Source organism: Sciurus carolinensis, chromosome 11, assembly GCF_902686445.1.
Source record: "Sciurus carolinensis chromosome 11, mSciCar1.2, whole genome shotgun sequence".
Lineage (NCBI taxonomy): Eukaryota > Metazoa > Chordata > Mammalia > Rodentia > Sciuridae > Sciurus > Sciurus carolinensis.
Window position 1 is genome coordinate 24,681,358 of NC_062223.1, and position 135,551 is coordinate 24,816,908.

A 135,551-nucleotide genomic window follows, 5' to 3' on the forward strand; every position below is an offset into this window, starting at 1 on the left:
AAGAGATTTTCCTCATCAGGTTTCAGCAGAGAAGTTGACTCAATAAAAAAGGAAAAGGCATCAAGAAGCAGATGTGTGATGGTTTCATGTCTGTGTAACCTTTCAAATGACCTAGTTTATAAAGCATAAGGACTCGTGAGTCAATAGAAGCCAATGAGTCCATTTGGAAATACACTACCAACAGTTCTGTTGTCCATCACACAGGGGCTACAACTCAGACATTTAGAAGAGAGTGTAATAAATATGTGTCATCTGTTTGACACATTTTATTCACAGTACTCTTTCCTGCACACATTTATATTACATTATTGAGTTTTGAGGGTTATTCATGATATTAAATTTTAATGTCCCTACACACCCAACAGTTGCTCAATCCATGAGTCTCTGCCAGGAAGTGGAACATATGAGAGTATACAGGTTTGCATGAGTGGCTTCATAAATTTAGGCCTGTTTACAAAAGTTCCTGAACTAATACCCACTGGAGGAGCTTCTGGAGTTTACTCCTGATTACTATGAAGGACCTGACCAAGATGCATGAGAACTGAGACTCTCCATTTCTAATGGAATTCTAACTCTCTAGAGCATTATATTCCAAAGACATGATTATAAGACTGACTGCCAATCCTGTAGTGCTCCATCCTTCCTGTGACAAGATAGTAAAGTGTAATTTTCATAAGTTCTTTCATTAATTAGAAAAATAAGAATCTTTCTTGTTTTGCATGTGAAACAATTAATTTAATTAGTAGTGGAACAAACTGAAAACATTTCTTCCTTCATCTTCTAACTGGAGGTTATAGAACTATCCATTAGAGCAATGTAAACTAGTGTAAACACATTTCTAAGCAATTCTCCTTGGAATATGCAAACAGAGTTTTCATCTTTCTCCATAGGCCAGTGGTTTTCTCATTTAAACATACCCAGAAGTGAACACATTTATCACATCAGGGTCTCTAGAATTAAAGTATGCAGTTTGCAAGTGGGAATGGCTTGTTGGTTCATTGTTCTGATGCCTCTACTTCCTGTATGGTGATCACATGTGAAGGTGATCTGCCATGCAGAAAAAGATATTTTTTTATTTATGCATAGGTAGAAAAGTCACCTTGAATACACCAGCCTTACCATGATGTCTAGAAGTAAACCCATTCAAGCACCACTAGGTCAGCTGAATGCTAGTTTGTCCACAGACCCAGGGTAGACAAATATAGCTTTCTTTGTATCAGTCATGAGTTTAGAATGGACATTTGTACTGTATCATTGAGCTTTCTGATCAAAGGCAAATATTGATCAAACTGTACAGTTGGGAAACTGGGGCCTCTAATGTATGTGCACTGAATAGAAATGCCACATTACTCAAAGCATCTGATTACTGGATTTTTTTTCATCTCCACTGCAACAAGTTTGTTAGTCATATCTGCACTGGATGGCACCTTGACAGAGAGAGAACATCAGTGTTCAACCTGCCTCACCACAGCCTCTGAAAGAAAGAAAAAAAATATCAGCCACTGATTTTCAGCATCATTTTGAATTCCTTAGCTTAAAAGATAATATTTCTTAGAAATTAAGATTAATATTCAGTTTGTAAAGTAAAGGGGGCTATTGCTTTTGCAAGAAAGCAAGTTATTAGGAATGACTGTACTTGAGTTAGTTACCTTATGTGGTTTCCAATAAATGGCCTATTGCTTCATTTTTTGTGTGATCTTAGTTAAGTTCGACAACTTTCTGGTTTTAGTTCCTTCATTTGCCAAACAGTGATTATAGAACATATCACAATGATTCTTGTGTAAAACAGGCAAACATATGTGTATACAATGAAATAAAAAATTACCCAATTTTTGGCTATTTATTTAATTTTACAAGGACTAATTCAAATGACATACATATGGAAAAATCTTCAATATTCCTAGAAATCAAGGAAATGCAAAACAAAACTATACTGTGAATTCATCTCACTCCAGTCAGAATGGCATTCATCAAGAATAAAAAATAATGATACATGCTGACGAGAATGTGGGGGAAAGATACACTCACACATTCTTGGTAGGACTGCAAATTCATAAAACCACTTTGGTTTGCACTATGGATACTCCTGAAAAGACTAGCCATGGAACCACTGCATGGTCCTACTATTCTACTCCTTGGTAATTATCTAAAGAGCTGAAATCAGCATACTCTAGTGATACAGGCTCATCAATGTGCTTACACTAATCACAATAGCCAAGTTATGGAACCAACCCAGGTGCCTGTAAACAGACAAACAGTGGAGTTTTACTCAGCCATAAAGAAAAGTGAAATTATGACATTCACTGGTAAACGGATGGAACCAAAGTGCATCACACCAGATTCAGAAAGTCAAGTGTCACGTGTTTTCTTCATGTAAGCAAAATACAGGAAAAAATAAGGGAATAAAGGGAATGAGTGTATAAAAAACAAAAGGGAGACCAGGGAAGGAAACAGAGAGGATAGAGGGGGAAGGAGAAGGAACATAAAAGTGCAGAATGAAATTGACCAAATTACACTATGCACATATATCGATATACCTCAGCGTATTTCATCTCTCCTTATCTCTATAAAATACCACTTAAAAATTAAGTAAATTTTTAAAAAGACAAGTAGTATGTGAATTTCCATGAATTTTTAAAACAAGTGAAGCTCACTTTCATTCAATGAGATTAACATTCAATTGAATATATATTTCAGTAGAAAGAGAAAAACCAATCATGAAATTCATTTGGAAAAAATAAAAAACTCAGAATAGATAAAGTAATTCTTAGTACGAAAAGTAAAGAAGGAAGCATCATAATACCAGAACTTAAAACTATGCTACAGAGCCACAGAAACAAAAACAGAATGGCACTGGCACCAAAACAGACACATAGACCAATGGTGCAGAACAGAAGGCACAGAGACAAAACCACATAAATACAGATATCTCATTCTAGACAAAGGATCCAAAAACATCCACCAAAGAAAAGATAACATATTCAACAAATACTGCTGGGAACAAAATGAAATTATACTCTTATCTCTCACCTTACATGAAACTCAACTCAAAGTGGATCAAAGACTTAGGCACTAGAACAGAGATCCTGCACCTAATAGAAGAAAGAGTAGGCCCAAATCTTTACCATGTTGGCTTAGGACCTGACTTCCTTCACAAGGCTCCTAAAGGACAAGAAGTAAAATCAAGAATAAATAAATGGGATGGAATCAAGTTAAAAAGCTTCTTCCCAGCAAAGGAAACAATTAATAACATGCAGAGAGAGTCTACAGATTAGGATAACATCTTTACTACTTGCATCTGAGATAGAGAATTAATCTCTAGGATATATAAAAATTGAAAAAAAATCAATGCCAAAACAACAAATAACCCAATCTATAAATGGGTCAAGGGACTTAACAGAAACTTCCACAGAAGAAATAAAATTGATCAACAAATATATTTAAAAAAGTCAACATCCTAACAATTAGAGAAATACAAATCAAAACTATCCTGAAATTTCATCTCACTACAGGCAGAAAGGGCATTATCAAGATTATAAGCAACAATAAATGTTGGTGAGGATGTGGGAAAAAAGGTACACTCACACATTGCTGGTTGCACTGCAAACTGGTGCAAGCACTCTGGAAAGCAGTATGGACATTCCTCAGAAAACCTATAATGGAACCACAATTTGACTAGCTATTCTGCTGCTAGGTTTATACCCAAAGGACTTAAAATCAGCATACTGGGGGATCCAAGATGGCAGACTAGAGGGAGGCTGTGTTCCTTATCTCTCCGTAACTCTGGTTTCAAGCAGAGGATATATGTTTCTTTGTGAGGCAGTTTTTGCTCCTTATCGATCCCCTGCTGTTTACCCCATTTGTCTACTGTTATCACTTGCAGTCTGCCAGCATATCGACACCTTTTTTGAGTGCAGATTGCTCACTGTCAGGCGCCTATTATTCGCCATTTGCCTTTGCACCTGTCCATGGCCTGCCTTACATCTATTCATCACTCAGCGTGCACGGGGTTCACCTCCTGATCCTCTGACAACAATCAGCAAACTGATCACCAACCGCCAGTGGAGCACCAGCTGCCTGCTGTTGCCTGGAAGTTCACTGATACAGTACCAGCAGGTTTGATTACACATGGCTGCCGCCATTTTGAGACAACAGCCAGGCCCTGTAGGACCCCTGGCCGGACTGACTGAGCCCCGTTTCCAGATTCATCAGCCCGATCGGTCACTCCCTGCCTCTGGGGCCCTCACATTGACTGCTCCCTGCTGCCAGGACCCCCAGACCAACTGACTGTGCCCTATCACCAAGACCCCAGACCAACTGATTGCACCCAGCCTCCAGAATCCCACAACCACACCAAACACACGGACCTCCAGGACCCCTGCCTGACCAACCACATCCCACCTCCAGGACCTCCAGCTGACCATGTCCACACCCTGAGCTTCAGCTCCCCATTTGCCAACACATTTGGAAGCCAGAGCAGCCGTCTTGGATAATCCTGCAAGCCTTAGCTCCGATCTTTAGGTGGGGCAAATCCCATCCTCAGATGCCTGCTGGAGGCTTGAAGCTCATTGTCAGGTACCTCTCATGCATCAGGCTACTGAACACTGGGAGGTTTCATTACTACATGACTGATATACTATAGATTTTCATTTTTCTCCTTATAGAAAACATTTAAGTTTTTATTTCTTTACTTTTCTTGCTCTCTTTTCCTTTTGTTTATCTGTTCCCTCAGAGTCTCTTTCTCTCTTTTTTGCATGCTAACATCCAATTTCTTTTGATTACACTCTCACCCTTTCTATTATCTAGAACTTCTGTATATTCATTTCTTATCCCATTAACAACCACATTCTACATCACTCTGCATCCTCTTTGTCCTCCATTAGAAACTGCAGACCTTATTGCAAATATGTTTGTTTTATTGAAGATAATATTTGAACTCATTCTGTTTATTATGACAATTTCGTTATTGTCCTCATAGGGGCTATTTGGTCTAGGATTGCATAGTGTCTTAATTGGGCACTGCTAATATTGATCTCTCCTTAAAGAAAGGGTTTTGGAAACCTATAGGGCCATGATAAGCCTATAGGGGAAAATCTGAAATACCCCAGATCTGCACTGCTAGAGGGGAAGATACATGAATAACATGAAAAAACAAGGGAAGAAAATGATCCAAACACATCTAGATTCTATATTAATAGAATCCAATGACAGTATGGTAGAAGAAATGTCAGAAAAGGACTTCAGACTATACATGATTAAGATGATTCATGAAGCAAAGGATGAGATATGAGAGCAAATGCAGGCAATGAATGATAATACCAATAAGCTGAAAGAGCAAGTGCAGGAAGCAAAAATCATTTCAACAAAGAGATAGAGATTCTCAAAAAAAAAAAAAACCAAATGGAAATCCTTGAAATGAAGGAAACAATAAACCAAATAAAAAACTCAATGGAAAGCATCACCAGAAGACTAGACCACTTGGAAGACAGAACCTCAGACAATAAAGACAAAATATTTAATCTTGAAAATAAAGTTGCCCAAATACAGAAGATGGTAAGAAATCATGAACAGAATCTCCAAGAACTATGGAACATCATGAAAAGACCAAATTTAAGAATTATTGGGATTGAGGAAGGCACAGAGATACAAACCAAAGGAATGAACAACCTATTCAATGAAATAATATCAGAAAATTTCCCAAGCCTGAAGAAAATGCCTAACATTCAAAATAAAGATAGGATTTTGAAGGCCTCAAGAGAAAAGCATCAGATTACATATAGGGGGAGACCAATACAGATAGCAGCCGACTTCTCAACCCAGACTCTAAAAGCTAGAAGGACCTGGAAAGACACATTTCAAGCTCTGAAAGAACATGGTTGTCAAACAAGAATCCTATGCCCAGCAAAACTTACCTTCAGATTTGAAGATGAAATAAAATCCTTCCATAATAAACAAAAGTTAAAAGAATTTACAAATAGAAAGCCTGCACTACAGAACGTTCTCAACAAAATATTCCATGAGGAGGAAATGAAAAACAACAATGGAGGTCAGCAAAGGGAGGAACTACCTTAGAGCAAAAGCACTCAGAGGAGAAACCAAGTTAAGTTAAAAACCAAAAATAAGCCAAATGACTGGGAATACAAATCATATCTCAATAATAACCCAGAACATTAATGGCCTAAACTCATCAATCAAAAGACATAGACTGGCAGAATGGATTAAAAAGAAAGACCCAACAATATGCTGCCTGCAAGAGACTCATCTCATAGAAAAGGACATCCACAGACTAAAGTGAAAGGATGGGAAAAAACCTACCACACACATGGACTCAGTAAAAAAGCAGGGGTTTCCATTCTTGTATCAGATAAAGTGGACTTCAAACCAAACTTAGTCAGAAGGGATAAAGAAGGACATTTCATACTGCTTAAGGGAACCATAAATCAGGAAGACATAACAATACTAAATATTTATGCCCCAAACAATGGTGCATCCCTGTACATCAAACAAATCCTTCTCAATTTCAGGAATCACATAGACCACAACACAATAATTCTGGGTGACTTTAACACACTGCTGTCACCACTAGATAGATCTTCCAAACAAAAACCGAACAAAGAAACCATAGAACTCAATAACACAATGAATAACCTAGACTTAATAGACATATATAGATTATTCCATCCATCAACGAGTGGATTCACTTTCTTCTCAGCAGCACATGGAACCTTCTCAAAAATAGACCATATGTTATGCCACAAAGCAGCCCTTAGGAAATGCAAAAAAATAGAGATACTGCCTTGTGTTCTATCAGATCATAATGGACTGAGAGTAGAAATCAATGACAAAATAAAAAACAGAAATTTCTCCAACACCTGGAGACTAAATAATGTGCTATTGAATGAAGCATGGATAACAGAAAACATCAGGGAGGAGATAAAACAATTCTTAGAGGTCAATGAGAATGATGATACAACATATCAAAATCTCTGGGACACTATGAAAGTAGTACTAAGAGGAAAACTCATTGCATGGAGCACATTCCAGAGAAGAATGAAAAGACAACAACTAAATGATCTAACATTACAGCTCAAAGCCCTAGAAAAAGAAGAACAGAATAACAGCAAAAGTAGTAGAAGACAGGAAATAATTAAAATCAGAGCCGAAATCAATGAAATTGAAACAAAAGAAACAATTCAAAAAATTGACAAAAGAAAAATTTGGTTCTTTGAGAAAGTAAACAAAATAGACAAACCCTTATCCACACTGACAAAGAGAAGAAGAGAGAAAACTCAAATTACTAAAATTCGTGTTGGAAAAGGAAATATCACGACAGGAACCACTGAGATACAGAACATAATGAGAAGCTATTTTGAAATGTGTATTCCAACAAAATAGAAACTACCGAAGACATTGACAAATTTCTAGAGACATGCTCCTCCCAAGCTGAACCAGGAGGACATACACAATTTAAACAGATCAATATCAAGCAAAGAAATAGAAGAAGGCATTAGAAACCTACCACCCAAGAAAAGCCCAGGACCAGACGGATTCTCAGCCAAGTTCTACAAGATCTTCAAAGAAGATCTCATTGCAATACTTCTCAAAGTATTCCAGGAAATAGAAAAGGAGAGAATCCTACCAAACTCATTCTATGAAGCTAATATCACCCTCACACACAAACCAGACAAAGACACATCAAGGAAAGAAAATTTTAGACCAATATCCTTGATGAATATAGATGCAAAGATCCTTAACAAAATATTGGCAAATTGTATCCAAAAATATGTTTAAAAAATTGTGCACCATGATCAAGTGGGGTTCATCCCTGGAGTGCAACGATGGTTTAACATCGATAAATCAATAAATGTAATCCATCAGGTCAATAGACATAAGGATAAGAATCATATGGTTATTTCCATTGATGCAGAAAAAGCGTTTGACAAAATACAACACCCCTTCATGCTCAAAACACTAGAAAAAATAGGGATAGTAGGAACATACCTGAACATTGGAAAGGCTACTTATGCTAAGCCCAAGACCAACATCATTCTTAATGGAGAAAAAATGAAACCATTCCCTGTAAAAACGGGAATAAGACAGGGATGTCCTCTTTCTCCACTTCTATTAACATTGTCCTTGAAACTCTAGCCAGAGCAATTAGGCAGACTAAAGAAATTAGAAGGATAGGAATAGGAAAAGAGGAACTTAAGCTGCCACTGTTTGCTGATGACATGATTCTATATTTAGTATCCCAAAAACTCCTCCAGAAAACTTCTAGATCTCATCAATGAATTCAGCAAAATAGCAGGCTATAAAATCAACACACTTAAATCTGAAGCATTTTTATACACAAGCGATGAAACAGCTGAAAGGGAAATGAGGAAAACAACTCCATTTGCAGTAGCCTCAAAAAAAAAAATTAAATACTTGGGCATCAATCTAACCGAAGAGGTAAAAGATCTCTACAATGAAAACTACAAAACATTAAAGAAAGAAATTGAGGAAGACCTTAGAAGATGGAAAGATCTCCCATGTTCTTGGATAGGCAGAATTAATATTGTCAAAATGGCCATACTACCAACAGTGCTATACAGATTCAATGCAATTCCAATTAAAATCCCAATGATGTACCTTACAGAAATAGAGCAAGCAATCATGAAATTCATCTGGAAGAATAAGAAACCCAGAATAGCTAAAACAATCCTTAGCAGGAAGAATGAAGCAGGGGGTATCACAAGACCAGAACTTTAACTATAGTACAAAGCAATAGTAATAAAAACGGCATGGTATTGGCACCAAAATAGACAGGTAGATCAATAGTACAGAATAGAGGACACGGACACAAAACCAAATAAATACAATTTTCTCATACCAGACAACAGTGCCAAAAATATGCAATGAAGAAAAGATAGACTCTTCAACAAATGGTGCTGGGAAAACTGGAAATCCATATGCAACAGAATGAAACTAAACCCATATCTCTCACCATGCACTAAAATCAACTCACAATGGATCAATGACCTCAAAATCAGACCAAAGACCTTGCATCTTATAGAAGAAAAAGTAGGTCCAAATCTTCACCTTGTTGGCTTAGGATCAGACTTCCTTAACAGGACTCCCATAGCACAAGAAATAAAAGCAAGAATCAACAACTGGGACAGATTCAAACTAAATAGCAAAGGAAACTATCAGCAATGGGAAGAGAGAGCCTACAGAGTGGGAGAATATCTTTGCCAGTCATACTTCAGATTGAGCACTAATTTCCAGAATATATAAAGATCTCAAAGAACTCTACACCAAGAATACAAATAACCCAATCAACAAATGGGCTAAGGATATGAACAGATTCTTCACAGAAGATCTACAAGCAATCAACAAACATATGAAAAAATGTTCACCATCTTTAGTAATAAGAGAAATGCAAATCAAAACTACACTAAGATTCCATCTCACTCCAATTAGAATGGAGATTATCAAGAATACAAGCAACAATAGGTGTTGGAGAGGATGTGGGGGAAAAGGTACACTCATACATTGCTGGTGGGGTTGCAAATTAGTGCAGCCACTCTGGAAAGCAGTGTGGAGATTCCTTATTAAACTTGGAATGGACCCACCATTTGACCCAGCTATCCCACTCCTCGGCCTATACCCAAAGGACTTAAAATCAGCATACTACAGAGATACAGCCACATCAATGTTCATAGCTGCTCAGTTCACAATAGCCAGACTGTGGAACCAACCTAGATGTCCTTCAATTGATGAATGGATAAAGAAACTGTGGTATTTATATACAATGGAATATTACTCAGCTATAAAGAATAATAAAATTATGGCATTTGCAGGCAAATGGATGAAATTGGAGAATATCATGCTAAGTGAGATAAGTCAATCTCAAAAATCCAAAAGGCGAATGATCTCACTGATAAGGGGATGATGACACATAATGGGGGGTGTGAGGGGGGCAAGAATGGAGGAAGGAGGGACTGTATAGAGGGAAAAGAGGGGTTGGAGGGGTGGCGGGAGGAAAAAATAACAGAATGAATCAAACATCATTACCCTATGTAAATGTATGTTTACACAAATGGTATGCTGTTACTCCATGTACAAACAGAAACAACATGTATCACATTTGTTTACAACAAAAATAAATTTAAAAAATCAGCATACTACAGTGACACAGTCACATTGATGTTTATAGCAGCTCAATTCACAATATCTAAAGTATGGAACCTACCTAGGTGCCCTTGAACAGATGAATGGATAAAGAAAATGCGGTACATGTGCACAATGGAATATTACTCACTTAAAGAAGAATGAGGTTATGGCATTCTCCAGTTACTGAATGAACTAGAGAATTTCAAAGAATATACTTGTTTCTTAACTCATGAAATGAAAAATTTCTTACTCTAAATTACAAATACACATTTTAGGGGAAATAATGAAAAAACTATTTGCTATTTAGTTTACAAATTATATTTAAAATAAATAATCCAACTGGCTATCAGTGGATGAATGGCTAAATAAGTTGTGTTATATATACACAATGGAATTTTGCTCAGCCCTAAAGAGGAATAAAATTATGGCATTTTCTGGTAAATGGATGGAACTGGAGAACATCATGCTAAGTTAATTAAGCTAGACACAGAGAGCAAGTGTTGAATGTTTCCTCTCATATGTGAAAGGGAGACCAAAATAAGGGAGAAAAACAGGAGGGGGAAATCTTATGAAAATAGAGGACAGATCAATAGAGAGAGGAGGATTATAGGGGAGAGGAGGGATGGAAAAGGCAGGAATGGAGGAATAAAATTGACCAAATTATACCACATACACATATGTAAATACTGTGAATATCACTTTTATGTATTTATATAAATCACTAATTAAAGAGGAATACCAGTAGAGAGCAGTGAACAGTGAGAGAGAGAAGGAGAGACAAAGAGCAAGTACTGGGGACTGAAGTGGAGCAAATTACATTTCATGCGAGAATGATTATGTCAACATGACTCCCAATAGTATGTACACCTACAATGAAGCAAAAAAACATAAAACATACCTTAAAAGCTAATGTTAGTTATTTCCTGGCCCATTTATTGATTGCATTGTTTTTTGTTTTTGTTTTTGGTTTATTTTTTTGGTGTTCAGTGTTTTGAATTCTTTATATATCCTGCAGATTAATGCTCCATCTGAGGTGCATGTGGTAATGATTTTCTCCCATTCTGTAGGTTCTCTCTACATGTTACCGATTGTTTCCTTTGTTGTGAAGTAGCTTTTTAGTTTGATTTCATCACATTTATTTATTTTTAAATTTTTTTATAATTTTTACACACTGCATTTTGATTCATTGTACACAAATGTGGTACATCATTTCGTTTACATTGTACACAATGTAGATTTATAGCATTCATGTAATCATACATGTACATAGGTTAATGATGTCTGTTTCATTCCACCATATTTTTTTAGTCTTCTCTCCATCAAAGTCTCTGCAATTTATTTTTATTCAGTAGTACATCCAATAATATGATGTTAATTCAAAAATTAAAGAAAAAGGACACAAAAATTTGAAGGGCTTAAATATATTTTTATATTGATATTCTGTGTCTTTCTACTCTAAAATAATACATTATTATTGATTACATACAGGATGAGGTGAGGTATTTGTAAAATATCTGATAAAAATAATTAATATACAGTATTCTATATGAGATGTAATCTTAAGAACCTCTAGGTCTTCTTAAGTGTTAAATTGATCATCTAAATTAAACTGCCCTGAATGGAATTACAGTTGTTCCCTTAAACCATGTTAGAAAATGGAGGATCTTACATTTTCCCAGAATTTGTGCAGAAAAGGGAAAAGCACATAATTGGCAATTTCTTTCTCACATCCACACAAAATCAGAATCTCCATGTTTAGCATAAAAAGAGAAAAATACTGGATTTGAGATATAAAATCTCTTGAGAAAAGATTAGGCTAATTCAACAACACGAAGAAGTTCAAGTGGTCAACGGTCTTGAAAATGCTTTATTGAAATGTGTGACTTATGTGCGAAGATGTGTTTGAAAAGACCACAGCTTGAAAACTGGACTTTAAACTTCTGAACAAACAATTAAAAAATAAAGAAAATTCCTACTGGGCTTGACTTTAGTATAACTAAGAATCCTGGCATAAAATTTTCCTTCAAAACATTTTGTTACAGAAACTAAACAAAACAAAACTATTATATTTGGAAACCACTGGAGTCTGAAGTTTCAGAGAGGCAACAGTTTTTAGACATGGAGGGTGACTTCTTTTATGGTACATTTGGATGAACATGGACTTCACAGTTCTCAGAAGAACACTGTTAAGTCTGTATGCTTGTCATGTTGAAGAAACAGAGAAACAGACAGGAAAGGACAAGAATGGAGACAGGAGGGTAGAACAAGAAAAGGGCTCAGAGGAAAGAAACTGGAACAAGACATGATTATGTTAAGTCTAGTTATAAATTTATCAGAAGCTGTGCGTACCTTTTTTAAAAGTCCTAAATTTACATTCCAAAAACTGCCCCCTTTTCCCCCAAACCCACTGTCCCTGCCTTGGAGTTATTGTGAAAGTCTATGCACAAAAATTGAAACACAAAATAAAAAATAACCCGGCCCCTCCGAATCCAAAACAAACCCAAAAAAGCTGTACATTTTTTTACACTTAGGATTAATAATATAGGCATATAGGTGGCATGATTCAATTAAAAGGCTTTACTTTTTATGCCAGGAAAAAAAAAACCCAATAAATAAAAGGTGCTAAAAGTTAGCATTAAGAATTTGGTTGTAATATCATGACAAAACCTGGGAAGGCAAATCCTCAAAGCTCCTCTGATACTGATCTGTCTAAGCAAACTACAAAGCAAATACATAAATAACAATAATGATTGAGAATGTGAGAATTTCAAAAACAGACAACATAATTCAGGTTAACTTTGTTGAACAGTGAATAAATGAAATTCATCTACACCTGAATAAAACATTCTAACATTTTTAATATCCCCTTTTCCCTCTCATTTCCCTCTATATAATCTAAAGTTTCTCCATTCTTCTCTCACCCCCACCTCCCCACCCCCATTATATATCATCATCCACTTATCAGGGAAAATATTTGGCCTTTGTATTCTCAATAACTGCCATTTTAACTAGAGTGAAATGGAATCTGATGTTTATACAGCTCAATTCACAATAGCTAAGCTATGAAGTCAACCTGAATAAAAGTTTTTTTTTTTTTTTTTTTTTATTTTGAATCTATCCCACTTATTGATTCCTGCTTTTATTTCTTGTGCTATAGGAGTCTTGTGAAGGAAGTCAGGTCCTAAGCTGACATGGTGAAGATTTGGGTCTACTTTTTCTTCTATTAGGAGCAGGGTCTCTGTTCTAGTACTTATATCTTTGATCTACTTTGAGTTGAGTTTCACATAGGGTGAGAGAGAGGGGTATAATTTCATTATATATGGATTTCCAATTTTCCGGAAGCATTTGTTGAATAGGTTATTTTTTCTCCAGTGGATGTTTTTGGCTCCTTTGTCTAGAATGAGATAACTATATTTATGTGGCTTTGTCTTTGTGTCTTCATTTCTGTACCATTGGTCTACGTTTCTGTTTTGGTGCCAATAGCATTCTGTTTTCGTTACTGTAGTTCTGTAGTATAGTTTTAAGTTCTGATATTATGATGAATACTGCTTTACTTTTCTTGCTAAGAATTGCTTTGTCTATTCTGGGTTTCTTATTTTTCTAAATGAATTTCAAGATTGGTTTTCCTATTTCTCTGAAGAATGTGATTGGGATTTTTGTAGGAATTTCATTAAATCTGTATAATGCTCTTGGTCACCTGACCAGTTTGACAATACTAAAACTCAGAAGCATGAGAGGTCTTTCCATCTTCTAAAGTCTTTTAATTTTTTGTCTTTAGTGTTCAGTACTTTTTATTGTATAGGTCTTTCACCTCTTTTGTTGGATTGATTCCCAAGTATTTTATTTTTAAAGGCTATTTTGAAGGGAGTAATTTTTCTAATTTCTATTTCAGTACATTTGATTTATCAGAGTTGATTTAAATATTTGCTGAAATCGACACTTCACAGAAGAAGAAATACAATTGATCAACAAATATATGAACAATTGTGCAACATCTCTAGCAATTAGAGAAATGCAAATCAAAACTACTCTGATATTTTATCTCACTCCAGTCAGATTGGCAATTATCAAGAATACATACAATAATAAGTGTTAGCAAGGATGTGAGGGAAAAGGTATACTCATACATTGCTGGTAGGACTGCAAATTGGTTCAACCACTATGCAAAGTGGTAATGAGATTCCTCAGGACACTTGGAATGGAACCGCCATTTGGCCCAGTTATTCCACTCCTCAGTTTATACCCAAAGGTCTTAAAAACAGCATACCACGGTGATGAACTTTTGTCAATGTTTTTAGCAGCTCAACTGACAAAAGCTAAACTATGGAAACTACCTAGGTGCCCTTGAACAAATGAATGAATAAAAAAATGTGGTATATATACACAATGGAATATTACTCAACCTTAAAGAAGAATGAAATGATGACTTTTGCTGGTAAATGAATGGAGCTAGAAAATATCATGCTAAGTGAAATAAGCCAATCCCCAAAACCAAAGACTGAATGTTTTCCTTGATATGAGAGTGCTAATTCACAAAAGGTGGGGTTGCTAGGGAAGAAGAGAGTTACTTTGGAATAGGTAGAATGGAGTGAAGGGAATAGAGGGGGTTTAGGAGTAAGAAAGATAGTAGAATGAATCTGACATTATTACCCTACGTTCATATGAGATTATAAGACTGGTGTGATTCTACACCGTATACAACCAGAAGAATGAGAAGTTATATTCCATTTATGCATGATGTGTCAAAGTGAATTCTACTGTCATATATAACTAATTAGGACAAATATAAAAAAGAAAAAAATACACTTCATATTTTTGCTTTATATATTTATTAAAATGAAATAAAAATCAAGCCTACCCATGCCAAGCACTAAAGTGTTACTGATATTTACACCTATTTTTGTATCTTCTTTATTCTTCCCTCTATCTCATCTGAAAAGTCATAAATTTTAATATGTATAATTATCTTGATGTTTAGAAATAAAATATATTTGCGATGTATTTTTTTTAATTTTACTTACTTTTGAATTTTAAATCATTTAACATGCTGTATGCAGTAATTTAGTAATTACTTTTATTTTTGTTCATAAAGAAGTTACTAAAATATAATGTATTTGTTTTAGCACATAGTTGTAGATTCATTTTCTTTGCTCTAATTGTTCATTTGTATTGCATTATATTATTATTTCAAAGTTTATGTATTTCTTAAGCTATCAATGAACATTTTACTCTGATTAACACTACATTGAACATTGAACATATGTTCTGGAAGGGCAATTAATGGGTTGCCGAGTACTTGAATATTTGATTTTATAAAATACTATAATGTATGTCCACCAGAGCTTCAGGAAATAAAATCTATCTTAAGTGGCAAACATGGAAAGAGCTGGAATATTTGTACACTACTTTAACTTCCACACTGTTAAGAGTAGGATTAAGTAAAAAAGTTTTATTTTTTTCTTGCCATTGTTTTAATTAGAAAGTAGACTAATGTCTCATACACAAATAACCTAAGCTAATATTTTTCCATGTCAATTTCAAAATGTTAATTTTAGTCACTTTATGATATCATATTTAGAATAAAATGTCTTGAACAGTAAAATAGACCTGATATCCTGAGAAAGAAAAATATTTAAAGGCGAAAGACTTCCTATTATTTATTAAATATTAAAATATGTGATCAAGAAAGTTAAATATGCTATATGTATGCTTCTATTAAAGAGAAATAGATTTATAAATAATTTCCCTATATCCTTACATAACTACATTATAGATAACTTGCAGAAATTAGTGGAGGTATAATGATAAAGAATCTCATAGTATTTTATGAAAACTCAGAGCTCCTTTATTTCTAATATAGCCTGGACTCAAAACCTACCCAAATAAAATAGGATCTCTGTTTATGAGATATATCATCTTTTCTCAGCTCAATAAATAAATGAGCTTCCAGAGCCTTGAGTCCTAAATGAATCCAGCAGTATCTAATGGCAGACTCTGTACAGAGTTACTTTATCCTATGAGAATTTCCTTAAAGTGAAGAGCTCGAAAAGGACTAATAAAAGAGATTTACATTTACAGCATGGTCTCTGGGGAGGCCTTGGACAACCCAGCAACCCCTACCCTTCAATACACAATTCTTGTTCACAGTTCTCAGAATAACTGGAATGTGCTCAAATGTAACATCTTGAGCTAAGGATTCATAATCTAGATTACCTTGGCTTTGTTCTTTTTTTTTTAGTGTCTGACATTTTCCTCCTGCTAGATAGATAACTGCTGTGGTATAATACCTAGAGAAGAGAGTACTTTCTTCAACAGGAGACACAGGTGAGATGACATCTGCTCAGGGCAGCTTTTCTGAGCCTTTACAAGCTGCTTGCTGTGAATCCTGGGATTTTACTGCCCCTTGCTGGCATCTGGGATTAGCGAAGTCTCTTTAGTTAACTTATTTTGTGGGTATTCTGTCTCCCCAGACCCAGGTAATTGGTAGAAACTGCAGTCAGAGAAACAGTAGGCTGGTGCATTTGAACTCCTGTTCCTGGTGGTTGGCATAGTGATGATACCTGCTACCTGCCATTCAGTAGGCGTCCCCCCTGGGATTGGTAGCCAGTGAAATGAATCTGCTTCAAATCTTTCATCCTATTTAAAAACCTACTGTGATCTCTTAGAAGTTTGATAGAGGTTTTACATGCCAACTGTTTCTTTAGGGTGTCATTTCTTGGGATCATGAGCCATCCCAATGATAATGATGTATTCTTTAGCTCAGCCCTACTTACAGTTCCTTAGAACTCTAGCCCCTGCTCTGGCTGCTGACATAAGGAAGGGAAAAGAGCATTTCCCCAAGGAATATGGCAAGCGGAGGTCAGTTGCCCCTTCCAACATGCTCTCTTGGTCTCCAAGGCTGATGCAATGTTTAATTATTCATAAAGTTTACTGCCAAAACCATTTCCACACCAATAGGCACTTTTGTTTATATATTCCCCAGTGATAAATTCTAGCAGCCAATGATTTCTTAGTAAGAAACTTTGAAGGCGACTCCTACTACTGAGCTACTGGAAATGTCTCCAACTAGCTGGCTCCAATTCCTCACCTTAGTAGAAGGTTCTCTGATGTCATTATGTCAGTGATCTTGCATGGTGTTTCTGCCTCCAGTGTCCTTCCCAGTCAAGAACTGTCACTAGGACCTCTTTCTTTTCTCCCTGTCCATAAGTCTATGTTAATTCTCTGCCTCTGTAAGACCCTCTCCTGAGATAACTGTTATCCCTGTCTCTCTCACAGCATGAGCACCACTCCATCCTCTCTCAAGACCTGTCTGTCCCTTGGAATGTCCACTGTTCACACACAGGGACATACAGGGCACCTGACAGTGTCTTTGTACTGTGTAGATACTTATTTCTCAAATGTAAATATCTTGTAAATACTGCCTTTTAATTAAGACTGATCTGAAGTTTTGCTTTGTTCTTGACATTCAGCCAAAATCATTTATTCTTTGAGACTCCATACTTAGAAAGGCAGAAGGGGAAAACCACCCACAACAGTGTCATGTCTGACATCTCTTCCCTTAGGTCTATGACTGCATAGGTGTGATCATGTCAAATCTGTATGGTTAAGCTACTATTAATTAGTAAAAACAATCAGATTCATTGTTGATACATGTTCATTCATTCTTACATATTGCTGAATATTTCAGATGCAACTTGAAAAAATAATTTCCTTATTTGTTTCTTTTTTCCACTTTGGTTTTATCTTGAATATCAAACATTAACCAGATTGATTTTCTTATAATATCAATAATTATAATACTAACTTATTTTCCAAAATTAAAGAAAGATCTGATAGTCACAGCTACTACTGACCCTAAATCAGTCAGGAATAAGTATGTTTAGGATCACACAGCAAACTAAAACTGCACAATTCCTTTTAACTTGTTTATTTTTAATATCAGACTTTATTACTGAAGAATGAAATCCTACTTTTTTTTTGCCTCAAAATAATTTTAAAAAATTATGTGATCTTTATGGCGTAGTTCTGTAAGATTTCTAATGCACATGCACATTTTATCCATTACAGTATATGAAATCCATAATATTTTTATTTTTTGGTTTTCTCTTTTGACATTTGTTGAAAGTGTCCACCATTGATAAAGTGTATAGGTAAATTTCTCCACTGATATGTTGAGAAAATATTTCCAGAATAGGGCAAGAAACAGTAAGAGGATTAAGAAGAATTTGGAAGCAGGACATTTTAGATCAACTTAAAAATAAAGTATTTGAAAAAAAAGGAGAAGAAAGCATTTCATTCATGGGGACAGAAAATGCTCTGGGTACTAGTTTCAGTATCCATAAATATTTCCAGGATATCATCTCTTGATGAATTCAAAGCACAGCATACTCTACCACATAATGTCTTAAGGGTTTCAACTTCTGTTATGGTACTAAAGAACTGATGATTATCTAGATTTCTATCCTTTCTATGTAACACTAGATAATACTGTTTAGTGCACAGGGAGCCCACTATAAATCAGTGGATCTGGTCAAGTTAACCCCTTAATGTGTTGTCTGGAATCAGCTCTGTGAGTCAGATGTTCCAGGTCCAGGCCTCTGGGGAACATGGGATTATAGAGTGTCCTCACTAGATTACAGGAACCCATAATGAATTGCACTCAGAATGGAGTTTGGTTGGATTTGGAGTCATTTGTTATGAGTTTATTCTTGGTTGTCTTGATAAAATTTTATGTAATTTAACCTCAGGAACTAGGGGTTCTTGGTATAGAAGCAAATGCTATTCATTATAAGTCTGGCCAGTTTTGCTTTTACTTTACCTGTCAAGGTGACAGTTTTGGCTGTCTGGATTTAAGACTGATCAAAGAACTTAGTTAACTTAATTTTATGATTGTATTATTCTCAATTTTGTATTATTTATTTCTTAATTAGCTTTTGAAAGCACAATTTATCATGTATGCTGTTGTGAATTCTGTGGATATTTTTCTTTCTGGTAATTTGAGATGGCAGAGTGAACATTCTGATCTTTAATTGATCATTATCTGTTGTGGTTTAAATATGATGTATGCCTTAAAAGCTCATCAATAAGATAATGCAATAATGTTCAGTGAAATGATTAGATTATGAGAATTGTAACCTAATCAATAGACTAATGCACTGATATGGATTAACACAAACTTTACACATGACTTAATTAGCAGATGTCTATGACCCCTTGGGATTATAAAGTTCCTGTGATTCCTAAGTTTGTTGTGACTTTAGGCTGTTCATTACTTGACAAGAAAAAAAATAAGATTCAGATGTGGTAAAATCAGAACTGATTGTTCCAAAAAAAATGGTTCAATTAAAATCAAGGTCTTATATATTTCAACTTAGATCAAAACATGGTGACTCCAGCCCTCTCATTTCTCTCTGAGCCATGGCCATTAAAGAGATACCAGACAAAGGGTGATGGGGGATAAAGAAAAAACAAACGGACACACATAGGGAGAAGGAGCTGGGGCCAGGTGGGTAGTCAGTCTGTGGTGAGGCTTGACTGACTGTCCCAACCCGCAAGACTACAAAGGGAACCTGGAGCGGGGAGCAGGGATTGGGAGAGACAAAGAGACCCGAGAAATGGAGACAAGACAAAAGCCTGATCAAGTCTCGTTTATTGGGGGAATAAACCCAGTTAATATCAAGTATAAAAGCCAATCAGGGGAAAGCGCAAGAAGGCAAAACTTGTCCGCACGCCAGAGCTGGAACAAGGAAGTATACTTGGCCAGTCATGAAGCACCACGCAATCTAGCCTGATACACACCTGGTATTGTCTGACAGTTACGTGTGCAGGAGAGGCACGCCCGCCAGCATCTGACAGGCACCATCTTAGCTCAACATGTGGCAAGGCGGGGGCGTGGCCTGACGGCTCCGCACAACTGACTCCAGAGCTGGCTCAGCAAGAATATTATATAGGTTTTATCATTAAAAGGTTAATTGTGGGAAGGTTTCAGCAAAGCAGGCAATCTGAAGGACACAGGACTGGTGAGACATTAGGATCATCTTATTTTACTCAGAATTCTCTACTCTTGGGAAAAGGTGCTGAACTCAAGAACTGGACTTATAGAGCCACAGCCTTCTAATATAGCCATACCCTGGCCCATGTTACCATAGCAACTGGGGTGTCTGGACCTACACCTTCGCATAGGCAGCTCCTGGTGCAAATGCAACCATGAGAGTGAGACAGGCCGTAATTCACATGATTCAAATCACCACTCTCCACATCACAGAGAAGAGAAATAGAAACCAGAATATTGCACCAAAGAAGGAGAAGAGACCATAGATCTTGTAAAATAGCATAAATTTTTTATAATCAAAATTTTACCTTTTTTTGTTTATTTGCAATTTTTCACTTTCATAAAAACCTTTTAAATACACTTATCATTTGTAGCCTATTCTTTATTTCAAACAATTTCATCCAAAATTAATTTCCAAGGCATTTCTATAATAAAGCAAGTATATTTTCATAATTGTTGGTTATCAAACAATCTTCCTTGGTTCTATCAATATTTTCAGAAATAATCACAGAAGAAAAACATGCTATTTTCTTCTTCAATCCTTAATTTACTATTGTATTTGTTAATATTTTAACAAGCTCAAATTAAATCTGGTCCAAAAAGTCTTCTCTTAATTTTTTTTCAGAAAAACAAACATCTTCTATGTCCCATGCTCCTACATTACTATGTGCTTTATAATTATTGATTGAATTGAATAAGACAACCCGGTATTATATATTATTATTGTACATTCTTGCAATTTAAGCAGGTGCTTTTATATATCATTTCATTTAATCTGTACACTCTCTTGTAAGGTGAATGTATCATTTGCTGAGGTTTTTTTTTTTTTTTTTTTTAATGTGCAAAGTTTGCAGTCAGGCTAGAACTAGAATGGGACAGCATGCTGTTAAATAGCCTCTCTTTCTCTGTCTCTGTATATCTGTCTCTCTCTCTCATTCATATATCACATAAAACATCAAATCGTAAATATCAATGTAGATTGCATTCTTAAGAAAGAGAAATCCTGAACCATTAGGAAAGGATGCCAACCAATGCCTTTATTTCCCATCTAGACCCCCAAATTATATTCTACAAACTGCATGGTGAGATGATTATTAAAGGCAGAAAATGAAATACCTAATGAACAATAGTGAACAAGGAAGGGCAGAGAGTCAATGAATCAGACCAGGAGCGAAGAGAATGACAGTGAGCAGACCCCAGTACAGCGGGGTGTGGATACAGAAAGACACACAGCAGGGAGGTGAGCACAGTGTGAGAGGGGTAGTTTGACCCAAGACTGCATCAAAGGTTAACCTCTTTCTTCCTGACACACGGCAATATCCAATGCCCCCAAATCAGACAGGGAATGCAGTTGTGATCTTAAGCAAGGATCACCAAGGGTCCTGAAGCCCAGGTGTGTAGAGAGGGGTCCTATCACATACCCTGTCACAGAAACTTCACCACTGACCATAAACTGTTCACATGAGAAGACACCCACAACCAAGACAGAAACTTCTACAGCCTGGCCTCAATGCCATGGTGAAGTTTAATTCCACCCCTGAGAACAGAGAAAATTTGGAGGGATAGTGTTGCATCATGCTGAGGCCAGGGAAGCCTTAGGAACCCTGGGCCACCATACTCTCCACTGGTGGAACCCCTCACCGCCTAGGAGCTCCACCTTTTCTGGAAGATACACTGAGAGATTCCTTCAGAAAATCAGCTCAGTCTTGAGGAAGCAGAAAGAAAATACTTTAAAAATCTTGAAAACCTCGCCTTTTATGAGCAAATAAATGACTTCCATAAAAGCACATTTTTCATAACTTCCACTTTCATTTACATTAAACAAATATCTTATGGAGCCTGGAGAAAATACTCAAACTTCATTTTATTGAGATTTATTAACAATTTCTTTCACAAGCAGTTACAGGGTGTGGGTAGTTTATGTAGAGAGGGAACTTTGCACATGAACATTCTTCACAAGCTTCCTCTAGAACGTGGGCAAGATAAAACAACATGGTCTAACTTGCAATGGGTAGGGGGTCAGGAAGAATAGATGTTTCTAAATATTGTTTTATGAAAACATTATGGAAGATCTAGGGGTTGTGGTGCATGCCTACAGTATCAGTCTCTTGGGAGGCCAAAGCAGGAGGATCACAAGTTCAAAGATAGCCTCAGCAACTTAAAGTGGCCCTAAGCAACTTAGAAAGACATTGTCTCTAAATAAAAAAAAACAGAAAGGGTTTGTAATGTGGCTCAGTGCTTAAGTGCTCCTTGGTGGAAGATATTCCTATGCTCTGAGAGAGAAAGGCCTCTGAATTTCACTCTCTTCTCATGGTTTCTCTTTTGAAATAACATGAGTCAAATATTGTTCTCTTCTTGCATTTGATGTTAGTATTAATTCCAAAAAGTTTGCAGATGCTTAAGACAGGTATTTACATGGAATCTCCTCAGGATTCCCAAGGAGACCATACCCTCCAATCCAAGCATGAAGGATATCCAGTGGACTACCTTGCGGAGAAAGAACAAGGGCAAAAGCAGACATTGGTGTCAGTGAGATAAACTCCAATATACTCCAAGTTGAAGGTGTGTAGACTGTTCTCTACTCCATATAATTTGTTTAAGTTCATCTCTTTAGGATGCAAGAAAGTCTTTAAAGTTGGTTTCATGCTATCTCTGTGGTGGGTATGAGTCCAGGTCCCACCAATTATCTGCCATGTGAATCTAACCAACTGTCTTAAGTTCTTTAATTTTCAATTTCCTATTTTATAAAAGGCGACTAGTAATAAAAATGTTTATTTCTGTATTATTAATGTTAATTTTGCATATTTCTAATCTTGTCAATGTCTTTAAATTACTGTAGGAAAGATATAGAATGAAGAGGGAAAGAATTTATTGAATATTTTTATGGGGGTATTTATTTTACTTTTAAAGATATGTGCCTTTCCACTCCCAGGGAAGAGGTAAATCTGACAAGGTGTTGAAGGTGGGAAAAGATTATATTACAAAATCACTTGCCTGCCTTGGAGAGCATGTCTCTACCCAGCACACTAGCAAGGTATGCAATTGTCTGCGAGGTGTCTGCCATGAGGACGCAGGGAGAGGTCCAGAGATGGTGAGGTAAGAGAGGAGGGAGACAGGGATTGAGGCAGGTAAATGGCATGAATAGGTTGCATCATGATTGTGTAGCAGAGCCTAGAGGTAACCAGCAAGCCCAAGTGTCCAAGAAACATCTCAGAGAACATCACACCCCACCCTGGCTTGCTGTTATCAATGTGCTGGAAGAGTCTTTAGAAAGGTTTGTGATGTGTCACCTAAAGTATTTGAGACTCAGCTTCCTCATCAAATAAAGAGAAGCAGGAAGACATACCTTTACAAGATTTCTATTTAAGTTTAAAATATACAACATATGAAAAGAAAAAAAAAACCTTTGGTTCAGATGAGTGCATAAAGTCTTTGTGTCTTCTCAGTAGTTCATCTTCAAAATGAGAAATTAAGACCCCGAGTAGTGAAATTACTCACACAAGTTCTCACAGTTACTTAGTAATAGAACTGAGTCAAGATCCCAATTTCATATTTACATCTCTAAAGCTTTAATATTGATAAGATATCTATAGTACTTTCCTTAAAATTCTAGCCTTGGAAAGCTAGTAGTTCCAATGAAGGTGCCTTGAATGTGCCTGAAAATAAAGTCAGTGAGGGGGGCACTGATGAAAGAGCCAAGGAGGAGTGGGAGGGAACACTGTGCTCCCACAGTGTGATTTGTTTTAATCACAGTGCCCCCCTCACTGACTTGTAAATCTTGTAAAGGTTTGTTTTAATAAACCCTTTTTTCTCCTTGCCAACCTCTTGCATCTTGCTCAGTTCTTTGTTCTGGTTGTCAAGAATTTGGATCAGGGCTAGGCCTGGTGGGGCTCACCTATAATCTCAGAAACTCAGGAGGCCAACGCAGGAGGATAAGAGAGGCTCTAAGCAACGTAGTGAGACCCTGTCTCAAAATAAAAACTAGAAAGAACTGGGATGCAACACAGTTCAATCCCTAGTACCAAAAGCAGGGAAAAGCACCCTGCCCTGCCCAGGCTTCTGGGGGCTCTTGGTCTGCTGCAGAGCACATGCTTCGTCTGGATGATGTTTTAGACTCTACTCTTAATCACTCCTTCACTTGCCCAAGAGACAGGAATGAAATTCATCTTCTGCCCTCTCTATTCTGAAACTAGCATCATGTCCTTGTTTTCTTTAGCCTATTATGAAAGATGAAGGCAAGGCTAAAAAGAATATTACTTGATATTCCACAAGCTCTTCCACAAGCTCAGTAATGAAACTTTGGTTTTGTATAACAGATAGTTTATTAATATTAATGTTTTAGGGTAAGCTGTTTAAATAAATGTATTCGATAAGATGCTTAACAACCTGAGACTAACAAACTCTAACTATGGTAATGACATGTAATGTGTCTATATTTGAACAATCTCTATATTGATTATTGTTCAAATAGAATTGCTTTTACTTGGGAAAAAATTCAAATACTAAATAAATTGAAGGGTAATTTTTCTTTGAAGTTTTATTACTTTCAGATGATCTTGGTTTCTATTCTCCTCTTTAGGAGGAAAATTATCAGTTCACTCTAAAGGCAGGATTGGTATTGGCTTTACTAATAACATGATTTGTTAAGAGTTTTCTCTTTTTTACACAGAAAAGATGTTCATTGCTAACTCTCTTATGGACTTTACCCTCTCTACTTCTCCCAAGCTGACTGGTAAGGGTAGCCACCTGACCCAAAGAAACTCATCCACAAGCAGGACTGTACAAATCTGATAGTATCTCCTCAAATTCATGAAGTGACTCAAATTCTGTAATGGAACTACTGAATAATGGAGTCCTGTATTCCAGGGAAACCTATAGTTAAGGTTCTGGAAATACTTGACTCTGTCTTTGTTGGGTATTGATTATTTTTTTTCTCAGTTGCTGAGATCTGTGCCCCAAATATAAGCATTTTTTCACTTGGAATATTTTAAATTTCTGTTTCTTATCTCTAAGATATTTTTCTGTTCTCTACAAAGGTTTTTCAAAACATGGGATTAATGGCAAACAGATTGATGGGTAATGTGTTTTCATTCCTTTTTCCTTTGATGATTACATTCTAAGTAAGCATAAAATTCTATTCTTTTAATTAACACATGGGATACTGAGTTCGAATTCAGAATTCCAACTGAGCAATCTGAAGGTGGGCATGTCGTTTCCTGACCCCCTATGGAGATGCTTTTTCTAATACTTTGATTTCCTTCAATTATATTACATCAGTACACACAGAGTATTTTTTTCTAAGACCATTGAGATTTCTTTGCACTTTGTTTTAAATATTTAAAAAGTTTGATGCTTTATTTTTCATCATAAATTGCTGCCGATCTCTTCTACATTTTCCTTATAGCTTTTTTTATGTCCTTACTCCTGAAAGTGTAAATCAGAAGATTGAGAAAGGGAGTCAGCATAGTGCAAAATATTGCCACAATTTTGTCAAAGGAGAAGGCGGATGGAGGCCTTGCATACATAAATATGCATGGGACAGAGAACAAAACCACAACAGCAATGTGAGATCCACAGGTGGACCGAGCTTTCTGACGCCCTTCAGAACCAATGGTCCTCAGAGAGAGAAAGATGACCCCATAGGAGAAAAGCAGCATGGAGAGGATTATGATGCAGATAGACCCACTGTTGGTCATTATCCAAAAGGCGAAAGATGTGTCAGTGCAGAACAGCTTCAGCAATGGGTACAAGTCACACAAGATGGGATGAATAATGTTGGGGCCACAAAAGGGCAGCTGGAAAGTAAAAGAATCTGTATAATGTAATGCAAGAAGCCCCCTGTCCAGACCACCCCCACCTGAATGCCACAGGGGCTCCTGTTCATGATGGAAGAGTAGTGCAAGGGCTTACAAATGGCCACATAGCGGTCATAGGCCATGGCTGTGAGGACAATCATCTCTGCCCCAGCAAGGAAGTGCTCAGCAAAGATCTGCAGCATGCAGCCTTCAAAGGAGATGGTCTTCCTCTCACAGAGGGAGTCTGCAATTGTTTTGGAGGCAATGAGAGAGGAGAAGTAGGCATCTAGGAAGGACAGGACTGCCAAGAAAAAGTACATGGGGGAGCCCAGCAGTGCAGGGCTGCAGAGGATGGTCACTATAGTCAGCATGTTGCCCAAAACAGTTGCAATATAAACTAACAAAAATACCATAAATACTATTTTCTGAACATTTGGATTCTGTGAAAGCCCCAGGAACACAAACTCAGTTACAATACTTCGGTTTTGCATAACTTTGAAGAAATAGATCAGCAATATGGATGACAGGGAGCATCCAGTTGCAGTAAGGATGAGAAGTAGTCTTTATCTCAATTGCCAGCTTTGATTAATTAGTAGTGGCTTCCTGAAGTGAATTATTGAGAAACATCCCTGGAGAGCATGGAACAGGAGCTGGGTTAGTTGATGCCATCGCCAACCAAAGACTGCCTTATCTACAAAGAGAAGAAATAGCATGCAGTTAAGATGCCATCAAAATGCAAGGCTACTCTTCAAATATTTCTTGAAACCTCTGAACTGAATTGGGTCTTTAAGTGAATTAACTCATTCCTTTTAAAAGAGAAAGACCTAGGCAAAAGATCTTAACTATATATTTAGCACATAAAAACGTACAAACTAGGTGTTGAGAGTTTTTTTTTTAATTACTCATCATTTTAAACATTTATAACAATAATTATTCAATGTTGTGTTGATGACTAAATAAAATAATTCAAGAGAAGCAATTTTTCAGAACCCAATTCTGGAAGTAGTCAGTGCTAGGTCTTATCTTATGTCATAGATGAGAGGTTCATTACTAAAGATTTAAGTTCAAGTCGACAATGGTTCCTAGATCTGGGATTTTAACACATAACCCAGTGTACTGCCCATGCCCTATTACAGAATCACCAGGGAAAGAGGTGGAGGATGTTTCATTTACAGCAAGGACCTCAAAGTAGGAGTGACCTTTCTGCAGGCTCCATCCACCTGTAAAAGTCAAAGTCTATGGTTCCTCTGTTCATGTGTGAAAAGATGTCTTGATGAAAAAAAGGAGAAAATGATGTGGGATCAGAAGTTGCACCCATGTTTCACCTCAATAATGATTCCATATTTTGATGTAATTTTCAATTTTATACACAGCCTTGAAGGGTGACTGTGTTCTCACCTGTACCTATAACTGATATGTCTACTAATGTCTGGTAGGGTGTACGTATACATGTGTATGTGTATGCTTATGTATATGTGTACTTATGCATGTGCCTGTTAAATAGGTGAATGAAAGAATGACAGAATCAGTGTGTTAAAAATGAGCTGATTTTTATGAATGAGTTACCAGAAATACCTTAAAATGTTGATGAAATTCAAAAACATATAACCATGATAGAATTTGTACTTAATCTTACTTTAAAACAACCATTTTCATTATTTCCCAATGCTTTAGAAATCCTTAAATGTTTCCTGTACTATGTACTCCAGATTCAGTGAAAAATTGTCACCAAGAAAACAGGAATGTAAATGAACCCTACAAGGTCATTGGACCAGACAGCAGCCATTTATTAAAATTTAAAATCAACATATAATACAGCAGAGTGTTCCTTAGCCCAGGGCCACAGCAAGAAAGAGAATAAAGTGACATATAAGAGTATCAGCTCCAGACTCTTGCAAACCTGGACTCAGATTCAAACCTTCCTACTTGCTCGGCATTAAACATTTACTTCAAAATTCATGAAGTTCTCAAGGTCTCAGATATCACATCTGTTAATGGGTATAATAAGAGTGCTTTATGGTAGGGTTCTGTGAGACTCAGATAAGGACATGGGCACACAATCACTAACGTAGTAAGAAACACAGAAATACATTCACCACACTTTAGATTTCCTTAATAATGCCTTAAAACATTTTCGTTGCCTCACACACTTTACATTCTCATAGGCCTATTTCATGCAGTTTCATTGTAAGAAAAAAGCATTTCTGATTGAGTTATGAAAGATCAAAGCTCCATATTAAATGAATAATTAATTTTTAAACTTACAACTTCTTTACCTAGCAAATTGTAAGACTATTTTAGCATTAAAATGCTCATTAGTTATTAGCAAACCAATTCTTTCCTTGTTCAGAAAAAGAACTTTCAACATTGTTGTTAAAACTTTGATGATGGAAAGTAAAGTGTCGTTTTGGTTTATGGTGAAAAGGTTTAGGGTTTTATGTCAGTTAATGGATAATTGTTCTAAATATTATATTTTGTTCTGTAATTAAACTTGAAACAGAAAAGACAGTAGTGAAAAGTAAATACTAAGATTTATTTATTTTATTTTATTTTATTTTTTGTGGTGCAGGGGATTGAAACCAGGGCCTTGTGCATGCAAGGCAAGTACCCTACCAACTGAGCTGTGTCCCCAGTCCCTAAAATTTAAATAAGATAAATCTTGTTATGACTTGTAAAATTGTCAGTCTTTGACAAAAACCTACATGTGTTTTCTTTTATACTACTTTTAAAAAAAAATATTGTGATCTATTTGTTGTTGTTTTATAGTCAGCAGAATTGCTGTCTTAGTTTAATATGCAGTGCCCACAATCCCCAAGTTCTCACCTGAGTTTCAAGGACAATTACCCACCAATCACAAAGCTCAAAATTTAGGAGATTTTTAAAATAAATGCAAATGTATTCCTTGGTCCTAAATCTATAGAAAATTCAGAGAGCTGTTATATTTCATGGTAAGGAAAGGGAACCTTACCTAAAATGAAAACACAGTCATGAATATAGAAAATAGTTAAAATTATAAGGCAGTTTTTACATTATACTAAATTATTTTCCTGATTTTAAGTGTTATAAATAATAACAGTAAAATATCTTCTTTTAGGTAAAAAGCTTTTAAATCTCACATTTCAAAAATTAATAAAATATTCTTAGTATTACCAATATGAAAAAATACTGGAAAAATTTTAAAAGAACTATTATAGAAGTAAGTTATAAATCCCAAGAACAAATAAAATTAATGTATTGATTTATCAATCAGCTTGTGTGATTTGTTAGACTAACTTCAAGGACTTGTTGTGTACACAATCGTGATCCTATTACAAACGCATTTCCCCAAATTAATTTTCCCACAGATACTCAGATGTTTGCACAGGGCATGCAGTATATGGAAAGTCAGAGGAACATATCAGAATTCACTCTCATGGGCCTTCTGACCAAAATACACAAACATTTTGTCTCATATTCTTCTTCTTTTTTTATCTTGCTATCTTGGAAACCTTCTGATCCTCATCTCTATTGCATGCAGTTCTCTGTTTCACCAACCCATGTACTATTTCCTCAGTCACTTATCTCCTATGGACATCTGCTATACCTACTGTGTGACACCCAAACTGATTGGTGATCAGTTAGCGGGAAGAAACACCATCTCCTATGGGAACGGCATGTTGCAGGTCTTTGTCATGCACTTCTTTGGACTGACTGAAGTACTAATCCTGGCAGTCATGGCCTTTGATTGCTATATTGCCATCTGCAAACCTCTTCAGTACATGAGCAGAACCAGGTGCAATATCCTGATCTTGGCTGCCTGGGCTGGTGGAGCTGCCCACTCCTTTTCCCAGTTCTTCATGATAATCTGGTTGCCCTGCTGTGGCCCCAATGAAATTGATCACTACTACTGTGACATTTTTCCCTTGCTGCAAGTTGCCTGTACTAATACCCATATCACTGGTGTCCTTACGGTTGCCAATTCAGGAATGGCTGCCTTGGTACCATTTATTTTCTTGTTTGGGTCTTATGTCATTATTCTATTCACATTAAGAAATCAGTCAGCAGAGGGAAGACGCAAAGCTCTCTCTACTTGTGAGTCTCATATCACTGTGGTTATTTTATTCTTTGGACCTTCCATATTTGCCTTCCTTAGACCTCCTACCACTTTCCCTGAGGACAAAATCTTTGCTCTGCTTTACACCATTATTGCTCCTATGTTCAATCCCCTCATCTACACCCTGAGGAACACAGAGATGAAAAAGGCCATGAGGAAAGTTTGGTGTCAAAACTTAGAAAAACATAATTGATTCCTATTGTTTAATGTCCAACTAACTCCATGCAGGCTGGAACCAATTATTTGTCTCTAAAGAGCACTATTAGTTTTCAAATTATTGAATGCAAAGTGTTGGTTTCCTAAATGTCTGAGCTCAGGAGATAAAGAATAGCTACTAAAATAACAATTGCACTACTGGGAAAGAGATCAAGTAGAAATATATATATTTATATATATAACATATGTATGTGATATATGGTTAAATAGAAAGTTGAGTTTCTTATGTAATCAATTCTCATGCTACTTTTGAATTTTAATAATCATTTAATCTGTAATTTATTCATGAGACCAGAAATCTGTTTGATCATTACTTAGAAATTTAGTAGATTAAATGTGGTTTTCAGAAATAAAAATATTTTCTTCTTAATTTTTGAGCTTTATTTTTTGATACTATATCCAAGATATCTTGTATGATGTCATTCTAAAGTCATGTAATGAAGAATTTCATATAGAATTTCATATAAAATGTAAAAAAAAAGTGATGGTCATAACATTCTCTTAAATTTTTTGAGTTACATTTGACATACTTTAGCGATACATGCACACCCATGTTTATCACATAACAATTTTCAATAGCTAAACTATGGAACCAGCCTAGGTGTCTATCAATGGATGAATGCCTAAAGAAAATATGGTATGTGTGTACACCAGAGTTTTATTGATTCTTAAATAAGAACAAAATTATGTAATTTTCAGAAAAATAAATAGAACTGGAGACCATAATTTTGAACAAAATAAGCCAGACTCAGGAGGAAATTATTATGTATTCCTTCATATGTGTTGACTAGAGGAAAGAAACTAGAGGGAATGCACCTTAAGAGTAGAAGGTGACCAGGAAGAGGGAGGGAGGGGATTAGAGGAGGGAGGCCAGTCTGATGGGGGCATAAAAGGGCATGAAATTGATATAATTGTGATTATATATAAAGATGGTCCAATGAAGCCTGTTATTCTGTATTATTGAAATGTACCAATTTTTGAAAAAGAAGCTCATGGAATTATTTCCCTTTGTGTTGTTTCTTAAATTAGATATACTTGAATGTAGAAGGACAGAACGAATAATTAACAGATACTATCTCTTTCCAGTAGAGTTGCATTATTGAGTGGCTCCAAGACTGTCCATTTGGTGATGATTGCATGTCAGCTTGTCCCCATACAGAGTTAAGAGAAATGAATTCAACCACCACTGTAGAGAAAAAGAGACAAATTATATCAAATACATTTTCCTGGAGCATAATTCATTTTTGTAGGCATTTTTTATCTCCTTTATGTTTGACAAAATCAATAACAAAATCACTGGTATATGTGAGAGTAAAAAAATACCAATATGGATAATCCTCATCATATTAATTGTAAATAGTGTGAAAAGTAGATTTGGGAGATAGATTTCCAAAAGAATCAGAGAAAAAGCAAAAATAATTTTTATATTATTGAAGAAAAAATATCTCTAAGTGAAATAGGAGAAGGTAAATAACACCAACATACTAACAAATGATTTATTTTGAAACCATAATGATAATTTTAACATTTTAATGCAGTACAATTTTAAAATATGATTTCAACAGTAGTAAGCAGCATTTGGAGGGAGAGGAAATGAAAGAAACATGATATGGAAAGCAAACTGTACCAATTTATATTGGAAAAAGATTATATTAATTACATTCTTTTCATAAGTTACTAATAAAAATGGTTGGATCATTCTCTAATACCAGACAGCAGAAGACAATAGAACAATGCCTACAGGTTTCTGGATGAAAAGTCTGAGAGCAATAAGTAGTATTCTTAGTCCTATTGTCCTTTATGAATTTAGAAAATGACACCTTCATATTCATTTGACTTCAAAATATATCCTACTACATGTTTGTTTTGATCAAAAATTCTCAGTATGTTTCTCTGAAAAGCAGTTTCAAAACATCTTCAATGATGAATCACTGTAAAATCTTAGGAGTCCAGAAGAACACAAGTGAATGATGCATTTTCTATCCATAATCAAAGGCCACACTTTAAAGCGCTGGTGAAAATTTTTAAAAAGCAATGACTCACTCATTAAACCTTATATGAATGTCATTTTATCATTCCCTCACTGCCCAAATCTAGGCAAAACAGGAGACTTCTGTGTTTTATGTATCATTCATGTCAGAATATGGAGAAGAAAACATTCATATTACTTAAATACAAAATGGCAATTGAGATTTGAAAGAAAATTGATTGATAGTTAAGATAAGGGAAATTTTTACTCCTTTAGAATTTAAACATTTTACAACAAAAGTTATATAACTACTCTGATTTTTTTCCAGATGTGACATTTACTGACAATATTATCTTTATCATCTCCTTGAAAAAACTGAAGCCACAGAGAAGACCATGTCATTTAGTGAAATGTAGTTCATAGCAGATTCTCCAAAGCTATTAAAATCGAGATTTATATAAGACAGACAGATGGAAAGAATTAGAATTAACTCTTAGTGTTGTCCAGATTCTCGTATACTTGACTGATTCAAAATATATTTCATGAACACATCCAGTTAGGTTTTTTTTTAACCTGGTCTTCTCCTATTTGAATTCTTATTCATGCAATGTTTCATGAGTTAATATTTATTCATTCTTTATTTTTGAGCCAAAACCAACTTAAGTTTTCATTGGCCATAAATTCTACTATAGCTTATAAAACTTTTCTTGTGAAACAGAAAAAAAGCATTTAATCTCCACCTCAATTGTGTAAAAAATGAATTGCTCATTTTGTAATCATATCTCTCATTGACACAGATGGACTATTCATAAATTTTCATTGAATTTTAATAATTTTTTGTAGAGCATCTTAAAGACTGGTTTTCTTGGATAAGATGTTTTTCCATTAATAATTAAATCATCAAGAGAAAATACTGAAATTAATAGAAATTAAGAAATAAGAGCTACATTATGTGAAGTTACAAACTACATGAAAAACTCAAATATATAAAACCTAATGATTAAATGATATGCTAAAATATTAAATGCTGCATGTAATTATCATTGGAAATAAAGCAACTATTTTTTTTTAATTTTTCTGATTCTTTCAAGAGTTAGTGGTATATAGTTTTAAAAAAAGGCTTCAAAAATGTATGTACAGTAGGAACCAATCTTGTTCAAACAAGGTGTAGAGATGTACCTTATTAGTACTTGTATTTATATAGATAGTATATTTTATGCATACAAAAATTTAACAGTCTTGTAGGAAGTCAGAATAAAGATATATTTTGATACTTTCTCTTTGGAGGAAAGAATCCACCCATGCAAATATTTTCCCTGGGTGAGAAAGTGAGTCTGGGCAGCGACTCTGGGTACAGGATTCCCAGAGCAAATACTCAGGAAAGTCTATGAAGTTAGGGGAGCAAGAGGTGCAGAGGGGATGCCAGGGGAGAACGTCTTCTGTGTTAAGGAGAGAAGTAGCTGTGGAAGCACTACCTAGGACAGAGCAGGCATTTGATGCATGGTAAGTCAAGGCAGGCTTCCTTCAGTGTATAGGAAATTGCAAAGCTCCCAGAATTGCTTTCAAATTAAATCTTTGGAGACTGATTGACTCTTACTCCCTTGGTAGGTTTGGTACCCTGAATACTTTAGGGTCTCTTACATTTTTTTTTAAATTATCGAATTATTAAATCCATTACATAAAAAAAAATTTGAAGAAGTAGAAGAAGAAAGAAGAAAAAGGAGTGGAAGGAGTGGAAGGAGAAGGAGAAGAAAGAATTACAAAAGTGGTATCCCTATAATCTCCTTAAAAATCAAGAAATTGATGCCTGCCCTGGTCTCCAAAGTTACAAAATGGCCTCTCTTGGCCTTGTCCATTCTCTTCCCCCATTATTAACTGTTTTCCTGACTGTCAGTGGTAACTCCTCCTTCCCTGCCACCTAAGGCAACGCATGTGTTTTATGTTATAAGGATTTCTTCTGGGAAAATAAAAAAAACAGGAGTCGGCCTCATCAGGTCAGTGGGAAGATGACCCGAGAATGCTTGGTACTCTGCTTGGACAGAATCAGTGCTTGGTTGCATTTTCTGTGGTTTGTTCTGCTCACATAGCCCACTGCAATTCAGCTCTAACCTCAGGCACAGATGTTCAAGAAGAAAAAAAGAAAGGAAACAAAAAAATTACAGGGGAAAAATTAAAATATTAGTAATTTTTTAAAGCTTCTATGGAAGGAAGATTTCTAAATTGTTTCCATATAAAATAATACTAATGTTTGTTATGTTTCCTGAATTCTATTACTTAGAAGTAAACTAAAACCCTTTCTAATTTCCTCAAACAATACAATAAATGTACTTTTTGAGGAAAGATAAAGCACATTGCATACTAAAGAGGGAGAGATATCCCCTCTCCTCAGTCAATTTAGGGGATTACTGAATGAACACATTCTGTACAAAAAATACTATCGAATTTGTTTTCATCACTGAACTTGTGCATAAAGTGCAAGGGAATTCAGTCACTGGGGCTCTGGAGGAGGTATAACAACAGAGATTCTTAAATCACTGACAAGGTTAATTGGATTTTCATACTGTTTATTGTCTGGATCCTAGCCTCTCAGTAGCAGTTCTGCTAACTTGGACATAGAAGAAATGAACCTGGTGAGTGTATCATTTGGGTAGGTAAATTCAAAGGACATAGAAGGTACAATCAATGCTTCAGAATATACACACAAAAAATGCAGCTTTAAAAAGTTTGCTTCAATAAGTATTTAGCATTCTGTGAATCTGAAGTTATTCTAGTAATAAGTTTAATGATGCAGATATAGAATGTGATTAGACTCATTTGGGTTTTTAAATTATTCCACTTGCCTTCAAACTCTGGATTTTTTTTTTGTTGTTGTTGTTGTTGTTGTTTGTTTTTTTTGGTGGTGCTGGGGATCGATCCTGGAGCCTCATGTTTGCAAGACAAGCACTCTACCAACTGAGCTATCTCCCTAGCCCCTAAGCTCTGGATCTTATCATATGATCTTGTACTGCTTGGTGAATATTGGATGCATGACAGGTGTCAGTTATTTCTAAAATGATACACTCTCTCACTTACTTTTCTATGAATAGATGGTGGCATTTTCAGAGTAAAATGTAGTCCCAGAAGCTGAAACAAAATTATCTGGACAGAACAGTCAATTTCCAAGAGGAAAGAAGAAACCATATAAAGGGAGAAGAGAGAAATGGATTCATAATTATTGAAGCATGGGACCATGCGTGGTGAGTTATTTCTCCCCTTCTTTATCCTGTGTGGTACCTGTTTTTGTCTCCATTTTGTTGAAATCAAAGTGACTCTCAGTTAAAATGAAGTAGAGACATCCTGTCTGAACTTGATAAACTAACTTGTTTTGAGATTAGGTTGATGATAAATTTGAAGAGTTTTTTTGAGGGTGTGATGTAATGCTTCCGGGGGGGAAAGGTAGACATGAAAGGGATGCTTACTAGAGTAGCAAATGTCAAATATGAGGAAAAAATCTTTAGAACTTTTGATACACAGTAAAAAATTTATGATTAAGGAAAAAGTGATAAAGTGATCAACATGTCATACAGATGGAAAGGACAAATAAGATCCTTGCAACGGACCTTACCATGGTCATTATTCTCTAATACACAAAGAAAGAATTAACCAAAGCCTTATGCAGATCACTACAAAAGCAAAAGGGAGTATCTCAAAACTTGGGTTTGTGTTTAACTTATCTCTGTTGTTTTGTTGCTTGTCCTTGTTGCATGCAATGATTGTTGTGATCATGATTAACATTATTGAATGATTTACCTGTGTACTGTCTTAAATCTTTGAAGTTGTATGTTACTCATTCAGCAAACATTTAATGGTTACTTTTTAAATGAATGTCAGTGTCTATTTGACAAGACCTCAAAACAAAAAGATGGAGTAAAATAATTTGTTGAGTTCCCCATGATGGACTGGATGACTCTTTTATGTATTTAACAATGGAATGTTAATTCTTTTGTCACAGCCAGAAATAGATATGCTCATTTGTACTATACTTATCAGTAGGGTTGTGATCTGGGACAAAAGCATTGCATGACCCAAATTGCAGAGATCTAAGAGAGGTGGCTAGAATTTTAAATTAATCTGTTCAAGAATTCTCAGTATTTCGGGCAATATTTAAGCCGGTCTCTCTGCCCTGGAGGAAGTTAAGACCTTGTAAATTAAGTGTACTTTGGCTTATATAATATAAGTTGAAATGTTGATATTCAATGTAAACATTGCTTTAAATAATAATAGTTTCAAGTTTTTTTTTTATTCCATGTTTTTTGTCAAGAACTGTGTTAAGTGTACAGAATTGTAACTGTATTGCCAAGTGAACTGTAGGTAGTGTTAGACCTAATTTTTAAGGATATGGCCTTGGGTAAATTATTTACTATTTTTATTACACACTATTTTCTTCCATAAAATGGATTTACAAATATTTTTAAAGTTTTTGTGAAGATTTAAAAATTAATACCTAAAAGGAGTTTTGAAGAATGTTAGTGCAATGAGCATGCTCAAATCACAAGAAAGTATAAAAATGATTAAACCGACACATGAGTTGTGTAGTTAAATGGCTGACTGAAAACATGTATTTGCCCATAGTAAAACTATAGTATAAACTCAGGTAGTTTCACTTTACTCTGTTTGTGGATGGTGTAAAAATTTTCAATTTGCAATGATAAGGAGATCAAGGGTGTTGCAAGATCTCAAAAGTTTCTTATAAATCATTAAGGCTAGACTCACTATTTTACAGATGGAAATCCAGAAGAGGTGATTACAATTTAAAGTGAGTGAGGAACTAGATTACGGCATAATTCTTCTTTATCTCTTCTTTCCTCATCTATTTTGATGGCAGGGGTGCTGCTGAGGCTTGGGAGACTGAGCAGGAAATTCAGAGCTCTTTAACTCGGTACGTGATACAGTTCACCCATTGTAAATGGTTTATATTTGTAGGAGAGAGGAACTGATGTGGTATGTGGTTTTTATTTATTGCCTGTATTTTTCTAGTCTAGGACAGTTTGGCTTAATTTGTCATCCCATTTTGACATTTACATTCTAAAATGGCTTAAATGATCAAAAGCCAATAACATTGGAGACTGATTTGTACAGTAGAATAACATAATTATGAAAACAGCAAATTTCATATTAAATTTCACATTCCTGTGGTTCTTCACCTTTTATGTATAAAATCAGGTTCTGGACTCATAAAATTGCCTTTTCTAGTTCTGATTTGCTTAGTGATTGCTCAGTGGTCTGTTTATACTTTATCAGGAAATTTTAATTAACTTTTACATTTCTAAAGTGATACTTCTGGATACTGATCAAACAGAGCTAAATATAATACTGTATTTGTGAACATAGTGTTTTGCATTTTGTTCTTCTCAAAGTTCTTCTTCATCTATTTTTTAATTTGAAACCTAGAACTATATGGAGAGAAGTTATGTGTCACATGTTGGAGTGAAAACAAAATGATGAGCTCACATTTAAAAAATTGACATCTGAGTTGGGTACATATCATCCTCTCAAACTCCAAACTTAAGAAGGTAAGAAAATCAGTGGACGTTTATACATGGTAAACCAAATGTGTGCAAATAAACTGAACTAAAAAGTGAGAACTGAAAAAAAAAAAAAAAAAAAAAAAAAAAAACACAAAGTAAAGCCTTTCCCTGGTCTGGAGATCAAAGAACCTGAAGGTCCAACTGTGTATTTAGGAAGGGTGATTTTTAGAAACCCTCCTGTTGAGAGGCAAATCTCACAAAGCTTCTTCCTGATTAAATAATACCATGATTGTATAATTTCATTTTTCTTTGTTGGAGTTAAATTTACTGGATCATGCTATTGACAATTTTTAAGAGTACTGATCTGGTAATAACAGCATTTAAAAGAATTCAGGCATTAAAAATCTCTGGTTTAGGAAACACTGCCCACTTAGTGATTTACTTGAGTTTTTGTAAACATTTTATGACCCTTATCCAGTCTGGTTTCCCAATTTTATAAGTGAGATAATATTAATGCAGAGAAATAAAGTGGTTTGTACCCAAAATCACACTCTGTAATATTAGATAACACCACAGGTAGCAACTAACTGTCCTCACATAAACTTTTAAATGTTGTTCTCTGAAATAAGCAGTGTCAGGATTCATCATGGGGTTTGACAGGAGGCATAAGGTACCTGAGATAGAAAGTAGAATTCAGACTCTACTTTCAAAAATGGAAAAATTTTATTTTCTGAAACTGTGTACTATGTCAAGAACAAAACCATCCAGGTGAAACTGTCCCTTTGCTTTAGTTTTAATTATTATGCTAGCATGTGGATAAATACACAATTGTCATTGAAGTGACCACAGAGATAAATATAATTATGTTAAAATATGAGAATTTAATATCAAAATCAGATGTATGGAAAAAGAAAAAAATGCAAAAATACTCAGAATAGTTACATGGGACTCTTATTAAAATACAGAGTATTCATCTTCAAACTTCCACAAACCCACAGGCTTGTGTGTCTGTGTGTTTGTGTGTGTGTGTGTGTGTGTGCACATATATGCATACATATTGATACAAATGATATTAATCTTTAGTTTTGTTTTCTACTTCACTATAATGTGATTTTGAGGTAGAATATATCCAACTATATAAACCTTGGATCACTGTTACACTTTGCATATGTAAACACAATTGCGTCTGCTCAATATTTATACTTTGGCACATACTTAAATTATACTTCTATCTTAAACAATATTTGAATATTGCCTTTATAAGGACTCAGTTTTTTATCAGGATAATAATAATTTTGAATAATAATAATATTTATATTGGTGCACTATATCTAGGGTGGTGTCGATTTTGCCATATTTGTACATGCATGTGACATAGTTTGTTCAATCTCCTCTAGTACCTTCCTTTTCTTTCCCCCGATCCACAGCTCTACTCTACTGATCTTAATTCTAGTATTATTTATATTAATTTAATTAGTGCATTATCATTCTATAGATGAGTGGAATTCATTGTGGTAGATTGGTAAATACACAGACCATAATTTGGTAGATTTTGTTTCCAAGAATCTCCCAATTCCCTCTTGCCTTTCTCCCTCTTGATTCCCTTTCTCTGCTCTATTTTTCTCTGTTTTATACTCATGTTATCCCTCTTTTTAAACTTTTTTTCTATCTTCCATATATGAAATAAACATTGGCCCCTTGACTTTGTGGGACTGGCTTATTTCACTTAGCATGATGTTCCCTAGTTCCATCCATTTACCAGAAAATGATGTATTTTAATTCTTCTTTATGGATGAATAATCCTCTATTGTGTATGTACTCCACATTTTTAGTCTAATCTGTTCTTGGGCACTTATCCTGGTTCCATAACTTGGCTATTGAGAACTGTGCTGTAATAAGCACTGGTATTCACATATCAGTAGAGCATGTTGATTTTACTTCTTTTGGAGACAAACAAGGAGTAGGACATTTGGGTTATGTGAAGTTTCCATTCCTAGTCTTTAGAAGAATCTCCACAGTGTTTTTTAAAGAGGGTGTACTAATTTGCAGACTCACCAATAATGGATAACTGTACCTTTCTTCCACATCCTCACTAGCAATTATTATTTTTATTACTTTTGGGGTGGGTACCTGGAATTGAACTAAGAGGCACTTGAACACTGAACCACATGCCCAGCCCTATTTTGTATCGAGACAGAGACTCACTGAGTTGCTTAGCGCCTCGCTTTTGCTGAGGCTGGCTTTGACAATATAATCCTCCTGCCTCAGCCTCCCAAGCTGCTGGTATTGCAGGCTTGTGTCACTACAGACTTCACCAGCAATTTTATTTTTATTCATGATGATTACCATTCTGACTGGGGTAAGATGAAATCTCAGTATAATTTTGATTTACTTGTATTCCCCTATTTATTAAGGATGTTGAACATTTTTTCATATATTTCTTGGCCATTTGTATTTCTTCTTTTGTGAAATGTCTGTGTAGTTCATTTACTCATTTTTTGATTGGTAGATTTATTTTTGGTGTTAATTCTTTTTGGTTCTTTATATATTCTGTATATTGATCAAATGTTGGCAAAAATTGTCTAGTAGTCTGTAGGCACTCTCTCCATGCTGATCATTACTTCCTTTGCTGTGCAGAAGCTTATGAATTTGATGCCATACAACTTATTGATTCTTGATTTTTTTCTTGGGCTTAATATTGTTAATGAAGTCAGTGTTTATGCCTATATGTTGGAATATTGACCCTAGCTTTCTTTTTGTAGTTGCAGTGTTTATGGTTTAATTCCAAGGACTTTGATCCACTTAGAGTTTATTCCTTCACAGGGTGAGAGATATTTAGTTTTATTCTTCTAAATATGAATATCCAGTTTTCCTACACCATTTGTTAAAAGGCTACCTTTTGTCAAACATATGCTTTTGATCATTTTTAATGATTTTTTAATTTTTCATAAACAGCATGTTTTGTTCTTTTTATATATATTTTTACAGTAGAGTGTATTTTGACATATTCTACATATATGGAGCATAACTTTTTCTAAGAAAGTTATGTCTGACTCATTCTACCGTCTTTTCCATTCCCATCTGTTCCCCTTCCATTCATTCCCCTTTTTCTAATCCACTGAATTGTTATTCTTCTCTCCACTTGTGTCTTTTTAGGTTTTTAGACTGAATGTATTTATTTTTATCATGTCAAGATTGAACAATATTCCTGAAAGGTTTTCTTTTGAACTCAACCTGAGAATAATCCAAAGAGAATAACACACTTCTATTAAAAAAGATTTTCATTTTTCAACTTTGGAATCCTCTTTATGAAACACAGCCTCCTGATGTTAACATTGTCATCAAGACTCTCCATGAAATTTCTGACATTGACCTATGCACCATGTCTTTTCAGGTGGCTGTTACGTATATTTACTGAACTGAACCATGGCCAATAGGAATAATGTCACTGTGTTTATTCTCCTGGGATTTTCTCAAAACAGGAACATTGAAGTTCTCTGCTTTGTTTTATTTTTAGTTTGCTACATTGCTATTTGGATCGGAAACATGTTCATAATGATTTCTATCACATGCACTCAGCTCATCAACCAGCCCATGTATTTTTTTCCTTTATTACCTCTCACTCTCTGACCTTTGCTACACAACCACCATGACACCCAAACTAAATACGGACTTACTAGCAGAAAGGATGATAATTTCCTATAATAAATGCGACACAGCTCTTCATCATTCACTTCCTTGGAAGCATGGAGATCTTCATCCTCACGGGGATGGCCTATGACCGCTACATGGCCATCTGCAAGCCTCTGCACTGTGCTGCCATCATGAGCAGGCAGAGGTGCAACACAATCATCCTGGCATGCTGGACTGGGGGATTTATACACTCTGCCAGTCAGTTTCTTCTCACTATTTTCTTACCATTCTGTGGCCCCAATGAGATAGATCACTACGTCTGCAATGTGTATCCTTTGTTGAAATTGGCTTGCACTGATACATCCAGAATTGGTCTCTTGGTAATTGTTAATTCAAGACTGACTGCTCTGGTAATTTTTGTGATTTTGATGGTGTCCTATTTTCTGATATTATACACCATCAGGGTTTACCCTGCAGAGAGCCGTGCCAAAGCTCTCTCAACTTACAGTTTTCACATAACACTTGTGGTTCTATTCTTTGTGCCTGTCCTCTTCGTTTATATCAGACCACATGTAACTTTTTCCAGTAGACAAAGTGTTTGCTCTTTTCTACAACATCATAACCCCCGTGTTCAATCCTCTGATCTACAGGCTGAGAAACTGGGAGATGAAGGCCTTGAGGGAAATGTGGTGCCATCTAGTGATTCTGTAAGGGAAGTAATTTCTATGAAAGGCGTCTTAGAATTTCACTTTAGAGCTGAACCATAAATCTGAAAACTAGTATGGGATAAAAGCAAAATTACATGTAAATAGTAGGAATAAGTTCTAATATGCAATGGCACAGTAAAGTAACCATAGTGTACAATTATTTTCTGCAGCATTTAAATAGCTAGAAGGGAAGATGATAATAAATGTTCAAGGCATTGGATGTGCTAAGTACTCAGATTTATTGCATATATGTATTAAATTATTACTCTGTTCGATAAATATGTATAATTATACATAGATATATCATGTTTTTTTTTAAATCATATATAGCACATGCAAAATGTGAGTTGAAGTTCAATCTTTCCAGCATTTGTTCAGACTTTTGCTTGTTGGGCAATGTTACTGTTATCTTTTAATACTTCCTTTTCCTCTATTTCCACATGCTTGCCTTAAGTCCTCCTTAATGCAACTTTGTATTTTGAGTGCTTACCTGTGTCTTTCCTCCTCTCCATTTCATTTCTAATCTAGGCCTACCTAGATAGAGATGTCCTCCAGAAAATAGAGCATGTGGCAGGGTTAAGAGAAGATGGCACTAATGTGGATCCACTAGAAAGCACTACTGGCAGGAGGAAAACTTGAACAACCAACAACAGACTACTTTGGAACATTGAATGAAGAAACATAGCTGCACATGAAGAATGACACAAATATACTGATTAATAAAAGACTGATAGAAAGAGTAATATCATATAACTACATTTATATAAAGTTGAAAAACAGGTAAAACTAACCTATGGTAACAGAAGTCAGGGTACTAGTTACCACTGGAATCCCGAGGAAGGTAACCTCTGGGCGATTACTGATATGCCCCGTCATAATCTGGAAATCTGGATGGCTGCTGCATGGGATGTTCCATTCTTGAAAACTCAGAGTGTGATTTATGATTGTGCAATAAAATTAAAATTATAACTGATAAGCTAAAGAAAAATTTAAAGATTAAGTAGCTACACTAGAAAATCAAAACTAAAATTATTAAATTATATTCATCATATGAAGTTAGATGACGACCAATAGATTGTACAAAAGCAAAGAAGTGAATGAACAAAATAGAAAGAAACAGTTAATGTCACTTTTCAGTTTAAAATATGAACAAATGTCACAATTCTTATATGTGTACAATTTCTTACTGAATATTCTGAAACTAAGGAAAAGACCTATCTAAAAATGATTGTACCTGTGTTGGTAGGAACACTGCGCTGAATAAAGCAATGCGTCTTACAAAATGTACGCATCCTTCTGAATGTGAATATTCATGTATTTTGCTGTAGAAAATTTGCATGTGCAATTATGAAGTGTTACTTCAGATTTTACTGGGGAACTATGCAAAGTATACATCATGGAATTCATTACATTATAAAGTATGAAAAATTCTGTATTCATGAGCACTTCAGGAAAATGTGTATGCTGAAAGAAATGAATGGATTTACATTTGAGAAAAGAAGTACAATTAATGAAAATATTCAGATTAAAACAAAATGAAGGAGGTTACAAAGACACAAAAAGTCATGTTAAGGATTCAAGTAGACATTAAAGATGCACAAACAAATGAAAAAATCACACTGAAAATAGATCAATGAACTTGTAAATAAAATATAAATTACAATATACAACAAAATATGAAACAGTAATTAAAAGAAGAGTGTTTCTGTCAATTTAGAATAAAATTAATCAATTATTGAATATAAAACACTGGATTCAGAAACTTTTAAAGCAAACTTTATTAAACATTATGGGAAATGACAATTCTAATACCATATAATCTTATTCAGAAAATAAGAGTGGAAATTTATTTCATTTAATAAAAGTAGTATTATTTTACCATAAAATGCAAACAAGAAAGAGTTGTAAATCCAATCTCACATATGAATATTGAGGTGAATCCTAGGCACATTAGAAAAATTAATCTAGCAATGTATGAAGTACTCTAACTCATCTTAACTGATATTTGTTTACCAAGAATGCAACATATGTTTTACATTAGTATGTGCTCATATATAAAAGGAGAAAACCTATGTAATTATCTCAACAGACATATTTTAAAACACAAAATAAATTCTTGGCAGATGAAATTTTTATATCTGTTCTTGGTTATATAAAAATGAACAAATAATATACTATTTAATGTGAAAGGTGAAAATATTCCACTTAACAAAAGCAAGTCAGGGACCTCTGTCATCATTTCTATCTTCTATTTAAAGTCCTATTCAGTACATAAAGATAAAAGCTTCCAGAATTTATATATATGTGTGTATTATAAACTATCAGTTACAATTTACATGAATGTATTAAAAAATTGCTGCACCTGTATCCCAGCAACTTGGAAGACTGAGGTGGGAGGATCATAAGTTCCAGGTCAGCCTTAGCAACTTAGAGAGGGATTAAGCAATTTAGGGAGCCCCTGTATCAAAATTAAGAAAAAAATTGGGGGAGGAAGGCTGTGAATGTAGCTAAGTGTTTAAGCTCACTAGGTTAAATCCCCAGTATGAAAAATAAATAAATATATAAATAAGCACCACCACCAACAACAAAAATAGCTTAAGTTAAAAGAAGCATTAAGGGATCATTTTACTTTTTTTTTGTTTTCATAACTATAACTGATAACAAAACATAAATTCATTTCTATATACTAGCAACCAGCAGAACATAAAACTTCAAATAGATGTATTTTTCTATAGAAACAAACATATTAGGAAATCAGGACTAAATCTCACAAATAACACAAAAAGTATACACTTGTTTAGAAGACATTACAGAAGACTTTGCAAAATGGAGAGATGCTTGTTGTATAGAAAGCATTTCCTCCAAAACTGGTATATAGAATCTATAAAATTACAATTAGTTGCTCAGTAGTATCTATGATGGAACTCATTGGGCATATTCTAAATATTTGAGAAATAATCGAAGTCATGTATATACTGAAGAATAAAATGAAGAGGAATTGGTTATGAAGAGTTGAAGGAATTTCAGTGTTGATGAAAAAAGAATGTATGACCTTGAGGTGGAAGTAATACTTGTTGAGTTTTATTTGAGTGCTTTCAGACAATTTCTACCCAGCATGAGAACATCCTCAATAACTGGGAGGGGACCTGCATTCAGAATGGGAGAAGAACAAGGGAACTCTGGGGGAGTGGAGGATCAGAGAAGCTCACATGTCTAAATGGTGTCACTCAGCAGGGAGGTGAGAGCCACTGGGTCAGGGAGCCCCAGAGGGCAGTAGACACTGGGGTCTTTTTAACTACAGAGCTTATCTTTCCCATGGTTGGAACATGTTAGGTACAATTTCATGAATTATGCAAAGCAGGGAATCTCTGGATGACTTAAGATCATCCAGAGAATTTATAATATATTTAGGGTTATATTTAAAATAATGGAAAGTATAAAGAGTTGAGTTTAGTGATAATGAATTTTTAAACTAGTCAGTCTCAGTCTGCTGTGAGGAAAAAACAGTTGATATACAGATGCTATCTTTGAATCATTTATATAATATTGACCTTTGAAGATAACATCATTGAATACATCCATATGAATTTATAATGTGTCATATTAGCACAGACAGGCACAACTCGTCCAATGTAAAGTGCACATTAAAACCACAGTGAAATAAAATTTCAGCTTCCCCAGTTTCAGAACTTTCAAATTATGAATGGTCATGTTCTAGCAAGAATAGTAAACTCTCTTGCCCTCAATGTATGGTAACACTCATACATTACTTGTGAATATCAATTTTCACAACCTAATGGATAAGGATTAAATATTCAGTAGCATACATACATTTCCTGTGACTCAATTACTCAAATATTCTTTGTGTTCATCAGTGATATTCTTACATATTTCTACCAAGATCAACTTCTAACAATGTTTGGATGACTGGTGTGGATTAGTTGAAAAATAAATTATGGATCATTGAAATATAGAGGAACATGTAAATTTAATTTTATTTTTTTCATAAAATAAAACATTAAGTAAAAAAATGAATGGATAGAATCACTAATTCTATTTTGGATCTCAAAAAATATAATTTTGAGGTGAAGTCATCATTCCTAAATCGGCAAATCAGACAATACATTGTTTCAGGTCGTGTGTGTGTGCATGTGTATGTGTGTGTGTACACTCATGTCTAGGTATATATGAAACTTTGCCCTACAGTCTAGCCCATAGGACCCCAGGCTCTAGCTGGACCCAGGGCCCTTCCCCATCTCCAGAGACCCTAATGCTGGGCTAGCTCCCACATCCACAGTTTCCATGATTACTTTTAACATTTGAATATTAAGACAGAGGGTTAAATCTGAAAATTTTTTGGCACTGAGAGAATGAAGAAAGAGCTGGGTTCATTCAGATTTGAGATAACAGTTTAGAAATAAGCAACACATTTTAAACTGAAGCGGGACAGAAGAGGCTGGACACCAGAGGAATTTTCAGGACGCAAGTTTATTGACTGCAGGGTCCAGAGGGACTGTCACCTAATAAAATTCTCCCCTGGACCATGAGTATAGAATTTATGTGATCTTTATACCCAGTGTGTGTGAGGGGGGCTGAGGGGACTAGGAGGTTCACATGACAAGTACTTTTCATTCCCTCTTCTAGACGGATGTTTAACAAGTTCTTTTTCTGCAAACCTGGCATTTACAAAAAAGAGGAAACTGTCAACCACAATGTCCTTTTGCAGAAGTTTGCGCTGATAAAAAGCTTTCTGACAGGTTAAGAGGAACTTACATGACACAAATATGGTGGGGTGTCTGCTGAATTATGATAAGGGTCTTCTGGGTGGGCATCTCTGGCCTGTTTCAAAACAACTTTTTTTTTTTTTTTTCTGGGATAAACAGGGTTGCAAAACTTGCTTCTCATTCCCTTGGCTGTAGGCTTATCTGGTACTTTTTAATTCTTCTGCTCAGACCTTAGTTTCCTACTCTTTTCTCAAAATTTTTTTCCACATTGAACTCAAACTTTAGGGCTTAACATTGAATGAAAGTGGACCCTTGAATTGTACTCAGACTCCTTGGAGCACAAAGGATTAATAACTATGGTAGAACTATTTTTAAAGACCTGAGAGAATTTAAATTATTTTTAGCTGCATATTGCCCAACTTTTCTTCTGGGAGGTGTGTCATGCATTAGAAAAATAAGAGAGGTTTGTGGTTATTCTGGCCCTGGTAATCTACTTTAAATGACACTTGGAAATTAAACAGAAATTTATATGTGCATTTGCACTTCTGAAATCATAATGGATACACAACTTTATGATAGAAAACACAGAACTTTTTAAATATAAATGCCAAGGATGTTTTTGTTTCCTTTTATTTAGAAAGTCATAGAGAATATTTTCCCTCTTGAAGAAAAACTGGGAAGTCCTACAACTAGGACTCCTCATGTGGGCTAATTGATCATCTGGTAAGTAAAATTTCAATCAGCTGATAGGAGATAAATGCTACTGTGGAGAGAGAAAATTGGAAGTCCATACACATAAAAGGTATAGATTACATTTTAACTTATAGGTATGCTATGTGTGAATTTCCTTTTTAATCATTTACAAATATTTTATATACTATCCAATATTTAAAGCAAATGCATTGAATGTTGTCATATTTCCTCAGCACATGTGCAAATTTCACAGTCCTTTTTTCTTAGGATTTTAGAACATGAAGGGAATAACAATAGTATTCAGTGTCTCATATAGGATTTCTTAAAGAGAAGAAAAAGACGTTGACAGATAAACTAAGTAACTTGAACTTAATGAAGAAAACACATACAGAAAAAAGAAATTCAGTTGAAAAAAATGGAGAGAATATAAGAGTGAAAATTCAGTTTTGTTTTTCTGATGGCTTTATTAGTTGTGATGCATATACTGTGAGTATAGTGTGTAAAATATTATGTTTCAGAATACTATAATATCAGAGACATCGGTGTGGAGAAAATGAGATGTGTACTAATGATAATAAGGTAAAAAGTAAGTGAGAAAAGAAATATAATTAGTTCAATTGAGGTTTTGTACTTTATATAAAACTTCTGTGCTTGGGGGGAAACATCAGTTTGACCTTGACTTTTTGAGTAAGAAAACTTCATTGAAAGAAAGAACTAATAGAAATGCACATATGTCCCTACAATAATTCTAAAAATAGTTTGGAGCTATCAACCACCTTATTAGTATCAAGACAGGAAGAAAAATTAAAATATGTCAAAAATAATCCTTAGTATTAGTGAGCATTTACTCAAGGTAAAAATAATACTTGCTTTCCTTTCTTGCAAAATAGAGATAATAAAAAAACACTGGGTATTTTGTTGGATCATTGACCTAATACGAATGAAATACTTTAAACTACATCTTGGACATGGTGAATACCAACTAAAGGGTAAGTATTGTCATTTTTTCTTTTCTAGATCTGTGCAAGATCTTAATAATAATCCATTTGATATGAATGATAATCACTTTCATCTTTCTTTTCATTGTTCAGTGTATTTGTGTTTATTCCTCTTTCCATTATATATTGGTTGTCTATTCAATGCATAGTAATATGAAAAGTAAAATGAAAGCAAAAATAATTAGCATCGTAACCCAGTGAACTCCAGTTAATCCAGTCTGTGCAATCACTGAAGATTGATAGTAGAAATGTTCATGTCAAAAAGGAGTAGCTGAGTGTCAGGCAAGTTCTTGATCCAGAACTGATGGCAAAATCTCTCACCTGGTCTCTCCTCCGAGTTCAAAATTCACAGAATGACAGACACTGATTCAGATTCCAAGTCATCAAGGACACACATTAGGGGCACTGTGGTTACCTGTGTGAAGAACAACCTTGAAATAAGTAAATAAGAACTAGCAACCTGCTGCTCAAAATTAAATGTTCATAATGAGATTGATGGGAGTATTTTAGGGAGGATTAAGTGGATAAAAATCTGCATAGTTTGAAGAGCCCATAAAACTTCCTGGAGGTAGAGGGGAAAGTGATGTCTTTTGAGCATGATTATAAAGAAAGGAACCAAATACTTATAGTTTCAAAAGCATGGTATGTTGGTTGAATCAAAAGTGGGGAGAGGGCTATTGTGATAGAGATGAATGTCTCTGACAATCAAGAAGGCATGCCCTGGAAGCTGTGCTATAATGTCTTATTAATAGGAAGAGAAAGGTTTGAGAGTGGGGAATTCTGAAGCCCAACCCTAACAGGTGACTTAAATCACTTACTAATGAAAAGAAGACATGGAAAAGCAGCCTGTGACCTGATGCATACTTCGATCATATTCTGAGACTCAGGTTAATTAACCATGAACAGACCTTATGGAGTTCTGGAAAAATGACACAATCCTTATCTTTTAAGAAATAGGACAGTTTAGAGTCTAGAAAAGAACTGGACACCAAGGCATATAAATTAATATTGCAGAGTTTGTTTTCAAAGAATATTAATATAAGAGAAACAGGGAAAACAGTGAGATTTAATTATTTATCCATTGTGTAGGTGTAGAATCCAGTTAAGATCAGAGAGAGAGAGAAGGAGGTGGGATTTCAAATCATCCTGCCTATTAAGTAATGAAATTTTTCCTAGTATGGATTTTATTATTTTCATCAATATATAAATTATGTTTTGCTTCAAAGCTATGTAAAAAAATTTTAAAGTTATCATAAACCCATGGATAGGATCCAAGGTATACTGAATACTATAAAAGCATATTGCCAAATTAATGAGAAATGAATATATAAATAATCTGATCAGTGGCTATTTTTAAAATGATTTTTTTCTGACTATAGAATTCTAAAAATAAATGTGATATTTTAAAAAATGGTCCTTGGGATGTAGTATTTACAAATTCATTATTTCTAAAATCAATAACTTAGTCTTTTTTATAAAATAAAACTAAAATAATTGGTTAAGTCATGTAATCACTTATATACTTTAAGTAATTATTGAAGTCCTCTGTATGCTAAGTGCCATTTGTAACTTTTTATTATTGTTGTTCCTGCCTGTAGCAGGAAATATACATTTTTCAACTCTAAATATTTAATGAGTACTATTTTTTAAATCTGTATAAGCCAAAAGAAGTATTATTTCCCCTTGGACTTCAAAGAGTACTATATTCTCTTTCTTCCTTATCACACTGTTGATAAATATAAATGTTATCTAGTCCAAGGTCAGGACTGAGTAGAAGCAAATGCAATATTCACCTTGGTAAGAGACCATTTAATAATCAAGATATAATATCTTAATACAATATTTAAAGAATAAAATTTTACAATAAAAAATTAAAAGCTTAAATAAAGATGGGATTCCACCTTGGCTTGCAGGATGCCCCTCATGGACTGCACTGTTCTGAAACTGTGAACAGGCATGTCACTCCAGGACAGGACTTGCTTCCTCATGAAGTTAACCTTCCCGTAACATGCAGAGGGTGACTGCACATTTTTGTTTATGCCTTAAGCAAAACCAAACATTAAAATTATTTCCTTTCAGTATAAAATACAACCTGAATAGGATGGTAAGGTATAAAGCTTGCCTAGCCATATGAACTAAATACTTAATAATATAAGGGATATGCTTAAATAAATGAAGTCATTCTATAATACTAAAGTTCATACTGAGGTAAATCAGTATTTCTCATGATGATTTATCATTTTTTTCAGCCAAATCTATTGTGCCTGAACTTCACTGGATCATGGAAAATACCCATAACATCACAGAATTTGTACTGTTGGGACTATCCCAGAACAAGAAAATTAAAAACCTGTGTTTTCTATTGTTCTTATTTTGTTACATAGTTATTTGGATGGGAAACACACTAATAATGATTTCTATCACACGCAGTCAGCTAATGGACCAACCCATGTATTTCTTCCTTAATTATCTTGCTCTCTCAGACCTGTGCTATACCTCTACAGTGACACCCAAGCTAATCACAGACTTGCTGGCAGAAAGGAACATGATTTCCTATAATAACTGCATGGCACAGCTTTTTACCATGCACATTTTTGGTGGCATCGAGATCTTAATTCTCACGGCGATGGCCTATGACCGCTATGTGGCCATCTGCAAGCCCCTGCACTACACCAGCCTCATGAGCAGGCAGAGATGTAACGCTCTGGTCACTGCTTGCTGTGCTGGGGGACTTCTGCATTCCTTGGTTCAGGGCCTCCTCATCTTCAACCTACCCTTCTGTGGCCCCAATAAAATAGACCACTATTTCTGCGATGTGTACCCTTTGCTGAAACTGGCCTGCACTGACACACACACAGTTGGAATCCTGGTGGTTGCCAATTCAGGCATGATGGGGTTGGTGACCTTTGTGGTTCTGATGCTGTCTTACTTTTTGATATTATGCACCATCAGGGCTTACCCCACAGAGAGCCGCAGCAAAGCTCTTTCCACTTGCAGTTCCCACCTAACTGTTGTGGTTTTGTTCTTCGTGCCTGTTCTCTTCATTTACATTAGACCCGCCAACACTTTTCCAGTGGACAAAGTGTTTGCTCTTTTCTACACCATCATTGCTCCCATGTTCAACCCTCTGATCTACACACTCAGAAACATGGAGATGAAGAAGGCCCTGAGGAAAGTTTGGTGCCAGAAACCGTTTTTGACTGGGAGGTATGTCATCTGAGACACACATCCGTTTCTCAGTACCTTTCCACAGGTTGATACCTGCGGTTCAGCTTTCTTGTCTTTGGTCTAGGAGTGAATCTCCAACTACTCACAACTGCCCTCATCCCTGTTGCATCTGTCCTAAAGGTTTATTGACCTTGCTTTTTGTGTTTCACATCAAAAAGATTTACAAAATACATTTTCTGTTTGTTAAAGATATTTCATATTCATTTCAGAAATTTCAAAAGCAAAAATTATGTAATAAGTTCTAAATGATACATTGTTTGTATTTATAGTAATGTTTATAGAAATGGGAAGAAATGGTTATTTAGAAATAATTTCTAAAATCATTTTAATGAGATTATTTTAAAAGTCACAAACTTTTATTAATGACAGAAACATCAAAAATGTCCCCTTTGTATTGTAATGAAAATGTGATGTTGATATAGGTTGGGTAAGCATGTAATGTACTTTGCATTTTAAACAAATGGTATAAGATTATAATAAAATATAGAGTTGAAATGGTATTGTGTTTGGAAGGCAGGATGTCTACCTACTAGCAAAAGTATGGGAAGTATGGACATACTTGTCAAAAAAATAAGTGCAGAGATATTGTGGAAACTTCACTTATTACTTGGTGTCATGAAATTGGAAACAGAATGCAAATTCTACTGTTGAAATTTGACCCAGAGTATGCATAAATTAATTTTGTCCATTACCATCAAAATTAAAGTTATACTTTTACACTTTACTATAGAACTCATACATCTGGATATTCGTAGATGCCTATAGAATTAAAATATTCTTTTTAATGATCAAATGTCTTGTCTTTTTAAATTTCTGAATAAAATAAGACTTGTTTGAGATGGAGAAGTGGATCACTGGTAGAGCGCATAGCTGCCATGCATAAGATCATGGGTTCAAATAAAAATATTATTCTAACATTGTATTGAAATGCTTAAAGTATATATTATCTAAATTAACCAAACCCAAAAAATCAAAAGCCGAATGTTTTCTCTGATATGCAGATGCTAATTCATAATGAGGGGGTAGCGCTAGGGAGGAATACAATTACTTTTATTAGGTAGAGGAGAGTGAAGGGAGGGAAAGAGGTATGGGGCTAGGAAGGACAGTAGAGGGAAACAGACATTATTACTTCATGTACATGTATGACTGCATGATTGATGTGATCCTACAACATGCACTATCAGAAAAATGTGAAATTACACTCTATTTATGTATGATTTGTCAAAATGTGTAAATGCATTCTAGTGTCATGTACAACTATTTATAACAAATTAAAAAATATTTAAAAATACAAATTATCTCAAAAACTTCAGGAAGAGTTATATTTGAGAACTTAGACTACCTGATTTACTATATATATACTACAAAGCTACAGGACTATAAATATACTATAAAGCTACAGGACTCAAAGCAATATGGTATCATCATAAATGCGGGGTGGTAGATCAATGCAAGAGGTAAGATATTTCAAAATCAGATTGATACATCTATGTTCCAAGAATTCTCAACAAAGTTCTTTAGGCAATGCAGGTGAGACAAGATCATCTGTTCAAACAATGTTGATGGAGTAACTGAGCTTTTTTATGTGGCTAAAAAGACCATTTACCTATTTCTCCTGTTTTGTATGAAAATAATAAAATGAATCCAGATACATATGTAAAATGCAAATATCTAAAGTCTCTAGAATGAAGCATAAGAGAATACCTTCATGAATTTAAATTAGTCAAAGACTTCTTAAGTAGTATACCAAAAGTATCCTCAAAAAGGGAAAAAATGACTACATAGATTTCATCAAAATTAAAATTTTTGCTGTAAGAATGAGATTGTTAATAGAATAAAAACGAATTATATATTGAATAACTCTATTTTAAAATTATATAACTGCTAAACAACTATTCAATTTACATGGACATATCACAAAATCCATCAAGAAAATTAAGATCCAACAAAAAGGAGCCAATATTTTGAACACTTAATTTACCAATAAAATATATTTTGAGAGTAAGTACACAAAAAGATCAAAAGCACCATTAAGCTTTAATGCAAATTAAAGCACTATGATCTTATTACCTACTCAGTAGAGTGCCTGAAAGTAAAACTGAACATTATGAGAGGTTGCAAGAATGTGGGGAGATCAGAATGAACAACCCCATGAAATGGAGACTTAAAATGGTAGAACTATTCTGGAGAACAGTTTGGGGACTTGATTAACATATTGAGCGTACACTTCCAATAAGACCAACCAGTTTTCTTCTTCATATTTACTCAAGAAAAAGATTCATTTTTTCTGGAAAACATTGGTACACAAATTGTTATAGCAACTAATAAATGGGAGCCAAAATATACAATTTAAAAAATCTAACTCTGGGGAAATGGCAAGCAAATTATAGCATTTTTATACAGTGGAATAAACATCAGATGTGAAAAGGAAAGGGCACTGATATTCTCAAAGATATGACCAAGCCTCAGATTATACAATTTGGTTGAAATATAAAGCAAGTCCATTGGGAAAACAAAGAATATAAAGTATGCAAATATGCTTATAGCTCAGAAAATTCTGGAAAATGCACATTAACCCTAAGGAGCATCCTGTGTGTGTTGTGTGTGTGTGTGTGTGTGTGTGTGTGTGATGGGAAGAGATATGCACAGCTATTACCTTCTTTGTATGACTAATATAGCTTCATGGACGCTTGCTCAGTGTCAGGCATTCTGTTGAAATGACAACCGGTAACACAGTCTTCTCACCATTATTCATCCTGAAGTGCTTGAATCTACAATTTCCTCATGTTACTTAATTTAAAAACCGTGGGTATAAGTAATCAACTTAGAAATACCTGTGTCTTTCACCCCCAGAACACACAGATTTGTGCTTTTCCTGTGTGTTAGCCATTTGAGCTGTCACTCAAACTCCAGAAACTTGTGTTTGTATCTGCACAGTAGATTTGATAGCAATTATGCCAAAATATACATTATTGTGTGCACTAGATATTATGATAGACTTAAAACATGCAGTATTTCTCAATAAAGTGTTATGATTATTCTATAATAGGTAAGATTTTATACTAGACAAAATATAAACATAGACTCCCTGAAATTTTACATATGTGAAAGAGATGAATAATATATGGATTTGCATATGATGGAGGGGAATTGGTGAACTGAACTTCAGTGAGCACGTTTTGGGTTGATCCTGTATAAACTGTGTGTATGAAGTGACATAGGAGACAAAATTCACAGTTATCTGTATATTGAGTGTTGATTTCTTCTGATATTTTCATTATGTTCTCAATTTTATATCATTTCTACCTTCATATGTAGAATGCTATTTTTGTTTTTGTCTTTTCCTCTTCCACTCCCCAACCACATATTCCATCAAGTTTAGGTTCTGTTGACCACCTGATGGCAGTTCTGATCTCACTAGCCACCACTTTTATCACCCATCTACTCTAGGTATGAAGGTTTCCCTTGAAAATTACCTATATTACCTATATTTGGGTTGTAAATGCCTGTCTTGCTAATCAGTATTACTTCATGCTATATTAAGTGATTAAAGGCAGAAAAAACTCAGAGGCACCAGGGACTTCACATTGGACGGTATCACATGGCAAAGACCTTTTCAGAAATCCTTTGAGAATTGAGAGTTTTCAAAGATATATTAATTCTTGTCACATAAGTTTATATTATGCTTTTGAACCACATTTTCTTCAAGAAAATTCATAAAATAAATTGCTCCTAGGACTTAAAATGTCATTTTCTTTGGTTGTATTCAAAATATTTTGCTTTTTGACTGAGGATACATTTCTTGCCTGCAAGATGATTAAGCAATATGTAAGTTCCAATTACCATGCACACTTCAAAATTTCTAAGCATGACAAGATTCCAAACTAATTTTAGAAAATTGGCATGCATGTTTGAATTGCTGGTTGGCAAATCTTAGCATTTTATTTCAGATTTACATACAAGGAAGAATTAGACTAAATATCTCAGTCTAATAGTATCTTACTGTTGAAACTGAAAACTGATGTGACCATTTCTTAGACCTGATTGTCTACAGATTATCTATGCAACTGCTTTTGGAGATAGACTAATTCATTTCATTTAATTTCATTCTTAAGACTATAACTTTTATTATTGAATGAGAAAATTTAATTTAAAATGCTCTGATAAATTTTATTGTTAATTGAGCATTATTCATAAGCAGATTTCCAGGTGAGAATGAGAAAAGGTCATATCAGCCTAGTGAAATCTTAAAGTTGCAATGAACTTCTTAAGTCCCATTCTGGTGCTTATATATCTTCTTCCATATTCTTATCAAAGAACAACCCAGGAAATGTGGGAACATCTTCAGTGATGAATAATTTCCTTATTTTCAAGACACTTGTCTTCCTGAAATAACTAAATTTATCTGATTCCACCAAGGTAAGTTATTATCTAGCATACCAAATGGTGATAACACTGGAAGAAAATTGGAACTCATGGTAGAAACTCAAAAGAAATGTCTTAAGTTCTAAGAAATGTCTTGGGCACAATCAAAAGTTAATGCAGAGTTTTTTGTGCAACACTGCCAAAGAAACAATATAAGAAAAAACTCAAGCTAATGGCATGAAGAAATATTTTATGATAACCAAATTCTCAGAGTAATTTTAATCCTTTGAAATAATGAATTGCCAAAATTGATATTAATTCTGATCACTCTAATTAAATTTATTTTTGGATATTTTTCTTTACTGTTCTGCTTTTTCTTTTCTCCAGAACTGGGGAGGGGACTCAGGGCTTTGTACATGCTAGACAAGTGTTCTACCATTAAGCTATGTATATACATCCCCAGTTCCTTTGTTGTTCCTAAAATGGATTTGGTTGTACATGTATGTGTACATGATAATTTTAATAACTGATCACTTGAAAATATAAAAATGGAAATTAATATGTGTGGTTATAAACATGCATGTCATTATGGTTTTAATTATTTCTTGAATTCCTAAATATATTTCTTAATTATGTAATAATTTCATAATTTTATAGAACTAGAATATGAGGCTTTATGACATAGTAGGGTTACCAAATTATATGGAAAAAATGAAAATTAACTCTGCTTATATGGTTCCTTACAAAATTTTATTACTATATAGAAAAAACCTTTAATAAAATTGTTGAGAATACTGTTTGAATAGTTTCTATGTTTATACTGGGTGATCAAATTCTCTCAGAATTTTGGCAAGATTGCTCAGATTTGAGCTTCTAAGTCAATTTTAAATAACTACATACAAAGAGAAAAAAGCAAATACAGCACTTTTCACTTAATATCAAACATCTGAATCTTAAAAATGTCTGAGATAACAGTGAATCATGTACAACCATTAGAGTGGGATCCTGAATATAATAAGTTATACTCTAAATATGTATAATTTGCCAAACTGAAAATGTATAATTAAAAAAATTAATAATAGTCTGAGAATTACTGCTAAAGAAAAGCAAATTGAATCAAAACAGCTCACCATCCACTTAGTTTGATATGCATTGTTTTTGCCTCTTTTTTTGTTGTTGCCAGTATTTCAGCCATTTTTAGAGTGAATGCAAAACTTTTCTTCTTTTCACTATTATTGAGAGAACTTGGAAAACATGGACAAGACACTTACCTGTGTTAGTAGTAATAATTCTCCTCACCTGACTGAATTCACATGTATCTGTTAAGTCTGCTGACAGGGCTGATTAAAATAGTGATCCCTCATAATAGAGAATAGGCTTTTAAGAGTTGCTATGGATTGAAAACCTATAATGGTTCAGAAAGAAGACAGATCCCTGACTTAAGGGATACACTAATTGCTAAAACCGAAGGAAAGTTATTTCAAACTGATTTTGAATAAAAATGATGAACCACATGTTTATATAACTGCAAGAAGTGTTGACATAAATATTCAGAAAGCCATGTGGGTGTTTCGCTAATCTACTACCTGGCATATCATTTTCTACAGAGATGAGCATCCAAACTACTTTCTCTCACAGTTGTTGAACATGATAACCCACATCAATCTGTATTATTTAGTGGTCCTCAGAAATTACTTATATCCTCTTGATCTAGTCTATTTATTGAAAACCAGGGGTTTGGATATATTGAGATACATCGGTTTAGGTAGTTCAATACCTACATGTGTAACAATGATCTTTAAAGCAATTTGTCATAGATAAGTAAATCTGCAAAGGAGAATTATGACCTAATTAAGTCTCCTAAACAGAGACTCAGCATAGTTTGTAATGAAGTAAGGAGAATATTGGCCATTGAAGCACTAAAGAAACTTTGCTTATGCATTGTTCATTTTTGAACACTATGAGCTGGATAAGAATTTGTGCTTTACGAAACAAAAACAGTAAAACAAATATAGATTAAGAAGTTTTCAGCAATCTATGAGTCAGAATATTAGCATGCTGGAATTTTTCTCCTTGATGAAATTAGAGTTGAATATGAAATTTAATTATTTTTTCACAGTTTGTTCATTTTTAATGCCATACCAATGATCTAGTTATCATCAAAAATATTCATAAAGACAGATTTTAAATTTTTGAATAACTAGCTGATGATGCCTTCTAGATAACTTTGCTACAAAAGCATTCTGTGTTTTTAAATAGTTATTTGAAGGACTTAGAAACAGTGGCCACATCAGAAGCAACTTAGGTAGTTAATGTTCTCTAGAGTGTGCTTTCCCATTGATGGGGAATTAATTCTGCATCTGGGATGAAATAACTCCCGAGAGTGCATTCTCTCATAAATAATGACTCAACAGCACACAAAAGATGCAAAACTGTGAATTTGTAACCACTCATTTAATGTAACAAATAAAAAAGGGAAAACTTCACTGATTGTTGACAGCAGTCTCTCTGAGAGCTACATCCCAAATCGTCTTGTATTGAACTTTGTTTTCTACATTGAATGTGAAACGCATGAAATTCCTAGGAACAGTCACAAAATATGAACAATCAATATGTGCTTGAGCATTCTACTTTATATATTCTTTACTTTTTGTGATAACAAATTTCAATTATATTTTAATTATGAAAAAAAAATTACATGGTAGAAAAAATGAAAGAATTACTTATTATTTTTCACATTCTCAGGCAACTTACAGTCTGTGTTTTGGTATGTAGCTTTCAACTATTCTTTGCTTTTTAATATATCAGATACAACATTAGTTTTAAATGCCCAAATTGTAGTGTTTATTCCAAGACAGGGAAGATTACCCTTTCCACATATTAAACAATTCAAGCTGATTTATTAAATGAATCTGATTTACTGTGGATAAATTCACAGAAAATTGAATAAATAACTTCAAATCATCCAAACAGAAGAGAGTTGAACCAATAGATAAGGAACATATATTAAAATGTGCTAAAACTTACACTTGATATTTATACAATAAAATCATAGTAATTTTTTTCTTTGTGATCAAAGATCAATTGGTTGATTGATTGATTTTTGTTACCCAGGTGCACTCTACCTCTGAGCCATATCCTTAGACCATTTTATGTTTTTTTAAATTTAAGACAGTGGCTCACTAAGTTACTGAGGCTGGGCTTGAACTTGTGATTCTCCTTCCTTCAGCCACTAAGCTGCTGGGATTGCAGGTGTGTGACACTGTTCAGGGTGCATTTAAAATATTCTTTTATCTGGTACCAGGGATTGAACCAGCAGCACTCAACCACATCCCAGCCCATTATTTTATTTTATTTTATTTTTTATTTAGAAAGAGGGTCTCATTAAGTTGCTCAGTGCCTCACTAAGTTTCTAAGACTGGCTTTGAACTTGTGATCCTCTTTCCTCAGCCTCCCAATCCACTGGAATTAAGGGAGTGCACCATGAAAAATTTCCTTAATCATTATTTGCAAAGCTAAAAATTTCATTATTCTTATGCAATGCTTTTACACAATAGGCTTCTAAATAAGAGACATAATTCTGAAACTTTTAATTATATATGTCAGGAATAATTAATGTTATTGTTTATTTTTATAAATTTTATCTTATCGATATGATTCTCATAATTATTTTATTTCTTTTGTTTTCAGATATTTCACTTATGTGCTTATAATCTATACCTAACTGAAATATATGGAGACCCAGAGAAATATTTCTGAATTCATTCTGTTGGGATTTTCTTATGATCAAGACATACAAATATTTTGCTTTTTTCTCTTCTTAACCTGTTATGTTGCCCTTTTGGTGGGAAACCTTCTGATCCTCATTTCCATTAAATGCAGCCCTCTTTTTCACCACCCAATGTACTATTTCCTCAGCCACCTGTCTTTTGTGGATATCTGCTTTACCTCCTGTGTGACTCCCAAATTTATCAATGACCTACTAGTGAAAAGGAAAACCATTTCCTATGGCCACTGCATGTTACAGGTCTTTGCCATGCACTTCTTTGGAATGACAGAAGTCCTAATCCTCACAGTCATGGCCTTTGATCGTTACGTAGCCATCTGCAAACCTCTCCACTACATCATCATCATGAACAGAAGGAAATGCAATTTCCTGGTTTTAGCTGCTTGGGCTGGTGGGGCTGCCCACTCCTTTCCTCAGGTTTCCATTGCAATCCTATTGCCCTTCTGTGGGCCTAATGAAATCGATCATTACTTTTGTGATATTTTTCCTTTGCTGAAAGTTGCCTGTACCGACACCTATATCACGGGTGTCCTTGTGCTTGCTAATTCAGGAGTAGTTACCTTAGTGACATTTGTGGTGTTATTTATTTCTTATGTTGTGATATTATTCACATTAAGAAATCACTCTAGTGAGGGAAGACGTAAAGCCCTCTCTACATGTGGGTCTCATATCACTGTGATAGTTATATTTTTTGGACCTGCAATCTTTTCTTACCTTAGACCTCCAACCACTTTTCCTGAAGATAAAGTGTTTGCACTATTTTACACTATCATTGCTCCTATGTTCAATCCCTTAATCTACACTTTGAGAAATACTGAAATGAAAAATGCCATGAGAAAAGTCTGGTGTCAATCAACATAACTAATGAAAAAATAAATAAATAAATAAAGAGGCATTATGTGGAATCAAAGAGATTGATTCAGAGTTAGAAAATGAAAATGTCTCACAGATTAATTATGTCACCAGTAAAACTTTATCAGTGAGAAAACAGTTATTTAGAAGTTTTGAAGCAACTGATATATGAAATGATAATTCTATTGTACAAAATGCGTTGGAAATTTAATCAATTTTACATAATACTGTGATAAAGGACTATATTATAAAAGTAATCTGGCCCACAGCAATTATGACACTGCTATTTGAACAGTGAATTACCAACAGCAAAAAAGAAAATTCTTAACTTAAAATTCAGATTTTTAGTACCAGAACACATAGTGAAATATCTTCGTGCAGTGGTGAAGTTAAAATGCATAAGTTAAACATCAAGTTTTAATTTATGATAGGATGTTCTCCTAAGGACCAAAGTAGAATTTGAATTGTGTGTAGTCAGAAGTTGGTAAAATAGGATCTATTTAAAGAAGTTCTTAAATGTTAACTGCCCTAAATGTCCAATAGGGGAAACAATGCGAAATTGTGAAAATAGTGTAAAATCACTCAGGAAACTGAAAACAAATTCATTACTGTTTTACATATTGGTTTAAGAACTTTTAAACCTGCAAAGGAAATGAAACATAAAATTGAAAAAAAAAATATTATTTATTGAGTTGGGAACCCAAGATGCTTTCTAAATGTATGATAAACATGCTAGAAAAACTCAGTTTGGAGCTGACACAGACATGCAAAGAATACTGTTTTTTAAAACCAGAATTCAAAATCATGGAACAAGAGAGGTATGCCCTCTTTCTCCACTTCTATTCAACATCGTCCTTGAAACAGTAGTCAGAGCAATTAGACAGACCAAAGAAATTAAAGGGATACAAATAGGAAAAGAACTCAAGCTGTCACTATTTGCTGATGACATTATTCTATATTTAGATGATCCAGAAAACTCCACTAGAAAACTTCTAAAAGTAATAAATGAATTCAGCAAAGTAGCAGGATATAAAATCAATACACATAAATTTAATTGCATTTCTATTCATAAGTGATGAATCCACTGAAAGAGATATTAGGAAAACCACTCTGTTCATAATTGCCTAAAAAAATAAAATGTTTAGGAATCCATCCAACAGAAGTAGTGAATGATCTCTACAACAAAAACTACAGAACGCTAAAGAAAGAAATTGAAGAAAACCATATTTGATGGAAAAATCTCCCATGAACTTGGAAGGCAGAATTAATATTATCAAAATGACCATTCTACCAAAGATGCTATACAGATTCAATGAAATTCCAGTTAAAATTCCAATGAAATTTCTCATAGAAATAGAGAAAGCAATCATGAACTTCATTTGGAAGAATAAGAAAACCGAATAGCCAAAACAATCCTGAGTAGAAAGAGTGAAGCAGGAGGTATCACAATAAGAGAACTTAAACTATACTACAGAGTGATAGTAAGAAAAATGGCATGGTATTGGCATCAAAATAGACAGGCAGACCAATGGTACAGAATAGAATACACTGAGACAAACCCACATAAATCCAGTTACCTCATAATAGACAAAGAAGCCAACATACAATGGAAAAAAGATAGCCTGTTCAACAAATGGTGCTGGCTAAACTGAAAATCCATATGCAATAAAATGAAACTAAACTTCTATCTCTCACCCTGCACAAAACTCAACTCAAAATGGATTAAGGACCTTGGAATTATACTAGAGACCCTGCACCAAATAAAAGACAAAGTAGGCCCAAATCTTCATCATGTTGGCTTAGGATGAGACTTCCTGAACAAGATTCCCAAAATACAAGAAATTAAAGCAAAAATCAATAAATGGGATGGACTCAAACTAAAAAGCTTTTTCTCAATAAAGGATACAATCAACAATGTGAAAAGAGAGCCTACAGAGTGGGAGAAAATCTTTTCCACACACACTTCAGATAGAGCACTAATCTCCAAAATTTATAAAGAACTTACAAAACTTTACACCCAAAATACAAAGAACCTAATCAAAAAATGGGCCAAGGAACTGGACAGACACTTTATAGAAGAAGACATACAGTCGATTAATAAATATATGTGTTCAACATCTCTAGTAATTAGAGAAAGGCAAATTAAAACAACTCTAAAATTTCAACTTACTACAATTAGAATGGCTATTATCAAGAACCCAAACAATAATAGATGTTGGCGTGGATATGGGGGGAAAAGGCACAGTTTTACATAGCTGGTGGAGTTGCAAATTGGTGTAGCCACCCTGGAAAGCAGTGGTGAGATTGCTCAGAAAACTTGGAATGAACCACCTTTTTTGTTGTGGTGCTGGGAATTGAACCCAGGGCCCTTGCTTGCAAGGCAAGCACTCTACCAACTGAGCTATCACCACAGCCCAATGGACCACCTTTTGACCCAGTTATCCCACTCCTCAGTTTATACCCCAAGGACTTACAATTAGCATACTGTAGTAAAGCAGCACATCAATGTTTGTAGCAACTCAATTTACAATAACTAGATTGTGAAACCAACCTAGATGCCCTTCAACAGAGGAATGGATAAAGAAACCATGGTATATATACACAATGGAAAATTATTCAGCCAAAAAGAAGAATAATATTATGGCATTTGCAGATAAATGGATGGAATTGGAGAATATCATGCTAAGTAAAGTAAGATAATTCCAAAAAATCAAAGGCTGAATGTTTTCCCTGATAAGTGGATGATGATATAAAATGGGAGTTGGAGGATGGGATGTGAAAGAAGAATGGAGGAATTTAGATTACATAGTGGGAAATGGGAGGGAGGAGAGTGTGGGGGTATGAAAAATGGTGAAATGAGACACACCTAATTACCCTATGTACATGTATGATTACATGAATGGTATGAATCTACCTTGTGCACAACCATAGAAAAGAAGATATGTACCCCATTTGTGTACAAGGAATCAAAATGCAGTCTGTTAAAATAAAAAATAATAATAAAAATTTCATGATGACAAATCATGACAATATTAAGCAATGACCAATCATCTCATTATCATGAAAAGAAGACATCTTTTTAGAGAAAGCAGAATGAAGTTTGACATGTAAATGTCTACTTGGGTCTCTGATAAGTAAACAAGAAAAAAAATTTAAAAAGTCATCTATAAGAAAACAGAGTAATTGGCATAAGGAAGAGACTTGGTTACAGAACGGTAAGAGCAGATGGTAATTCGAATACAGGAGTTTTAGAGTATAAAAGCAAAGCAAGTATTACAATCTAATCTAGAGTTTCTGTACACAGAGGAACAAAAGGAAAAAATGTAATAACTGAAGGTCTTACAGAGGAGCAGAATTGGGCAAATTATTATTTGGCAACTTCCTTTAAAACAGAAAAAGTACCAAATGTAAATTTCTCTTCTAGAAAGACATCACAAGACATTTGACCAAGTCTAAATATATGAAGTGGGTATTTTGAAAATGACATTTTTTGTTACAAGGAAATTTGTATTTCATTGTTTAGGGAAAAATAAAATTTTATTTAAATATGTTTTGGACTAAACCACCCATAGGACTTTGTTTTAAAAACAATTCTGAAAAATAAAGCCTTTGGAAATTATTACAAGAGATGAAACAAAGAAATCTACACAAAGTATGGACATCTGGGATCAGAAGGATTCATGCTTTCCTGTCTTTCTCTCCAAGGACACCCAGACTAATGAAGAACAGTGGTTTTCAGAGTACATAGCTAGGAGCTTCAGCTTTCCCCCTTGTTTCCTGTCTTACTATGACCAAAGAAGTTGACCTTTGGGGTTTTTAGATTTTCCATCTTGAACTCAAACTTTCGATATAGTATTATTGATAGCATATGAATTGAAAGGTTAAAAAAAGTGTGTTCATGAAAGACACTTGCATTGTTCTTAAAATACATGGAATCATCATTCATAGATAAAACTAGACCTTTAAGCCAAAGCGACACAGTAATTTCTGTAGCTAATTCTGGGATGGTATGCTGGTATGCAGAGAAGGAGATCTGCTAAGGTACATCAACCTGTGGAATTCACATCAACCGTAATTGTGATCCCATAGGAAGAATTTCAAAGGAGTGTCTCAAGCAACAGGGAAGAGTTTATTAGAGAGACAGTGAAATATGGGCACACAGTCCACACTACAGACAGTCTGTAATCTCTGTTCCTAGTCCCGTACTATGGGGTACTTCTAACCATTATTCCAACAATCGAACACTTATTTTTTTCCTTATATATAATTGATTTAGAAGTGTAACATCTTATTGTTTGCTTGTAGTCTATGGAATATCACGACACAGGGACAGTGAAAAAAGACCTGGCAACCATCAATTATCAGGCTCATCAACTAAGTGGGAAGCAGACACCTGATCTGATAGTTGTAATCATTGAATTTAAAATTATATTGTAAATTCTAAGGAATTCACTAAAAAGTCTTAAAAAGAATTATAAAATACAGCTACTAGATAAGATAAAAGGGATTATAAAATGTGTTCTATTAATATCAGAGACAGCAGATTAAAATAAATCAAGTAGCAAGAACATATCAAATAACAATTATCAAGATGGCATATTTTAACATAAATATATGAATATTTATTCTAAGTGTGGGTGGTCTAAATACATCAGTGAAAAGTTCAATACATGAGTATCATGAGTAAAAGTAAAGATATGAAAAATATGCCACAAACATATTAAAGAAAAAGGAGCTAAAGAAAAATTAATTTCTGAAAATGCAGATTTCACACATGAAAATTATCAAGGTAAAGGAGAAATATTATGAAATGTTAAAAAAATTTATTTACTTCTACTTATTAACCTCATGGTCAGTCACTATTCTGCTCTGCAGCTTCTAATAATATCTATAAGTTCTTTAGGTTTTCTACACAAAATATCATGCCCTTCTCAAATACTGTCATTTCTATTTTTTAATGTATGAGGTTTTTTGTGACCCTTTGTGTGGGTTGAGGGCTGCATTACGTTAAAGAAAATGGTGATAGGAATGGGCATGTTGTCTCTATGTTTGTTTTAAAGAGGAATTTGACATATTCTCTTCAGGATAATATTTTCTGTAGGTTTACTAATAAATTCTATGGAAGTCCCCTTTTCTGTGGTTTCTGTTACTCGTAGCCAATTATAATTAAAAAATATTAAAAGGAAAATTCCAGAAATAAACAATTCATAATATAAATTGTACACTGTACTGAGCAGTGTGATGGATTCTCATGTCCTCCCTCTCTGTCCAGTCCACAGCATGAATCGCCCCTCCTCCAGGAATCCATGCTGTGAATGTGCTCTCCCTGTAAGTGGATAACTTTGTTACCAGATCAACTGGCCTAGTATCACATGCTTGTGTTCAAGTAATACCTGTTTTATTTAATACTGGTCAGACAATGCTAGAGTAGTGATCCTGACAATTTGGATATGCCAAAATAAGTAGTAAAGTTATTCCTTTTTGTGAAAATGTGAAGGTTCTCAACTTAATAAAAAGGAAACAAACCATTAGCTGAGGTTACTCAGATCTAGGGGAAAATCGAATGGCCTATTTATGAATTTGTGAAAAGGAAATTGGTTATATTTCTGTTGCCTCACCTTTAACTATAAAGGTTATCACCTTTATAATGTGTGACAAGGGCTTAGTTAAAATGTAAAAGTCATTAAATTTGTGTATGTATTCATAGGAAAAATGATATGTAAGGATTTGGTGCTAACTGAGCTTTCAGGCATGAACTGGGAGTCTTGGGCCATCTTCCTTCTGGAAAATGGGGACTACTATATTTTTTAGTACTAAGGAAATTCCTTCATATTATTAATATAATTTTAACTGGGATAAATCATTGACACTGTCAATGATTATTGTTTAAAAATATGATCTTGATAAATCCTAAATTTTGAGTTCTGAATATTTTTGAATGTGTTCATTCTCAAAAGAAGACATTTCAGAAAATGTGGATTGTAGCAAAGTAAAATTTAGGATTTTAAGCTTTCATTATATTTGTGAGAAGACATTTAAGCATAGTGGGAAAAGTATGAGTGTCCCATTATACAGACATAGTTTGATATATGTGTTCTCATATGTTCATGTATTATATTGGATTATAGTTTACTTATTGGAGAACAACATCAAGAACACAAGTAATGTATGCCTCATCAAGTCATGGAGAAGATGAAATGGGTTGATATCTGAATAATGTGTAACATGCTTAGAAAATGGTATTGTTGAATATGTGATAGCTAAACATTTTACACTAAATGCATCTCATAGTTAAACACATTGCTTTTGATTTCACATTTTTATTTATTATAAATGTGATACAGTGCTAAATAAATGAAAGTCCATATCAAATGGCCCCTGAATATTTTTTACATATATTCTAATAATTCTAATGATAAATCCCACTTCTCAATATTAGTGTAAAGATAGTATCATTTTTATTTCTTTCAAACTTAGTTGTCAGGCCTTTGCAAACCATTCTTCACTAGCACCTTTATCCAGGAATTTAAATACCAAATGGGAAGATACTCTTTAACTGAAAGTCGTGTTACAAAAAAGGAGGACTTAAAATTCTTTTTTTTGAAGCTTCTTTTTATTATTAATATCAAATTTTTATTTGTTATAATTAGTTGTACATGACAGTAGAATGCATGTATATGTTTTGATAGAACATACATAAATGGAGTGTAATCTATCATTTTTCTGATTATACATATTGCAGGATCACATTGGTCATGCAGTCATACATGTACATGAGGTAATAATGTCTGTTTCACTCTACTATCATTCCTTCCCCCATACCTCTTCCCCTCGCTTCACTCCCCTCTACCTAATATAAAGTAACTCTATTCTTTCCTACTCCCTCTCTTATTGTGAATTATCATGCACATATCAGAGAAAATCTTTGACCTTTGTATTTTTGGGTTTAGCTTATTTCACTTAGCACAATATTCTCTAACTCCATCCATTTACTAGAAAATGCCAGAATTTCATTTTTCTTTAATGCTGAGTAATAGTCCATTTGAGGGTTTAAAATTCTTAACTATAAAATACTTATACCATATCCATGTATATGGTTAATGATTAAAAGAAAAGAAAGGATAAGATAGAACTGGTTGATATTTCAATATGGGGTACACAGGATTCCTAGCACAGATTCTAATGGCAATGCTTTGAAGCATCTTCCTCTGCGTGGATCTATTTGCCTAACTGATGTTCAGTAAGTACAGCTAGACTGGGTCCATATGTTGAGTTCAAGATTGAAATTTAAGTCTGCACCAATGTTAGAGTACGTTTATAACATGATTGTGCTTTCTATAGTTTCAATTCTCTAGTTGTTCTACAGTTTTGTTGCACAATTTCAATGATCTGTTATCTCTCAGTTCCTTTTTTGTATTTTGCCTCCTCAGATTCCTGCACAAAAATGAAGACAAGATTTGGATATTCTCAATGTATACTTAAAGTACTTTTCTACATTGTGTTTTGAACACAGAGCAAACTTACACCCACACCAAGTTCCTTTCCTGCTGTTGTAAGGGAGACAAGCTGAGATTGGGGGTCTTCATCCACCAGTTTTTGTGATCCTGCAGGAATTATTTCAAAGGAGTCACACAGGGTAACAGGAGTTCATTAGAGACAGTGAGGTAAGTGCCCAGGACTCACACTGAGCAGATCCTCATGAAGAGAATGGCACAGCTCACACAGGGTCTGGACTTTTATGGGATTTGGGTCCCTCTGTCCTTGCCTTGACTTCTCCTGCTGCCTGAAGTGCTTTATTACACATTGTATGACCCTCAGCATTAGTGTTAGTATATTCACATGCCCAACAATCCTTCCCTCCAGTTCCCTATTTGCTGCATCTTCATATTCTGAACCTCGATAAACATGTTGAGAAAAAGTCACTGAAACTTTTACCAAATATTCAGGGTTATTCTGTTCTAATTAGGAAACCTGGTTTTGTAAAAAATTGAACAATAAATATTTGGATCTAATGAATGTCAGTGTGTTATCTCTAGGAAAATGTATGCAGGTTAGAGAAGGGCAGGGACTTGCTTAAAGTTTTACAATAGTTAATAATACAGATGGAGAAGGACTATTTCTATTAGGCATGGAAAACATCTGGATTTCCATTGGTTACTGGATAACATGGAATAGACATTTGGAGGGTATAATATGGCCTCATATATTGCTTACAATCTCAGATTTTCTACATAATATTTTAAGTTTTGGTGTAATAAACTGAACCATGCTCTTTCACTACTTGTTTCTTCAATAGTTAACCAATGGTATTAAACATCTTTTTTATATTATTTCAGATTAATCCCATATGTCATATACACTTGGACTTGTCACATCCTCATGGAAATGTTTTTTTAAGTGTAACAGAATTTGTTTCATGGAATTGTGGGGAAATAAGCAAATAGAGTTACTGTTCTTTTCTTGTTCTTCCTTTCTTGCCTGACAGTCTTAATGGGGAACTTCATCATCTTGCAGGAATTAGCAAATAGTGAGTTGAATCATCAGTGTACTATCTTCTCTAACAACTTTCCCTTGTGATCCTTTGCTGTACCTCTATCTTGGACCTCTTACTATTCAGGAAGTTACTACTTCTACAAGAAAAAATGAAATGCCTCATTATTACCGTATAACCCAGCTCTGCACCACCCCCTTGCTCAAGTATAAAGATATCCATTTTGTTGTCAGTGGCTTTTAACTGCTCTGTGACCTTTGTCCAGCTGCTGCACTCCAAGGTCATCATGGATAGAAGAGGTTCACAGTGTTGATTGTCAGGCAGGACTAGTGGGGGGACTTCTTGGCACTGTATTGCTCTATTGCTCATGGTGCTCAGTTTCACTTTGTGTGGTCCTAATCATGTAAGTTACTACACATGTATTTGGTGCCTCTTTGGAGTGTCTGCAAAGACATTGGCTATGTTAGTATCTTGGTGATTATTTATTCAGAAATGGTGGTGCTTATAATTTTTATTGTCCTATCAACTCAAATATAAGACAAGTATCACAGGATAGTGGGGAGCAGAAGGTTGTATCTAGACAAAAATTAAAGTCAGACATGAAAAGTCAAAGAAGAAAATTTTACTATGAGTGAGAGTAAAATGAATGTAAAGTAAGTCTGAAACAAAGAATGAGAGAGAGAGAGAATATCTCCGAGCAGAGAATGACTATCTCCGAGGAGAGAATGACAAAGAAAACAATGTTGCTTCCACATTTGCTGCCATTTCACATTAGTATTAAGAGCTGGGTTCCACCTTCTGCTCTCTTCATCAACCTGATGAAGACTCCTTCACGTCTTTTGGCCCTAGTTTGTCCTCTCTGGAACTGTCTTGGCGACCATCCTATTGGTGGGGGAGGGGGCTTCATCTAAAAGTCAACCCTATATTAATGTGGGCTCTGGGGTCAATGACTGGAGAAACTTGACCTTAGTGTGCCTGTGCTACTGAAGAAATTTTCCTTTGAAATATATTAAGAAACTTATGGCCATAAAGTTGAATTTCAATGACCTCAGTAGACCCTGTCAGGAGTTAATCCCATTGACCTTTCCTTCTTGACATATTTCTTACTTGACTCTCTTCATTTCTCCCTATATATTCTCAGTGTTCATGCACCTGTTATTTTTCTATAAGTTATTTGTATGTTCATTAGCCTTAAAATCAATTTAAGCAAAACCTGTGACCCTACCTTATTATTGGTTTGCACTCTGCTGTTCATATTTAACTATAATCTAACACAGTGTCCTTTACAGAGCAATATAAAGCTGTCTCAGCCTGTAACTCTAGTTTTCTGCTTCATCCCATGGATCTGTGGGTCATATTCTACCTGCAGGTAGTGAGAACATGTTGAGTTCTCTCATTTACACTCTGAGAAATGTGGAGATGAACACTGTCATGCAGAAGGTATAATCATGAGTAGAACATTCATAACTAAAGCTAATAAGGAAATTCTGTTTCCTTTGAACCTGTGGATCCAGGAGGGTTATCATTTCAGACTTTGCAGAAGGAATATAAGATTTCTTTGGGAAATTGCATTGGAGAATCTTAGTAATGTAAGAAACAAAGAGCCAAGTTACCATTATTCAGAATCCAGTCATTAATTGGAGAAGGATAAACTAGTTTAAAGTGTGATCATTTGAACCTGAAGAACACAAGAAATTTTCTAACAAAGCACCTCTCTGTTCATGCAAATTCCTCTCCACAATTTACATGAAATTCTATTTTTCTTGGTTAAAAAATCAAACTTTCGATTGTGCTCAGGTGTTGCCGCTCTTCAGCCAGCACATTTTTCCTGTTTCTTTCTCTCCACGCGAAGGCGTGCATGAACCCCAGTCGTGGCTGCGTGGTCTGCACTTCTGCTGGTCTTGTGGCCCCCTCAGGATGGCGGGCATCCTGTTTGAGGATATTTTCCATGTGAAAGACATTGACCCGGAGGGTAAAAAGATTGACCTAGTATCTCAACTGCATTGTGAGAGTGAATCTTTCGAGATGGACCTCATTTTAGATGTAAACATTCAGATTTACCCTGTGGACTTGGGTGACAAGTTCCAATTGGTCATAGCTAGTACCTTGTATGAAGTTGGTACCCTGGATGATGGGGAATACAATCCCACAGATGACAGACCTTCCAGGGCTGACCAGTTTGTGTATGTAATGTACAGGAAGGTGTACAGGATTGAGGGGGATGAAACGTCTACTGAAGCAGCAACACACCTCTCTGCCTACATGTCCTATGGTGGGCTGCTCATGAAACTGCAGGGTGACGCCAACACCTGCATGAATTTGAGGTGGATTCCAGAGTTTATCTGCTGATGAAGAAACTGGCCTTCTGAACCTTGAGGGATGACAGCCTGCTGCTTGGTCACTCAGGTTGTGGATGTTGTTCAAGCCTGAGTAGAATTTGCTGTTGTTTACCTGTTAAGGAGGAACTGGCTTTCTGCCCACTGTTGGTGCATCTTTAGCTAGTCTGAACTCAATGGGAAACTGACTTGCCTGTGAAAGACCCAGAGGGAAAGCTTGAAGTGAATCAAAAGTTGTTTGTGTATGTGACTTTTTAATTAAACTACTTTTTCAGACTCAAAAAAAAAAAATCAAACTTTCTCACTGGTTGATTATAAATCATCCAATAATGATTCAAGTTTGACTTTCTGATGTTGCAATTCACTACACTAGATAAATAATTATGTTCAGGCTTTGGGTTATTCAGGGAGACCTGGGTAACATAATAACCTGTCAGCGTTTTTCTCAGTGTGTCTTAGCAATATGCCATCAAGTAATGATTCTCCATTGAAAAATATCTATGCTATTCAGTAATATTATATTTTATAAAGATATAAGATCCCTCTGATGAACACATGAAATTTTAACATGGCATGCAGCATAGCAAGTTCATATTATGTGTTTTCCTTCTTTCCTGTTTTTCCCTTGGCTTGAATTTTTTTGCATAGCTATCCTGTTTCCCTCTAAATTTATAAACATATTTTAAAATCTCTCACCTCTAGGACTTCACTTCTGTGAGCTTCTCTGCTTAAAACTCCTTTTACCATATGCTGGAGGGACAGTTTTTACTTATAATTCACATTCCTTACATCATCTTATACAGGAAGATTTGGCAGACCATCAACAGGCCAAAAATATATCTGGTTTCTCCCATATTCTTATATCGCTATTCCTCTATGTTTTTTCTATATCAAATAATCTTATGCCATACAGTAGTTTTTTTATGCACTGTGTTTCTCTTTGACTGAACTGGAATATTATGTGCTATAACTTTTCTTTATTTTTTGGGCGGGTCATTTTTTTTCCTATCAATGATCCTTGTACAAATTAAGAAGTGATTATGCACTTACTAAATTGAATTCATTGATACAGCTTAATTTGTCAGCATACAATGTTCTCGCATATCCATAAAATTCCCTTATGTCATTAACAATAATGACGTTATAATACAATAGATAATGTCAGGAAGCTAAAAATTTAACACATATCTCCATACAACTCTAAATTTTTAGGAAGCTAAAAATTTAACACATATCTCCATCTATTCTCTATTCTAGAGAATAAATGTCAGTCAACTCAAACTTCTATAAAAACATATTATTTCTTAATTTTTTATAGTTAGTAAACATTAATATCCTGATTATTCTTTACCCTCAGGTCTTGTCAATTATGAAATCCAATCTCAGCTCTGTGCCTTGGTGGTATTTGTCTAGACATTTCACTGTGCCCAGCCACTTGTTTTTCCTGCAATACCTCCTCAGAGTTCCACAGACTATTCTTCTTGCCAGGCAAGTAGGAAAAGATACAGAGGAAAGACACAGGCAGCAGTGTTTCTTTAGTACCAAGAAGTCCTTTGTCATTAGGACTTCAACTGTTAGGGTTTTACATGCCTCCAATAGCATTTTCCACCCTCCTGGAGTCATGTAAACTTTTGGAATATTTTTTTTCGTCAATTATTTATTTTTTAAATTTTTTTACAGACTGCATTTTGATTCCTTGTACACAAACGGGGTACATCTCTTCGTTTCTATGGTTTTGCACAAGGTAGATTCATACCATTCATGTAATCATACATGTACATACGGTAATGACGTCTGTCGCATTCCACCATTTTTCATACACCATCCCTCTCATTTCCTTCTACATAATCTAAAGTTCCTCCATTCTTCTCTCACTACCAGCCCCTCCACTGCCATTATATATCATCATCCACTTATCAGGGAAAACATTTGGTCTTTGGTTTATTGAGATTGGCTTATTTTGGTTGGTATGATATTCTCCAACTCCATTCATTTACCTGCAAATGCCATAATATTATTCTTTTTGACTGAATAATATTCCATTGTGTATATATACCACAGTGTCTTTATCCAGTCATCTGTTGAAGGGCATCTAGTGTGGTTCTCACAATCTAGCTATTGTGAATTGAACTGCTATAAACATTGATGTGGCTGCTTTACTGTAGTACGCTGATTTTAAGTCCTTTGCGTATAAACCGAGGAGTGGGATAACTGGTTCAAAAGGTGAGTCCATTTCAAGTTTTCTGAGCAATTTACATTGCTTTCTAGAGTGGCTGCACCAATTAGCAACTCCACCAGCAATGCAGAAGTGTGCCATTTTTCCCAAATCCACTGCCAACATCTATTATTGTTTGTGTTCTTGATAATAGCCATTCTAATTGGAGTAAGCTGAAATCTTAGAGTTGTTTTATTTGCATTTCTCTAATTACTAGAGTTGTTGAACACTTTTTCATATAGTTATTAATCACCTGTGTGTCTTCTTCTATAAAGTGTCTGTCCAGTTCCTTCACCCATTTATTGATTGGGTTCTTTGTATTTTTGGTGTAAAGTTTTGTTAGTTCTTTATAAATTTTGGCGATAAGTGCTCTATCTGAAGTGTATGTGGAAAAAATTTTCTCCCATACCGTAGACTCTCTTTTCACTTTTTTGTTTGTATCCTTTGCTGAGAAAAACTGTTTTAGTTTGAGTCCTTTCCATTTATTGATTCTTGCTTTAATTTTTTGTGCTTTGGGAGTCTTGTTAAGGAAGTCTGATCCTAAGACAACATGATGATTTGGACCTTATTTGTCTTCTATTTGGTGCACGATCTCTGGTCTAATTCCTAAGTCCTTGATCCATTTTGAGTTAAGTTTTGTGCAGAGTGAGAGTTAGAGGTTTAACTTCATTTTTCTGCATGTGGATTTCCAGTTTTCCCAGCACCATATGTTGAACAGGCTATCTTTTCTCCATTGTATGTTTTTAGCTCGTGTGTCTAGTATGAGGTAACTGCATTTAAGTGACTTCATCAAAACTGAAAGCATTCCCTCTAAAAACTGGAAAATGGCAGGGATGCCCTCTTTCAACACTTCTATTCATTATTATCCTTGAGATACTAGCCAGAGCAATTAGACAGACCAAAGAAATTAAAGGGAAACAAATAGGAAAAGAAGAACTCAAGCTGTCACTATCTGCTCCTGACTTGATTCTATATTTAGAGGATCCAAAAAACTCCACTAGAAAACTTCTAGAACTAATAAATGAATTCAGCAAAGTAGCAGGATATAAAATCGATACACATAAATCTAATGCATTTCTATTTATAAGTGAATTTCTCTGAAAGAGAAATTAGGAAAACTACCCCATTCACAATAGTCTCAAAAAAAAAAAAAAAAAAAAAAAAAAACTTGGGAATCAATCTAACAAAAGAGGTGAAAAACCTCTACAATGAAAACTACAGAACACTAAAGAAAGAAATTGAAGAAAACCTTAGAAGATGGAAAGATCTCCCATTTTCTTGGATAGGTAGAATTAATATTGTCAAAATGGCCATTCTACCAAAGGTACTATACAGATTCAATGCATTTCCAATTAAAATTCCAATGATATTCCTCATAGAAATAGGGAAAGCAATCATGAACTTCATCTGGAAGAATAAGAGACCTCAAATAGCCAAAACAATCCTGAGCAGGAAAAGTGAAGCAGGAGGTATCACAATACCAGACCTTAAACTATACTACAGAGCAATAGTAACAAATAAGGCATTGTACTGGAATCAAAATAGATAGGTAAACCTTTGGAATATTACAAAAACACATTCTGTCCAGAAATGATCTTTGATGAACAAGTTACTCATAGTCCTGTCTGATTTAGTTTCCTGTTCTTTTGTGAAGTGACAAGCAAATTTATTTGGTCAAAATATATGATGCTAACACAATAACCTACAAACTGAATATCTTGAACTAAGTTTATACATATATTGGCTCGGTGATCTTTCTTATTTTTCCCACATTGTTATTGATGCATTATAATCGTACACCTGATGGGCTTTGCTCTTACATATTCTCACATGCATACAATGTAACAGTGTAATTTGGTCAGTGTCAATGTCAAGTACTTCTTCCTACCTCCCTGCCTTCCATCCCTTGGTACCTTTCCTCTGCTGATCTCCCTGATATTTTCATAAGATCCATACCTTCCCTTTTCCCCACTTTTCCTCTCTGTCTTCCACCTCTGAGAGAAAACACACAACCCTTAACCCTCTGAGTTTGATTTATTTCACTTAAAATGATCATTTCTAGTTCCATCCATTTTCCTGCAAATGCCATGATTTCATTTTTCTTCATGTCTGAATAAAACTCTGTGGTATATTTATTCCCTATTTTCTTTATCCTTCTACTAATAGACATCTAGGCTTATTCCAGAGCTTGGGTATTGTGAATTGTGCTACTAAAAACATGGGTATTCATATATCACTGTTGTAATATGACTTTAATTCTTCAAAATACATACCAAAAGTGGTATCGCTGGGTCATATGGTGGTTCCACACCTAGACTTTTGAGAAGACTTCATGCTGATTTCCTTTGCAGTTGTACTAATTTACAATCCCACCAACAGTGTAAGTATTCCCTATTCTCCACAACTTCTCTAGCATTTATTATTATTTGTATTCTTTGTGACTGCCATTCTGACTGGTGTAATATGAAATCTCAATGTAGTTTTAATTTGTATTTCCTAAATTGCTAATGATAGTGAAATTTTTTCATGTATTTGGTGATCATTTGTATTTCTTCTTTTGAGAAGTTTCTGTTTAATTCGTTTGCCCATTTATTAATTGGGTTATTTGATTTGTTGATGTTAAGTTTTTAAGCTCTTTATATATTTTATATATTAATCATCTATCAGAAGAGTAACTAGCAAAGATTTTCTCCCATTCTGTTTGTCCTCTCTTTTTTTTTTATAAATAAATTATTTATTTATTTATTTATTTTTGTTTAGAATTTTTTTTTATTATTATTTTATACAAATGGGATACATGTTGTTTCTCTATTTGTGCATGGAGTCAAGGCATACCATTTGTGTAATCATACGTTTACATAGGGCAATGATGTTTGATTCATTATTTTTTTTCCCTTCCCTCCCACCCCTCCCACCCTTCTTTTCCCTCTATACAGTCCTTCTTTCCTTCATTCTTACCACACTCCTTATCCCTAACCCTAAACCTAACCCTAAACCTAATGCTAACCCCTCCCACCCCCCATTATATGTCCTCATCCGCTTATCAGCGAGATCATTCGTCCTTTAGTTTTTTGAGATTGGCTTATCTCACTTAGCATGATATTCTCCAATTTCACCCTTCATATCCCTAACTGTTTCCTTCACTGTGCAAAAGTTTTTAATGTCATGCTGTCATGTTTATTAATCCTTGGCATTATTTTCTGAGCTTTAGGGGTTATATTGAGAAACGCGTTGCCTGTGCCTAAAAGTTGGAGTGTTCACACTGTGATTTCTTCTAGGAACTGCATAGTTTCTGATCTAATTCAAAAGCCTTTGATCCATTTTGAGTTGATTTTTGTGCAGAGTTAGATATAAGGATAAAGTTTAATTCTTCTATATATGGATTACTAGTTGTCACAGCATTATTTGTTACAAAGACATCTTTTTTTCCAATGTATGTTTCTGGCACCTTTGTCAAGAATCAGATGACTATCTGTGTTGGTTTGTCTGTTTTCAGTTCTGCACCATCCATCTATGTGTTTGTTTTTATGTCAGTACCATGCAGTTTTTCTTACTATAGCTCTGTAGTATAATTTGAAGTCAGGTATTGTAGTACCTCCAGCATTGCTTTTTTGGCTTAAAATTGCTTTGGCTATTCTGGGTATTTTATTATTCCAAATTAATTTTAGGGCTATTATTTCTAGTTCTGTGAAGAATGTCAGTGGTATTTGATGGGGATTATATTTGATCTGTATATTGCTATTGGTATTATGGCCATTTTAGCAATATTAGTTCTGCCTATTCATGAAGTGGGAGAATTTTCCATTTTCTGTGGTCTTGTTCACTTTTTTCTTCAGTGTTCTATAGTTGTCATTACATAAATCTTTTACTGTCTTGGTTAATTTATTCCCACGGTTATTTTGGTGTACTTTTTGTTTTGCTTTGTCTTGTTTGTTGAGACTATTATGAATGTAATTGTTTTTCTGATGTTTTTTTTCTCAGCAGATTAGTTGTTGGTATTCAGGACAACTATCGATTTTGTAACTTGATATTCTGCCAAATTTGTTATCAATTCTAGCAGTCTTTTGGTGGAGATTTTTGGATCTTCTAGTTATAGAATCATATCATGTACAAACAGTGATAGTTTGACTTCTTTTTTTTCCTATTTTTATCATTTTATTTCCATCTCTTACCTAATTGCTCTGACTAGAATTTCTAGCACTATATTAAGTAGACGATATAAGAGTGGACATCCTTGTCTTGTCTCAGATTTTAAAGAAAATGCTTTCAGTGTTTTACCATTTGCTATGAGGTTTACTTTGGTTGTTTTTATAGAAAGCCTTTATGATGTTGAGGTGGGTTCCTTCTCTCCTAGTTTATTCAGTGTTATTTATCATGAATGGGTGCTGAATTTTGTCAAATGCCTTTTCTGCATCTATCGAGATGACTAAGTGATTTTTTGTCCTTACTTCTCTTAGTGTGATGTATTAAATTTATTGATTTGCATATATTAAAACATCCTTGCATCTATCGAATAAACCAACTTGTTCATGGCATATAATATTCCTAATACAATATTGAACACAAGTGGTGAATATTTTATTAAGTAATTTTGCATCTGAGTTCATCAGGGATATTTGTCTTTAGTTTTCTTTACTTCATGTGTCCTTATCTGACTTTGGATTGAGTGTGATACTGGCTTTATAGAAGGAATTTGGAAGTGTTCCATCCCTTTGTATTTCATGGACTGATTTGAGGAGTATTGGCATTAGTTCTTTAAAACTTTGGTTGAATTCTGCTGAGATTCCATCAGGTCCCAGGTTTTTCTTTGTTGAAAGGCTTTTTTTGTTTTGTTTTGTTTTACTTCTTGTTTCTCATTACAAGTTATTAGTCTGATTAGGTTCTCTATGTTCCCTTGATTCGGTTTTGACAGATTATATTTGTCTACAAATGTATCTGTTTATTCTATATGTTCCAATTTATTGAAGTATTAGTTTTCAAAATAGTCCCTAATGATTTGCTGAATTTCTGGGTTGTCTATGTTGATTTCTCCTTTTTAATCTCTATTTTTATTAATTTAATTTATATTCTTTTGTCTTTTGGTTAATTTGACTAAAGGCTTATTAATTTTGTTTATCTTTTCAAAGAATGAACTCTTTGCTTCCTCCTCTGTAGTTTTGGATTTTAAATTATTGTTTTATTTTTACAGACTGCATTTTGGATTATTTTTTGTGGGGGGTGGCTGGGGATTGAACCCAGGGTCTTGTGCATGCTGGGCAAGCACTCTACCAACCTGAGCTATAACACCAGACCTTGCATTTTGATTCATTGTACACAAAAGGGGTACAACTTTTCATTTCTATGGTTGTGCATGATGTAGATTCATACCATTCATGTAATCATACATGTACATAGGGTAATGCTGTCTGTCTCAGTCCTCCATTTTTCATACCCCCCCACTCTCATTTCCCTCTATGTAATCTAAAGTTGTCTTCTTTTTTAAAGTCATTGAGGTGCATCATTAAGTGGTTTATTTTGAATTTTTCTGATTTTCTTATTCAGGGACTCATAGCTATACAATTTCCTTTTAGAACTATCTTCATAGTGTCCCAGAGGAACTGATATGTTATATCAGTATTCTCATTTATGAATTTTTTAAATTTGTCCCTGAATTTCCTCTATCATCCATTCATCATTCAAATATTTTGTTCAATCTCCTTTTATATTATATGGTGTGTTGATCATGTTGATTTCTAATTTCATTCTATTATGATCTGATAAGACACAAGAAATTATATATACATATGTACTTATATATATGTAATATACATACATATCTAATTTTTTATAGATTTTCTAAGAGTTGCTTTGTGGCCTACACACTGCTTCTGGGTTCAACTCCTAATTTCCACATATAGGTGAGAACTTGCAGTACATTTCTTTCTACTTTCATTTCAAGAATACTACCCACCCTTAGTAACTACAGGCACCATGTTGGACAATGGATGCCTTCAACTTCTGTATCATATATATCACTTGTTTCTCTTCTGACCAATGCTTCCCACTCTATCCCCCCAACACACACACCCAAACTTCTGATAACTATAAATCTACTCAGAATTTGTTACTTTTGCTGTTGTTGTTGACCATTTTTTTCACATTTTTATTGTTGTTTTTATATCTGATGATAGAATTTATTTTGCTGTAATTATAAAAATGTGGAATATAATTTGCTGAATCTTTTCTTGTTTGTTTCCATGTATAGGTGAGAACATACAATATTCATCTTTCTATATCTGACTTATTTCACTTAATGTGCTGCAAATGGCTTGAATTGTTCTCCATTGTATATACATAATATTTTATTTATTCTTTCATCCCTTCTTATACACTTAGGTTGATTCCTTCTCTCACTATTGTGAATAGAGTTGCAATAAACATGAGAGTTCAGATATCTCTTAGAAATACAATTTTTATTGTCTTTGGATATATACACAGTACACCTTTCAGGGTCACATGGTAACTCAATTTATATTTGCTTTTAAATTTTACTTTAGCAATTCAAATTGTGTATAATTATGGGTTTAGGTTGGTGTGCAATCCAATTCACAATTGAATTGAGAAAAAACTACTTAAAATAAATTTAACAAAGAAGTTTGTTTTAAATTTTAAGAATTGCAAACTATTTTCCAAAAAGTCCATATTAATTTACATTCCTACCAGTGTGAAAGGATTCCCTTTGTACATGTTAGCCATATTCTCCATATTCTTGCCAATGTTTTATGAAAATATTATTCATTTAAATTTTTACTTTGAATAGCTTCAATCCCAAAAAGATTTCATAATTTTCTTTACAATGCTGAATGTACAATTATGAATGTAAGTCATTTTGAGAACAGGGTGCCATTCTTGACCAGCAATACAAATTTAAAAATATAAAGATGAAGCATCGTTTCTTGCCAATATTTTCCTTACATCTTTTCTTTTTTTTTTTCTTTTTGTGGTGCTGGGAATCGAACCCAGGGCCTTGTGCTTGCAAGGCAAGCACTCTACCAACTGAGCTATCTCCCCAGCCCCTCCTTACATCTTTTTCATTTAAGCTATTCTAACATATGTGATGTAGTATATCACTGTGGTTTTAAATTCTCTAATGTTTAGTGATGCTCCACATTTTTTCATGTATCTGTTGGCCATTTATACATCTTTTTTTTAAAAAATGTCTATTCAGATCCTTTTTGCATTTCTCAATCTGGTTATCTGTTTTCTTGCTATTGAGTTGAGTTTATTATTTATTTTGGATATCGAGTCTTTATCAGATGTATAGTATGCAAATATATTCTCCTATCCCACAGTTTCCTCTTCACTAGGCTAATTAACTCATCAGTTTTAAACATTTCTTATGCAAACACAAAAGAGAAGCTTATAACTGGTACAAAAATATGAAAAAGTACTCACTAGATGGTATATGAGCCTCAATTTAGACTGGCATCTACCCTGTAATTGAGATTTGAGCTTAGGAAGATGAAAGTGACAGAAAGGTCAGACTATCATTCACCCTGAGAAACAGTTCTTCACCTTATATATTTTGTTCTTGCAATATATAACATCCCCATGTCCTCTCAATTCTTCCTGTTTACTGAACTGTGGAAACCAGTAGGGGAGATGGGATTGCAACTCTATTCATGTTGAGATGTTACCAGCACAAATTCAGATCAATGAACTGGATCATTGAATATTCAACCAACTTTTTTTTTTTCCTTCACTAACATGTTTTTCTGTCTCCCTCATTTATATTTTTCATTAAGGTTCATGCATTTACTCTTTCAAAGCACTGTTTAGAGACAGAAAATTTGAAAGAGAAGTTTTAAAATGATGGAGACAGGATAGAGGTGTGTGATCCTGTGGGCACATACATGAAGTAGAAAGCTAAGGGGTGAAGACCAAGGGCTGTAAGGACATGAGACCTGTGTGCCAGCAGTCCATATCTAATGACCACTGAGTAGCTTGGACAACTTGCTCACTAATTCTCAACTGAAGAGATCATACGACAAGGTTATGGAACATATTCTATATATACATACTTCCAATCAAAAGGGAGAGGAAGTACTTTCACTACTAAGTGAATGCCTTGATTTTTATGTCATAGAAGAAGTATAAATATAATTCCAAATGGTGGTAAATTACCCAAAAGAAACAGATGTCTTGAATTAACATGGAAAGAGAATTTTTTCTCCTTTCTCCTCCTCCTCCTTCTCCTTCTCCTTCTCCTCCTTCTCCTCCTCATTCTTCTCCTCCTTCTCCTCCTCCTCCTTCTCCTTTCTCTTCCTGCTCCTCCTCCTTCCTCTTCCTACTATTTTTCCTCTTCCTCTTCTTTCTTTCCTTCCCCTCCTTGTCCTCCTCCTTCTTTCCTTCCTTCTTCCTCTCTTCATCTCAAATGTGATGATTTAATACTACACAAATCCCTTCACTTGTGATTCATAGTGATTTATAACATGAATTCATAGTCATACTGAACAGAGTAGTTTAGTGTAAATTAGATAATCAACATACTTCATAATAAACTCTGTAAATGATGGTATTAAACAGTTGGAATGCTGCTTCTGCCTTCCAGAGAAGTGATCCTGAAATTGTGTGTCACTCTCACTGGAGTGAGAATAAAATCTCCCGGAAGGAGATTAGCTCCTAGTGGAAAAGACATATGAAGTGTGAATTGTGTCTGTGTTTTTTCTGGTCCACCTCAATGTGTGTCATAGATCTAAGATAGCTTGGTTGAAGACTGAACAGTCTCATATGCATGAGACAGCTCCTTACAGATACAAACTTCAAATCTGACCCAATATCTATAGTCCCAAGGTTGGGAAACCTTAACCAATAATAACAAACTGTACATATTCAGTGGTTGATCTTTGAGCAGATGAAACAGCAAGTGCAAATGGAAAACACTTACTCTGAGGGAAGAAAATCAAGGAATCCTTTGTGAAAAAGAAAGAGAATAATGAATGTGAGGTCAGAAATATAAAGAGAAAGTCAATCGTGAATTTTTGACTTGTGATTTTAAAGAATTCCTGCATCTTACTGAGCATGGAAATCAGAAGCTGAGATAATAATCAGGAGGATGCTGCAATAATCTAGAAAAAACAATGTAATAGCAAGTACCAGGTGAAAATCATTGCATATGGAGAGAAAAATTTCACTATGGAAATGGTTTCCATGGTTGATGGGAAGGTAAAATGATATATCCAAGTCCAATAAATTTAAATTTTTTCTTTTTTTTTTTTTTTTTTTTTTGGTACAGAGGATTGATCCCAGTAGCTCTCAACCACTGAGCTACATTTCCAGTCCTTTTCTATATTTTATTTGGAGACAGGGACTCACTAAGTTGCTTAGGGCCTTTCTAAGTTGCTGAGGATGGCTTCGAACTCTTCATACTCCTGCCTCAGACTCCCAAGCTGCTGGGATTATAGGCATGAGCCACCATGTCCAGCTTCCAGTAAAGCTCTGACTGCTCATCATGTAAGTGAATATGCACTTAAAATATATCCCAACAATCCAATTCCTAGCTCTTTGTCCAAGAAGTGCAGTATGTTTATAAAATGATTGTACTATACAGTTTAGGCAGCTTTGTGAATAATAAGCAATAACATTAAGAGAATCTTTATGATATTGGTTATTAATAGAAAAAAATGTGGACAGACTTTGGTGTATACATAGAATGAAATACACCTCCACAAGAAAAGGCAGAGAACCTTTGATTTACACAGTACCTGTAATGAATAGTAAAAATATTTCGCTAGTGAAAGAACCCACGCAAAAAAGAGTGCATTATTTATGGTTTCATTTATATAAGTTTCAGGAAAATAATCATCTATGGTGTCAAAAAACGGAAAGCAACACAGCAGCAATTGCCTATTGGCGGTGAGGGAGTGGCAACTGTCTAAGTTTCAACAACTCCTTCCACACTGATCTCCCTTCTATTTTCATGAGATTTTTACCCCACTTTTCCCCTTATTTTGCCTTAACTTTCACATTCAAGAGAAAAGAGTCAACCCTTGACTCTGAGTATGGTTTATTTAACTGAGCATGGTGATCTGCAGTTCCATCCACTTGCCACCCAATAACATAATTTCATTCTTCTTTTGGGCTGAGTAAAACTTCGCTATGCATATATGGCACACTTTCTTTACCCTTTCATCTACTCATGCAAACCTGGGCTAGTTCCACAAATTGGTTATTGTGAATTGCACTTCTATAATCATTTCTATGCCTGTAACACTACAGTATGCTGATTTTAGTTATCTTAAATAAATACCAAAGAGTGGGAAAGCTGGATCGATGGTGTTCACACTCCTAGTCTTTAAAGAATCTCCATTCTTCTTTCTAAAGTGGTTGCACCGATGTGGGTCAAATGCAATTATCAATGTGCCTTTTCCCTCACACTCTTGTCAGCATCTATTATTATTTGTATTCTTGATGACTGCCATTATCACTGGAGTGAGATAAAATATCAAAGTAGTTTTGATTTGCATTTTCCTAATTGCTAAAGGTGTTGGACATTTTTTTTTTCAATTCTTTTTTCCATTTTTATTTCTTCTGTTGAGAAGTATGTGTTGCAGTCTTTTGTTAAATTATTGTATTTTTCAAAACAAGCGAATAACTCTTAGTACATAATTGTTAACTGAGATTCATCCTTCATTCAGATACCCTGATTTTTACATCCTGCCCTTTTTCTCTCCAGAATCCTGTCCAGGATGACATTGATTTAGTCATTATGTTTTCTACAGTGCGGTTTGACAGACACACTGTTTTCGTTTTTAGTGACCTTGACACTTTTCAGGAAAAAGCAAGTCAAATGTTTTGAACTAAAGTCCTCAACCTGTGCTTGTCTGCTATTACTCAGACCTGGAATTACGAACTTTTGTGGGGAGGAATTTTAAGTAAATTTTCATTCTATTCCCATATCAGTGGCTATGTGCTATCAGTGTGATTCACACTTGCTGGGGACCTTGCCCATTTGGTGAGGCACCAAAGTCACGTTCCCCTCTGTAGCCACTTGACCCCCATTTATACTCTCTTGTTTGAAGGAGGTCACTATGCACAGACCGCAAGAAGAGGCATGGGTGTTCCTCTAAACCTTCCAGGGCACCTTCTCTCTGTAAATACTTCGAATTTATATTCTTACAAGTCTCTCTCCTCTCTTCTCCTCTATTTATTTAGTTATTTGTTCAAATATAACACTGTGGACTCTTGGATGCACATGATTTACTCCAGGTTATATTTCAATACTGTTTCCTCATGTTGCTGCTACATTTTCACAGCTTTGACCCCTGTAGGCTCTTTGAGTTGACCCATGACCCCTGTCCCACATGCCCGTCACTGTGGGTCTGTGTGTGTTTCAGCACATCCTCACTCTCTACCACTGCAACAAGCTCCAGTTCCTCTAGTGCATTCTCAGTTCAGATCTGGAAACAGACACTCTTTCAAGAAGTCCTGATCATTTTATTGGAGAATAGTATTTGAAAGAAAGATCCAGTTCCTACAGTTTTTTCCCCTAGCCAAAAGTGTCACTTATCATCCAAATTAGTACCTTTAATTACAAGAATAAGCCACCTCTTTACCCCATAATCTGAAATAAATTGTAGAGTAAGTTCTTCATCACATCTGACTTGTCTTTCTCCTGAGAGGGGAGGAACCCCTGAGGGAATTTCTTCCCATGACTCCTTTGGTTTGCGTCATTTATATGAAATACACCTCTAGGAGGGCAAAAGTGAGGAAAGTCCTAGTGAAAATCTTGTGTGTGAGTAGATTTCAGAAAGTGCTGAATGAATCTGGAGCCAATTCAGTCTGCCTTCTAGCATGCAGGTGGGAACATAAACTTCTTGCTGAGACCAAACACATCCTGATTCCAGAATAATCAGGCATTGATTTAGAAGCACTTGGTATTATTTGTATTTAAACTTGCAGAAAATGAATCAGATTAATGTGAAGGTCAGTATCTAACATACTCCAGGCCTTGTAGAAGGATAGGACCTTTAGGGTCTTTTCTGGGAGTGCTTTACAATGTAACCTGAGAACATGGTTTTAAAAATATTATGCTAGAGCTGGGGTTTTGGCCCAGTGGTAGAGTGCTTGCCTGGCACGTGTGAGGCACTACTTCGATTCTCAGCACCTCGTATGAATAAATGAATAAAATAAAGGTCCATCAACAACTAAGACATTTTTTTTTCTAAAGAAAAATTGTTATATTTATTCTACTGTCTTTCTTATTCCTATCCTCCCTCCTTTACTTTATTTCCCCTCTGTCTAATCTACTGACATTCTCTTCTTCCCCTCCTCCCCTTTATGGTGGTTTAGCTTCCAATTTTGGGTGAAAACATTTGAATTTTGTTGTTTGGGAACTGGCTTTTTTCACTAAGCATGATATTCTGAGAGAGAGTAGAGTAAATCTAACTTAATTTTCCTATATCTACACCTGAAATTACCTAAGTGAAATCCACCATTGTGCCCACCCACAAAAATGGGGTACTAATTAGACTAAGATATATCCTATGGTTATATAATTTTATCAGAAGGAATTCTACTGTCATGTATAGCTAAGAAGTAGCAATAAAATAAAATTTAAAAAGGAAAAGAAAAATGGGCATAGTATTTTCCTGATGGAAATAGGCACTACCAGGTATGGTTGTTGATAGATCTGGTTGTATGGTGTAAAGAAAAATAATATTTAGGGTATTTTAGATGTTATCATGGATACTGTAAGATACAGGAAAACCTTTTCTTCAATAGTAGCCGTATATAGAATGAGATGGAACATCATTTATTCATATCTATAGAAAATCTCCTATTTCAATCATACTATTTTACTCCAATGTATACCATCTTATGCCTGTAATACACACACACACACACACATGCACACACACACACACAGCCATACAAATGTGTTAGGATGCTCACCTCTGTAAATTATCTATCCATATACATACATAAGGGAAATAGATATATTGATGTAGATGAACATTTTATTTTACTTAATGTACAGATGCCAAAAATATTTTCTACATCTCTTTTTGCTAAAAGATTCCTTAAAGAATATACTTAGAAAGTATCCAGTGGAGTAAGTGAACCTATAGCGTGCTGGTTTATGATGCACTTAAAGAGCTCTGAGTTTCACAAATACCTCTATACAGACTCACCATGGTACTCAAGCTTCTGAAGCTCAGTGCTGTTTGTGAAATTAACATATTCCTCCTGTACACAACAGAAGACAGTTGTGAGGAATCAGTGAGAGGCTGACATCAATAACATTCTCTCCTCAGGTAAGTTTTTCAAATTTCTTTTTATTGTGGCATGATTATAATACATTTCCAAGTACTATCAAAGTGAGTAGTTTAAAAATAGATCCTCCTCACAATATGAACGCAAAGAAAGCAGCATTCCTCTACAAATATTTTTGTAGTCTTTTAAATAATATTCATTTATATAAGGATGTATATGTATGCAAGCATATTTTCCTGTTAATAAAAATTGTACCATCCTATGAGAATACTGTGTTGATATCTTGAATTACAATTTACAACGTATTTGAGAAACCATTGTGTGCATATGCTTTATAGTATTTGCATAAAAGTATCCTTGATTTCTTCATTGACATTTTGATGATTCTTGAAGTTGCTTCCTCTGTTTAATTACAACTGAAAGGACTGCACTACTGATTTTGTTCACTGCTACTTAGTTGGATTTGTTTATCAGCTCTAAGATGATTCTTTGTGCCTGAGTGGCTGTGTCTATGGGAAAGGAATCTCTGAATCAAGGTCTGCATGCAGTTGTGAGATTACAGGCTTTGAGATCACTTTCTAAGAGCTTGCAAGCACTTGAACTCCCTCCAAAGACTGATGTTATTGACTGTTTCTTACACATTTCTTCACACCTTTTGTTAAAAGACAGTTATCAAATATTGCTTTATTGATCTGATATAGATGCAACAGATATTCCACTGGTATTTTAATTTGAATGTACTAAGTGTGAATGATATTGAGCATTGACCCATATGCTAAACTTTCTAATGAAAAAAAAAAAAAAGAATCTCTTTTGTAATATTTTCTTTGCCTTCTGTTAAAGTATACTGTGATTTTTAAGACTGATGTGTGATCTACTTGTATTTGAAGAAATTATGCTTTTATATGTCTAACATGATACATATGTGTGTGTGTATATATATATATATATATATATATATATGCATATATATACATTTTTACCATTTCAGTATATATCTTTCGCTTTTGATGGTGCTATTATTTGGAATTTATGGTATAAAGTAGAAAAACAATCAATTTGTTCAGTATTTAATGAGTGAAAATAATTGTTACTTTCCTTTTTGTATCTATCTTCTTTTATTTGAAGTCAGGATATAGAAAGGAGTATGCTTACTAAGAATTCCATTGAAAGTTTAATTAATGAATGAAATATCCAGAAATGCTTTTCTAAACCCCTAGTGGCACTCATAAACTTGAAATTTAGAGAAATGTTTTTGTTCATGTCAGCTGTTTGCCACATTGGTCTCAGTATCTGTTTATTTCATATGTAAATTTGCTGAGGACCTCAGAAAAATTTTTACAAAGGGGGATATTTAGCTTTGAATATCAAGACTAATTTTAAAAATGTTATAAGTAGGGGTTGAAAGTTAGAATTGAAAAGAACTAGATAATTCAAGAGGTAACTGTTAAAAAAATAAAATTAGTCAAGAGGTTAAAATGTTTGATGCTGCTGGAATAGACTAATTGAATTGTCACACAGTAGTAATTTTATTCTTTATTCTTTTCTTCCTTCTGGTCTTCCCTCGACTGTGCTCTTAGATTGTATTAACCTATTATGTCCAATCATCTTACATACAGGACATCTATAAAAAACTATAATATTTTATAGGACATCTACAAAATGGCTTAATTCAACTTTTTATAGGTGTCCTATATATAGGACAAGTAAATATAATGGGGTAAAGAAGACAATCTCAAGTATTTGAACAATCATCACTGGAGTGCTCAAAATACTATGCATTTTAATGGTAGCTCTAGGATCAAATAATGTGAAAGGCTATCGAACTAAATCATGTAAGATTTCTCCAGGTTTGCACTGCACCATCCTAATATTGATAGGTCCTTATTGAAAACTAATGAAACACATTAAGATTGGAAGCTATCTTCTGATAACAAATCCAATATAGTCTTATTCACTTTTCTTAATGAAGCATTTGCTCTTTATTACTTTCATATTTCATTATTTTCACATGCAATAGTTGAATGCATTAAAAAACTTCTAGAAATTCAATTTTATTCGGAAAATTATATAGAATTGTGATGATAACCCCTTGGAAAGTTTCAGCTTCATGACTGATAATTTATATTTGCAGGAAACATTTAGTATTCATTTTACATTTTCTTCTTTTCTCCTTTGCAGATTGAGGGTTTCCAACCCACCATGCCCCCACATCAACTGAGATGATGCACCAAAACAACAATGTGACTGAGTTCATATTGCTAGGATTGACACAGGACCCTCTGAGGCAGAAAATGGTGTTTTTAATCTTCTTAATTTTCTATGTGGGGACCGTAGTGGGGAATATGCTCATTATTGTGACCATCAAGTGCAGTCGGTCACTTGGGAGCCCTATGTACTTCTTCCTGTTTTATCTGTCCTTTGCTGATTCCTGCTTTTCCACATCCACAGCCCCTTGATTGATTGTGGATGCTCTCTCTACAAAAAAAGTCATATCCTACAATGAGTGCATGACACAGGTCTTTGCTCTTCACTTATTTGGCTGCATGGAGATCTTTGTCCTCATCCTCATGGCTGCTGATCGCTATGTGGCCATTTGTAAGCCTTTGCATTACCCAAGGATCATGAGGAGGCAGGTCTGTCTCATCTTGATTATTCTTGCCTGGATAGGGTCTTTTATACATTCCACTGCTCAGATTATCCTGGCATTGAGATTGCCCTTCTGTGGACTCAATTTGATTGACCATTACTGCTGTGATCTGCAGCCCTTGTTGAAACTCGCCTGCATGGACACTTACAAGATTAATCTGCTATTGGTGACTAACAGTGGGGCTATTTGCTCAAGCAGCTTCATGCTTTTGATGATATCATACATTGTCATCCTGCATTCTCTGAGAAACCATAGTGCAGAAGGGAGGAAAAAGGCCCTATCCACTTGCACGTCTCACATCATTGTAGTAGTCTTGTTCTTTGGTCCCTGTATATTCATATATACACATCCCCCAACCACCTTCCCCATGGACAAGTTGGTGGCAGTATTTTATACCATTGGAACACCCTTCCTCAACCCACTCATCTACACACTGAGGAAACGCAGAGATGAAAAATGCCATGAGAAAGCTGTGGCATGTTAAAACTGTATCAGAAAGCAAGCGATGAATTGAAGGCCAAGTCTAATACTTATTCAGTTGTGATTTGATGAGTAAGTACAGATATGAAATACAATCTCATCTGAATATTGCAGGTTCTTAATTTTTTTAGTTAACAAACCATATTAATTTTAAGTCACTTTGTGTGTATTAGAGCTAGGTAGAGTATTCAGGTAATCCTGTTCCAATAGACTTTTTGGAGTCTTTCTTTTCACCTTCCTGACTATTACTTTGAACTGTAATATAACATTTGATTTTCTTACTGATGAGTTATGCTCCTGATTCATAGACAGGAGCTTCCCTGAAATCTTAATTCTGGCTTATAGTTTTTCTGAGAGCTCAGTTCTGGCATTGCTGCCTGGGAGCTTCATCTCACAACACTGTCTGAATACGGGTTGAGTAAGAAGTAAGACATTTATCAAATCCCAACTCTTCAAACTTGTGAGCACCCCCCAATAATGTAGATTTCTTGGTATTTAATTTCCCCTATAACAGATCTCCAACAAAATATTGGGCTTCCTTATGAACATTTTATGGTCAAGGGATAGATTCATTATATCAGAACTTCACATTTAATTTCACCACCAGTTGGGGTTTGAAAAGTTACAGTCTCTTTAATCAGAGACTTTACTTGTTATAATCTTAATCTGTTTTTCTCTATTGTTTACTTTGGCTATTAAGATAAGCAGCACACTATTTATGAGATTCCTAAATGTGCTAGTGAAAAACCTTGAGATATTTAGCTATTTAAGTAATTAGCGCATCGACATTATAATAACAAAACTGTGGGACTCAAGAAATAGAAGGATAAGATAATAGATATTGCAAACCAAATTGAAGGTTTTATTTAAATATAATGAAGATACAACTTATTTTCAGAGACTGAAGAGCAAAGAGATAGAAAGTGGTTTTTAGAATAAAAATGATATTACTAAGTTGATGATTATCTTTTCACTTGTTTCATTTACATCAACTTAATTAATACAGACCATACCATTTCATTCCTCTTTAAGGCTGAGTAGTATTCCATTGTGTACATACCACATTTTCTTTATCCATTCTTCTGGTAAAGGGTCCCTAGGTTGGTTCCATCATTTAACTATTGTTAGTTGAGCTGCTATCAACAATGACATGGCTGCATCACTGCAGTATGCTGATTTTAAGTCCTTTAGGTATGCAGTTTGCTGTTTATTTTTTAAGACAGGATCTCTCATTGTTAACCAAGCTGGCCTGGAACTCCTGGTCAAATAGTTATTTCTTTTCAACTTTCAGATGACCTAGGCATATAGGTGTATGTCACCATGCTTGGCTTATTTTCTCAGTTTTAATTTGACTACTAGTGCTTTTGATATATAAAAATATCTTCCATTTTAATTTCACTAAGTAGCTTCTCTTTTAATTTTTTACTTGTTCTAATAAGTTATAAATTTGTTGAAGAGGTTATCTTTTCTCCATTGCATATTTTTGGACCCTATGTCTAGTATGAGAAAATTGTATTTATTTGGGTTTGTGTCCGTGTCCTCCATTCTGTACCATTGATCCACCTTTCTATTTTGGTACCAATACCATGCCGTTTTTGTTACTATTGCTTTGTAGTAGAGTTGAAGATCTGGTATTGCAATACCCTCTGCTTCGCTCTTGCTACTGAAGATTGCATTAGCTATTCTAGGTTTTTTACTCTTCCAAATAAATTTCATAATTGCTTGCTCTATTTCTGCAAGGTACATCATTGGGATTTTAATTGGAATTGCATTGAATCTGTATAGCACTTTAGGTAGTATGGCCTTTTTGACAATATTAATTCTGCCTATCCAGGAACATGGGAGATCTTTCCATCTCCTAAGGAACACAAGATAAAAGCAAGAATCAACAACTGGGATAGATTCAAACTAAAAAGCTTTCTCTCAGCAAAGGAAACTATCAGCAATGTGAAGAGAGAGCCTACAGAGTGGGAGAATATCTTTGCCAACCATACTTCAGATAGAGCGCTAATTTCCAGAATATATAAAGAACTCAGAAAACTCTATACCAAGAATACAAATAATCCAATCAACAAATGGGCTAAGGAAATGAACAGACACTTCACAGAAGATGTACAAGCAAGCAACAGATATATGAAAAATGTTCAACATCTTTAGTAATAAGGGAAATGCAAATCAAAACTACCCTAAGATTCCATCTCACCCCAATTAGAATGGCGATTATCAAGAACACAAGCAACAATAGGTGTTGGTGAGATGTGGTGAAAAAGGAACACTCATACATTGCTGGTGGGGTTGCAAATTAGTGTAGCCACTCTGGAAAGCAGTATGGAGATTCTTCAGAAAGCTTGGAATGGAAACACCATTTGACCCAGCTATCCCACTCCTTGGCCTATATGCAGGGGCATCCGGAATTCCATCCAGTGCTTGACAAAGATCCTCTGGAGGATGATTGCAAAGGCTCATCCTAAAAGAAATTGCTGGATGTTTTGCTCCAAAGCATGGTGTTTTCTCTGCTGTGTTTCTCTGATAATATATTACTCATTTCAGTCTGAACGGATTGCTTAAGGGGATGAAGGGAATACAACAAAAATTCCAGAAAATATTACCTACAGTCTGAAAAACAATGGGTCTTTACCACTAACAAAATTAAAAATAATTTTGCAACCGTGCAATGAGTCCCTGAAAGCCTCTGGAGAAAATAGTTGTAGATCTGCCTTTGTCTCCAACAGGCTGGTTAAATTTTAACAATGGTTTTGTTTATGTGTGGTGGTGAGGTAAGAGAATAAGGTTCCACAACATTCCTTCCTTCCTACAAAGAATATGTCACCCCTATAATTATCGCGTCCCCTGCCCGCAGAGAAACACGAAACCGGATCAGGGCAAGTTCTTTATTTTCCGCAGTCTGCTTCTTCTGGCTGGCCAGCAGCCGCGGGCCGCTCTTGCAAGCGCCTTACATTACATACAACAACCAATCAGCTTATAGATCACGAGGGGAAAGCATGGACAGTAATGGAGCACAATAGTGTGGATATAGCAATCATGCAGTGTCCACGAGGACCCATGACCAATCACATTAACTTCCTCAAAATAACGCCACTTGTTGGCAGAGAGTATTAGTCTGCTGGAGGTACCTGGTTTTGTTCTCAGCACTTCCTTGGCACCTTGCCAGGCGCCATCTTGGCCACGCCGAAGGGCTGGGGGCCTGCAGTACCCCGACAGTTCCCCCTTTTTTATTTATTAAAAGAATGCTGGCTTGGGATCGTGCCTGTCTTAGGCGGAGTGGTCAACCATCGTCCTTACCCGTCATCGGATAACTGTAGAGCATGCTACAGCTCCTGTCTTAGGTCGGTACGCGGTTACCTCCTTCCTTACCCGTCTTTGACTACCGATCCAGCATGCTCAGCCAGACTTGAGGAGAGCTGCCAGCCTCTAAGGCCATCATGGCTTGATGGAAAATGATGCGATCTCTGGCATGAACTTGGTGTATACGCATGATAAAGCGTGTGAGGAAGATAATTGCAATAATCATTAGCACACACAATGCTCCCATTCCTGCCCATTGCTTTACAAAACTGAAGGAAGAAGATAACCAATTTTGCATTTCAGATATAGGGGCTACATTAACTCTAGTAGAATTAAGGCTAACAATTTGTGATCTAAGAATGGCAGTAAGATTATCAAATTTATAAGACCAATTGGCACGTAGCTGAGTAGATATAATTTTAGACAAATTTGCTGCATAACTAAGATTATGATAAGCTACAGGTGTAATGCACAGTCCCGGCAGATGATAAATACACCCCACGCTTAACAGTTCTTGTAAAAGGTCCATTTGTTCTTGAAGTAAGTCCACACGCTGGTTTACCAAAAGTAGTCCTGCTTTTAGGTGTTGATGCACTGTTTGTTGAGTAGACAAAGCAGTAGCTGTCTGCTGGACCACTTCATTAAGCTTAGTTGCTGACTGTACTGATGTCGTCAAGGCTACAGCTGCTGCGGCGGCTGCTGCTGCTGATGCAACTATGGTGGTAATGACTGCTACGGTGATTCCAAAGTCCCTCTTATTTCTGGAAAGCAATACTGGCAATTCATCATCTGTAACAGAGACTGGGACTGGTAGGAAGGTAGGAACACACATTAAGTCTGCCAGCAGGAACCTAGAAGCATTTTAACATTGAGAGATAGCACAAATCTGAAGTACAATTGAGAGAAGCAGTTGTTTTGTTACATAGTTGAACTGTTCCTCCTAAGAGACTAAAAAGAGGTTGTAAGTTAGTTTATTCCGTGGAAACACACAAACTGAGCCGCAGCTCCAGTAAAGCACCGGTTACCCTTATTACCCAGAGTTAAAAAAAAAAAAAACCAAACAAAGAGACAAAGAGAAAGTTTATCTTTAGGGGACCTGAAGGTCTCCTCTATTCCCCCTTTTTGTTTATCATGGATAGAATCTTATATTCATTTGTCCATCCTGTCTCGATTATCAATTTGTTTAATCATTTGGTACTGTTGAGTAAGGACCATAGTTTGGATTGTTTAAAGGGAATAATACAGACTTCTCCCGGCAGGGAGAAAGCTGATATTTTGAAAGTCTCGAGAAGTGAGCGCACCCTACATCCCCTATAGGCAGGTAAATTTGGTAATCAATGGGCTCCGGAGATCCTTGACATTTGTAAAGGCAGATGGCTTCATGGCCTCATTTCCTCGAATTGACCCGATAAATAAATAAATTTTATTTAATAAATAAAATTTTTATTTAATAAATAAAAAAGGGGGAGCTGTCGGTCGTTCTGGCTGCTTCGAAGCTGAAAGGGGGCAGTGAGGGGCAAGCAGTTTGGAGTTTCTTTTTTAAAAATCGGGTCAATCGAGGGGTCCGAGGTAGAAGTCTGGTTGGGGAGGAGCAGGTTGTAAAGTCATCTGGGGGTGGGTGCTTCTATGATAGAAGAACAAAAAGACATGAGTACTGAAATGAAATTAGTACAAAGTAAATGTTGCAGCATCTGGAACATGCCACTGAGTATCATGAAAATGACAGAAGTCAATCTTTCACCAGGAGGTGGAAGAACTGAGAAATTGTTCCCATAACTAGACCTAGCAAAGGCTGGAAAGGACAAGGCCTTTATTTGGGAACTTTAACATTGTCCAGGTTATCAGGAATGTAAACACAACATTTAACTCTTAATGTCATAGATATCCCAAAAAATATAGTTAAGCTACTTAAGTCATCTGATTGTGTAAAATATCCCTTTATTGGTATAACCTGTGTTTAGTAGAGAGCTCTATATTTCTGTTACTTAGGGCTAGGTAATCATACGAGCAAACATAGATTAAGTCTACCTGTGTAGCTTAGGAAGATCTGCAGGCCTTAAACTGACTAAAAACTTCTGACTCTGGCAGTTTCTCTTGATTGTTATCAGGCACATTTGCTGAAGAATCTTTCTTTCATTTGTAGCTTCCAGTCTTTATTCTAGTGGACTAACATAAGTGTACATCGTAAGTTACATTTAATTATTATTTTTCTTAAATGCCCAAGAATGGCTATATTTTGGTTTTTACTGTTTTGCTGGGTGTCTAGGACCAAGCTGGTCAAATTGACCTGGTTCCTGTCTTGTAAAGGAGTCAGCTGAATTCCCACAGGGGCCACTTGTAGAGAACTGAAGAGCAGCTTCTTAGCTCCTCCAGTACCATTGGTTAGGCAGGGTCTCCTTGATGAGGTGACTTCTTTAGGAAGCATTAAGGGATGTCTCCCCTTTTTTATGACCCTCCTCTGCAGCAGATGCACTGAGTGATTTTTCATCCTCTAGTCTCATAATTTCAATCTCTAAGTTTGATCTTAATCATCCAGCAAGCCAGTTTCACCAGTCATAAAGTGAGAGTACTGGGCTTTAACTTTAATGTTCATAACTTTACAGTTATTTACCCTTTTATCTAACTGGAGTCTGTATTAGTTCTGGAAGTTACTACTATCTGTTCTATAGGTGATGGCTTATTATCATAAGTTACCTAGGTTGCGTGTTTTTGAAGCAGCTACTTCTGCAAAACATTAACAGGTAACAGTTTTACAAAATGAAATTAGCAAGAGTAAAAATATATTCTGCTTGTATAATAGCTATCTTGAATTTTGACTGAGAACCACATTATATTTCCTATTTGAGATCATAGTAATTTTACAACAAAAACCAATCTTTTGATTATAACTTTAAATAAGCTGAAGTCTGACTTATTTTGGAGTTACTCTAACATGCAGTAAGGTGGGAGGCAGAGCCTTATCTCAGGTAAGGCGTGACTCTTTATAGATCTTAAGTGTTCTAATTCTGATGTTGATCTTTGCTTCTTCCTTAAATATCATTAAGTAGTTTACATATACTGTTTCCTGAGTCTATACAAACTTTATAATTAACACAATTTAACATTGTATCTAAAACATGAATCAAAGAAAGGCTGAGAGAGCTTTTAACTTTCCTTTTGTGTGTCAAAGTGGCAAAATATTTTCATGTTTCACAAAATTAACCTTTAAACAAGTCAGGCTCTAATGTTTAGAAATACATTTACATTTGAAATTTTTTATCTCAATGTAAAATATAACCAATTTTACATATATCCTATTGATAACAGGTCCTCTAATAGAACACTAAATGATAGAAATTAATCCCCAATGAAATTTACTCTTTATAAGCTTAAAATTACCATTACAGACAAGTTTATCTGGAGAATAGCAGCTTGATAAATTTCCTGCTTTAAAACTTGTATACCTGAAAAATATGAACACATTTAATATACAACTAGAAACCATTTTACAATTACCTTGACACCTTTTTTTCTTACCAAATTTAGTTTTTAAAGAAAAATTTAGACTCTGTAACACAGTACAATACTTTAACAGTTGTTTAACCATAATTGTATACACCCCAATTTTTAAGACTAATTGTTCTAAAGAATAAAACTTAAGAGACTTGTTGAAACTTGTCCTTTACTTACACACAGACTTTCTTACTCAGAAACATTTCCTTTTTCTTTTTATTTACCAACCTATGAAAACACCAAGAATGTTTAAGTATGATACCCCATGTAATTTAAGAAGTTAAAAGTACTTGATGTTATTTAACAATTAGCATTTTAACTTTGTAAATTAACCAGACGTCTCTACAAACACATTTGAGTAATCCCATACATGTTAACTCCAATTTATTTATTTTATAAAAACCAAGATATCAGACAAGTGTCCTGAACAGGATCCGTTGCCTCTTTCCTGCTGAAGAAAAGTCCTAGAAGCAATTGATATTAGACATTGTTTAACAATAACATTTCATTAGTTTGACCACCTGGAGACTTGTAAGTTATTTTCAAAGATATTTTACTTTTATTAGTTTACCCAATATAAATTGAACCTTTTTAAATCACGTGAATAAAAGTATTTGGATCCATTTTTAAATTTTAATTTTAAGAGCGCTCAGTTTTGACAAAATATGACATTAGACAGCACGACATACAGATAACATAAAATCAAAGGCCTTGTAACTTTATAGGTAAATGTTCATTGCAATGAAACAGATGTTTAAAAACTTCAGTTGAATAAAAAATAGAACTGATCAAAAAGAAAAAAATCATTAACCTAGGTATGTAGGATCAAAATTATGAGCTCAAAAATACAGCATTAAAGAAAAACAAAACAAACAAAGAATCCTAGAAAATAAGTTAGTTAAGTTTAAAACGGACACCCCCTTTTTTTTTTTTTTTATTTTCTTTAGGTTACCCCTCCTCCTTCCCGCTGAGACTGCTGTAATTTATAATCCATTGTAGGCTCTGACAAGGCCAGGCAGGGGGGAGGGAGGATCACCCAGGACTTTTTAACCCTTTTTTTACCTGGTTGAGAAATCAGATTAGGTTTGAATGCAGAAAATCATGAAACAATTATCTCCCAATACTTGTGGGGACTATGGCTACTATATTATGTTCCCACTCTTTTTGAAGACTGAGAACATGATCGTTCCTCTTTAATTTCTTCTAAGATCTGACTTCCTTCTTCTAAAGGCCCCTTTAAATCCCTAAAAGGGTTTTTTGATTTACCTTGCTGCATCAAACAAGATTTAACAAGTGACCATATTGGCAGAGTTCCCATTGGCAAAGGCTCGCGTCTCTCCGCGTCACGCAAATCCTCTCCTAGCTGTTCCCACTGAGGAAGATTTAATAATCCCTCATCTAAAAACCACGGAGAGACTTTCTCTACAGTATCTAGGAACTTGAAGGCCGTGTTTGCCTTCAATGGTGTTCCGTGATTTTTTTTTTTAAAGTTCTCTAAGAGGCCGCTGCATTCTAATCTTAGACAGATCCGTTCCCATGACTACGAGGTAGTTTACTAGTTTAAACACACAAACAAAAGACAGGCGCGCGCACGCACACACGCTCACTCACACACGCACACAGTTTGGTACCACTTGAATCGTCCCTCCCACGGGGAACCTTTTATGATGAATCGTCCCTCCTCTGGGGAACCTCTTATGATGAATTGTCCCTCCGCTGGGGAACCTCCTGTGATGAATTGTCCCTCTGCTGGGGAACCTCCTGTGATGAATTGTCCCTCTGCTGGGGAACCTCCTGTGATGAATTGTCCCTCTGCTGGGGAACCTCCTGTGATGAATTGTCCCTCTGCTGGGGAACCTCCTGTGATGAATTGTCCCTCTGCTGGGGAACCTCCTGTGATGAATTGTCCCTCTGCTGGGGAACCTCCTGTAATGAATTGTCCCTCTGCTGGGGAACCTCCTGTAATGAATTGTCGCTGCTCCGCGAACCTCGAGACGTCTCACCTTTTGAACTCTCAAACTAATTTTTCTTGATTTGAAAACTTCTGTGAACTTACCCTTATATTTTTTCTCGTTCCCGGGTGTTTCGGCACCATCTATCGCGTCCCCTGCCCGCAGAGAAACACGAAACCGGATCAGGGCAAGTTCTTTATTTTCCGCAGTCTGCTTCTTCTGGCTGGCCAGCAGCCGCGGGCCGCTCTTGCAAGCGCCTTACATTACATACAACAACCAATCAGCTTATAGATCACGAGGGGAAAGCATGGACAGTAATGGAGCACAATAGTGTGGATATAGCAATCATGCAGTGTCCACGAGGACCCATGACCAATCACATTAACTTCCTCAAAATAACGCCACTTGTTGGCAGAGAGTATTAGTCTGCTGGAGGTACCTGGTTTTGTTCTCAGCACTTCCTTGGCACCTTGCCAGGCGCCATCTTGGCCACGCCGAAGGGCTGGGGGCCTGCAGTACCCCGACATATAATAAATGTTGGCACACAATAACCATTGGTACTGCTGCCCTCCTGTAACCCTTAACTCAGCAATTTAGATATTAACCAGAGGGACCTAATAGAAATGGTCACATGAGATTACTTGTCTATCGCTTTAACCACGAGAATAATAAGGATAATCTTAGGTCACATAGAGTTTAGATATTAAGGAAATAAACATTGTATTAGCTCATCAACGTAGTTAGATATTCTTAAAACAATTGTGATTAGGTAAGGATGATCTGTAAGGTTGTTGTTTTCTGCCTATGCTTTGGAAACTTCTTTAATATTAACCACAAGACTGCCATTATAGCCTGAAGAAAAATGTATATAAACCCAACCTTCCCCAGAATAAAGTGCGATTGATTGCACCAGAACTAGAGTCTGTGTCTTTCATTCTCCATCCATCACCGACGCTGTCTCCCCGTGCCCCGTTTACCGGTGTGGAACCCATGGACTCCTGCTAGGGCTGGACCCCGGCAAGTGGCGCCCAACATGGGGCACTCTGGTAAACTCCCCATTTATTATTAATTTCTTTCCTTTTTGAGACAGCTAGGATCCTGCCTGGGGTGCCACGGACCCCTCGGTAGAGAAGGCCGAGAAAGGATAGGCAGGGATAGAAAGAACAGCTACCATGGGAGGTAGTGAAAGCAAAGAAAGAGCATTATTTATTGATATTGCTAAGCACTTATTAACTAAAAGAGGAACTCATGTAGGAACAGCTCAATCAAAAAGATTTTTTCATTTTGTGCAAGAATGTGCCTCTTGGTTTCCTGAACAGGGAACCTTAGATGTTAAAACCTGGAAAAAGGTAGGCGATGCTATGCATGCGCATCATAGATTATATGGCAATGAAAGAGTCCCCGCCGATGCTTTTGCATTGTGGAATGTTTTTAGGGACTGTTTATACCCTAGACATGAAAGTGAGCAGCTAAGTAAAAGGGTAAGATCACCTGACGAAATGTCAGAAAAGGAGCCTTTGCTGACAGCCTCGGTTAAAAAATATACAGAGGAAACTCCGAGTGAAAGTGAAAGTGAATCAGACAATGATGAAAATGGAAAAAAGGAGAAAGGTCTACCTGATCAGCTCTCCCTGTCTGATGAGGAGGACTTGGAAGAAGCTGCTTTCAATTATCATAATGAGGATCCACCTTTGGTGGCTCCTGTTGTGCCGGCCCTTCCTAAACCCCCAGATAAAATAAAAGGGAACGTCCAAAAGGTAGGATTTCTAGGTGCTGTTAGTGAGCACAAAAACAGGGAGATGTTAGTATTTGTTGCCCTATAGTATGGGCTATAGATGAGGGAGGAGAGCCTCATTGGGAGCCTCTCTCTCTTTTAAAATGTTAAAAAAACTAAAAGCAACTATAAAAGATTTAGGACCTACTTCCCCTTATACTCTGCAGCTAGTGGAGAATGTCCTTCTCCTGTGGCTGTCCCTAAAGGCTATCATATTATAGTCATTGATTTACAAGATTGCTTCTTTACTATCCCTTTAGCTAAACTAGATAGACGGCGTTTTGCTTTTAGCTTACCATCCCCTAACTTACAAAGGCCTTATCAAAGATTTCAATGGAAAGTATTACCTCAAGGAATGAAAAATAGTCCTACATTACGTCAAAAATTTGTAGATCAAGCTTTAATTAATTGTAGACAAAAGTATCCAGACTGTTATATGATTCACTATATGGATGATATATTGATTGCACATTCTCAAAGCCATTTGTTACAAATAATATTACAGGATTTAATTAAAGATTTACAGAGGTGGGGTCTGATAGTGGTTTCTGAAAAAATTCAACAGGAATCTCCTTATAATTATCTAGGAAAAACTATAAAAACAGATTGTGTCAGCTCTCAAAAGTTACAAATTCGAAAAGACAAACTATTAACATTAAATGATTTTCAAAAATTATTGAGAGATATAAATTGGATTAGACCTTATTTAAAACTCTCAACTAATGATTTAAAACTTTTGTTTGAAATACTAAAGTGTGATTCAGATCCTAACTCAAGTAGAATATTAACTAAAGAAGGAGAACAAGCCTTGCAAGTTGTTGAAACTGCAATTCAAAAACATTACTTGCAACAAGTTAATTATAACTTGCCTTGGGTTTTTATTGTGCTAAAAACAAAACATACTCCAACAGGCAAAATGATCCACTTGAATGGATACACTTACCAGTATCAGGAAAGAAAATATTAATGTCTTATCCTACTATGGTAGCTTCTTTGGTATTAAAGGCCAGATTTAGAAGTAAAGAATTGTTTGCTTGTGAAATGCATGAAATAATTATTCCTTACACAAGAGAACAATTTTGACCAATTATTACAAATTGATGATCAATGGGCTATTGCATTTCTAAATTTTACAGGAAAAATTTCTTTCCACTTGCCCAATAATCCTTTACTACATTTTTTACTTCAAACAGAAATAATATTTCCTAAATGGTGCTCCTCAACTCCAATTAACAATGCTATGTTAATATTTACAGATGGGTCATCAAATGGAAAAGCAGTTACAATAATTAATTCTCAACCTACAGTTCTATGGACACAAGAAACTTCTACACAAAGAACTGAATTAGAAGCAGTCATTTATGCTTTCAAAACTGTTGCTCAACCCTTTAATTTGTACACAGACTCACTATACATTGTTAAACTGTTTCCAACCATAGAAACAGCAACGCTCTCCTTTTCCTCTAAAATTATACATAGGTTACAAGAACTTCAATATCTAATTCATAACAGAACTTCACATTTCTTTATAGGTCATATTCGGGGACATTCTGGATTACCTGGTCTCCTTGCTCAGGGGAATACCCATGCTGATCACTTAACTAAAAATTTTATTTTAACAGCTATAGAAGAAGAAGAAGCTATTATATCACACAAAAATCATCATCAAAATTCATCTGCCTTACAAAAACAATTTCATATTTCTAGAGAAGAAGCTAGAACTATTGTTAAAAATTGTCATGTTTGTCCTAAATTTATTCCTTCTCCACAGATGGGAGTTAATCCTCGAGGACTTTTACCTAATGTCTTATGGCAAATGGATGTAACTCATATATCAGAATTTGGAAAATTGTCTTATGTTCATGTTACAGTTGATACCTTTTCTCATGTTATTGTGGCCTCAGCCAGAACTGGGGAAGCCTACAAGGATGTGATTCAACATTTATTCCTTTGTTTTTCTGTTTTAGGAATGCCTAAAAAATTAAAAACTGATAATGCTCCTGCTTATACATCAAAAACATTTAAAGATTTCTGTTCCAGGTTTAATACTTCTCATTCTACAGGAATTCCTTATAACCCACAAGGACAAGCAATAGTAGAAAGGAGCCATCAAAGATAAAAAATACAAATAAATAAGCTAAAAGAGGGAAAGTTTAAATACTCTTCCCCACATCATATTTTACAATGTACTTTATTTGTTTTAAATCATCTAAATACTGACAAAGAGGGAAATACTGAAATGATGAGACATTGGGAAAGTAAAAAGTCAAAACAAAGTTTAGTAAAATGGAAAGATTTATTATCTGGTAAATGGAGAGGACCTGATGTCTTCCTAACATTAACATCCGGTCGAGGCTATGCTTGTGTATTTCCACAGGATGCAGAAACACCTTTGTGGATTCCAGACAGATTGATATGTTACTACAATGAGCCCTATTCGAAGTAGGAAGAACAAAAAGTATTGGATCCCTTACCAACCCAATCAGACGGACGAAAACGGACTAGTATTTAAGATGAAAAAGTTGCCTCTTTCACAATCATCCGCCACTCGCAACTCAGACCTGCCGACTTGGGGACAAGTGAAACGCCTGACTGCCGCTGCTGAACACATGGTGAACAGCTCCAGAAAACCTAAAACCCCAGAGGATTTGTTTTTTGCATTGATTGCTCTCATTTCAACTCAGGTACTGCCTATTCATGCTTATGATAATGAAGAGAAAGCTTACTGGATCTATTTTCCAAATCCTCCCTTACTGCATCCAACTACTTGGAGCAGATCTAATATTAAGGTATTTACTAATGAGCCTCAACTACTTGGAGGGATTGCAGATTCTTTAATACCACATAAAATAGCATTTACAATTACTTTTCATGGAATTACTGAAGAGATACCAATGTGCTTTAGTACAGATAATCTACATGTGCCATTGGGATGTCTCCCTTTAAGTTGTAGGACTTACATTACTGATTCTCCAGGAGAAGAAGACAATGAAAGAGATATATGGTCCCTAGAGATAACCTCACTTGGATATGCTAATTATAATGATATAAAATATTTCAGTGGCTTACCGCCTCCTTTTAAACCGTGTGACGACTTTAACAGTCTTAAAGACAGCTCTTGGAATCTACTAAATTTAGAAACAGATTTCCCAAAATGGTTTGAATGTGGTTTTCATCATACTGCACTACAGTTTAAGCCACAAGGCTCTGCTACTACTATTACAGATTATTCTGTGTCTTCTCCTAATTTTGATTATAAACTTTGGTTAAAGATAAGATGAAATAAAACAGTACATTTTAATTTTAACCCTTTTCTTACCAATTAGCCTATTCATAGATGGTTTACTCCTGGATGGGTAACACCCATCTATCGGAGTGACCTTATAAATGGTAAATTCTCTTACTTTCCTGACTTGTATAAACTATTAGCAGCTACTAATATAGTATTACTACAAAGACCTAAGTTAAGTAAACCTAATGACTTTGCAGTACGTGCTTGTATAAATGCTCCTCATGCTATTCTTATGTCTACCATATATAATTTCAATATTGTTAAAAATAAGGAAGCTTATAACATTTATTGCCATGATTGTGTTCTTACTAATTGTATTAATTCAACCATGTCTAAAGATTTAAAGATGTTTTTAATTGCACATTAGCCTAATTATGTTATATTGTCAGTCAATCTTACAGAATCTTGGTATGATGATCCAGGTGTTGAAATTTTAAAAACAGTTAATGAACTTTTAAGACCAAAAAGATTTGTTGCAGCTTTGATCCTAGGAATAACAGCTTTAATCACTATAATCACTTCCTTAGCTCTCTTGACCACAGCGCTTGTACAGGAAATTCATACCGCTTCACATGTAAATGATTTATTTCATAATGTCTCTGTGGCTTTAGCGGCACAAGAACAAATTGATAAAAAATTAGAAACTAGAATTAATGCTCTTGAAGAAGCTATTCTCTTTATGGGAAATGAGATTCAAAATATTCAAACTAGAATGAACACTAGATGTCATGCTAATTATAAATGGATTTGTATTACTCCTTTAAAGGTTGATAATAATACTAATTGGGAACAAGTTAAAACTCACCTTAGAGGAGTTTGGAATAATATTAATATAGCACCAGATATCAATGCTTTACAACTACAAATAAGAATGTTGAGTCAGGCTCATCTCTCGGTTGTTCCAGCAGATAAGTTGGCCTCCCAAATGTTTCATAATATAAAAACAACTATATTTAATAGTACATTCCTAGATACAATATTACAATATGGCTTGATTGGAGTATGTATTTTAATTTTAATTCTTTGTCTTCCAGTCGTCCTCAGAGTAATTCTCAGAGTAGTCAAGAAAATTAAAATTCAAGAAGGCCTCTTCACTTTACAAAATAAAAAAGGGGGAGCTGCGGGGGCATCCGGAATTCCATCCAGTGCTTGACAAAGATCCTCTGGAGGATGATTGCAAAGGCTCATCCTAAAAGAAATTGCTGGATGTTTTGCTCCAAAGCATGGTGTTTTCTCTGCTATGTTTCTCTGATAATATATTACTCATTTCAGTCTGAACGGATTGCTTAAGGGGATGAAGGGAATACAACAAAAATTCCAGAAAATATTACCTACAGTCTGAAAAACAATGGGTCTTTACCACTAACAAAATTAAAAATAATTTTGCAACCGTGCAATGAGTCCCTGAAAGCCTCTGGAGAAAATAGTTGTAGATCTGCCTTTGTCTCCAACAGGCTGGTTAAATTTTAACAATGGTTTTGTTTATGTGTGGTGGTGAGGTAAGAGAATAAGGTTCCACAACATTCCTTCCTTCCTACAAATATGTCACCCCTATAATAAATGTTGGCACACAATAACCATTGGTACTGCTGCCCTCCTGTAACCCTTAACTCAGCAATTTAGATATTAACCAGAGGGACCTAATAGAAATGGTCACATGAGATTACTTGTCTATCACTTTAACCACGAGAATAATAAGAATAGTCTTAGGTCACATAGAGTTTAGATATTAAGGAAATAAACATTGTATTAGCTCATCAACGTAGTTAGATATTCTTAAAACAATTGTGATTAGGTAAGGATGATCTGTAAGGTTGTTGTTTTCTGCCTATGCTTTGGAAACTTCTTTAATATTAACCACAAGACTGCCATTATAGCCTGAAGAAAAATGTATATAAACCCAGCCTTCCCCAGAACAAAGTGGGATTGATTGCACCAGAACTAGAGTCTGTGTCTTTCATTCTCCATCCATCGCCGACGCTGTCTCCCCGCGCCCCATTTACCGGTGTGGAACCCATGGACTCCTGCTAGGGCTGGACCCCGGCACCTGTACCCAAAGGACTTAAAATCAGCATACTACAGAGATACAGCCACATCAATGTTCATTGCTGCTCAATTCACCATAGCCAGATTGTGGAACCAACCTAGATGCCCTTCAGTTGATGAATGAATAAGGAAACTGTGGCATTTATATACAATGGAATATTACTCCACAATGAAGAATGATAAAATTATGGCATTTGCAGGCAAATGGATGAAATTGGAGAATATCATGCTAAGTGAGATAAGCCAATCTCAAAAAACTAAAGGACGAATGATCTCGCTGATAAGTGGATGAGGACATATAATGGGGAGTGGGTGGGGTTAGCATTAGGGTTAGGGTTAGGTTTAGGGTTAGGGATAAGGAGTGTGGTAAGAATGAAGGAAAGAAGGACTGTATAGAGGGAAAAGAAGGGTGGGAGGGGTGGGAGGGAAGGGAAAAAAATAATGAATCAAACATCATTGCCCTATGTAAACGTATGATTACACAAATGGTATGCATTGACTCCATGTACAAATAGAAAAACAACATGTTTCCCATTTGTATACAATAATAATAAAATAAATAAATAAATAAATAAAATTTAAAAAAATAACTTATAAATGACAGTAGAATGCATTTATGCATTTTGATGAATGATACATAAATGGAGTATAATTTTTCATTATACCCAAAGGACTTAAAATCAGCATGCTACAGTGACATAGCCACATCAATGTTTATAGCAGCTCAACTCACAAAAGCTAAACTCTGGAACCAACCTACGTGTCTTTCAACGGATGAATGGATAAAGAAAATATAGCTGCTTCTTTTTCTGTTTTTGTGTCCACTTCCTTTTTGTTTCCTGAGAAATAATAAAGCCCAGTGCTCACACTGGTGTCCCACAACTGACACATCAGGCACAATGAGGGTCTTATATTTAATAGAGCATAGGAATATGAGTCCATCATAGATTTGTTTGATCTTCTCCTTTCATAACACCAATGCACCTGCACACATATAGATACACATGCATATGCACACACACTCCTAAACCCCAATACACAGGATTTTTCAACCATGGCTTCTATCAAAGATGATTTTCAAACAAATTAAGTTTCTAAATGCAGGGACAATTAGAATTCCTAGTTTCTCTTTAGATCAGTCACGTGGAAGGGTGGGTAGTCACTCCAAAATTACCCTTTGACTGGATATCAGTGTCATTCTACATTATAAAAGTCATTAACTTTTCCAATATCTCAAATTGTCTCTCACATGAACTCACCCAATATCATAATTTGAGTTACTATTTTAAAATAATTATTACCAAAACCAATTCTTCAGCCCTGCCCAGGAATTCTTCCTTTTAAATAAATCTTCATCTGTCTTCATCTGTCAACTGAATATTTTAACTTGCATAACCCATGGCTTCCTGAATTTCAACACGTCCTCATTAAATTACTATGGATTTTAAACTCCACAGCCTGAGGCTACATCACTCAGCCAATAGAAATGTGTTCTAGGGCTTTCTAGTTATCTGTGTTTTTTTTTTTTAATTTTAAATGGTGTAGAAAGATATGTGTAAATAGTAAAAACCATGGAATGAGGTAATCATTAGTGCAGATCTTGTTAGTGAATTTACAAGCATGTAAGCTGAGCAAGCTGCTTAACTTCTATGAGCTTCACTTTTCTCTCATGAACTATTGTTGACTTATGCCTCCTCATGGAATATGTATGTGACTTGAAACTACAGTTTTGCAAAGTGACAATCACAGAACATAGTATACAAAAAACAGTCAATAAATATTTGGTGAAATAAAATTATTTCAACACAAATATCTTACTCATAAGGTGTCTTTTTACTTACATGAGTTGGCAAAAGTGGAAATTAATTTGAAAATTATTTTGCAATCCATGTTCAATGTACATATTAATCCTGATAATATTTGCTATAAATTTGTTGTTTGTAGTGGGGGATGTGTAGAGCCCACAGCTTGGAACCTGCGATTTCAGAATTCAACACTAAGTTCCCTAGATTGACCTTGCAAATAAATTACAAGACCTAGAAAACTTGTCTTTTAGTGCAAGATGAGGTAACAGAGGGCACTGGATGGGATTGAGTCCTGTACTGATCATTCACTTCCTTTTTCACTAATGACACAGTTTTGTTTTTCTTTTCTGCTTTATTATCCATTGGTGAATTTTCTCTTTCACCCTGGACCTTTGTTTGGTCTGAAGCACTTAATATGTCAAAACTCTTGTTTGTATCTAACAATTATTGTGAGGAGGATTTTCTTCAATTCTTTCTTTGTTTTATTTTATTTTTTTTGCAGGAGGTACTGGAGATTGAACTCAGGGACACACCACCACTGGGTCACATTCCCAGTCCTATTTTGCATTTTATTTAGAGACAGGGCTGCACTGAGTTGCTTAGTAACTCACTTTTGCTGAGACTGGCTTTGAACTCACAATCCTCTTGCCTCAGCCTTGCTGGGATTACATGTGTGCACCACCATGTCCAGCTGCTTGCTATTCTTATAGTAAAGTAGAAAACCAAAACTTAAGCATATTACAATTGAGATACTCATAGATAGCAAAATACAGGAACCCTTAGGGAATAATACTCTTTTGGATACTAATGCCTTACATCATTCGGTCTTAAAATATCTCTCCTGGAATATAGAGAGGAACTATTCTTTCCAGTTTTCTATGAAAGGCCACTATTGAAATATGATAAGCACACCTGATATTAATACAGAGACGTCTCTAACAGGTAAGTGAGAGTTTTGTTCATCATTGTGGACAGAAACATCATGACAAAATAATAAAATATAACTTTCAATTTTTAGTTCTATAGGTCTCCTAACTACATTGCTGACATATTCTGGGAAAGGAAAATATTTTTGAAAACAATGGGGCTTCTTTTAGATTAATGTTTATATAGGAAATAAATTAATGAAAACAAGTATTGAGAGATAGATGATTTTTTGAATTCAACTAATAATTTATGAGCACCAGGCATGGAAAGTCATCATTATGTGGGAGAAAAGAGATAATTAAGATTTAGCATTATTTCTTAAAATGGAAGAACGTATAAAAAAGTGTTAATCTTTTTAAATTATGTTGCTGGGCAGAGTACATCCTCAGTAGGTATGTGGGTACTAGAAAATGAGAAGAGATTATATCTGATCAGAACTCAGAGAAATGGCTATAGGAAATAATAACTTTGACAAGCTACTAAAGAATGTCAGCTTTTCCATCTCTAAGTGAGGGTCTTAAATACATATTGATTTTCACAGTATACAATTAGTATTCCTTGCTGGTTTCCTAAATGGTACTTAAAGAGCATAGCTTAAACTGCAGACATTTCTGGTACTTATAAATTGAAACATTATTGTTCAGAAAAAACAAGATGATGCTTTGTAAACTAAACACTGTATAATGAAGGTGATAGATAGGTAGATAGATAGATAGATCTATCAATCACAGAAAGGAGTTCCTGAAAATAGTTTGGATAAAGAGCCTTCCCTTTACCTAGATATTTGTTCATGTCTGGATTTCTTCTGTGTTGTCCAATCTGCCCTTGCTTATCCACAGTGCTCCTGCACTGTCTGTGGCATTTACAAAGAGGAATAACAGTATATTGATGTGATGATATTTGGGGCAGCCAGATACACAGTGAAAGGGCAATGGTACTGAATTTTATGGTGAACTCTGGACCACATACAGGGCTGTTCTCCAGGGCAGCTCTTGACCAGTAAGCAGGGATCATGGTATTCAGTTTCATAAGGTAAGGAGCTCAAGGACCGTAGATTATACTACTCCCAAATTTGGCTTGGGGGGATAAAACACCATGGGAATGCAAATCAGTTTTCCAACAAAGAATGGGAAATTCTGAATAGAATGAAGTGAGTGTAGAGATTTTCCAGATGTATAGACTGAATCCAGGAAGTTTTGTAGTTTGAGAGAGAGGCCGGAAGGAGCAGCAGAGCCCCTGGCTGTGGTCTCCCTCTGTAGCAGGAATCACAGGAGACCCCTGACACTGCCTCCCTCCCACCTCCATCCTCCACACTATGCTGCCTCCCTTGCTTTCAGCACTTCTGGTGCCAACCACACCAACAGGTTATCTGCTTATTAATATCATTGTGACAAGTTTTGTCATTCTAAGTTTGGCCAGTTCTGACTGAGGATTTGGGGTCAATACATTAGTTCTTAGGTGATTTATTTTTTGATGCTTATTTTTGATGATACCAGGGACTGAAGGCAGGAGCAATCTACATCTGAGCTACATCCCTTTTTTTTTTTTTTTTTTTGTTTTAAATAAAATCTTGACAGGGCCTCTCCCTAAGTTGCCAAGCTGGCCTCACACTTGCAATCTTCCTGTCTCAGCCTCCCCAGTAGCTGGGATTAAAGGTGTGCACCACTGTGCCCAGCATTAAGGACATGCCTATTGGCAGTGACGTTTTGTCTCCAAACCATTATGTTTATACACACAGATACACACATGAAAGTATGAATTAATACCAGGAAAACATGTAAAACCTCTTCCTTCATCTTTAAGGAGGAAAGGTTCTTGAGGAAGAAAACAAACAAAAATAAGACAAACACTCTAAAATGGTAATTTTGTGAGTTTTACATCCCCAATGTCATACATCACAACATGGTGCTTTACAAAGTTCAAAATCCTGTACTTCAGGTTGTGAGAGTTAATTTACAAAGTTATTTAAAATCAGTCTTAGGTTTCTGTTTTGTTTTGTTCTTGGCTTTATAAAGTAGGAGTATGTTTATGTCTCTACATACAGGATAAATAGAAAGTCCAGTAAATTAATGGTGTGAATGTGTTTAATAATTAGAGTAGTACCACAAAAATGACAAATGCAATTGCTTGTCAGAAGTGGTAAAGAATGGTTAATTCAAAAACATTTAGAGGATATCTACATTGTACAGGCGTGGGTTTGGAACTTGGAGCATAATATCCTGATAACACATATTTTTCCAATACTCTTACTTTAGAAAGGAATTTTGTCTGGTAAGCAGTAATATGTGAAGTTATTTTACAATCTCTCAAGGAATGTTTTAGACAGCAGGAGTGAGAACTGTCTTCATCATGATACAATTATTAAAAGCTGTCTTGAAGATTTTTCTAGGAAGGTAAGTCCTGAAGTTAACTAGGTGGAAATTGAAAAGCAATTCTGGAAAGAAGAGAGAAAGATCAGCTTGGATAGACTACATTCTGTGCTTTTAGCTTTTGGATTTTTTGTTTCCTGATCATAAAGATGCCACAGGATATGCATATTAACCTTCAGTATGCTTCCAACGCAGCTGAACCTAACGTGATATAAACATACTTCAGTAAATATTTGGTGGTTTGAGAACTGTGTGTCCTATTTTCTCAATTGAAGGGTATTGTAGACTACAAAATGAGATGTGTTTAAGAGTCAAAAAATCTTGAAATACACTTGGGGGGCACAGATAATGGTTTTCAATGATATTAAGAAATACATGGGATCCAAGATGGCGGCCTAGAGGGAGACTGCACCCCCTGTCGCTCCAGAACCCAGGAGTTAAGAAGGGGAGGCATTGAGAGACTGGGACTGAAATAGAGCCACAGGTGAGTCTAACCACTGGGTAAAGCTCGGCCCGGGGGGGCAGGCCCAGATAGAGGTGGCTTATCGGAGCCGGGCAGGGCAGCTAGAGTCATCCACAGGCAGCCCTGCGCACTCCGGCGGTGGGCCCCGCCCACACAGCCAGCTTCTCCAGGTTCTCGGAACGGAACTGGCCCGCTGGTGAGAGCCTGTCTGACCAGAACAAGCTCCAAGTCCCGGAGCCAGTGCAGCTCAGCGTACTCTGGCACGCAAGCAGATTCAGGGTCCAGACAGGGCAGCCAGAGACTTCCCCAAGTAGTCTGGACGCCTGCGGTGGGAGGTGCCGTTCAAGGCTAGCCTCTCGGAGCTGACTGCTCAGTGAGAGACTTTCTACAAAGAACCAGCCACAAGCCCCCAAACCAACGGAGAGCCTCGATCCGCAAACAGCCTCTGGGATCAGGGCAGGGCAGCCAGACACCTCTTCAGGCGGCTCTGCCCACTCCGGCTGCAGGCTCTCTTCTCGGGGCGATCCAAGATGGCGGCCTAGAGGGAGACTGCACCCCCTGTCGCTCCAGAACCCAGGAGTTAAGAAGGGGAGGCATTGAGAGACTGGGACTGAAATAGAGCCACAGGTGAGTCTAACCACTGGGTAAAGCTCGGTCCGGGTGGCAGGCCCAGATAGAGGTGGCTTATCGGAGCCAGGCAGGGCAGCTAGAGTCTTCCCAAGGTAGCCTTCCACACTCTGGCAGTGAGCTCCTCCCACACGGCCAGCTGCACGGTGCAGGCCCACAGTGAGAGCATTTCAGCACAGAGCCAGTTCCAAATCGTGGAACCAGTAGGGGGCTAGGGGCAGTTTTCTTCGGATACGCTGCTTTATCAGATTCCTCCAAGACATCAGGCTACTGAAGGCTGGGAGGTGATACACTGGAAATCTACAGGGACACTATAAGCCAATAGCGGAAAACTGCAATATCTCTGGGTCCCACTGACAACTGACCAATATGAGAAAACAAGGGAAGAAAATGTCCCAAACAAACCTAGATACTACATCAATAAAACCCAATGACAGCACAGCAGAAGAAATGTCAGAAAGGGAGTTCAGAATGTATATAATTAAAACGATCAGGGAAGCAAATGAGGAGATGAAAGAGCAAATGCAGGCATTGAAGGAGGAGATGAAAGAGCAAATGCAGGCATTAAATGATCGCACCAATCAACAGTTAAAAGACCAAATACGGGAAGCAAGAGATCATTTCAATAAAGAGTTAGAGATACTGAAAAAAAACCAAACTGAAATCCTTGAAATGAAGGAAACAATAAACCAAGTTAAAAACTCCATAGAAAGCATAACCAATAGAATGGAGCACCTGGAAGACAGAACCTCAGACATTGAAGACAAATTATTTAATCTTGAAAGCAAAGTTGGCCAAACAGAGAAGATGGTAAGAAATCATGAACAGAATCTACAAGAATTATGGGATATCATGAAAAGGCCAAATTTAAGAATTATTGGGATTGAGGAAGGCTTAGAGAAACAAACCAAAGGAATGAACAACCTATTCAATGAAATAATATCAGAAAATTTCCCAAATCTGAAGAATGAAATGGAAAACCAAATACAAGAGGCTTATAGAACTCCAAACATACAAAATTACAACAGACCCACACCAAGGCACATTATTATGAAAATACCTAACATACAAAATAAAGACAGAATTTTAAAGGCCGTGAGAGAAAAGAATCAAATTACATTCAGAGGGAAACCAATAAGAATATCAGCAGATTTTTCAATCCAGACCCTAAAAGCCAGAAGGGCCTGGAACAACATATACCAAGCCCTGAAAGAAAACGGATGCCAACCAAGAATCTTATACCCAGCAAAACTTACCTTCAAATTTGACAATGAAATAAGATCCTTCCATGATAAACAAAAGCTAAAGGAATATACAAAAAGAAAGCCAGCATTACAGAACATTCTCAGCAAAATATTCCATGAGGAAGAGATGAAAAACAACGATGCAAATCAGCAACAGGAGGCGCTAGTCTAAAGAAATAGTCAAATAAAGGAGAAACCAAATCATGCCAAAAACAAATATGAGTCAATTGACTGGGAATACAAATCATATCACAATAATAACCCTGAATGTTAATGGCCTGAATTCATCAATCAAAAGACACAGACTGGCAGATTGGATTAAAAAGAAAAATCCAACAATATGCTGCCTGCAAGAGACTCACCTCATAGAAAGAGACACCCATAGACTAAAGGTGAAAGGATGGGGAAAAACATACCATGCACACGGACACAGCAAAAAAGCTGGAGTATCCATCCTCATCTCAGATAATGTGGACTTCAAACCAAAACTGGTCAGAAGGGATAAAGAAGGACATTACATGCTGCTTAAGGGAAGCATAAATCAGCAAGACTTAACAATCATAAATATCTATGCCCCGAACATTGGCTCATCCACGTACGTCAAACAAATCCTTCTCAATTACAGAAATCAAATAGACCACAACACAATCATACTAGGCGATTTTAACACACCTCTCTCACCACTGGATAGATCGTCCAAACAAAAATTGAATAAAGAAACTATAGATCTCAACAACACAATCAGCAATTTAGACTTAACGGACATATATAGAATATACCATCCAACAAAGAACGAATACACTTTCTTCTCAGCAGCACATGGATCCTTCTCTAAAATAGACCATATTTTATGCCACAAAGCTACTGTTGGCAAATACAAGAAGATAGAGATACTACCTTGTACTCTATCAGATCATAATGGATTGAAATTAGAAATAAATGACAGAATAAAAAACAGAAATTTCTCCAATACCTTGAGACTAAATAATACACTATTATATGATGAATGGATAACAGAAGACATCAGGAGGGAAATAAAAAAATTCTTAGAAGTAAACGAGAACAAAGACACATCATATCAAAATCTCTGGGACACTATGAAAGCAGTACTTAGAGGAAGATTTATTTCATGGGGTGCATTCAAAAAAAGAAGTAGAAATCAACAAATAAATGACTTAACACTACAGCTCAAAGCGCTAGAAAAAGAAGAGCAGACCAATACCAAAAGTAGTAGAAGACAGGAAATAGTTAAAATCAGAGCCGAAATCAACGAAATCGAAACAAAAGAAACAATTGGAAAAATTAACAAATTAAATAGTTGGTTCTTTGAAAAAATAAATAAAATTGATAAACCCTTAGCCACACTAACAAAGAGAAAGAGGGAGAAAACTCAAATTACTAAAATTCGGAACGAACAAGGAAACATCACAACAGACACGAGTGAAATACAAAACATAATTAGAAGCTATTTCGAAAATCTATACTCCAACAAAACAGAAAACCTTGAAGACTTCAACAAATTTCTAGAGACATATGAATTACCTAAACTGAATGAGGAGGACATACACAACCTAAATAAACCAATTTCAAGTAATGAAATAGAAGAGGTCATCAAAAGCCTACCAACAAAGAAAAGTCCAGGACCAGATGGGTTCTCAGCCGAGTTCTACAAAACCTTTAAAGAAGAGCTCATTCCAATACTCCTCAAACTATTCCATGAAATAGAAGAGGAGGGAACCCTCCCAAACTCGTTCTATGAAGCCAATATCACCCTGATACCTAAACCAGACAGAGACACATCGAGGAAGGAAAATTTCAGACCAATATCCTTAATGAACATCGATGCAAAAATTCTCAACAAAATTTTAGCAAATCGCATACAAATATATATTAAAAAGATAGTGCACCACGATCAAGTGGGTTTTATCCCAGGGATGCAAGGTTGGTTCAACATTCGGAAATCAATAAATGTCATTCACCATATCAACAGACTTAAAGTTAAGAATCACATGATTATTTCAATAGATGCAGAAAAAGCATTTGATAAAATACAGCATCCCTTCATGCTCAAAACACTAGAAAAAATTGGGGTAGTGGGAACATTCGTAAACATTTTAAAGGCAATCTACGCTAAGCCCATGACTAATATCATTCTAAATGGTGAAAAACTGAAAGCGTTCCCCCTAAAAACTGGAACAAGGCAGGGATGCCCTCTTTCACCACTTCTATTCAACATCGTCCTTCAGACTCTAGCCAGAGCAATCAGACAAACCAAAGAAATTAAAGGGATACGAATAGGAAAAGAAGAACTCAAACTATCCCTGTTCGCTGATGACATGATTATATATTTAGAGGAAGCTGGAAATTCCACCAGAAAACTTTTAGAACTCATAAGTGAATTCAGTAAAGTAGCAGGTTACAAGATCAATGCTCATAAATCCAATGCATTTTTATACATAAGTGATGAATCTTCAGAAAGAGAAATTAGGAAAACTACCCCATTCACAATAGCATCGAAAAAAATAAAATACTTGGGAATCAATCTCACAAAAGAGGTGAAAGACCTCTACAATGAGAACTACAGAACACTAAAGAAAGAAATTCAAGAAAACCTTAGAAGATGGAAAGATCTCCCATGTTCCTGGATAGGCAGAATTAATATCGTCAAAATGGCTATACTACCTAAAGTGCTATACAGATTCAATGCAATTCCAATTAAAATCCCAATGATGTACCTTGCAGAAATAGAGCAAGCAATTATGAAATTCATCTGGAAGAATAAAAAACCTAGAATAGCTAAAGCAATCCTCAGTAGCAAGAGCGAAGCAGGGGGTATTGCAATACCAGATCTTCAACTCTACTACAAAGCAATAGTAACAAAAACGGCATGGTATTGGTACCAAAATAGACAGGTAGATCAATGGTACAGAATAGAGGACATGGACACAAACCCAAATAAATACAATTTTCTCATACTAGACAAAGGTTCCAACAATATGCAATGGAGAAAAGATAGCCTCTTCAACAAATGGTGCTGGGAAAACTGGAAAACCATATGCAACAGAATGAAATTAAACCCCTATCTCTCACCCTACACAAAACTCAACTCAAAATGGATCAAGGACCTCGGAATCAGACCAGAGACCCTGCATCTTATAGAAGAAAAAGTATGTACAAATCTTCAACTTGTTGGCTTAGGATCAGACTTCCTTAACAGGACTCCCATAGCACAAGAAATAAGAGCAAGAATCAACAACTGGGATAGATTCAAACTAAAAAGCTTTCTCTCAGCAAAGGAAACTATCAGAAATGTGAAGAGAGAGCCTACAGAGTGGGAGAATATTTTTGCCAAACATACCTCAGATAGAGCGCTAATTTCCAGAATCTATAAAGAACTCAAAAAACTCTATACGAAGAATACAAATAATCCAATCAACAAATGGGCTAAGGAAATGAACAAACACTTCACAGAAGAAGATGTACAAGTAATCAACAGATATATGAAAAAATGTTCAACATCCCTAGTAATAAGAGAAATGCAAATCAAAACTACCCTAAGATTTCATCTCACCCCAATTAGAATGGCGATTATCAAGAACACAAGCAACAATAGGTGTTGGTGAGGATGTGGTGAAAAAGGAACACTCATACATTGCTGGTGGGTTTGCAAATTAGTGCAGCCACTCTGGAAAGCAGTGTGGAGATTCCTCAGAAAGCTTGGAATGGAAACACCATTTGACCCAGCTATCCCACTCCTTGGTCTATACCCAAAGGACTTAAAATCAGCATACTACAGAGATACAGCCACATCAATGTTCATTGCTGCTCAATTCACCATAGCCAGATTGTGGAACCAACCTAGATGCCCTTCAGTTGATGAATGGATAAAGAAACTGTGGCATATTTATACAATGGAATATTACTCCGCAATGAAGAATGATAAAATTATGGCATTTGTAGGCAAATGGTCGAAATTGGAGAATATCATGCTAAGTGAGATAAGCCAATCTCAAAAAACTAAAGGACGAATGATCTCGCTGATAAGCGGATGAGGACATATAATGGGGGTGGGAGGGGTTAGCATTAGGTTTAGGGTTAGGTTTAGAGTTAGGCTAAGGAGAGCGGTAAGAATGAAGGAAAGAAGGACTGTATAAAGGGAAAAGGGTGGGAGGGGTGGGGGGGAAGGGAAAAAAAAGAAACATCATTACCCTATGTAAACGTAAAAAAAAAATTAAAAAAAATAAATAAATAAAAAAAAAAAAGAAATACATGATGAATGTACTAGAGTTTTCTGGAAAATGAAAGGATTGAAATGAGCTTTGTGGGCACAGATGTTGCTGGACACTTAAGGTTATTCTGATACTATTAATTACATATGTGAAAAGGATCAAAAATCATTTAAAGTTAAATAAATCATATGTATTAATGATGCATAATTTATCTTAAAATACATGTACAAATGTAAGAAGGAAATAAGCTTCTCCCAAAAACGGATAAGCTAATGGGAGTGATGTTATATACATATATATAAAAATACATATATATAATAGTTTTATATATAGTTTTATATATTAACACAGACACACACACACACACACACACACACACACACACACATTCACACACTGATAGAGATGACTAAATCATGGAGACCTAGGCACTTTTTCATCATCTTACTTCCAGTGCCTACTTACTACTCAAGTGTCAATATTTGTGATAAATGCTTTCATGAATAGATAAAGGTGAAAATGAGCTTATTGCAATGATTATGGTGTCAGGACTCAGGTCCTTTGTAGTTAACATCCTTGCCCAATGTTACGTAGTACAAAGAATTTTGTTTTTCTTTTCCTCTCAAACTAACTACCTCAGACACTTTCCTAAAAGTGCTTTATATTTGGGAAAAGGTATATTCAAATCTATTGAAATTCAAATTTACCAAGGTAGAAAAAAAAAAAAGCGGAAGTAAAATTTTGTGGCATTTTAGTCCATTATAGTATGTGTTTTGATCCACTCACATTTTTCAAAATAATTTATTGCTGTTATGAATGAAATATGGGGAAACAATAAGTTAAGTGTGTCTTCTGTATTTCATTTAAATACACAGCATTTCAGTTTATGTCTATAGAATTTTTCTTAAAACAACATCTTGACTAGAAATTTTATGAAAACATATTTTTTTTCAAATTGGGAAATCTTTTTTAAAAGACGTGTATGTACATATTTGAATATATCGCAGTAAATTTCACTTTTCTATATATCTACAAAGCCCAAAATTTTAAAAATAATAATAAATAAATAGAAGGAAGACCAGTAGAGTGAGTGGAAGATGGGGAAGGAGGAAGGAGGAGAGAAAGGAAGGAAAAGTACCAAGGTCTGAAATGGAAAAAATTATATTCCATGCATGTGTGATAATGTCAAAATGAACTCCACACAAGTATAATGCATGACTATAATGTACTAGTGAAAACTTTATTTTAAAGTGACATTTGAAAGGTTAATAAGCATTGAGTATGACAGGAATGGAAAGAGATTGAGTGGAATCGGTTACTGACTACTGTGTCTCATTTTAAACTACACCCCCTGTGATTTCTGCCTTCCTGGTATGCTCCAGGAATGTGAGGTTTGGAACATAAAGATCATGATCTGGTCCTAACCAAGTGATCAGTAGTAACCACCACACAAAACCAATTCATATAAAATTAATTTAAAAACCTGAACCATGAAAACATTTAACTGTCAAGTAGAATAACCCACTCTTTACATTAGAAATGTCTTTTGGGACTCTGAGGGCTCTAAGATTATTTTCAGAAATGGAAAGAACAAAAAGAGAATTGGGATCTTGGAGCTAAAATAAACCATAGAAAACATTCATTTCAGTTTCTTTTATATGTCAAGTACTAAATGCCATATAGAAGCTTGAAGTTTTTACAAAATCATTGATAATATAATGTGGTTCTTACTCCTCTTTTCAAGCTGGCATATATGCTGGGAAATAATGCAGAAAAGTAGAAATATTAAGTAGCTAAAAACCATGCACATTTCTGGAACAAAGTTTAATAAATATGATATCCATTACACATAGAAATAGTTAGATGGGTTTGAGGGTGGTAGGTGACTTTATGCTCTTTCATGAAATACCATGGGCAATCAAATGTGTCCTAATGCTAAATGTTGCACCATGCAGACATACTGCCAAGACTTTTTAATATGGAATAAAATGAAGTAAGTAACAACATGGGGTAATATCTAAGGAGCAAAATCAATCAGAATTATGCCAAAGCTAAGAAAGAGTTGTAATTGAAGAATATATCATATTCATATCTTTATTTAAAATAATATCCTACTAAGTGGTCACTAGAAATTGAGGAAACAATGTTGAGATGACTTATTAAGAGATCATATCTGGAAGGTACATATTAATGTTGTATTTTCTTTAAATATCCCATAATCACACACAGCACCATGAACTATTTTGCTCAATATATTCCATAACTTAACAGAACACACCATAAAGGAAATCCACTCTCTTTTGCAGATAAGCCATCCCACACTAGGTCATTCTCCTCTTTCATGACATCATGCAGCTGAACAATAATGTGACTGAGTTCATCCTAATTGGGTTGACACAGGATCCACTGAGGAAGAAAATGGTATTTTTCATATTTTTGCTTTTCTATTTGGGGATGCTGGTGGGTAACTTGCTGATTATCATCACCATCAAGACCAGTCAGGCACTTCAGAGTCCAATGTACTTCTTCCTTTTCTACTTGTCCTTATCTGACACCTGCTTCTCTACTTCCATAGCTCCTAGAACACTTGTGGATTCCCTTTCAAAGAAGACCACTATTTCCTTCAGTGAGTGCATAATCCAAGTCTTTACATTGCACTTGTTTGGCTCTCTGGAGGTTTTCATTCTCATCCTCATGGCTGTTGATCGCTATGTGGCCATCTGCAAGCCCCTGTACTACATGACCATCATGAGCCACCGGGTCTGTAGTGTGTTGGTGGCTGTGGCCTGGGTGGGGTCCTGTGCACATTCTTTAGTTCAGATTTTTCTTGCCTTGCGTTTGCCTTTCTGTGGTCCCAATGAAATTGATCACTACTTCTGTGACTTGGAACCCTTGTTGAAGCTCGCCTGTACAGACACATATGTGACCAACCTACTCCTGGTGTTCAACAGCGGGGCCATTTGTACAGTGGGATTTGTCGTGCTGATGTTCTCCTATGTTATCATCTTGCATTCTCTGAGAAACCACAGCATGGAAGGGAGGAGAAAGGCCCTCTCCACCTGCATCTCTCACATCATCGTGGTCATCTTGTTTTTTGTTCCTTGCATATTTATATACACAAGACCTGCAACCACCTTCCCCATGGATAAGATGATTGCTGTGTTTTATACCATCGGAACACCTTTGCTCAACCCTCTGATTTACACACTGAGGAATGCAGAAGTGAAAAATGCCATGAGGAAGTTGTGGAGCAAGAAACTGGTCTCAGAGGACATGAGCTGAATGGAGGTTTTGAATCCTTCTAAATTTGGATTAAACTAGAAGTAGTAAATAGAAAAATTTAACTTCTGATAGCAGGTATTTCAGAATAGTCCCTAGGAAAAGATGTGTACATGGACACTGGCTACTTTGAATTGATTCTATGTAGAAAAGGAGACAGGATAAGGTGCAAACAGGTATGTAGGGGTCACTGACTTAAAAATTGTTCATGTCTGTGTCCCTATTTCTTTTATTTGCCTAATATCTCTTGTAGAATTTACTGTTTTTCTTGCCTTTTTTTGGACATTGTTGCCTGGTATTCTCTCCTTCTCAAAATTGTTCCACATGCTCAAATCTAAGACTGGCAGCTTATCGCTCTTCCATATAACCTTATTTATGAGAAAATTCAATCTGTTGTATATGATTATGTACCTCAACTTATTTGTTCTTCCTGACCAGTTGAATGTACCATATGCAAATAATTGTAAAAGTCTCTTGTTATCATGTACATTATAGATAATCTAATAATCCCCAAACCAAAACTTGAAGGTATATACTGTGTGTTCATACCACATTTTTACATAGAACTTTCTGGAACAATGACAGAATATGAGGAGAAATGTAACCCTTCTGAAGGATTCCTTAGATCTTAATGACACTTTAGTTGATTTGTTTTCTTTGCTAATAAAGACATTCATTTTCTAAAATATACTTTATGTTCCTAATTTGATTCCTTCTAATTTGGGGGATTAACATCAAGTTTTGTTAAATTAATCCATTTCTCCTAATACAGTGTTATTATGATTGTGGCACAGATAACTCAAATAAAAAAATGATATATTTACATGAACTAGAAACTAAGAACATAAACAGTTAGGTCAAATGTAGTGGTGCACACCTGCAATCCCAATGACTCAGGAGACTGAGAAAGGAAGAACACAAGTTCAAGGACTGCTTCCTCAACATAGTGAGACACTGTCTCATAATTTAAAAAAGGACTATGAATGTAACTCAATGGTAGAGTAACCCATGAATCAATTCCCAGAACTGCAAAGTAAAAACATATATATAACCAGTTGATGTTAATGAATTTTAAAATATGAGTGGATTTTAACAAAGTATGATATACCAAAAGGAGAATTTTAAGCCTTGTAATAAATATTTACTATAAGTGTATGAATTAAAAAATTTCCTTCTGGAAAAGGCAGAACTGAAGACAATAAAAAACAGTAAGTGGTTTCCAGGGGTTCAGGAAAAGAAGAGTAAAGAATAAGTGGAGTGCATAACATTTTCAAGACAACAAAACTATTCTTTAAGGTGCTATGACAAGAGGTGCGTCATAAAACTCTATAATACAAAAAGTAAATGGCAACATAATGTGTGCATTTCATTAAAAATTAATTAATGATGGTTCAAAAATTTTAACAAAAGTTCTACACCAATGCAAGAGACCACAGCAGAGAACTGTAAGGAGCCAAGTGCAGGTATCAAGGATTCTCTGTACATTCTGTGTAATTTTATGTGACCCTAAAACTGCTCTAAAAATATATTTTTAAAAGTTATGCTCACAACAGAAAGCCTAACTTTCCATCATCTGTTTATAAAATGTATTACAGGAATTTTTTTTTAAATTGGTATAAGTACATCTTTTATTAACACATTGATGCACTCAAAACACCCAAAGTTTTCCCTAGTGCACAACACAGATGACATACATAACTTTATTAAATGCACAATACTATAATTTCTGTGTGCCATTTTTAAATATTGAGAAGTATTAAATATTCATAAGCATTAATTTGAAAGCTGGTACAAATCATGAATAATTTGCATTAAAAGAATTTAACTACCTTCTATAGGATTATTTTAGCATGCTCAAATTTAAATATTTAAAAAGGGCCTTTACTATGTTTGCCTATTTTACTTTTCTCTTCAAAAACATAACTTTTTACAGATATTTTATTTTAAATAAATATAATTTTGTAAGTAGTTGAAAACTTCAATAATAAAATGTGACATAAGAACCCTGATGTGTATGTATCTAGACAGACACTGCAAAATATAAAAATCAAAGACTAGGCAAGTGGAAAAAAAGATGCTTAAAGAATTTTTTCTTTACAATTGATAAACAAGTCCAAAAATCCCCAAGTGTATAGAAGGCAAAATAATTTACAATTTGACACCTATAGAACTTTCAATTTAATAACAGCAAAGTAACATTATTTTCATCTGTCTTCAAAATATAAATCAGGATAGATTATGTGATGAGACATAACATTAGTGGATGGATTTTAAGGAGTTTAAAATCATACACAATATTCTGTCCAATTACAGTGTAAATAAACTAGAAATCAATGACAGAAGGATAGCAAGGCTCCTCCGAAGACTTGGAATTAAAGACACTACTAAATACCCTTCAGATCAAAGAGAAACTCAACTTCAAAAAGAATACACTGAATGGAAATGAAAATTTGCATTGAATAAAAATGAAAATACATTATATCAAAACTTGATGGACAGAGCAAAATTAGAATTAAGAGTTTTTTTTTTTTTTTTTTTTTTTTTTTTTAATACACTAGGGGTTGAATCCAGGGCTTCACATATGCCTGGCAAACTCTGTATCACTCAGCTACAACCACAGTACCAAGAAGGAATTTATACTTAAAATATGTGTATTAGAAAGAAGAAAAATCTGAAATAAGTAATAATTGAATGGTATAACCATCAGGACTGTTAAATTCAGAATAAAGGATCAGTTAAAGACTAATCAAAAGAACATAAAGAACATACATGGAGATAAAATATTTTTAAAATTACAGAAAAAATGTTTTTTAAGAAATGGACTGTGCTTGATGAGTGACATGTAGTAGGTCTATATCAAATGACCTCACCTTATGAAAAGTAGAGTCCTATGAAAGAGAGAGAGAGAGAGAGAGAGAGAGAGAGAGAGAGAGAGAGAGAGAGAAAGCACAGAAAATATATTTGAAGGAATATTTAAAATATTTCTATTTAGATTGTAAATATCAGTGGTCCACAAGAAGGAAAAAAAAGTAAGCCATAAATAGGTGCATCACATTGAAAAAAGTAAAAAGTACTAAAGTTAAAATTAGGCAGAGACAAAAACATCATATTGTATCAGTATGTACAAATGAACAAGAATAATAATGATGACTAACTTCTATCAGAAACTATGGAGGTGCATTGCAAAAGAAAAGCACATTTAAAGTAAGGAAAAACAGTGCCAATACAGAATTCTATATTAAGTGAAGACAACTTACAAAACTAACTACTACAATGACCTTACCTACTAATCAAAAGCAGAGATACATGACCAAAGGAATATATCATGCTGAAGAGAAAACATACCAGATGGGAATTCAGAATTCCAGGAAGAAATGGAGAGCACTAGAACATGCAATCACATATTATTTTTCTTCCTAAATTCTTTAAATACCATTGACTAATTAAAGCTCAAAATAAAGAATGCTTTATACATTTTAAATAACACATGGCAGAAAAATATATGTGATAAAAGCACAACTCATAAGTAAAAATGGGGATTTATACCTATTATTATATTACATATCAAGTAGTTTTACCTTAATTCAATATGAAACTTAATAATTCTGCCTACAATATATTTTATAGAAAATGTACTTAATTTATATTTATTATGTTATTTATTAACCAGTCACAATAATATTTTATTATGATTTCAAATGCTAAAAAGTTAAAAGAACGGTAAGGACAGGTGCCATGTTGAAGTCAATGTTCGGGTATCTAGCTCAGGTTGCAACCAGCTGGGTGTTCCCATTCTATCCTAACAAATATAAATATATGAATGATCTCAAAAGTCAACTCTTCTTAGATCCATAGGAAAAATGTCATTACATGTCACACTACTATTTCATAATTGGAGAGAATGAAAGATATGGAGCCACAGATTACCAAAGAGAAAATTCAGGGGTAGAAAGGTTTGCATTAACAATGCTAGTGTAGGGAAGCATCAGCTGTTACCTGGGAAATACCACAATCAGATTGGCAGATATGTAAGTTTTTTCAGACCAGGAATAAAAAAATAATAATAATAAGTTTAATGTACCAAGGACTTCTAGTCATTTAAATCTCTTAGAACAAAAACAGAAGACTGGGTGGCTCAAGTATTCATTTTGCACAGTTCTAGAGACTAGGTAATTCATTATTAAGGTGCCAGTTAATTTGGTTCCTGGAAAGAACCTCTTGATGGTTTCCAGATGTCCATCCTCTGCCAAGTCCTCTTATGGCAGAGGGCACAGAGGGAGGGAATTCAGGCTCCCTCCTCTCTTGTTGTCAGGGCACTAATCCCATGCTTGAGGACTCTGCCTTCCCAATTGAATTCCTCCTTAAGCATCCATCTCCTAATGACATCCTGATGGGGTTAGAATTTCAACATGTGAGTTGTGAATTCATGACATTCAGTCCATAGGAATGTGCTCATGAATAAAGCACACAGACTGCAAGATCTGATGGGAAATGTAAGCAGGAATTGGCAGACCTGCTATCTAGGTCCATGAAATTTTTCTTGAATCCTGGACCAGCTGAGATGAGTCTCCTGATTATTACAGGGTGAATGGACTTCAGCCTTTGTCCACAGGGTTCAGTCTAATGTACTGGGGCTTCTCATTACTGGATTAGGCCTTGTTCTTCTAACACTGAGATGAACATGTAGCCTCAGTGCTTAGGGTCTGTTCTGGAGACTGAATTTCCAGAGGAGACTGTGGGTCTGTGGTAACTGGGTTGGAGCCTGGAATTACAGGAATGATTCTGGAATTTTAGTTCATGGGAAATATCCTAACTTTGGGGTATATTGGAATAAACATGGACTCTACATGTTCTGGAGAAGGCATGGACCCTAAATACTGAAGAATTTTGGACCATGCAGGCCATCCTAGAGCTTGAAACTGACCTCATGCTGAGGTAGTCACAGAGACTGGCTACATGCAGACTAGGGCCAGACTGGTCCTAAACCTTTAAAGATTGGCCTAAAGCCTGAATCCACTGAGGCTAGCCTGCATGTTAGCTGACCTGGAAGCTAGTTTCTTCAGGGACAAACTGGAACCTGGGTCAAAAGAATGGTCTATGAACCTGAGATTCTAGGAGCTGGTCCAGGAATGGGAATTACCAGGACAAGAATGGCCCCTTAATATGCTGTTTGTGATGGGACTGGCCTTGAGTGTGAGGCCATGGTGACTGACCTGACACTGATTAAACATGGAGCTGTATGCTCAGCACCAGTGTGGTGCCTGAGGCCAGGGGGTATCCTGGAACAGAAATAGGCTGGAACCTGGGGTGATGGAATACTGTTTGTCAGGAAGAAGGGCTTGAAAGTTCAGAGAATGGGTGCCGTTCTGAGGTCTGTACCTGTAAAGTAAGTTGTCCTGGACTCTGATTCAGTGATGATGACCTGATGGACAGGGTCACGGGGCAAGCCTGGTGCTGGAGTGGGCCTGAATCCTGGTTCTGTGAGACAGGCTTGGATCTGTGGCTGCAGAATCTAGCCTGGCAATATGGCAGACTCAGAAATTCAGTCCAGGGGTGCCAGCTGGGACCTTGTATCAGAAGGGTCTGCTTGAAGACTGAGTTTGTTGGAGTCAGTCAGGTGACTAAGGCCCTGGGACCATTCAAGTCCCTGGGGCTAAAGTCAGTCTTTTGATGTGATCAGTGGAGAGCCTTGGGTTATGAGAGTTGGACTAGTGGTGAGGCAGGCCCCAGTATCTCCCAGTCAGGCCTAGATTCTGGGCCTCTGGTGCTGTGGTGAGCTAGAGCCTAGTCCATAGGTAGTGAAACTAGAATCCGGTGCTGCAAGACACTACACAGCACTAGATTTTACTGAGCAGCCCCCACCTAGGGGTCTATGGTCAAGTTCACTGCTCACTTCCCTCTTGTTTCCTGACTGGAAGAGTATTGCTCTTCATGCCTGGTGTTGGGAAAAAGGGTGATACAGAGAAGGAAAGTGTCTGCCTTTTCCAATTGATCTTTTCTAATGTCTGTATTACACTCAGATGCCATAAAATCTCACTTGGTTTCTTAACTCCTGTGAAAGGATATTTGTACATTGACAGTTATTCAGATTGATATTTCTGTGGAGGGAAGAGTGATAGAAGTTTCTATTTCATCAATTTCATAATGGCATTACCTCAATTTGAAACTTTTCATTAGTAAAATATATCACCTTCAGGTTATTAAGAATCCCTTACAATAACTTCCATCAATCACAATGCGAATAGAAAAACTACATTGTGTTGCACTATTTTCAAAGCTTAAAATGTACAACAATTAATTCTTTTTTCACATTTAATTGCAGTGGAAGCCTCAGAAAAGAAGTTCTTAATTCTCTGTATCTATGACAGATGTCTCAGTTGAGAAACCTATTTTCTAAGACAGGACTCAACTGACAAACCACTCACTGTTTCTAATTTGAATCAATATCAGTAACAATCAATATCAGTCTTTGTTTATGAAGGACAGAATAACTGCTAGAATGTCAGAGCCAGGAAGGACCTGGAGATCGTCTGGTTCCTTTCTCTTGTGAACTGTCTCAGAAATGCAAAGTAGCAGAAGGAGAATGACCAAGGGTCTTATCTCTTCAAGACGTGCTGCTGTGGGTGACACACACCACCTCTCTGCACCTGCCCTCTTTTCTGACATTGATTCAGTGTAGAGAACAAGATCAGGCCAAGGGCGCCAACCCCAAGACTTCAAGTCCCTTCCAACAATTCATGTGGGCCACACACTTTCCTCATGGTGTTCTTCATGTCTGCATTTCTCAGTGTGTAGATGAGAGGGTTGAACAAGGGGGTGATCATGGTGTAAAACAGAGCAAACACTGTCATTGCTGACAGAATCGACCATGGGGACATAGGTGAAGATGAGGGGCAAGAAGAACATGAGCACAAACGTGATGTGCAAGCCACAGGTGGAGAGGGCTTTGCGGCGGCCCTCAGATGAGTGAGTCCTCAAGGTGGACAGGATGCTGATGTAAGAAATTACCAAGGCAACAAAGGTCAGAATGGACAGCACCCCTGTGGTGGTAACGATTATGATCTTCAAGAGCCTCGTGTCAGTGCAGGCCAACTTCAACAGGGGGAAGACATCACAGAAATAGTGGTCTATTTGATTTGGACCACAGAAGGGAAGTTGAATAATGATCAACACTTGCATCAGTGAATGGATAAAAGCTCCAATGACAGAAGCCATCACAAGGATGTAGCACGCCCGTCTGCTCATGATGACCACATAGTGAAGGGGTCTACAGATGGCAACATAGTGATCATAGGCCATGGCCACCAGGATAAAGATCTCAGTGGCTCCAAAGAAGTGGGCGTGAAACATCTGGGACATGCAGCCTCTGAAGGAGATAGTGTTTCACTGAACCAGTAAGTCTGTGATCAGTTTGGGGGCCACTGTGGAAGTAAAGCAGACATCCATGAAGGACAGGTAGCTGAGGAAAAAGTACATGGGTTGCTCACCAAGGTGGCTTCTCCTGATGGTGAGAAGAATGACCAGGTTTCCTGAAAGAATTGAAGATAGCAAAGTGAAAATATCACAGAGCAGGCAGTCTTCACATCCGCATTGGTAAATAGTCCCAGACGAATAAATTTGGTAATGTTTTCATATTCCATTTTTTTCCATGGGTTTGATTATTTAAAGGGAGAGGATAATATACCTGAAACACTAGACCTATGGAAATCAATGATTTATTTTCAAAATCATGTGTTTGTTCAGGAAACACATATATTGATTGTTTATTATGGATCAACCAGTGTAATTGACTTTAGGGATACAGAAGTGGATAAAATATATAGAATATTTACTCACAAATAGAGCCCAGGTCATTAGAGCAGACTCAATAGTAACAAGGACAGCACAGAAAATCAGTCATGATGGTGATGAATTCCAAACCCTCACACTTATCATGAACAGCAGGGTGAATACTTTAAGTACAAAACCCAGTTTTCAGTTCAATTTTAAGATGACATTCCAGCATTACATAATACTATATAAATTTACTTAATAGGAGTCTTGAAATCTCCAATGTGTTTAAAAAGCCAATAGGTCATCTATTCTTCAGGCTGGATACTGTCATGCTCAATTTTTTTAAACTGCTGAAATTAAAAGTTGATCATGTCTAGTGACATTATATTTCAGCAAACTCATTATGCCAAATATTAAACCTCTAGATAGCAATCTCATAAATTCCCTTTAGGATTTAAAAAAAAAATGTGTTTTAGTAAGTGAAGGGAGAGGGAGAGCAACAAGCCAATCTTTATAGAAGAGGGCTGATCCATTGTATGAGCCTCCAGAATGGTTATTGCTTCCTAGACTTTTCCTCTTTTCCCAGTTCCTATTCCTGTCTCATCCAGGAGTTCTCAAGGTCTCATCATGTGGGCCCAGTTGTCAGATTTTCTAGCATTTCTTTTTGCCAACAGCAAACTTGCAGAGACACTTGCATTCAGAGATCTTCCTTTGCTTCATCTGTTTTACTGCCTTGGATCTCTGAATTGAATCATGTTTCTTCCAGGTTTGCTACATGTTCATTGTCAAATCCTGGAATATGTCAGTAAAAAAGGAAATATATTTGATGCAAACGATCACACTGCATCTCTTACTTCCATTCTGCAACCTGGAGTAACCTGATGTAAAATGTGTCACACAACTGCTAAACTCAAGACAAATTTTATAAAATGTAAATGCTATGAACTGAGGAAACTTTGTCATCAAGCTTGTAAAGAATTAGAACAGCAAGGAATCTGTATGATTTTTTTGTACTGTATGAATTCCTATGAAAAATGTTTTGGAAAAATCACATTTGATATACAAAGAGATTTTCAATAGGACTTTAGACATTTTATGGACATGTGATTTATGACCATTAAGTTAACAGTTTCTGGTTTAATTTCTTTTTCAGGGGGAAGGAGGTGGTATTCTCTAATATTGTTGTGAAAATCCAAATGCAATGAATCTGAAAGGTGATATGAATTTTTTGAATAAAAACTTGAAAATTGTTTTAATCTTTACCATTCCTGAAAATGTAAAGTTATCCTTGAACATGGAATTTTGGTGGAAATATAAACAGATTAAAACCAGTGAACATGCTTATGGTTTATGATTAAGAAAGATGAATATAGTTAAAAAGGTAGTTTGTCCCCAATTAACCAGTACAGTCAATATTTAAACACCAAAATTGTGACAAAATTTTTAGTAAAATTTGAAAAGTACATTCCCAAAATTCAGTACTAGTCAATATCCAGCATGGATAAATAAAAATGTCTTTTCAGATATTGAAGTATATTAAAATGTATGACAATTAAAGAAGTATTATGAAATACAGATGACATCACTCAAACACAGGCAATAAACAAACACATAAATACACTGGATTTAATCTATGCTTAAAATAACATCTCAAAATACTGGATTTCTCTGTAACTAATATTAGAACTTGACTCTCCACTTGAAAATATATTAGACATTAAAGATTATTTTTCAGATGCTTGAACTATGCATGCAAATGTATCAAATAAAATAAGAACAAATATTTAAGGAGCAATTAGGTAAATTAATGTATACCTTAGAATAGGACAAATTTTAAGCAAAAAGTTCAAATATATATTATACTTACATATCATATATGACAGAGTTCCACATGAAGAAAGTGACAAATGTTCTTGAATCTTTACTTAGTGATATAGTATATCTCCTGTTTCAGATCACAGTAATATTTACAACAAAAAAATCATCTTTTTATTATTTTTTTTTATTTTTACAGACTGCATTTTGATTCATTTATACAAAGAGGGTACAACTTTTCATTTCTGTGGTTGTGCTCGATGTAGATTCATACCATTTGTGTAATCATGCAAGTACATAGGGTAATGATGCCTGTCTCATTCCACCATCTCTTATGAACACAACTTTAAATGAGCTGAAGTCTAATCTATTTTGGAGCCATTTTAACATGGAGTAAAGTGGGAGACAGGGCCTTAACTCAGGTAAGGCAGGACTCTTCACAAATAACACAATATAACATTACATCTGAAATATGAATTAAAGGCTAAGAGAACTTATAACTTTCTTTTTTGTGGAAAAGTGACAGAATGATTCCATGTTTTACAATGTCATCTTTAAATAGATAAGTCTTGCCTTATTATTGTCCAAAAATGCACTTAAATTCCAATTCCAGTGTGACATGTAACACAAAATTGTATATATAACTTTGTGACAGCAGGTTTCTTTATCCAGCCACAAAACATGAAATGACATGAATAAATACCAACTGAATTTGCTATTTTTGTACAAATCTGAGACTTCTGTTACACCTAATTTTAGTTTGGGGAACACCAACTTGGCAAAGTGCTCTCCTAAGCTTTACATTTAACTAAGTTTAACTTTTAAAGTATAATTTAGAATCCAGAGAGTATGGTAACAATAATCACAGGTCTGCATGAGTTAACAAAAATCAAAGGATAGCTTTAAATCTCTTAAACATTTAGGAAATAGTGTTCATGATGAGGACTTGACTTAGTCAAAGCAAACAGATTAAGACAGATCTTCAAATGACAGTGTGACCCTTCTATGTAAGTGCAATGTATAAAAGAGAGCATTTATTGGTTCTTGTAAATAAACATATAAACTTTCATTTTCTAAATGTTTGCATAACACTTAGTCAAGGCTTAGACAGATATAGTTCTCTGATGCATATATATACCTAGTCATATATTTAGGGTGTCAACTGTATTGTTATAACCTAAGTAACAGCTTAACCAGTTACAAAGAATTCATTTAAGATTGTAAAACAGATAAAAACCTTAAACTTTAAGACTTAGTTTCCCCAAGTAATAAAACCTAACAAATACAAGAAATCATCTTGATAGATAAGAGCAGATCAATGTTTTGATCTCATAGACATACAAATCTTCCTAACCTCCTACATTGATAAACTTTATCTATTTTCACTGGTAAGATTGAGTTACTGTCCTCATGGTTTTCAGACACTGGATGAAATTCTAATTACTTTTCTGCTAATTGTTACAAAAGTGATGTTTGCTGTCTCATTTATTGTTGACTTAGCATAATCCCTGTCCAATGTATTGTTTGTCCAGTCACCTGCCATCTTCCACTGTGGACCTCTGAGCTGCTCTGGTGCTGAATGCCCTTAACTGTCCATGTCCTGCCTAAGAGAGAACAAGAACTTTTGTTTATTTCTGCCAACTTTGCTCCATTTTAGCAGGAAGCAGTTTGGAGATGTCATTGCCCATTTTTCCACAGAAATGGAATGTGGAAATTGACAGTGGGGAGATGTAACAGTGGTCCACATTATGCTTTGAATACAGCCCTTGCTGCTCTGCCACTGAGACTTATTTTTTTAAATGGACTTGTTTCTTTCTCTCCCTCTCTTGTTGCTCCTGCCTAATCTCTTCCCTTACCTAATCTCAAGGGAAACAGGACTACCTTTCTTCCCCATTCTAGGAATATTCATCTCTCCTCAAATATACACCCACATAGGAACAAAGTAATCCAGACTTTGAGGATGGTACCAGAAGACCTCAGAACTGAGTATTTGCAAAATTAACGAGTGAATTGCAACTCCAACAGAGAACACATGGAATGTAGCCTTTGACTCACCTCTTTAAAAGCCCTCTGTTCCTGCTGATGGGCAGAATCACAGCCTTTGGGACAAGGAGACTCCTGTGTTTTTCCTTTGCTAACAAAGCAATAAACCTTCTTTTTCATTTTTCTCAAAAAAAAAAAGAAAGAATAATGACAAAATGGTAATTCATCTTTATAATTCCTTCATCTCTATATGAATCTTAGTCACTGAATTTTTATAAAAGTGCAAAATTTGGGTAATGTACAGAAAGGAAATTTCAATGGCATAATAGTATATATAAAAATTCTCCCATTCATTACAGTCAGAGCAATGAAAATTAAATGACATTGAGATAATTGTGTCACTCATCAGCCTTGTAAAAATAAAATGCAAAAGCCTATCTATAAAAATGTGATAATGGTTTAGAAAATAAGCTTTGACTGAGTGAAACCACTCCACAAAGACTTCACAAGAATATTTACTGAAGCCTTGTTCACATTTGAAAAAGGGAATTGATCTAAATACCTGCTAAAAATAGAATGATGAAATAAGCTGTGATATATTTCATTATGGAATAATAGGTAGAAAGTTAAGTGAGTCTACACAGCAAATATAACTTGGATGAAACATCAAGACATATTGTTGAAAAGAAAGCAAATAAGATACATGTAGATGGAAAAACCATGATAACAAATTTGTTTCAAAATCATAAAGAATACCAAGGAGTTTCAATGAGTACCTGTTTATAAATAGTATGGAAGGAAAATGTATGGAAGGAAACATGTGCATCTGAGGAACTAAAGGGGTGATGTGCAAAAGGGATTATAATCAAAATATAGTGATTAAATTTCTTCATTAATAATTAAACATTAAAGTAATATTGTTTCACTAATAATTTTATTGGAATTCAGTAAACTTACATAACTTGTTGCTAAGTAGTTACTGCATTCTTTCCTTATTTACTTAAATGAATGTAGATATAGATGCTAATACCTAAATATTATATTTCATGAACTACCATATAAAATATAATATACCTAGTTAGATATATTTCTGTGCCCCACACCTATATAGGGAATATTTGATTTAAGGAAACAGGCAATATCCTTATGTCTGCATCTCACTATACACCTATGTCTGAATTTGATTTTTGTATAAGCAAGAGTAAACTCTTGGTATACATTTAAATTACCAATAGGATTTGAATAAATTCCATAATTGATCTCTATAATTGAGTAGCTGACATTGAGGACTCAATGTATAAATTTCTCGTTTGACTTTTTTTTTTTTTTGTCAAACTAACACTATCTTTTATCATAGTTTTAAAGGAACAGAGAATAAATTTGGAACAGGTCAGAGAGGATGCTGAGTTCACAGGGTGTATTACAAAGACTGACAGTGTCTGACACCTGTGCACTGAGGAGACGTACCATCATATTTAAACCATCTCTGCTGCAATAAGTTTCATTCCTCTGCAAAGGAATGAAAAAGGAAAAAATAACCTGTGAGGTTAACAGCCATCTTGATTTCTTTGGTCTAAAGAAACTGTCCTCTTAGGAAACAAGACTTACCTTTAACTCCTAAAACATAATTCATAAATTTATTCACAAGGGAAGGAGGGAGGCTATCATAGTGGGTGACTATGCTGCCTTGATTTAGACTGAGTGGATTCCAGTGTATGGTCCACCTTTTAATTGTTGAATAATTAATCAGGTAAAATCACCCTTTTTAAAAATATTTGTTATATATGAATACAATATCTTTACTATATTTACATATTTTTATGTGGTACTGAGGATCAAATCCAGTGCCTCACATAGGCTAGGCAAGCAGCTCTACCACTGAGATACAACCCCAGTTCAGGGTACATCACTCTTTGAGCCTGGGGTTTTTCATCAGCAAAAAAGTGAAAATGTTATTTAACACATAGGATTCTTGTGAAAATTTTTAAAAAGTTAATATAATGTAGGTAAAAATATATGAATTTAACATATTGTAATAATGAAGTAATGTCCTTTATTTTTAATTTTAAAAATATTAATGTTCTCAACATTTTTTAAGATCAAGGAAGCTTAGAAATAAATTCTCTTCATTAGATTTGTGGAGCCACCAAGTACAGATATCTATAGAACTTTAAACTACTTTCATAACTACTGTAGTGAAAGTTACTTACCAGAATATGGGATATATAATAGGATTTCTGACTTTATAGATGGAAGAACTGAAGTCAAGCTAACACATTTACTTGAGAAGACTTCTAATATAACATCTACAGGGAATTTCTCTTAAATAAATAAGAATAATGAAATCAAACACTTCCAGAAAATCATATCTCTATATTTTACTTAGATTATTTCATAGATTGTATTCTCCATTTGTTAAAGAAGTGACATATATATATATATATCATGTATATGTACATCATATATACACATGTATACCATATGTATTTTTATATACACATTCTATTTTTTTAAAGAAATAGTCTTTTATTTTATAATTTGAACTTCAGTTGTGGCTACTGAAATTTTCTTCTATAATACCACATTCAACTTTAATGCCAAAATTTTGTGGAATATATGATGGACTAAGACCAGGAACAGACACCTTCATTTCATCTGTCATATACATTATTTATTGTAGGAAAAGCCCACACCCCCAACTCTATTGGCATCTATTTCCTCTTGAGAAATTCAGGAAGCACTGTGGCTCAGTGACAGAGCACTCACCCAGCATTTGTAACTCTGGGTTCCACCTTCAGTCCCACAGAATAAATAATAAAGAAATAAATACAGAAAGAAAGTTAAATTTATCAATTAATTAAAAGCAAATTTCCATAATTTTCTTGTTTTTATTCTTATTGCTCATTTTATTCGCTAACACTTTCAAATGTTATGATTTTTAACATTCTCTTACTATCAGAAATAGAACAAAAACAT

General features: G+C 35.3%; 4 protein-coding genes, 1 non-coding gene and 4 pseudogenes across 6 annotated transcripts; 7 read left to right on the forward strand and 2 right to left on the reverse strand.

Moving 5' to 3' along the window:
• Positions 1-29,377: 29,377 nt before the first annotated feature.
• LOC124960650 (olfactory receptor 4P4-like) lies at positions 29,378-30,287 on the forward strand (annotated as a pseudogene).
• A 10,925-nt stretch (positions 30,288-41,212) lies between these two features.
• LOC124959238 (olfactory receptor 4P4-like) lies at positions 41,213-42,130 on the forward strand (annotated as a pseudogene).
• Positions 42,131-50,822: 8,692 nt separating this feature from the next.
• Positions 50,823-51,761, forward strand: LOC124959239 (olfactory receptor 4P4-like). The gene has a single exon (XM_047517814.1). It carries the CDS (start codon positions 50,823-50,825, stop codon positions 51,759-51,761), a length of 939 nt encoding a protein of 312 aa, XP_047373770.1.
• An 8,106-nt stretch (positions 51,762-59,867) lies between these two features.
• Positions 59,868-60,782, forward strand: LOC124960006 (olfactory receptor 4P4-like). The gene has a single exon (XM_047518526.1). The coding sequence runs from the start codon at positions 59,868-59,870 to the stop codon at positions 60,780-60,782; it is 915 nt and encodes a 304-aa protein (XP_047374482.1).
• A 2,330-nt stretch (positions 60,783-63,112) lies between these two features.
• Trnaa-ugc (transfer RNA alanine (anticodon UGC)) lies at positions 63,113-63,185 on the reverse strand. Its single transcript has one exon. It is a non-coding gene; the product is annotated as a tRNA-Ala (tRNA).
• Positions 63,186-71,181: 7,996 nt separating this feature from the next.
• LOC124960490 (DNA-directed RNA polymerases I, II, and III subunit RPABC3-like) lies at positions 71,182-71,613 on the forward strand. 2 transcript variants are annotated; one of them, XM_047519281.1, is made up of 2 exons: positions 71,182-71,432; positions 71,517-71,613. In XM_047519281.1, the coding sequence occupies exons 1-2, from the start codon at positions 71,182-71,184 to the stop codon at positions 71,611-71,613; spliced, it is 348 nt and encodes a 115-aa protein (XP_047375237.1). The 2 variants fall into 2 exon arrangements, with proteins under 2 accessions (XP_047375237.1, XP_047375236.1); XM_047519280.1 differs by having other exon boundaries at positions 71,182-71,613.
• A 17,678-nt stretch (positions 71,614-89,291) lies between these two features.
• Positions 89,292-90,228, forward strand: LOC124960421 (olfactory receptor 4C11-like; annotated as a pseudogene).
• Positions 90,229-120,074: 29,846 nt separating this feature from the next.
• LOC124959240 (olfactory receptor 4C16-like) lies at positions 120,075-121,007 on the forward strand. The gene has a single exon (XM_047517815.1). It carries the CDS (start codon positions 120,075-120,077, stop codon positions 121,005-121,007), a length of 933 nt encoding a protein of 310 aa, XP_047373771.1.
• A 6,713-nt stretch (positions 121,008-127,720) lies between these two features.
• LOC124959241 (olfactory receptor 4S2-like) lies at positions 127,721-128,644 on the reverse strand (annotated as a pseudogene).
• Positions 128,645-135,551: the final 6,907 nt, after the last annotated feature.

Bases quoted from the DNA above. Each gene is read 5' to 3' on its own strand.
- LOC124959239 (XM_047517814.1), top strand. From the start codon at position 50,823: ATGGAAAATACCCATAACATCACAGAATTTGTACTGTTGGGACTATCC.
- LOC124960006 (XM_047518526.1), top strand. From the start codon at position 59,868: ATGGAGACCCAGAGAAATATTTCTGAATTCATTCTGTTGGGATTTTCT.
- LOC124960490 (XM_047519280.1), top strand. From the start codon at position 71,182: ATGGCGGGCATCCTGTTTGAGGATATTTTCCATGTGAAAGACATTGAC.
- LOC124959240 (XM_047517815.1), top strand. From the start codon at position 120,075: ATGCAGCTGAACAATAATGTGACTGAGTTCATCCTAATTGGGTTGACA.